A 134934-nucleotide genomic window follows, 5' to 3' on the forward strand; every position below is an offset into this window, starting at 1 on the left:
TTCCCATCTTCCCTCCGCCCCCACCCTTGGTAATCTGTTCTCGTTTCTGTTCCAATCAATTTGCTTATTCCAGATGTTTCTTACAAGTGGAACCTGTGTTTTCAAGGCCCATCCGTGTTGTAGCATGAATCAGAACTCCACTCCTTTTTACGCTGAATACTATTACCATGCATATTGTTGGCATACAATTGTGCGTGGTATTCCTTTTTCAAGTCTTTCTTCTTTAAAAATTTATTTATTATTTTTGGCTGGGCTGGGTCTTCTGTTGCTGCACGTGGGCTCTCTCTAGTTGCAGACGGCAGGGGCTACTCTCCAGCTGTGGTGCGTGGGTTCACTGTGGTGTCCTCTCGTTGCAGAACACAGGCTCTAGGCACACCTGGCTTCAGCAGTCACAGCACGTGGGCTCTGAGCGCAGGCTCAGCAGTTGTGGACCACAAAAACTTAAGGTGCCCCGCGGCATGTGGGATCGTCCTGGACCGAGGATCAAACCTATGTCCCCTGCATGGGCAGGCAGATTCTTAGCCAGTGGACTGCCGGGCAGGCCCCAGTGCTCTCTTATAATCCTTATCTCTGTAAGGTCAGTGACGATGCTCCCACTTCCATTTCAGATTTTAGTAATTTGAATGCCGATGTTGTCAATTTTTCCCCCAAAGAATCGAGGTTTGGTTTTGTTGACTTTTCTCTATTTTCCTAAGCTCTGCGTTGTTTCTCTCCACTGCCATTTCATCATTTTCTTCCTTCCTGGCTTGGAGTTTAGTTTGCTCTTTTCCTAATTCTTGACATGTATAGTCAGGTTACTGATTTGAAGACTTATTTTTTAATGGAGGTGTGGAAAGCTGTAAAATTCCCTCTTTGCACTACTTTTTCTGTATCCTGTAAGTTTTGTGATGCTTTGCTCTTGTTTTCATCTCAAGGCATTTTCTTTCTTTTTTAAAAAAATATTTGTTTCTTTGGCTGTGCCAGGTCTTGGCTGCAGCCCTCAGAATCTTTGATCTTCCCTTGAGATGTGTGGGAGCTAACTCCCTGACCAGGGATCGAACCTGGACCCCCTACACTGGGAGCGTGGAGTCTTAACCACTGGACCGCCAGGAAAGTCCCTGAATTTGCATTTTAAGTCACACAGGGAGAAAAGGTACAAACAGAACTGCAACAATAAAGGCCTTTAGAATTACCAATTCGTTACTTCTCCTAGTGTTCTTTACTTTTTCACATGGCTTTGAGTTACCGTCTAGGGCTTTTTCATTTGGCCTAAAGGGCTCCCTTCAGAATTTCTTGTAGGCACGACTATTCATAACAGACTCCCTTAACTTTGTTTATCTGGCAACATTTTTATTTCCTTTCATCCTTAAAGAATAGTTTACTGGATATAGAATTCTTTTTCTTTCAGCATTTGAAATATGTTATGTCAGGGAATGTTGAACAGGAGGATTCCTATGTGCTGTTTCTCACAAATTCTCTGTTCCTTATCAGTTCCTATTCCAAGAACACGTAGAGCTGCACGCAGCTCCCAGGACTGAGATCATGAGAAACGGTATCTACTTGGATTCCTTTCAGTAACCCCCTTCAATGACTCTTTTCAGCATGTATTAGACTATCCATACTGTGGCTATTGATAAAATTTCATCCTGTGTAATAGCTGAGTAATCATCCTACTAAAGATATATAAGCCTGCATTTCTGCTAATAAAATACCTTTGCTCCATCAGAGCTTGGGTCCCCGTGTCTTTCTTTCTCTCTCTCTCTCTTTCACGTTCTTATTGTCAACTCCGGATCGCCAGGTTCCGGTCCATTAAAGGACCCCAACAAGTGGCACCCAGAAACAGGGACTCTGGCATACGTGGCATTTCGGACGGAGTGACTCAGGGACCTACTGAGGTCGGTAAGTACTAAGACACGGGTCAAACAGCTGCAAAGCCCCGTCATTTCTCTACTTCACCTCACCATTTGTTTAAAGCTCAGGGACTTCTGGTTTCGTGCCAATGAATAGAAGCTTGTTTTCAAACAGTGGTCAGTTTTGATTTAGAAATTTGGCACCAGGTCAAAGAAAATGTTGAACGAGCCACCAAACAGGGAAAAAATATTCCATTTGATTTCTGGCACCTATGGGCTCTCATTAAAGCTGTAATTCTGCCATTTCAAGGTAAATTCTAACCCTCCCAATATTCAACAACAGATAGAACACATATTACATGAATATAATTTAAATGATAAAACTTTACAAAAGGCCCAATTAAAACAACATAAAATATTTTGAAATTTTCTCACTAATCCTACCCCGGCTACTCCAAATGCTCCTCCTCTGCCAACAGGCGCAACTCCAAAGAGCTCTCCTTTGCTAGAACCTAACAGTTCTGATAACAACTCTCCTGAGACACCTTTTGACACCAAAACCGGCAATACTTTTTTAGATAATAATAAGTCCTTAACACAGACTCACATTTGCAAAAAAATCAGCACTTACTCACTCTCCTCCACGACAGAGGCTCTCTGAATCACTGGCTTTGCAATCACAAATCTCTGAAGCCGATGGTTTCTCTGCCTTTCCAGTTTTAAGAAATCCTGATGCTCAAGGACCCATAATACCTCAGTATGACGGTATTAATCTTTTTTACATGCAACAAATGAAAAGGGCTATAATTATGTATAGCCCACATCCGCCTTTTACTAAAGAGCTTCTAAATGTTGTGGCATCTTCTATTGGAAACTTTATTCCCAATGATTGGCGAACTTTAATAAAAGCTGTCCTTAAACCAGGAGAGTATCTTCAATGAACAATGTGGTTTCATGATATAGCCAGGGATCATGCTAACAGGAATGCTCGAGCTGGCACTCCCCAAACCAAATTACTTTTGAAATGTTAACTGGCTCCAGACAATTCGATACCATAGAAGCTCAAATACAGTGCCCTCCCTTATTATACCAACAATTAAAACGGTGGCCCTTGAAGCTTGGGATCGAATGACTCCTCAAGGAGAGCCCACAGGTAGCTACACTGAAATATTACAAGGACCTAACGAAAGTTATGCTGATTTTTTAGCTAGATTCAAAACTGCTATTTCCCGTACTGTAATCGGAGAAGAAGCCAAAAAACAGCTAGAGAAATTACTTGCTTATGAGAATGCAAATCAGGAATGTCAAAGAGCTCCAATTCATGAGACTGGGACTATTATTGATTATTTGAAGGCTTGTCGCAATCTAGGGTCAGAAACTGAAAAGATGCAACTGCTAGCTGAGACGATGGCTACTGCCTTTAGAAAGGGAAAAATGAAGGATGCTTTACATGTGCAGATAAAAACCATTTAAGAAGGCTAATAAAAAACCTCCAAGAATCTGCCCTCGCTGCCGTAGAGGAATGCATTGGGCCAAAGATTGTAAATCTAAATTTGATATTGAAGGAAAACCTATTCCAGAAAACTCCAAGCAGGGGAGCCCCCAGGTCCCCTTCAACAAAAACCAGGGGCAAATTCTATCTCTTCCCTCAAACCCTCAGCATCCGGCAGTGGCAGTGCCGCTAGTATATACCAGCCCTAAATGATCTTTCCCTTTACCTTCAAGCAGTCCCTTCTAGAATACCTACCAGACTTTTGGGGCCCTGCCCCCACAAACCATTGGTCTTTTACTCATGCAATCTAATTTGACTTCTAAAGAAACTGCTGTTCACCCTGAAGTAATTAACTCAGATTATAAAGGAAAAATTCAAATCATGATGTCATCTCAGATTCTATGGCAATTCAGAAAGGGGGACAAAATCGCTCAATTACTTCTTTTGCCTTACATTTCTATTAACTCCTCTAATGATGTACGGACAGGCAGATTCAGCAGTACAGATCAAAAACAATCCTTATGGACATCATTGGTATCTGAATATGCCTGACCAAATATAAATATCAAAATTAATGGTAAAAGATTTTCTGGTTTCCTCGACACTGGATCTAATATTACTATTATTTCCAAACACTTATGGCCCCAATCCTGGCCTATACAAAAAATCTCTTGCCAAATTGCAGAAATTTCTCAAACCAAAGTACAAGAAATTTATCAAAATGTTCAAATCTACCCATATGAAGGACCAAAAGGCGAGCCTACAATATTATAAGTGACAGATGCACCCCTTAATTTAATAGGAAAGGACTTACTTATGCAATGGCAAACTCAGATATACATTCCACATTTTTCCTAGGGGCCACTGCTCACCACAAAGCAATTATTAAAATAACTTGAAAGAATGACCAGCCTATTTAGACACAGCAATGGCCCCTTATGAAAGAAAAATAACAGGCTACTAAAGAACTTATAGACACACAATTAGAATCAAAACATATTGAGGAATCTTTCTCTCCTTGGAACTCTCCTATTTTTGTTCTAAAAAAGAAATCTAACAAATGGCATCTCTTAACAGACCTTAGAAAAGTTAATGCATCTATGAAACCTATGGGTGCATTACAACCAGGGATCCCATCGCCTACTGCTGTTCCTCAAAATCGGCGCATTATTATTACTGATTTACAACGTTGCTTTTTAAATATACCTTTACACCCTATAGCTGTGAAATTAAAAGACGTTTACTCCTTGGAAGGAAAGTTATGACCAACCTAGATAGCATATTCAAAAGCAGAGACATTACTTTGCCAACAAAGGTCTGTCTAGCCAAGGCTATGGTTTTTCCAGTGGTCATGTATGGATGTGAGAGTTGGACTGTGAACAAAGCTGAACGCCGAAGAATTGATGCTTTTGAACTGTGGTGTTGGAGAAGACTTGAGAGTCCCTTGGACTACAAGGAGATCCAACCAGTCCATTCTAAAGATCAGTCCTGCGTGTTCATTGGAAGGACTGATGCTAAAGCTGAAACTCCAATACTTTGGCCACCTCATGCGATGAGTTGACTCATTGGAAAAGACCCTGATGCTGGGAGGGATTGGGGGCAGGAGGAGAAGGGGACGACAGAGGATGAGATGGCTGGATGGCATCACAGACTCGATGGACGTTAGTCTGAGTAAACTCCAGGAGTTGGTGATGGACAGGGAGGCCTGGCGTGCTGCGATTCATGGGGTCGCAAAGAGTCAGACGTGACTGAGCGACTGAACTGAACTGAACACCCTTTAGACCGGGAGAGATTCACTTTCTCTCTTCCTTTTCCTAATCATATCAGGCCTTATAAAAGATTTCAATAGACTATATTACCTCAAGGTATGCTTAACAGTCCTACTATTTGTCAAAATTTTGTAGCCAAGGCTTTACATCCAATGTGATAGCAATTTCCTCATGCATATATCATTAATAATATACTGTAACTACAAATAGGAGAAATGATATTTTTAACACTGAATGGCCATGATATTCTTTATTATTTTTTTTTTTTATTAGTGAAGTCGCTCAGTAAGTGTCCAACTCTTTGTGACCCCTTGGACTGCAGCCTACCAGGCTCCTCCATCCATGGGATTTTCCAGGCAAGAGTACTGGAGTGGGTTGCCATTGCCTTCTCCACATGATATTCTTTAGACTCCAGAGAAAACTGATTAAAATAAAATCTTTTTTGAAATGAAAAATGGTTCTTCTTACACGTGCAGTTAGGAAAAGGTTAACTTGTTAAAATACTTTTTTGGAGTGCCAATTCTGCCTGGGAAACAAAAACAGGTCTAAGAAAAAAACCTAAAGTTAACTCTTATCATGTCCTTGGGGTACACAGCCCACTCTGTCTGGGACTTCAGCCATAAACAAATTGGTGGAACTCAAAAAAAAAAAAAAAAGGCAAAAAGATATTTTAAATTTCAAATGGAAAATGATGCCTGTCTATCTAGATTTATCTATGTCTAAATGTCTGTCTTTGTTTTTGAATAATATGAAATTAATGAGCTCTATTTAAATTCAGGTTCACATGAACTGAAAAAAATTCAATATTAAATGTTTATTTAAATATAATTTAAATGTAATTGTTTACTAATCTAATTAAGACATGTCTTAAGTCAACAACATTATGTAATACTTTTATTATGCCTAGGTTTAAGGTAAACTAAATTTGTCAAGAAAAGGGTAAATTTATATATATATATATATATATATAAATATATAAATGATAGGAAAACTTTTAGATAAACTCTATTAAAAATAATTACATTTTAAATAAAATAATCTATTATTATAATCTAAAATAATCTCTTAGGATTGGGGTAACTTAAATCTCTAGAATTGTACTAAACTAAATAATAAAAGTTTATTAAATAGCTAGGTCATTTCCAAATAAAATAAGATTTTAAAACATTAATTACTGAACATTAACTTCCTTTTATAGAAAGTTTTTCTTACAGAGATTTTAGACTATTAATAAATATATAATATATACTTATATATAAATATGTATTTATTAAAATAAATATATATAATAAATATATTCACCAATCTATAAAATGCTAATATACAAGACACTTCATGGTTGCTAAAGAAAAATAAGATGTATATTTTTAATAAAAAGGTATAAAGTATAACAAATTAAATGATAAATACAAAAATATAAGAAAGGTTTATAACAAATGAAAGAGAATTTTATGGCAAGTGGATATAACTCATTGTCCTGAACTTCCTTCCTCTTCCTTCTTACATGTCTCGATCGATACAAATTCTTCTTTTATAGGGGCCACACCTCTCCGAGGTGAAACTACACGACATGTTATAACCCACCTGTTAGCTTCCTTTGCCATAATGAGAACACCTAATTCTATAAAAACAGACAATGGCCCTGCTTATATTTCTAAGCAGTTCAAACAATTTTTACATTCATTCTCTATTAAACAGATTACAGACATTCCTTATAATCCACAAACACAAGACATAATTAAACAAACACATTACACATTGAAACTACAAATAAAAAATTAAATAAGGGGGAATACACAGAAACACATTTACCTTCCTTATCCAGAGCAGACGTTACTAGATTCCAACGCAATATATTTTTTAAGCCTATAACTACTGTTCATATAGCTTTATTTGTTTTAAAATTTTTTAAACTTACCGCAAGGAGATATTTTGACAAAGCAGAAAAACATTTCAAGACACTGAAGGACACCTCCCTTCCTCTGCCCATTTGGTATCAAGGCGGGTTAACTGATCAATGGAAATCTAGGAGACTATTCTTACAGGGAAAGGGGTATGCTTGCATTTCTCCAGATGGATCCAACGAACTCACGTGGCTTCCTCTTCCGAAGATTCGACCTAAGGGAGCCCCCAGCATTCAAACTAGAGACGAAACAACAAAAACCCCAAGAGGAAGAAATTCCAATACAAGCCATGGCAGCTTTAAAAATTTCCCAAAAAACGCCGCACTCGACATCATCGACCTCATGATCTCCCTACTTGGGGACAGATAAAAACCCTTACTAATCGAGCTGAAAATCTGATTTCTCGACAGGCAATGCCTCGGAATCTTGGAAATATTTTTGTCGCTATGCTTGCTTTGCTTGCTTTTGCTTCCCCCGCGCAGGCTGACTTGATTGATCACACTTATTGGGCTTATAGACCTACCCCACCCTTTTATTGTAGGTTATAGAATGGACAGATACAGGCCCAATCGTATCCACTAATGACTCAACACGTATGCCCCCTCCTTGGAGCTTGGAGGGGCCCTCTCATCCTGAGGAAGAAGGAAGGCTCATTAACACTTCTCTAGGCTATGAAATCCTTCCTTTACGCATGGGCCCAACAAAATTACGTATTAATGTTAGTCGACAAATGTGGGCTTTTGTCCTGCCTCTAAGAAGGAACTTCCACACATTGCTTGGATTATTTACTGCCCTTTCTTTGTCTGTGAACTGTGTTTATACTACTGAAACTTTAGGGAAAGAATTAGGGAAAGAACAAAGAACACTATGCAAAGGGTTTACTAATGAGAACTTTAAATATACTCCTGTTTGTTGGGACAAATGTCAGGCCAAATCAGGAAAATTAATGTTTGTGGCTAATCATACAATGTCTACTGGGGACCCCATGGTATGTGGTTATCTAACTGCTCAGATGATATTAACGGCACTGTGTATGATTATGCTCCTCAGATAGCATAGAGGGTTACTACCACTACAGTGGAGCATTACCATGACAGAGGACTTCTTGGGTGGCTTGACGGTGCAATGGCCCCCTCTCATCTTCCAATCGTCCTCGATAAACAGATTGGGCCTGAACAATGGGACATCTAGAAACTTGCTGCAAGCACCGAAGAACTTGGGACTTGGACCGGACATCTCACAGGGACCAATCGTAGTCATAGTAATTATTTCTTTCGCTATAATCTATCATATTTTATACAAGCCTATGTTCCACTTCCTTTTGTTCTAGCTATAGGAAGTTTACAATTCAATAAGACTTTACGTTCTGTAACTTGTATAAATTGCAAATTATATACTAAACTATTCTGTTTCCTTAAGAAATGAATCCCTTTTGATTCTTTGATCTTGACGTAGTCTTTGGTTACCAATAAATCTCCAGCAGCCCTGGGAGGAACGCCCCATGGCTGGACTTGCTTGCCGGTTACTTACTAAACTGCTCCAGCGATCTAAACGATTCATCGGATGGCTGATTCTTGGCATTTGGGGATTAATAGCTATTTGCCCCACTGCTGCCGTCACTGGCGTCGCTTTACAAACCTCAATTCAGACACAAAATTTGATCCAAAATTCGACTCAAGATGCTCATACTATGTGGGCCACTCAGGCTCAGATAGAGGAGGACATTCAAGATGAAATACAGGGACTAAAAACAGCCATCAGATGGGTTGGAGATCAATTAATAGATGTACAAAAACAGGTGATGCTAAAATGGGATTGGAATTCTACTCAATTTTGTGTTACTCCTGTTCAATAATAGTGCCTACAACTGGGAACAAATCAAAGTTCATTGACAAAATATACATGATAATGACTCTCTGAATGTACAATTATTACAAAAGGAAATCTTTGAAACCTTTTCTAAACATCTGCCCTCTTCCACTAATTTGGAAACTTTAGCTGAACAACTAGCTGATCAATTATCTGGGCTAGACCCACACGGATGGTTTCAAAACATTACTCACCAGCATCAGGTCTGGAACTGTAATTTTGGTGATTGTCTTGACAATTATATTTGTCGTTTACCGTTGCCTTCATGCAAAAATTGTTAAAACAAAACAAACTCAAATGGTCAGAACCCTTTTTACAAATATTATACATAAATAAGGGGGAATTGTCAGGGAATGTTTAACAGGAGGATTCCTATGTGCTGTTTCTCATAAATTCTCGGTTCCTTATCAGTTCCTATTCCAAGAATGAGTAGAGCTGCACGCTGCTCCCAGGACTGAGATCATGAGAAACAGTATCTACTTGGATTCCTTTCAGTAACTCCCTTCAATGACTCTTTTCAGCGTCAGTGACCTTGTATGTATTAGATTATCCATATTGTGGCTATTGATAAAATTTCATCCTGTGTAATAGCTGAGTAATCATCTTACTGAAGATATATAAGCCTGCATTTCTGCTAATAAAATACCTTTGCTCCATCAGAGCTTGGGTCCCCGTGTCTTTCTCTCTCTCTTCCACTTTCTTATTGTTGACTCCAGACCGCCAGGTTCATTAAAGGACCCCAACAATTTCACTGCCACCTGGTTGCCATGGTTTCTGATAAAAAAAAATCAGCTGTTAATCTTACTGGGGACAGCCCTTCCACAGGACTGTTTTCTTTCTCGCTGCTTTCAAGATCTCCTCTTTGTCTTTCAACAACTGTTGTGACATGTTTTGTGTGGCTGAGTTTATCTTGCTTGGAGTTCACTGAGCTTCTTAATACGTAGATTTACATCTTTCATTAAATCTGAGATGTTTTCAGCCATTATTTCTTCAAATAATCTTTTATTCTGGGACTCTCATATGCATATGTTGTTACAATCGATGGTGTTGCCAAAGTCCCTTGAGTCTGTTCAATTTTCTTCTTCTTTCTCCTTTCTGCTCCTCAGACAGAATAACTTCAATTGCTGTAACACATTACTGACCAGAGGATTTTTGCTGAAATGAACACCTGTGGCCAGCGATTTGTCATATAAGTGCATACTGAAATGTCTCCGGTCAATAATGTTCAGGTAACAAAAAATAATTTAGTACTTCTCTGGTCAACGAGTTGTTAACTTCAAGTTCATGGATTCTTTCTTCTGCGGGCTCAAATCTGCCAGTGAACCCCTCCAGTGAGCTTTTCACTTCAGTTAGTGTCCTTTTCAGCTCCAGAATCTCCATCTGATTTCTTTTTGGAATTTCTACCTTTTCTTAAAATTTTATGTATTTAATTTTTGGCTGGGCTGGGCCTTCATTGCTTGCTCGGGCTTTTCTCTAGTTGTGGCGAGCGGGGGCTCCTGTCCGCTGCGGGGCTCGGGCTACCCACGGCGAGCAGGGGCTCCTGTCCGCTGCGGGGCTCTTTGGCTGTGCCTGTCGCTGAGCACAGACTCTAGGCGCGTGGGTGGCAGCGGCTGCAGCACAGGGGCACGGTGGTTTCGGCACACAGGCCCTGTGGCTGCGACTCGTGGGCTCCAGAGCGTGGCCTCAGTAGTTGCGGCACATGAACCGGTTGCTCCCAGCACGTGGGATCTTCCCGGGTCAGGGACCAAACCTGTGTCCCCTGCACTGGCAGGTGGACTCTGATCCACAGGACCACCAGGGACGTCCCTGTCATTTCTACCTTTTCACTAAATCCCTACATGTTCTTACATTGTCCTCCTGATTTCCTTCAGTCTCCTGTCACGGTTTCTTTCAGCTGAGCGTATTTAACACAGTTCACTTAATGTCTGTGATTATTTTCATATTTGAGCCTCCTCAGGTATAGTTTCTGTCAAATGCCGTTTTTCCTGTGAACAAGCCCTATTTTCAGTTTCTTGATATGGTCTGTGATCTGTTGAGAACTGGAGGTTGAGCATTATAACACGGCAGCTCTGGAAATCAGACCCTCCCCCTCCTCAGGATCTGCATGTGTTGCCTGAGGGCTGCTGTTTTCCATTTCTGCGGTCACTTTCCCCAACTGGTTTTGCGAGACCTGTGTTCCTTGTGTGCAGCCACTGCATCTTCTGCCCCCCGTCTCGGGGTCAGTGTGTGACCTGGCGCAGAGTTCCATAGCAGCTGAGGTTCAGCAGCATCACCTTCCTTCAAGCACTCTCCTAGGTGTCGTGTCTGATAACATTCCTGAGCCGCAAAACAATTGATTCTGATAGCTTTTCCCCCAGCTTAATCGTTGTTTCCGTGGAGAGACTGCCCCTCACTCCATCACTTTCTGTCGTGCGTCTGACTCTTTGCGACCCTGTGGACTGTGGCCCTCCGGGTTCCTCTGTCCATAGGATTTTTTCAGGGAAGAATATGGGAGTGGGTTGTCATTTCCTACGCCCGGGGATCTTCCCAACCCAGGGATTGAACCTGATCTCCTGTGGTTCCTGCACTGCAGGCAGATTCTTCACCTTCCGAGCCGTCAAAATATTATTTTTTAAAACACTGGAAGTTCATAGGTTGTCACTATGCCATGTGAAAGCCTTTCCAAATTCAAATACCAGGGGTTCTGAGGAGCTGTCTCAGCGTGTGGCCCAGTTTAATGATATTGAAGTGAATATACGGTCTGTGAAAGGTGAATGTCTCCATTTCCTAAAGAGAGCCTGAGAAGGCTGGCCGGCCCTTCTTGCTTTTCCTGCCCAAAATAAACCAATAACCCTGGCAGATTTTCTACCTGAACACAGAACGTGAGAGTCTGTGTCTCGTTTAAATGAGCACGGGCCCTGAAAAGAACAAATTTACCACAACTCTCAGGCTATAGTAGAAACAGGATTTTAATATAAGATTCAAGTCTAGCATCTGCTATTTACAACAAATAAATATTGCCCCTCCCCAACTGGTAAACATTTTTTTTTCCACCGTTTATACAAATATTCAGTCCCCCTCCCCTCCCCCCCAACCCCTCCTTTTCCCACTAACCCCTGTCTCGCGTGGTCTCGCTAAGCCCAGGATGCGGCAGTGAACAGCGCTTGCAGGGTCAGGAGATCCGACATCGGTGGGACTCAGCCGAGACCATCCTCACCCACCAGTTAGAGTCTGGGCCGTGAAGGCGGTCTCTCTCTCTTTCTCCTCTCTCCCGGCGGAGGGCTGGAGTGGGCAGTGGGTGAGACTCCCCTCGCCTTTGGTTGCCCTGATGATGGAATCTTTGGTGCAGCCTGAGACAAGGCCAGAGTGGTGGGAGGAGAGAACTGCAGTGGTGAGACCCGGTGGAGCAGTGGGTGCCCTGGGGGTGCCCACGGGCACGGGTGGCAGTGGTCCACACCTGGGAGGGTGTGCGGGCGGTGTGCGGGGGGCCGGGCCCGGCGGCAGGCAGGGCTCTGTGCCCACTGGCCGCGCTCCTTGGCAAAGGTTCAGCTAGTCTTCCGGTTCCAGACAGCAGAAGGCACCTAAGGCAGCAGGTGGTCCACGGGAGGCCAGGTCAGCCTGTCGGCAGAGGCGTCAATCCCGGCCGCGGGGGAGGTCTGCGGTGAGACTGGGGTCTGGGGGTGGCCTGGGCTGGGCGGGTCGGGCAGAGGTGTCCGCCTGGCCTGGCTCACCAAAGTCTGTAAGTGCTGAGTCGCCTGGCTAGACAGACCCTGGAAAGGGCGGCTCTGTGGCTGGCAGCTAAGGACCGGTTAGAAGATGCCCTTGGCAATCTTGAGTCCCTTCTGCTTCATGCGGGGGAGGGTCGAGCTGGCTCCATGTCTGACCTTTGTCCCCTTGGTGAAGGTCCGTTTCTTTAGGACAAAGTCATAGTTGGCGGTAGAGTTCATGGCGTAGAACACGTTGGCGTTGTCAGGGATCTTCAGCTCTGGTCAGGAAGGGGCAGAGGGTCAGCTGGGCTTACGGGAACCCCACAGCACACCGCACCACTTGAGAGCCCCAGTCAGGGGCTCTGATTACCCCTGCCCGAGGGCAGGCCTGATCCAAGACACGAGGCGCCCAGTGCAACTCCAGGGCCACCCAGGACCCCTCGTAGTGACACCTGCCTGGGACGCTTTACTGAGGCACCAATGGAAACCAACGACTCTTGTTTAAAAACAGGCTCTGACTCTAGAAAGCCCCACCTCGGCCTGCAGTTGGCAAAGGGTTGCCCTGTCCTGTCCCCTGCTGCCTCCAATGAACAGGATTCTCCAGGTGGAGTAAGTTTTCCAGAACCCAGACCACCTGCCCTGAAACCCACCCAACTTAGGACAAGGGCTCTGGGTTTCTGTGAAGGGCAGGGTTTGCCTCTGGCCCAGCGCAGCGTTTCAGGGAGGCCTCCACACCCCCTGGGTGCCAGGATCTCAGCAGGCAGCTGCTCTTGGCTCTGCTTCCCACCCTCTCCTCCGCCTTAAGCTGGCTATTCCGCACAGCTGGGCTGGAATGTGTGTTCCGGGCTCCATGGTGTGGCTCTTACTCTGGTCCTTGACCTGGCTAGGCCTCAGTCTTCGTTTTCTGTAAGATGGGTGAGTCCCACCCACCCTGTTCACCTCACCTAAAATGGTGCAAGAAGGTGAGAGAGGATTTAGAAAATAACTTCCAGGGACTGTGGCTGAGATGGTAAAGAATCCACCTGCAACGCAGGAGACCCGGATTCGATTCCTCGGTCAGGAAGATCCCCTGGAGAAGGGAAAGGCTACCTACTCCAGCATTCTTGCCTGGAGAATTCCACGGACAGAGGAGCCTGGCGGGCTACGGTCCACAGGGTCGCAAAGGGTCAGACACGACTGAATGACTACTAATGCTTTCTAGGGACTGTAGGGGTCACTGCTAACTGGGTAATGGCTGTGCGTGGGCGATCAGCTCATGGGAAAGATGGGAAGAGTGACGGCATTTGCAGCTCTGGTGTGTTGATTGTACACGTGCATGTGTGAGCATACAATCCACATACACGTGGATTAGCTCACCGCCTATCATATCTCCTATCTTATCTCGGGATGGGAAAACAGCCACAAAGGACTCTAGTCAGTTGCCTGAGGTCTCCAAGCCGACGCTGCCTGGCTCCAAGTCTGTGCTTGTTCCCGATCTTTCCCTGTTTCCCCTTTCTAGAATACCAAGCTGTTTCCCTGTAGTCTCTGTGTTCAGTATCTGCTACGAATTCTAACTTGTGTTCTCTCTAAATTCCCCAAAATTCCAACTTCCAAGGTGATGGGATTGGAAGGTGGGGCCTTTGGGAGGCCATGAGGTCACGAGGGTGGAGCCCCATGAAGGGGATGTTTGCTCTTATAAAAGGGATCCCAGAGAGCTCTCTACCCGCTTCCACTGTGTGGGGACACCAGGAACCCAGAAGAGGGCCTTCACCAGAACCTGACCACGCTGGCACCCTGACCCGGGCCTCAGAAGCCACCGCAGTGGTATAGTTACAGCGGCCAGGACAAGCTCACACAAGGTCACGTGTGCGTGGACTTTCAGAGTCGAGGCTCTGGTCCTGGCCAGCATGGTTCTCCCTGAAGGACACACTTTCCATCTCAGCCAGAAAGTGCCTCTTCAGACGGCCTGTGGGCTCAGCCATCTGGCTGCCTGCCCCAGGAGAAAAGCCTTTTCTCTCCCTTCCTCAACAATGCCAGCGCTGATCGGGGTCTCCCACTGACTGTAAGTGACCAGGGAAGGGCATGAGACAGGGCCCAGTGGCCAGTGGGGGCCATAGGGAGACCTTGGGCAGGTCAGTGTCTGGGCAAAACCTGCTTTGACCCTGGTGGGACCTTCTGGGGTGGCAGGCCTGGGGCATGGTGACCCCCCTACTTCCCCCCCGCTCCAACGCCCACCCAGCCAGCCCTGACTTACTTCGATCATCCGAAATAACCTGCACCAGCTCGTAGTCTTCGGGCTCGTCCTCATCCAGGTTGTGTTTGTCCATGGCCTTGCGGATTACAGCCGGAGCCTTGTCTTGGCTGGTCACCTGGACAGAGCAGGGGCCGGGCCGTCAGGGCAGAGGTCTGGGCTGGGCCCTCAGAGCTGTCGCAGCACAGTGCGCACGGCTCACACCTCTGGCCGGGTGCTGGGTCCGTGAGGGTCACACCAGCTTCTCCTGCTCCTCTGGGAAGGCTTCCGTGCAATGATGAGGGGTCCTTCCCAATCACTCTTGCCCCCCATTTCCTGCAAGCCTGCCCCCTCCTGCCACACCACCTAGAAACTGCCTGCCCCTGGGGGGCTGCTCCCCTCAACCCCGCCCACCCAGGTCAATGGTATCCATGTGGTCTGGGTACAGACAGCATCTGGTCCCGCCCTGGAGGGGAGAGGAGGAGCTGGCTGGATGCCCGGTGGCCGCCTCCATGCCAGGCCTGCGTGGCCTACAGGCTGTAATGGAGCACAGCGTGGACCCCTGCTGCTTTGATCCCGAAGGCCAGATCATAGGCAGGCCTTGGACACAGGCCACACAGGTGACGGTGTTATAAAGGGGCACCTGACCCAGTGGGGGTGGATAGGAGGGTTGTGGGGGGGGTGTGCAAATGGCTCATCAGCAGCCTGAGTTCTGGAGAATGAGAAGAGTCCCCCCAGTGATTGCCCCCCAGCACACACAGCGTTTGTGGGCGACTCCCGCTGGCTAGATGTCAGAACTTCAAATTATATCCGGTGTCTGAGACTGCCGGCCACCAGCCTGGTGCAGCCCCAGCAGCCTCCTAACCGGCCTCCCTGCCCATCCCCCAGGGAGATGGGGGGGTCCCTGGTGGTCCTCCTCTGCTCCAGCTTACAGGGGCTCCCACCTCCCCCCCCCCAGGTCCAGGCCCCTGACACTCCCCTGACCCCCAGACTTGTCCCCCGACGCCAGTTCCTTCACCCAGGGCCTCCTGCTGCTCCCCTCAAGCCCCAGGCACAAGCCTCTCCCCAACTCAGACCCTTTATCAGGGAGGCCCTGCCCCGCGGCTGCTGAAACCCCTGATCCACCGCCCCCAGCACTGCTCAGCATCGGTCATCAGCACTGGCCTCTTTAGTCCTGCATGTGGTTGGCCCTCCGTCCTCCCCACCCTACTGGGAGGTCAGCTCCAGGAGGGGGCAGGGATGACCACTGGGGTCAGTACGGGTCTGCGTGCCCGGGGCAGCCCCTGGCTGACCAGCCCACTGGGAGGCCAGCTCCAGGAGGAGGCAGGGATGACCACTGGGGTCAGTACGGGTGTGCGCACCCGGGGCGGCCCCCGGCTCACCAGCCCACTGGGAGGCCAGCTCCAGGAGGGGGCAGGGATGGCCACGGCGGTCAGTACGGGTCTGTGCGCCCGGGGCGGCCCCCCGGCTTACCAGGATGCTCTTGTACATATTGCCGTTGTCCACGTCCAGGCTCACCCGGATGATGCAGGAGTCGCCCACCTGCTGGTTGTAGAGGGGCAGCGAGGAGCCGTAGCTGCAGACCCCGGACACGGAGCGCTTGTGGGTGCGCGTGCTGGCCACAGGCGTGGTGGAGGCCGAGGAGGAGGACGTGCTGCTGGAGGCTGAGCTGATGCCGGAGGTCTCCGGGGACGACTGGGAGGCTGACTCCCAGAACTGTGGGCAACGGCATGGTCAGCAGGTGCCCCGGGCCAGCGTCCAGCGCGGGAGGGGCTTCTAGCATGGAGCGGGGGACCTTGGCCCAGGGAACCAAGGGCTGGGAAGGGCTGTTGGGGAAGTGGAGGGGGCGGTGGTCACCTTCTTCTCCTGGCCGTCGGGGGACTCTGGGACGAAGCTCATGTTGATCTCCTCCACGTCGGAGCTAGAGGAGCCGGCCGAGTGGACGCTGAGTGCGTCAGCAATGTCTCCGCTGCTGAGGTAGGGGCCGTACCTGAGTTGGTCACAGGACTTGGAGTGGCAGCTGCCGCTGGTACTGAGCTCTGCGCTGGGGGCCTGGCGGCTGCACAGAACAGCTAGCTTACTGCCCTGTCCCCTAGCTTCTGTGCGGGGTGCTCAGGCAATCACCCTATGGGCTCCAGCCTCCAACAGATCATTTAGCATCAACCCACTTCACAGAGGCAAAAACTGAGGCCGAGAGAAGTGAGGCAGATGCCCATCCCAGGGCTGCAAGTGGAGGAGCTGCGACCCCAGTGCCACCTGTCTGGATCTCCCCTCGAAGCCTCCCTCACCCCGAGGGAGCCTTCCCCCACCACCTGGGCACTCACTCGCTCCAGCGCTTGACGATGGCCGTGTTCTTCTTCACCTTGAGGGTGTTGCTGGCCGACTCGGAGGGGGGCTCCAGCTCGCATGACAATGTGTAGCTTCAGGACAGAGCAGGGCCATGAGCCTACCAGAAGCCACACTCGGGGCTCTGACCCTGAGCCTGTCCACCAGACGGAGTCCAGCGCCCCGGCCGTCACCAGTGGCAGAGCCCGAGGCTGACCAGGACCCCAGCCCACTGCCTCTCAGGGGTGCCTCCACACCCTGCGAGCCCCTGCCCACACTCACCTCTCAGCCTCGCTGAGCCTCTCCATGGCCCGGAACCAGGCCCCGAAGTGCTCTTCGGGCGTGATGCTGTAATTGTTGCAGGCTGACTGGAGCAGCTTGATCTGGGCGATCACTTCGAATTCCTGAGGGCCAGAGGGGAGGATAGGATGCTGACGGCTGGGGCGGGGTGGGGGGCTGGGCCTGGGACAGCCTCTGGGTCCCCTCTTCCCACCTTGTCCTCAGAGCCGGGGTTAAACAGCAACCCCCCTCCCCGAAGCTGTTCTTGACTCGACTTCCTGTCCCACCCTCCGGTGGGAGAAGCTCCCCCACCGTTTCTGTATCCAACTCTCCTCCCAAATGTAACAGGAAGGCAGACGGTGGAGCCAGGTTTCTAATCAGGTGGCACTCTGACCTCCCTTCCCCCGCAACACCTGCCCCTTTCCCGTGATGTTGCGGCCGCTCACCTTCCTCCTCTTCTCGAAGTTGATCAGTCTCCCCTGCAAAACAGACAGCCAGCTTCCATCAGAAAGGGTCCCTCCCCTTGCCCAGATCACCCCCTCGCTCCCGCTCAGGCTGCGCTACCCAGAACAAACACTAGGGGGCAGCGTAGCACACAGCTGGACCTGGGAGGGATCAGGGTGGTGGCCCGAGGCTCTGGGTCTGGGGACAGCTGGAGAGAATGAGGCCCCGGGCAGGAGGGCTCGGCTACCCTGTGCCCCACTTGAGGGCCCAGCCTCTCTCCACCCACAGCCACTGCCTGAGGGAGGGGCTGTAGCCTGCTCCCCTTGCAGCCCTGAGCCCCACCCGCTGGCACCAAGCTCTGGTCACCCATTGCTAATACAGGCAGGTGTCTCCTAGACACAGGGGCGGCGGCTCTCGTGAGACGAGGCACGCCCTCTGCTGAGAGTGCAGGGCCAGGGACCCCCAGCCCAGCCCAGCCCAGCCCCTGGGCGCACTCACATACAGATAGTCCTTCATGGCAGTGTCCAGCATCACCAGGTCCGTGAGGAATGTGCCCAGGTAGGGAACGGTGCCCTGGATGACACCCTGTGACACGGGGGGCGGGGGGCCTGATGAGTGAGCCCCAAGGCCCCGCTCCCCCAGCCCCACCCAGGCCCCCCGCCTGGAGCACTAGGCACCCTTAGCCATCTCCCCCCAAGCCCCTACCAGGGTCCATGGACCCCAAAGTGCCTCTAGTCATCCTCAAGGCTGGTATTTGGCAAATCCCCTGGATCACACGGTCCCTGGCCCCTGACCCCCAACCCCACCACCAAACCCCTCCGAGCCCAGCTCTTCCAGGTCCCTGTTCTGGCGGCCACAGTCCCTGGGACACCAGCTGGTCAGGACACCACCAGGGCCCGGAGCGGGTCTAGCTAACGGGCATGTCCAGCAACGCAGTCCCAGGAGCGGGGCTCAAGGGGCTTCCCCCGCCGCTCCCAGCCTCAAGCAAACTCACCGCCTCTTTCGGGCGCCTCTGGGCTCGCTTGGGGTTCATCTCCAGGGTGGCAAACTTGGAGGTCCCCTCCTGCAGGGCCAAGGACAGCGTCGGTGAGGCCTCCTGCCCCATCCCCCCTTCTTATGTCACCAGCATACCGACCTCGGCCTTGGCCACTGGTGCAAATGCTCCAGCCACCCCAGCACACCCGACTTCTAGAACTGCACCCTGACCCAGCCCTCATGGGGGTGGGAACCTCCCTGAGCCTGTCTCCTCACCTGGAAAGAGGACTACAGCCCCCTGCGGGGTCTCCCAGGACTTGGGCCACACCTCCATCACCTGTGCTGCCCACCCCCATCTCCCTCATCTCGGAAGGACTCAAAGAGGAGAGCAGGAATTCTGCCACACACCCACCCCCCGCTGCCGCCCTCCAGGGACCAGGTCCTGGCTCAGAGCTCAGGCAGGCCTTGGCGAGAGGGACAGGGACTCGGGGCACCTGGCTCAGGCGGGGTGTCCACCGTGCCCAAGGCTCCACAGCCATCTGGAGCCCCTCTGGACATCTGCTGCACAGAACTCTGCCCTCGCCCACTCCAGAGGGGTCTCCTGGGTGCCACCTCTGACAGGGGGAGCTGGGGCTGCCGCTCTGCTTCCCCTTTGCTGTGGAAGCTTCTGTGGAGGGGCCCTGGTGAATGCGGAGACCCCCTGCACTTGTCCCCAGCCATCTGGGGTATTTGTCATGGCCGAGAGAGGCCCCACGACGAGAATCCAAGAAGTGTCCCTGGGATGCACTGGCAGGGTCTGCCCTGGGCAGCGTGAGGCCCCAGGCAGCTGCACGCTCCCAGCCCCTAGGCCCACCTCCCGGGCCAGCTCACTGGGACCCTGGGCTGGGAGCCCCTGCAGTAGGGTCCCTGGGTGGGCAGAGGGCTCGGCCCTCCAGGGACAGGGTAGACAGAAGAGCGGCAGAGCCTGGCTTCCTGGGGACAGGCTGGGCTGGGTAGGGAAGAAACCCGCAGCCTGGATCCCAGCTACGCCTGGAGGGGGCAGCTGAGTGCCTGGGGGTGGGGGGATCCAGCAGGGACCCAGGGGACTCTGATCTCGCCCCTCACCCCCCAGAGCTCTGCAGCAGCCCTGCCCCACCCCCTCCCTGTACCAGGGCCTCCTGTCCCCAAAGTGCCCCCGTCCCGCCACCGGCCCGTGGACCAAACAGATCCCAGGAGGAGTTTCCCCAGAAATTTCCAATGGGAATGTCAGCCCCCCCACCCCAGCCCATGCCCCCTCCTCTACCTTGATGAGCAGCTCTCTGCTTAGGGAGTAGTTGTTCTCGTCCGAGAAAATCTCTGACAGCTTCTGAAAGACGCGGAGACTGTCCCTGGAGGAGAGAAAGTGGGGAATGGTGTGTGTGTTGGGGGTGGCGCGGGGGCAAAATATTTAAGGACCCAGAGACCCCCTCTGCCTGCAATGGTTTTCAAACAGGGTTCCACTGGGCGCTAAGGGCTCCTCGCGCCTGGGGACGGGCTCTTGTGGCTCACCCGGGCCCCCCACGGCCGTTAGACCACGGGGTGCTATGTTGATATTAAGTGGACAGAATTGTGTGGCTGTGAGGTAAACACAGAGAAACCTCCAGTGAGGCTCAATCCAGTACCCGGCAGAGAAGGAAACCGAGTCCCGAGGCAGAACCGCAGGCCTAAGGCCAGTGGGCCCTGGAGGACCCCGCCCACAGAGGCCGCACGTTCTGGCAAGTCCCAGGCTCACTGGGGGCCAGCCCCCAAACCCGCCTGAGGGCCCTCGGAGCCCCTGTGGGGAGAGGGCTGCCCACCTGGAGACCTCTTCCCACGTCTTCTTCAGCCGGTGGATGGAGTTGCTCTGCAGGGCAGAGAGGATGGCGTAGAGGGAGGAGAAGTTCTTGAGGACCCGGCACTCCTGGGGGGCAAGGGGACAGGCCATGAGGGGGACCCAGCTTGCCTGCTCCAGCTTTGGTCTCTCTTGGAGGGGAGCTCCCTCCTGGAAGAGACTGACGCCCTGGGAGGCGCTCCTGGGGCCCCGTGAGTAACGCACCCCCTCCAGGGGGAAGGTCTGAACTCAATCCCGGGGTGAAAAGGGGTGGGTCCCCGGGCCCTGGAGGGTGTGCATACCCTGGCCACCTCGATCCAGTGCTCCACCACCCTGGCCCTGTGGCGGGCTGACACGCTCCGGTCCCCGAGGCAGGTGGTGATGACGCAGTTGGCCACGCTGTTGAACTGGGCGACGGTGGCACGCACGGTGGGGGCCAGGTGCTCCTTGCCCTTCTTGTCCCGCTGGGACCAGATGGAGCCCAGGCAGTGGTAGGGGACCACTTTCTTGAACAGCTCCTGGAGGGGGCAGGGGGGGGTCACCTGGCTCTGCCGCAGCCCAGGTACCCCCCGCCCCAACCTCCCCAAGGTCCCTGGTCAGAGCTGGAGCTCAGGAAGCTGGGGAGGTGGTGCAGGGGGTGGGGGAGCTGGCTTGCGGGGTGAAGTCTCAGGGTTTTGTTCCCTGCTCACTGTGGGCGCCCAGCACGTCAACGACCCAGGATGAAACTGGCAGGAGAGAACTAGCTGGGCCTTGCCACCAGCCCATCCTGACTTGCGGCGCCAGAAGAGGCTCATGCCTGCCCAGACCAGCGGCATCTTAGCCCCAGGCCACGGTTCAGGCCTGTCCGTGTGCAAACGCACCTTCACCGGGACGCTGCAACCACAGCCTTTGTCTGCTGCCTGTCCTGGTGTCTAACACACATCAGGTGCCTAATAAATGCAGAAGCTCCTGAGGCCTGCTCAGCAGACCCGGGGCGGGGGGTGGTCCGTGGAGTTGGCGGCACCTCAGCGAGCCCTCCTCTCCCCTCCCAAGGGGGCCAGACCCCACCCAACTTCCGACTGTTCCACCCGATGTCATCCACAGTCAATGCATGTGGAGGGCAGGGTCCCAGGTCCACAGCCTGGAGGGCCGCCAAGGCCTTGGGGCGAGGAACCTGGCCCAGGTGACACTTATAACAGTGGCACTGGAACTTGGGGCTGGACACCTGCTCTGGGCTTCTCTCATGGCTCAGTCGGTAAAGAATCTGCCTGTAATGCAGGAGACCCGGGTTTGATTCCTGGGTGGGGAAGATCCCCTGGAGGAGAAAATGGCAACCCACTCTAGTATTCTTGCCTGGAAAAATCCCATGGACAGAAGAGCCTGGTGGGCTACAGTCCATGGGGTCACAAGAGTCGGGCACGAGTTAGCGACTAAACCACCACCAGCTGCTCTGGACAGGGCCCAGAGGGTCTGGGTGGCAGAGGCCAGAGGGAAAGGGTGCCCATGCCCACCCTTGCTGAGATGGGTTGCCTACCGCATCCATGAGCGTGAACTGCTCTGCCACAAGGTCAGGAGGGAATGCCAGGAGGTGGGGCTTCTCCTCCCCCAGCCCATTCTCTGTAGCCACGGGCAAAGGCCAGGGGGGGTCTGGGGCTGCAGGCGGCTCGAGCTCTAGGGTTTGCGAGAGAGCCGGCTCGAGCTCTGGAGGCAGCGTCGGAGCTGGCATCAGGGCTGGCTCTGGGGCCAGTGCCGGAGCGGGCTCGAGGTCTGGGCCTAGTGTGGGCTCTGGCTCGGCAGCTGGTTTCAGAGCTGGAACTGGAGCTGGGGACAGAGCTGCGAGAGGAGAAAAGGTCAGCGACACGCCTGCCCTTCCAAGACAGAAAGCACGCCTCTGCCTTCCAGAGAAGCCTTGGCCCCAAACCCCACAACAGAACATCATCCCTGATGGAGGTGCCCACGCAGGCACTCTGAGGCCAGTCTCTGCTCCCAGCCCAGCAGCTGCCATGGGGTCTCCCCCGAGTCCAGCGCCTACCCCACTCTCCTCACCCTCTGGCTCTGCCATGGGGGCGCCCCCCCTGAGTCCAGCGCCCACCCCGCCCTCCTCACCCTCCGGCTCTGCCTCGCTGAGGTCCGCGTGCTCCAGCTGGGCCAGGAGGAGGTGGGCCCGGCGCTCCAGGTCGGAGCCGGGCATGTTGAGCTGCACGTAGGCCACCAGCTGCCTGAGGCAGGGGAAGTCGGGGGGCTGACAGAAGTCCTCCGAGTACTGGTCCAGCCAGGTGCCCAGGATGGAGGAGATGGCACTGGGGGTGGGCAGGCGGGCAGCAGAGTCAGGGCCTGGCCTTTCCTTCCTCTCGGCCCTCCCCTGGCACCCCCTGGGGGCCGGGCTTCTGGGCTCGCCCCGCCCATCTGGATGCCAAGGCCTGGTCAGCAGGGGGGGCGGGCAGTCTCAGCTGGAGGGAGCCCTCGGTCCACAGTGACCACCTCTCCCTTCCTGGGGAGCCTGACTCACTCCTGTCCACCCCCCAGCCCCACTCTGGGCCCCGCACCCCACTCTTGGACCCCCCACCCCCACTCTGACCTCCCCGCAACCAAAGGGAACTGCAGGGGGGCAGGCAGGGCCGCGCCTGCTCTGTTCATTGGTTTGGTCTGGCTGCGCTGCACACAGTAGGCGCTGCATAAACATGGGAGGGAGGAGGGGACAAGCAGAGCCCCCTGCCCGGCCATCATGAGCCTCCTACACCTGAACTTGGTCTCAGGACCCAGCTCTGAGCCCCCTGCCTCCCCCCTGCTCCCTGGACCTGGGACCCCAGCCACTGCCCTCCGATCCCTTTCGTCCTGCAGAAGCGCCCAGACCTCGGCCCTCCAGCAGGAATCACAAGATGTAGAGGAGCCAGGGTTCTGCCCAGGCCTCCCCAGCCTGAGCCCCCGCCGGATCCCACCCTGTAGACGGGAGACCCTCCCACCAGACCCGAGGTACACTCACTTTTTGAGTTGGTCCTGGGGTCCGCCGTCCTCGCTGGAGTAGGGAAGGATGCACCCATATCTAGAGGAGGCCGTGAGGACGTCACATCTACCGTACCTGCTATGACGTCCAGCGTTACCGGCTGACCCCCCGACTCGCACGGAAGCCCGGGAGGGCAGGATTCCTATCTGCTCCCTTCCCTGAATTAAGCCAAAAGCCCAGAAAAGTGCCTGCACACAGTAGGTGCTGGATACAGATTTGCTGAATGAATGAACCCCAAGCAGCACCTTACAGACACCTGAGTGGCCTGGGGCCTTCTGCCAGCCCCCAGTGATCCCTGCTCTGGCTAATCCCAGGAGGGGACCCCAAAATAGGCTCCTGAACTTCCTTTACAGATGGGAAGATGACTCTGCCCAAAGGCTGGAGGCAGAGAGCTTCTTCATGGGGGGAAAGAGTGAAAGCGTTAGTCACTCAGTCGTGTCTGACTCTCTGAAACCCCATGGACTATAGCTCGCCAGGCTCCTCTGTCCACGGGGTTCTCCAGGCAAGAATACTGGAGTAGGTAGCCATTGCCTTTTCCAGGGGATCTTCCTGACCCAGGGATTGAACTGGATCTCCCACATTGCAGGCAGATTCTCTACTGTCTGAGCCACCAGGGAAGCCCCTTCACGGTGGAGGAACACCTTAATTAAAACCACGCCAACCCTCGGCAGCCCTTTCCACGGGACCGGGTGTGAGGCTGCTGTCCTGCCAACGCTGTGAGGTCCGGCCTCCTGCAGCCTGTTTTCACAGGAGCAGACTGAGGCTCAGAGAGGCAAAGCGACATTCCCAAGACACACAGCCAGCGGGTGGGCAGGGAGGGGCGGGGCGCTCACCTCTTGAACAGCAGGTCCAGGACCTGCTGGGTGGTGGTGAAGGCTCGGTAGGTGCACAGGAAGATGGTGACGTAGGAGAGGTCGCTGCCCTGGAAGGCGGGCACCAGGTGCTCCACCAGCTTCTCCAGCGTGCCTGCCTTCACAGTCCGCACCTTGCAGGTCTCGTACAGGTTCAGGGCCGACTCGTTTTCATACTGCGGAGAGACAAAGGAGAATGGATGGTCAGCTGCAGCACTGTGGCCCGAGGGGTGGGCGGTGGATGGGGTGCTGGAGCTCAGAGGAAGTCCCAAGTGCTCGGTGACCTCTGGCCGGAGATGGGAACGTGAGTGCCCTGAATGGAATGAGGGTCTCAGCTCGGACTGGAGGTGGGGATGATGAAAAACAACTCTTTGAGGTCATTTTATTAGCTGAGTAGTGGTCGTAGCTCGTCAATATGAGGAGTATCATCCCCATGAGCTCTGGCAAAACAGACCCATTCTAGAGGTGGGAAAACAGAGGCTCATGCCCCGGGTACCGGGAACAGTATGTCTGGACACAGAGGTTGTCGGGGCAGCACTGGGGAAATGGCCACAGAAAGGAATTCGGCCCAGGTCCCGGGCAGTGAAAGCCTGAGTCACGGTGGCAATCGGCCTCCTTTCTGAAAGGTTGTGCATCCGTCAGGCCCCTGCTCCGACCTGGAGGGGTTGTGGGGCTGGGCTCCATCACAGTGATTGTAGAGAACCATATATAGTAGCCTGAGCCCTTCGGTTTTTTTTTTTTTAAAGTCCTAGTAAGTCAAATGATGTAAGGTTGGAGACGTGTGGAAGGGCAGTCAGGCTGATGGCCACCCGTGACAGTGAGAGGCAGGGCCTTCCCCAGCGGTCCAGTGGTTAAGACTCCACGCTTCCAACGCAGGGGGCGCAGAACCAACCCACGCGACTGGGGACCTAAGATTCCGCATGCCTGCCGCGTAGTGTGGCCAAACAATAAAACAGATAAAGGACGACACCTACCGATTATCCACAATGGACAAAGAGAAAAAGAAAAAAAAAAAAAACGGGAAAAATGCATAAATAAGCCCTGCAGGGTAACAACCTTGGAGAACAGGCCCCCTTAACACAGTAGATGTCCACATATATGCCTATATTTACTTACTCTCTTCTTGGGTTAGTGCAGCAGCTCACTAATCTGACTGCTGCCCCTTCTCGCCTCATTAAAGGCGATCCGTTCCTATAAATTGCCGGTCTTGTTCTTTTTCCGAACCTTGCCTTCTCTAACTTCCTTATCTTACAATCCCAGCCTAACGTGAAGGGAAAGAGCATGAAAGTGTCTTTTTGATGTTTCACACAAATAAGAGAGCAGTGAACTGTGGACTGGGCTGTGGGGGGCAGGGTTGGTGCCCAGATCCCTGTGGGAAGCCCCTGGACCCCGGGCCCTCCGCACTCACCCCGAGCCAGCGCTGGCCCTTGCTGGCGCCGTGGTGCACCTGGATCTTGCGCAGGGAAATGGAGTAGATGACCCCGTTGACCAGCTCCTCGCCGATCTCCTGCGTGGAGCTCTGCAAAGACAGTGCCCGGCCGCCGGGCGGGGGTGTCAGGGCCTGCCCAGCTGTGCGGCGATGGTGGGGGTAGGGGGGACACCCCCGTGCCACCTTCTGTCCCTGGATGAGGCAAAGGGGGGTGGCCACAGGGACCTCCAGTCCAGAATGGAACGGGCTCACAGAGGGAGGGCTGGGGACTGTCCTCGGGGCTGCTGGCACTGCCCCCAGTCCCTGCGTCCTCATTCCACCAGCCACAGCGACTGGACAAGATACAACCACCAAAGTTTCAACCACAGCCTGCTCTGGTCCTGAGCGCCGCGCCCCCCGCCCCCACCCACCCCGACTCCCCCGTGCCAAGACGAGAATGGTTCCTGGTCATTTCACAGGTGAGTACACCACAGCGGAGGGAGCTGGGAGGGACCACCTGTCCATGGGCACACCAATGTGGTCAACTGAACGGCAGACCCGGGAACCAAGGCCCTGACTTGGCCAACTGCCCCTGGGGGCCCTGGTCCCTCCCCGGGGGCCCCCCTCCACAGCTGACCCCCGCCCTGGAGTCAGCACCCTGGCTCTGCGGCAGGTATGGGCATCTTCAACGGCCACAAGCCGAGGCGCCTCCTTCCCCTTCTGCTCGTTCATGGCCTCGCGCCTCTTGGGCAACCACGGAGTTCCCAGTTCCCTGCCTGTCATCATGTGCACGGGCACAGCATGAGAAGGCTGGCGCCCGGACTTCCACAGAACCACAAACCACAGGACTTGCCCTGGGCCAGGAGTGGGGGGTGGGGTCATCTGGCAGCTCCTGGACCCCGGGCAGAGAGGCCCCTGTTTTAAAAGGTAGCTACCCCTCCCGCGGGGCAGACAGGCTTTGTTGGGGGGGGCTTCACCAAGGCCTGATCAAGGCCTTGGTCACTGCTGCCCTGGGGTCCACACGGTCTCCTCTCCCACTGCTCCTGACCAGGGATGAGGTGAGCTGGAAGTTGGGGAGGGTGGAGAGGGGGGTGGGGGCTAGGAGTAAAGAGACAGAACTCTGCAAGTTTAGGGAGGAGCGGGGAGGTGCTTGCTGACAGGGGGCCATCAGTCACAAGGTCAGTGCCGGTAGCTGGGATCACGGGTCACTGCCCCCCCTCAGAGAAAGCCCAGTGAAAGCGCTGACTCAGCCTGGGCCCCGCCAACAGCCCTTCCCTAAAGCCCGCTGCCTCAGCTGGGGCCCTGGGTAGGAACCAGGTGCCCAGGGTCCTGTACCCCCGGACATCAGTGCCCCCTGGGCTCAGGGCTGAGGTGGGCGGGTGGCTGGGCCTCTTACCTCCTACCTCCAGGGCTCTGGGAGGGTTCCGGGAGGCCTGGAAAGCCATCCTCCGGAAATCCACTTCCTCTGACCTGAGGCCGCCCTCCCACTCCGGGCATCGCACCAACGGGAAAGCCAGGGCAACATGCCGGGGCTCCTGGCCCTTTGCCTCCTCCGGAGAGAGAGCCAGGCGTTTCTGGGAAGTCAGCAGGGAACCCACAGGCGGAGGTTCCCCCAGCCTGAGCACACCCTCCCACTCCACACACCCCTACAGCCCACACTCAGGCAGGTCAAGCCCTGCCATCCGGAGGAGAAATCCCCCGTCCTGAAGCAGAAAACCCCAGACAGACGCTTAGCGTCCTCCCCGCCTCACACATCCCTCCCCCACCTAGAGGAGGCCACGGTGCTGGGTGACGTCAGGGGCCTGCCATCCACCTGCCAGGCCAGGGCCCTGTCCACCCACCTCTGCGTCTCCTCTGGGGCTCTCGGGGGGCGGGGAGGGGGGGTGTCCGAGGCTGCCTCCTACAAAGGCGGCCACCCACCCTGGAAAGGCCTGTCCCTCCCCTGGGGATTCCAACCACTTCTGGTCCAGCCGGGAGCACGACAATGTCCTAAGCACACAGATCACTGGCAGCCACCAGACGCGCCTGCCAGAGGGCACTGGACTTGAACCCTGAGGGTGCCCACCTGGTTCCCAGGGAGCTCCAACAGAGCCTGCTGGACGGAAGCACCCCCCGGCCAGGCCGTTCCCCAGGCGGGTCTAAATAGCGGCTCCGCAGTGAGTGAGCCGGTCTTCGCGGGCAGCGGAGCAGCTGGCCAGCCCTGCCCGGGATTCATGTAATCCTCCAGCCCTGCCCCCACCCGAGGGGCCCCTCCCGCCAGCCGGGTGGGGGGCGGGGCAGGACGCTGAGAGCCGCACAGGCTACGCCAGGAAGGGGGGGTGGGCTCACCGCCCCATCACACAGATGGGGAGCTGCACCAGCCCCGCGGAGCCCACCCACCCTGTCCCCCCACCCCGGGTCCCTTCACAGCAGCAGCAACAGGAAAAAAAAAAACAAAACACCAGATCATCCAAGCAGCGCAGAAAGCAGGCGCCATTTAAACCAACTACGGAGAGACAACAGCGGGGAGGGCTCCCAAGCGAGCTGCGGGGCGGGGGGGCGGCCTGGGCACAAAGCGGTCGAGCGGGGCATCAGCTGCCCGCTCCCACTGCTCTTCCAGGGCCAGAGAAGGAGAGTGGCCAATAGCATTTGTCCCCGGGACCCTCTGGGGCAGGAAGGGCAGGGCCCTGGCCCCAGCAGGTGACCCATCCTGTTAGCAGAGCAGACAGCGCACAGGCCTGGGGACTGGGAGCCCACGTGGGCGGTACCAAGCCCCCGTCATGCTCTGGCTGCGGCTGGGGGCCACAGGGGGAGGGAGTGGGCAAGCAAACAGCAGATGCCCCGAGGGGAGGTGTCCATAGAGTTGCCCCGAGCTCTTGAAAAAAATTGAAAGTGTTCGTGGCTCAGTTGTGTCTAACCCTTTGTGACCCTGTAGACTGTAGCCCGCCAGGTTCCTCTGTCCGTGGACTTTCCCAGGCAAGAATACTGGAGTGGGTTGCCACTTCCCTTTCCAGGGGATTTTCCCAACCCAGGGATTGAACCTGCCTCTCCTGCATGGCAGGCAGATTCTTTACCGCTGAGCCACCTGGGAAGCAGCGGAAAACAACTCTATGAGGGCGGCCGTGTCCTCAGAGGATAGCGCCTCCCATCCCGCCCCAAGCAGGCACCCATAGATGTGTCCCCGGGGCCCCGCGGGACCCAGCTGGCAGCTGCCCAGGCTTCTACCACCTGGGTCTGGAGGGAAGGTGGTGAGATACTGCCGGGCCCTGGTGAGCAGAGGCCAGCAGGATGGGCACCAGGGTGCCCCACAGCACCCCCACCACCCCGTCCCTCAGAGCACAGCCCAGAGGCTCAGGGACAAGGAAAGGGCTGGGGTGGTGGCGTATGTTAGGGCACCACCTGATCAGCCTTCTCAGGGTGATGGGCAGCAAGGTGCTGTGTCCCCAGCTGACTGCAGGCCGAGCCCCAAGCCCCGTAAGGCAGAAAAAAACAGATCAGCCAGGAGCTGATTCCACCCGTATTTCAGGCTAGACCCGCTGGGACCCACTGGACCTTTCCCAGCCCCGCCGTCTCCTGCAGGAAGGTGCTCGTGCCTGCACACGTGGAGGTGGCCCTTCTCCCACCCTGGGGACCCCTGCACTCCCGTTCGCCTGTTCATTTCTGGTGGAAACTACACCAGAGCCACGCAGGGCCTCCAGATCCATGGATGCCTCCGGCTGCAGGATGCTCCCTGCCCCAGGGGACCTGGCTGAGGGGGAAGGCAGGTGGAGAAGGAAGGCTTGAACCCACACCATGGTCTCCCTGTCCCCCCGACCCCTGGGGGGCAGGGGCTGCACATGGAGAAACCTGGTCTCGCTCAGGTCCGGCTGGGTGAGGCGGGTGGTGGTGGGCCCCACATGCACAAGCTCACTGCTCAGGGACCTCATGGCACCCTGCTGAGCTGCTGCTGAGGGCCACTGAGTCACAGAGGTCCCCCGAGGCCTCAGCCGGCCACTCACCAGCACCTGCAGCCCTGGGCACACGAGGCCCCTCTCCAGTGCCCACCGGGCCCCAGGGTGCTGTTTCTCCTGCAGGGCTCTGCTCCCAGCGTGGCTGAGTCCCGCAGCCCCCGGCCTCAGTGAGCCTGTCTGAGAGAAGGGGCCAAGGGCAGCAGCAGTCAACAGGATGAGGCGGGGGGTCACGAGAAGGGACAAGCGTGGGGAAGGACCAGCCCCAGGAACGCGGCGTGAGGACACTGTCACTGGCGAGGCGACACGGGGCACGGGGCGGGGAAAACCTCTTGGGAGACCTGCCAGACGCCCTGGGAACCTGGGGGAGGGCCAGGTGAAAGGGACGGCGGGTCATTCTAAAAGTGCCAGGAGGAGGGAACCAGGCCTGCGGCTTTCTGACCTCTCAGCCTTTTGCTGGAATGCCTTTTGTTGAAAAACACGAGCGCGATCAGCATCAGAGGCAGCTGCTCTGCCTTCCGGAACACAGGCTCCTGGGTTTGAAGACCAAGTTGCACGCCCATTTTACACAGGTGGAGACTGAGGCCCAGGGGAGACGGTCAAGGGACCTGGTTCATCTCTCAGCATGTGTGCCCAACAAGGCAGGGAGAGTGAAAGTGCCAAGTGTGCGTGACCCTCCTGGTGTGCAACAGGGCCTCGCCCTCCAGCCTGCCCCACCTCAGGTGGGTGGCCTGGGCCCTGGGCCGGAATAGAGCCCAGCTGAGGGCGGACAGTCAGTGCTGGATAGAGGTGGGCCACACTCCTGGTACCCGGGTACCACACCCCAGAGGCGGCCTTGATAGGGGGAACCACACGAGGTGCCTGGGTGGCAGGACAACCAGAGAGCTTAGTGACCCCAGAAACTGGCATTTGGGGACTGGCCTGGCCTGAGCCCCACAGAGGCTGACCCATCTTCCCAAGAACCTTCCTGGCCAGCTTGAGCTTCGCTGCTCATCAGCATTTAGAAGAGAAATGTGCTTCCGGGGGAGGAGGGACCAGACTCCAGGCTGGCCTTGCCCACTCAGGACCAGCTCCAGACTGTCAGGCCTCCAGAGACCAGGCCTGCAAGGGGGCCTGACTGGTGGCAGCGGAGGGGAGGGGCACCTGTCTCGGGCGGGGGGAGTGCCAGGCAGAGCTGGCTGACAACACCACCACGGGCCACAGCATCCAGCACGTGTGGGCATCTCCTGGATGCCACGCCCCTCACACGCCCGTCACATGTAATCCTCCTGACACCTCACTTATGGGTGGGAGCTGATCTCCGTCAGGAGCCAGGAAGAGGCAGCCAGGGCAGGACTGAACCCCGGCCTGGGCCCCTGGTGTCCGTGAAGACACACCCAGGCCTCTGTGCTCCACCTGGACCGTAGCTGCCACAGCCAGTCACAGCGTCCACGTGGAGTCCAGCCCCTGCTCAGACAGATGCTGGAGGGAGACCAGAGACGGGCCAGGCCTCTTCAGATCACACAGCAGGTGGGGGGGAGGGGCGTGCACCAGGGCCCAGCACCCTCAGACCCCCACCTCTCCACTGAGACGGGTCTGGTGAGGGCTCCTGTCGCGGGGTGGCCAAGGCAGCCAAGACCCAAGCTCAGCTGTAAGAACCTGGCCTGGGAGCACCGCGCTGACCGGGCTGGCCAGTGTCCTCTCGGAGCCCTGGGCACAGGCACTCCCCTGGCACCTTGTCAGACGACATAATGGTGGCCGGCATGCCTAGCCGGCCCTGACACGGTGCCAGGCACTGGTGGGGACCGCTTTGTCAGGCTGCCTGTCTTGTTCAGGCCTCGCCAGAACCCTAAGTGGAGAAAGTGGCATTAAGCCCATTTTACAGATGAGAAAACCAAGGTTCAGGGAACGAGAGCAGGTCGAGGGCTATGAGGGGCTGAGCCAGGCTTCCAGCCCAGCTCTCCTCCCTTCAGAGCCCAAGTCTGGACCAGCCTACGTGGAGCTGCCCCCCGGGGTCAAAAAGCCAACATGCCTCCAGGCGAGACCACAGAGCTGGCTGTGCCAGCATCCGAGGCTTCCCAGGGGAGCGGGGGTGGCAAAGAAAATGTCGGGTCACACCTGCTCCCAAGAGCTCCTCAAACCCCGCCCCCCTGCTGGGCACCCCTGCCCGGCTCCCCAAGCACCATACCCCTCCCCCGCCACAGGCTGGCCAACAGATGGAGACTGCGGCCACTCAGAGACCCCCTCCTACACCAGGCTGCAGGTTTCAACTCCCACCTCCGCAGCACTGGGTTGAGGACAGTGACTTCGCTGGAGCCACAGGTCCAATAACGCAGCGCTTCTGGGTTTGGGAGGCTGGGCAGCACGGTGCCACGCATGGGGACCATCCGGGCAGCTGGTCCTCGACTGCCTGGGTGCAGCCTCCTGAAACCACCCCACTGGCCGCTCGAGGGCTGTGGGTGGCCGTGCTAAGTCCCCTTCCAAAAGCTCCTCACCAGCAGTGAAGACGGGGCCTGCAAACAGCTAACTGCTGCAAACAGCTAACTTCCAGGCTGACTCCTCCCAGTGCTGATCCCCACCACTCACTCCTGCTCCAGGGCCATCCTGGAGCCTCTGAGGAAAAGACCAGACCAGTGCTGGAGAAGTCCCTCCCCCAGATAAGGAACAAAGACAAAGACGCAGTACCAGCCAGACTGGCCCCCACCTGCCTCTTCTCCTAAGGAGGAAAGCAAGATGGGAAGTGGGGGGCCCAGCAGGTGGCAGCCGGTCAGTCCTCCTCTTGAACTTGACAGGCTCTGCAGCTATCCAAGGCTGTCCCCTTGGAGTCTGCCAGGAAGCCTGCTTGGAAGAGGATGGTACACAGGCTTTTGCACACACACACAAACATACACACACACACCCCTTTCAGATCATGCCTCTTGGCCTGAGGCTAATGAGTCCTGGGGGTTAGACTAGAACCCTGCACACCCTGAAATCCAGAGAACAGACAATGGGGAAGGAGGCAGGGAGGCTGGAGGGAGACAGGTTTCCCCCTCACATCTCTGAAGCCCTCCTCCTTTCATTCCACGCCCACGCTGAGCTCAGGGCTTCTAGGCTTACGGCCTGGGGTCAGAATCCCGCCCCTGCCACTTGGCAAGTTTGTGCAACTTAGTGCCTTGGTTGTTCCATCTGTTAAAAGGACGGCAGGCAATTGTGACCCCAAACAGACCCCATGCATGCACACTACTCAGCGCAGAGCCTCCCACCAAGCGCAGCCTCATACGAGATATTATTTAAACTCTCAGGGTCCAGCTGTGGGCTTATTTCTTCCCTGAAACTCTTCCCCGTGTCTTTTGGCCCAAAGCACTTTCACCTACCTCGGGTCTCTAAGCACCCCTACCCTTCACTGACCATGGGGCTTCTGAGCTGCCTGGGCCTGGTTCTGGCCCCTCCACAGCTCCCCCGTCCTCCAGGGACACTTGTAATGATCTCACCGTGAACCCTGTCCTTCTCCGATCCCCGTGGGCTCTTGTACACAACAGGCGCCCAGCAGAGAACACAGCCCAGGTTCAAATCTGGGCTGCACTCTCGCTGGCTGCACGTATGGTCAAGGACTCTACTTCTCTGAGCTCCAGCGTTAATCACTCAGTACAACTCTTTCTGATCCCATGACTATAGCCCGCCAGGCTCCTCTGTCCATGGGATTCTCCAGGCAAAAATACTGGAGTGTGTTGCCATTCCCTTCTCCAGGGGATCTATCCAACCTAAGGATCGAACCAGGTCTCCCGCACTGCGGGCAGATTCTTTACCACCTGAGCCACGAGGGAAGCCCTCTGAGCTTGGCACATAGTCAAGAGGGTTGGTCAAAGTGAGCTTGAACGAGGGAGTCATGGCTGCAGCCAGTATGTGCTCCAGACTCTGGGACCCATCCCCGCCTGGCTGAGTTGGTGGCCTGCGTGGAGACGGGGGCGCGAGCCCAGGGACTTCCACGAAGCACGGAACCGTGCCGGCCGAGCTGGGTCAGCAGTGGCTTGGCTCCGAATCATGAAGACGAGCAGATGCCCAGATGTTCGAGGACATCTGGCAGCCCCGAGAGGGAAGGATGGGGCAGAGGCTTGGTAGGAAAAGGGGGCCTGGGGAGGAAATAGAAACTGCCTCGTGGTTTCCAGACAGGACAGGGACCACAGGCGGCCGCCTCAGCTCTGGCAGGCGACCGCAACCAGGAAATTGGCTGTGGGGGGTGGAGGGGGGCGGTGTTGGCAGGAGGGACAGGGACTCCCCACGCCCTCCCCCAGCTCACGGTAAATGGTCATTGTGTTTGGTTTCCGGCAGTGGCCTTCTGTCCTGCCAGGACCCTGGCTTTCCTACACTAGCCAGAAGCTTCCACTTTGATATCTAAACAGCGGCCGCGGCCTGGAGGCCAGTGCTGGGGCCAGAAGGGAGAGGCGAAAGGGGGCAAAGGCAGGCAGACCCCCGGGCAGGGGCAGGCCTCAGATCTGCACTCTCCCTCGGTTCCTTGGGGATACAGATGGATAGGGGGAGGGAAGGAGGGAGGAAAAGCAGCCTGGCGGCCTGCCCCTGTGAGTGCGCCGGCTGGACCCTCCAGCACACAAAGCCCGAGGAGCTGCCAGACATAATGAAAGTCAGATGAGCGCTGGGCTGGTGTCAGGCCTCCCGCCCCCACCCTCCCAGGGGTCTCGTTCCAGCCACCAATGAAGACCAGAGCTGTGGGTGGATGAGGGTCGGGGAAGAGGCCTGGCCCCGCCACCCGCCAAGCTCACCAATAAAGGGTCTCCCAGGCCTGCGTCCTCCCAAGAGTTCCCTCCCCCCTCTCCCCACTCCCACACTGGACAAGATGTGCTTTATCCTCCCGTAACTACGCACCCAGACCCTGTCTAGACACTGGGGTCACACAGAGAGAGGCCCAAGACCCAGGCTGGCAATCACAGCTCACCGGGGCCTAAAGTAACAACGTGGGGATACCAGCATGAGGGATCAGGACCTCCACTGAGCCCTCTGACCCAGGAACGGCCTCCCTCCGTTCAGGCCCCAGCCCCTGGATTCTGCTACCTTAGTCCCAGGTAGGGGGTCAGAGTCACGGTCAGGCGGGAGGAGGGAGAGGGCACTGCTCCCCATGACCCACTGGCCCCCTCCTCCCAACAGCGCACTAGAAACAGGAGTCCAGCCCTCATCGAGTTCATGAGAGGCACACCCCCCTGCTGAATCCTACCCGACCTTCACAAATTCAGGGTGGAAGCGCATTTTCTAATCAAGTAGAAGGGAGTCACCCCTCCATCTGAGAGGCCCTTGCCCCAACCTCCCGGCCTGGACACCTGGCCCACAGGTTGGGGGCCTGTCTCCCTCCTCCCGCCCAGCCTTTTGATCAGCCCTGAACATCAGAATCCACTTCTGCCCTCCAAAGGGGCTGCCTGGAAGGCCACTGTGGTCCTAGCCACCCCTGAGGATTCCCGGAGGCCACCGCCCTAATCACTAGTGCACCACCTGCGTTTCCAAGCCAAACCGCCTAAGCAGGCCCCCTGGCTGGCCACGGGGATGAAGTACGGCCCAGCCCTGCGGCCGGGAAAGGCAGACTCAGAGCAGACGGAGACCGCCCGCGGGAACACGTCTGCCCGGGTTGCAGGGGCAGCGGGGCGGGCAGGCACTGGGACGGAGAAGGGTCCCAGAGCCGGATCTGGTCCCGAAACTGTTTTGCCCGCCGGGCGGCCGCCCCTACGTCCACCTGGCTGCCCAGGGGGTGGGCGCAAGGAGGGCGTTTCTGCGGAAGGACTCTCCCGCCGCGCAACTCCTGGGCTGGGGGGTGGTAACCACCACCACCGCCGCCACCACCACTCGCGGAGGGCGATCCGCTAAGCGCGCTGCGTCCCCACCCACACCTCGCTCGGCCGAGCGCCGGGCCGGCGAGGCTCACCCACCTCCAGGCGCGGCAGGTCAGGGTCGAGCTGCGTGAAGCTGTTCAGCACCACCGGGCAGCTGTCGGGGCCGCCCACCTCCAGGCGCACGGCGTCCCACACGCTGCGGCTCCGCCTGGAGCCCGGAAACAGCGACTCGGCGCCGCCCGCAGGCCCGGCCGCCTCGGCCCACATGCGCTGCACCATGGGCGGCTCGAAGCGGCGCGGGCGGCCGGCCGGGCCGAGGGACCCGGGGCGGCGCGGGCGCGGGGCCGGCCCGGCGCGCAGCGGGGGCGGCGGCAGCGGGCCGCGCGGCTCGGCGCTGCCTGCGCTCTGCGCGCGCCAGCCGGCCCCGCGGAGGTCAGGCCGGGGGCGGGGCTGGCCTCCGGGGGCGGGGCTGGCCTCCGGGGGCGGGGCTGGCCTCCGGGGGCGGGGCCTGCTGCTTCGAGGGTAGGGGCTGGAGTCGCCGGAGGGGCGGGGCTGGAGACGCTGGAGGGGCGTGTGCACGCGCGCGCGCGAGCGTTCCCGCGCGTGTTGCCGGCTGTTTGCGTCTTAGGGAAGAGCACGTGTCGTGTGTGTGTGTGTGTGTGTGTGTGTGTGTGTGTGTGTGTGTTGCGGCTCCTGTTTGCGTCTTAGGGAAGAACATGTGTGTGCGTGTGTGTGTGTGTGTGTGTGTGTGTATGTGTGTGTGCGTGTGTGTGTGTTGCGGCTCCAGATACACACCACAGTTCGGCCCTTTGTGCGGGCGCGGGTGCCATGCACGGGTTGCGTAGGTGTGTGGGGTACGCGTTGACATGTGGCCAAGCAGTGGGTGTCCATCTGCGACAGACTCCAGTTAAGCCCCTCACTAGCTCTGTGACCTAAGACAAATTGCTTAACTTCTCTGAGCTTCAGGTTCTTCATCCAGGAAAGTCACAGCTGGTAATCGCTGTATGGCACGCTCTCAGCCAGGTGCCTCTACCTGGCTATGTGCTCCTGAGTCCTGGAGTCAGGACCGGGTCCTCCCTGCACCCCTGTATTTGGCCGTCCTGAGGGTAAGGATTATGACCAACCTAGACAGCATGTTAAAAAGCAGAGACATTACTTTGCAAACAAAGGTCCGTCTAGTCAAAGTTATGGTTTTTCCAGTAGTCATGTATGGATGTGAGAGTTGGACTATAAAGAAAGCTGAGCACCAAAGAATTATTTTGAACTATGGTGTTGCAGAAGACTCTTGAGAGTCCCTTGGACAAGGAGATCAAACCAGTCCATCCTAAAGGAAATCAGTCCTGAATATTCATTGGAAGGACTGATGTTGAGGCTGAAACTGCAATACCTTGGCCACCTGAAAAGACCCTCATGCTGGGAAAAGTTGAAGGCAGAAGAAGGGGACGACAGAGGATGAGATGGTTGGATGACATAACCGAGGCAATGGACATGAGTTTGAGTAAACTCCAGGAGTTGGTGATGGACAGGGAGGCCTGGCATGCAGCAGTCCATGGGGTCGCAAAGAGTCGGACACGACTGAGTGACTGAATTGAACTGAGGGTCAGGGTGTGGTGCTGGGGGAAGGGCCTCTGCCAGGGCTATGTCAGCCCTAAGGCTACCCGGAGGAGGTACCGGCAGAAAGGAGATGGAGGAGGGGCAGTCAGGGGAGTAAGGGGGAAGAGTCCACACTCAGCATGACCAGCTTGGGTGTCCACATTCAAGAGTGAGGGGTCACGAGGGACTCAGGCCAGCCACGCACCTGCCACTAGCCTGGCTGGCTAGGACCCCTGGAAGCTTGAGTACTCGGGGTGTCCAGGTAGCCTGCCCTTGAGGATGCTGAGGGCTGGCTGGGGAGCCTCAGCTGCTCTTTCTAGAAACCAGTGAGAACGTCCCTCTGTTAGGTAGGTGAAGACTTCAGGCAGAACAAACAGCACTCCTGGCTAAGCCCAATTTGCATAGGGCAGGCCCAGGTGGAGGAAAAAACATAAAAGGAGGAGCCAAAGCGCTTTCTCTCTGGACTCTCTCTCCCACGTGCACGCGCTCTTTTCTTAGATGTCACGCGAGTGTATGTTCCTCGGTTCTTTGTCTCGTCACAACAAAGATTTGGAGCAACGGACATTAAAGCCCTTGGCGTGTCACAGCTCTCGGGTCTTGGACAAACCCTGCTACAGCTCTTAGGCAAATCAGTGTTACAGCTCCATTTTATTTAGAAGATAGCAGGAGAATCCAAGACTTGAAGAGAAGAGAATGGAGCAGTGTGTGGGGAGGGAGAGAGAGAGAGAGAAAGAGAGAGAGAGCGCGCACGCACGCGGGGGAGAGAGAGTCCTTGAGAAAGCGCTTTGGCTCCTCCTTTTACTTGTTTTTCCTCCACCTGGGCCTGCCCTATGCAAATTGGGCTTAGCCAGAAGTGCTGTTTGTTCTGCCTGAAGTCTTCATTCTGGTCCTCGGACCTTCCTTTGACCTTCCTTGTCTTTTAGCCACCGCCATTTTGGACTCCTTTTCCCTATTCTACCTACCTAACACCTTCCTCACACCAACACACTGCCCAGGCCTGCCCTGCCTGGCCTCAGTTCTCAGCCCTCTCAGTGGTTGGTGGTCGCTGTCAGCAGCCCTGGCAATGCCACCCACCTCTCCAGAACTGGTTCCGTATCGCTGGGCCTCAGTTTCCCATCTGCAAAACGAGGGGGTGGGTCTGGACTCCTCACTCCATAAGCATATCTGGCTCACCCACCCTGAGCCCCACCGCAGGTATCCATGGACAGCAGGGACCCAGCCGCTCCCTCTGACCTGTGTGCCCACCAGATGTGCAGCCCACATCTGCAGCAGGTGCACGGTCCTCCCTCAAGCACAAGGAAGGCTTTGACAAAGACCCACGGAAGACAGCTTGAGGACTTCTATTAAAAACCTTCATGCCATGAAAAAGCATGCATATATGCATGACCGAATCCCTTTGCTGTACACTTCAGAAGTTAAGATAACATTGTAAATCAACTCTGCTTCAATAAAATAAAATTTTAGAAAACACTCATGCCCTTAGATTTGACAACCTCACTCTTAGGAAGTAACCTTGAGAAAGCGTTCAGAGTGGGGACGTGGATTTCCACGTACTGCTCTGGATGTATACTACTCTGCCAAAGGAATTACAGGCTACAGGGCCTCAGACAGTAAAGAATCCTCCTGCAATGCAGGAGCCGTAGGAGACACGGGTTTGATCCCTGGGTCGGGAGGATCCCCTGGAGAAGGGAACAGCAACCCACTCCAGTATTCTTACCTGGAGAATTCCATGGACAGAGGAGCCCAGCGGGCTACAGTCCATGAGGTCACAAAGAGTCGGACATGACTGAGAAACTAACACTTTCACTTTCAAGGGAATTCACTCAAACACTCTGCACAGGCTCAGACCCCACATGCCGTGACCCACCACAGGAGGACCATCACACAGGAAGTCGTTGTCCAGTCGCTCAGCTGTGTCCAACTCTTTGCAACCTCATGGACTGCAGCACGCCAGGCTTCCATGTCCTTCACCATCTCCCAGAGGGAGATGCTCAGCTGTGAAAGTGCAAGTGAAGTTGCTTCGTGGTGTCCAACACTTTGTGACCCCCTGCCAGGCTCCTCCGTCCATGGGATTTTCCAGGCAAGGATTACTGCAGTAGGTTTCCATTTCCTTCTCCAGGGGACCTTCCCGACCTAGGGATTGAACCGGGGTCTCCCACACTGCAGGCAGACTCTACCGTCTGAGCCACCAGGGAAGCCCACAAGTCAGAAACCCAGGATACAGCACATGCTTTCAGAAGCTGATGTTACACGTGTGCATATGACTACAGGGACCTACTTTGCCAAAGTAATGGTGGTTATCTCTGGGTAGTGCTACACATTTCTTAAGTCTCAGAATTTGCTAATTTTTCTAAAATATTTTAGTAATCACACATACATAATAATAAACACTGGGTTTTGTTTGTTTGCTGTTTTTGTTTTTAAAGCAAGATTTGGCTTGGGGCAGAGATCCCAAGAAGGCTGTCTAGGAAGCCCCAGGGGAGAGTGAGATGGGTAGGGCATGTATGTTCAGAGAGGAATGAGGCTCTCTAAGAGAAGTGAGGGGTGACCTCCAGGCTGGACACTGCCTCAGGCTAGAAACTTCTGAGTCAGTCTCTCAGAGCCTGGGGAACTAAGCACCTGACTGCACTCACTTTCTCTCTTCTGGGTTCCTTTTATCTCTTTTCTCCCAGGGAGGGGCCTGGCAAGCAAGCTTCTGCCCACTTTCCAACTGGGGAAGAGGCCCACAGAGGCCAAGTGACTTCTGAGTGCACCAGGCTCACCACCTCTCTGACTCTGAAGGTCAAGGGGACTGGGGTGAGGGGGCCCAAGCCGACTGGAGAGGTGAGAACAGGGCGCTCCATCACCACACCACACAGCAACACAGCCGGCGGGGCTGCCTCCCATCCCGCTACCCAGACAGCATCTGCTTGGAGGAGGTTGGGGGGTTGGTTTCCTCTGGTTGGTGTCTGTCTGATTAGTGTCTGTCCCCCTCCCTGCTTTGGGGGTCTCCTCCTGGGTCCTGAGAAGCTTGCTCACTGCTCCAGCTGGCTACACACACACACACACACACACACACACACACACACGGTCCTAGTTCCCAGGGGTGCAGTGTAGTACAGAACCCAGCACCGAAACGCCTGGGTTTGAAGCCCAACTCCACTCCTTTCTTTGTGTGGCCCTCCCTTCTAGCCAATGCCCACCCCCACCCACCCTGCCCCCGCAAGTCATATGTGCCTGTATTTCCAAGGCACAGCTTTCTCCTGCTTAGCAAAGGGACAGCACAGGTAAAGCACCTCAACGGGGGCCGAGAAGGGACTCCCCTGGTGGTCCAGTGGCTGAAACTCTAAAACTCTGTGCTCCCGATGCAGGGGGCATGGGTTTGATCCCTGATCGCGGACCTGCCGCAACTAAGACCAATGTGGCCAAATAAATAAATATTAATAAAACCAAACCAGGGACTGAGAATCCCCGGGCACCTCTCCCCAGCCCCCAAGCACCTCGTCTCATGATGTTCCCTCAAAGCTGCCAGGGAGATGTCTTCCCAAGGGCAGAGCAGCCCTAAAGAGAGGGAACCAGCACTGCAGGGACCGCATGGAAGAGCCGCCCAGGAAAGTGCTCTTGCTGAAAACCTAACCTGAATCCAGCCAGGCCTCTGCACACAAGGACCACTGGCGGAATGACAGGGCCAGAGGAACACGTTAAACACACACAGGGACGCACCCCACAAACTCCAGACTCGGGGAATCTTCGCAGGACAGACCACCCAGTTCCTTCAACAGATACGTTTCAGGGGAAAACGCAAGAGGGAAAACGTAGATTAAAATAAAGGTGGGACATGCAACCAAAGGCAACATGTGGATTCTGGACTGGGATTTGAACAGGGCAACTGTTTAAAAAAACAAACACACAACCACACACACAAGACAACCTAAGGAACAACTGGGATGATTTGAACACTACGGGGTATCTGTTTGAGCAAACTCTGGGAGACAGTGAAGGACAGGGAAGCCTGGCACGCTGCTGTCCACGGGGTCGCAAAGAATCGGACACGACTGAGTGACGGAACAACAGCTGGCTCTCTGATGATAGCTGACATCATTTTTTGGATGTGATCATGGGATTTCGGCTACTATTAGAGTAACCTATTGAAATACTGATGGACGGAGCTGTGTGTCTGAGGTCTGTGTCAACGTCGTCCGCAGTGGGGAAGGAGGGCCCATAGAGAAGCAGGAGAGCGGCCCCGCGGTGGGATGAGGAGAGCTGCGTGTCTTTATGCCATTTTCTCCACTTTTGTGTTCTGGGGAATTTTTCATAATAGACGTTAAGAAAGAAAAAGGACACAGTTTGTTTCGATTCATCCTCTAATGCTGCTGAGGCTCCATCAGCCCTGAAGGGAGGGCAGCAATCCCCAGACCTGGAGCCCTCCGCAGTGACCCCAACCCGCTTCACCACTTCCCATGCTCCTGAGGCTCTCAGAGCGTCCAGACAACATGATGGCCCAAGGCAGTGGGCAGAATCGGAATCACGAGGCTCAGATGGGGCTCGTGACCTCGGGCTAGTCTGAAATCGAAGCTCTGTTGACCCAGGCCCTTGGAGGGTCTGCCGGGAGGGAGACACCAAGCTATGTACAAAGTGCAGGGTTTTATGAATGGGGGTCGCTCCCTGCTTTCCTGCTCGGGCTCACAGTGCACCCCATCCTAGCCATCCCAGGGTCCCAACCTTTCCCTGGGGAGCAGGGGGTGCACCCGTCCCTCCCTGGAGATCACAAGGAGCCCTGGATAACATCGCTGTACAGACCGCTTCTGTAATCAGGATGCTCCCCGCACAGGAAGCCTAAAAGACAGGTTTTGAGCTGACAGCCAGGAAGAGAACCGGGCCAAACCTAGCCCACATGTGTTTTGGTTGGCGTACAAAGTGTTTTTCAATTTTTGAGCCAACAGTAAAAGGTCAGGTGACTTCATATAAAAGTCCCCATTTCTGGCTGCTCCCGTAACTCGGGACAATCCAGACACACCGGGTCTGTGTCCCCACGTGACAGGAGGCTGGGTGGGAGCTGACGGGCACTTGTCCTTTGCAGCCAGGCCTGTGCTCATGGGTTTGCCCCAGACCCCACTGGGCCTCCCGTCACTCCCTGGTTCACAGGCCCCTCAGTAGCCGCCTTCGGTTTAAGAGAAAGGTGTGCTCAGGCCAAACCTCTGGGGCCCCTTTCCCTTCCCGCTATCATCCAATCACTGGAGCCCAGACATACAGCAGCCAGAGGGGTCTTGACCCTTCAAAGCTCGCCACCCCCAACCTCCGCCTTCAGACAAAAGACCAACTGCTCGGTGTGAGCTCAGCTGGTATCTCTGGGGTCCTCTCTCACGATGCCCAGGGAGGCTCACACAGAAAGGCTGCAGTCCCCAGAGCCTCAAGCCATCCTCTCTCTGCCTGGGCCATGCTTCCCACTTTTTACCCACCCCTTTGCTTGGCACAAGGTCCCAGGGAATGGGGTTTGGGCCCAGGGTGCCACTCCAGGTACCTTGATGGCTCAGAGCAAGAACTGGCTAAAGGCCACATCCAGGTGACAAGGTTCTTGGCCATCACCTCCTCCAACTTCGGTCAAGGTGCCGGAGGGAGCTGGTGACCCAGTGAGGAACAGCAGTCAGGTACCCAGACTCAGTTTGAGCAAGCTCCAGGAGTTGGTGATGGACAGGGAGGCTTGGCGTACCGCAGTCCATGGGGTCACAAAGAGTCAGACATGACTGACTGAACTGAACTGACCCAGACTCAGGTCAGGCTGTGGAAAACCTTTCATCTCTCACTGAGCGGGTGGAGGTCACCTGGTCTGTCTTTTCTGATCTATATTTAGAGTCTGGGGAGGTCATAGATGGGGTGTGGCCTGGCCAGGCTCCTCGATCGTTTCCCTGACCTGATGTCACCCTTCCTGGCTGCATGGGTCCTGGGGTGGCCCTCTGTGGGCAGGAGGTGACGCACCTGGGCTGAGTGTGGGAGCTGTTGGCACAGCGGGCCACCTCCTCCGCCCCTGGTTCCTGGGAACTTCCAGGGACGGCCTCCTCCTCAGGGCAACGGGGAGTCCCCAGGGGCTAGAGGCCAAGCTCGGAGACGGTCAGGAGGCGGGACACGAAGCTTCCAAACAACCAGGAGACCATCCGGGGTGGAGGGGTTTGACATCATTACCCCAAATCTCTGACCTCACTGGGCGTTGCTGTCCCAGCGTGAGCAGGACAAGATGAATCAATGCCCAGATCTGTGGCAACAGGACTTGGATTCTGGCATTCTGGACCAGCCATGAGTTGGCTCCCCGTCCTCCCCTGGAGAGGGGTGGGCACGGCCCCCCGACTCTGACTTTCAGGATGCTGGGGGTGGGGGGCACTCGAGACGAGCACACATGATGTCCAGGGTCTTACAGAGTGAGACCAAGGACCACTCTGATAACTGTCCTCCTCTCCCAGAGCGCTCAGGGCCCGACACCCCCAAAGGCCACCTGCCCAACAGGTGCCGGGCCCAAGGTGGAGGTGCAGGAGAGGAGAGAGGAAGAGAAACAGATGGGGGAGGGACTCCCCTGGGGCTCCATCGGTTAAGACTCCTTGATCCCAATGCAGGGGGCACGGGTTTGACCCCTGGTCGGCGAACTAAGATCCTGCATGCCGCATGGTGTGGCAAGGAAAAGGGGAGAGGACATAAACAGGAGGAAACGCGCGCTGAGACTTGCAACTGAGCCCGAAAAGTGAGAACAACAGAGAGCGATCGGAGAGGCAGGGTCTCGTCCCCTGAAAAGCCCATACTGACGCAGACTCCACACCCAGGGCGGAGGAGGGGGCCTGCAGGTTTGGGAAACTCTCTTAAAATGCAGAGCCCAGGTTTGTATTCGGGTCCCTGCTCTGCGCCTTCCTAGCTTCAGTTCCCTCTCCCAGAGCCTCAGTTTCTGCGTCAGGAGGATGGAGATAATAATAATAGTAAGAATAGTAATACCACCACCACTTGGCTCTCAGGGGAGCAGATGATAAAACAGTGCACAGAGGCTTTGTGATCGGAGAAGAATCACTCGAACAGGAGCCGCTAAGACAATCCCCAGCCACGCCACCCCGCCCAGGCGGGAGCAGGTAGACAGGCAGCCAGCCTGGTGGGTACACACGGGTACCAGTGGCGACCAAGCCTCGCCCCCACCCCGCCCCCCACCCAGCCGCCTCGCTCACATCCACAATGGGAGATGGAGCCTCTCCAGGCAATTTCCAGCCAAACTCCTTCAACCAGTTCTGATGGGAGGGGAGGAAGTCGAGGGCCCGGCCATGGCCTAGAAGCACCTGTTGCCCTGGAAACTCACCTCAGTGGCGGGTGCCGGCAGAGGCGTCTTCGGCCAAGATGTGGGGCTCTGGAGGGCAGCGTGGCGGGCGACGGCCCACCTCCTGGCAGTCACCACAGAGACACAGGCGAGGAACACCCAGCCCTTCCTGCCCCTGGGCTCGGCGGGCCTGGTTTGCCGGGCCATCACGGGGAGGCAGGTGGGCCTGGGATGGGCTCCCGGGGAGGCCCTCTGCCAGTCTGCCTGCCTGTCCGCTGGCCCCAGTGGAGTCAGGCTCCCGAGTGCCTAGGCCTGATGTCACCCGCGTGGCTGTCATACCTGCTCCTGTGACAAGCAGGGCCAGGAATTCCTGCTCCTACCAGGCTGAGGTCCAGCCAAGGGTGGGTGGACTGTCCCAAGCCCGGCCAGTAGTTCCAGCTCAGATCTGCTGTCTTGGGGGGAGGGCCCAGCTGTGTCCCCAACACCCTGAGGCCCTGTCCTCACTCCCCTGCCTGGGAGAAAAAATCACCACCCAGGGACAAGTCACAGAGATCAAAACAGCTCAGCCAGTGGAGCCACCAGCCAGGAGTGAGTCCAGCCAGGTGCTGTGGGGCACAGGAGACCCGCCTGACCCCCTCCGTTTCCTCTTAAGCCACTGTCTCATTTTGGAAGCCTTCCCCATCACTCAGCCCTCAGAACTCCTCCACGTCTGCCACCTAGACATGGGATTTAATTTTAAACGGCCGGGACCAACCTAGGGTTAGCAACTGTTTATTTTGCCAAGTAGGGCAGTTTAAAAAAAAAAAAAACTGTCACCATCATCATTATCATCATTTCAGAAAAGATCCCCCAAAAGTAACTAAGAGGGCATACGATCAAAAAAAACTGACGGTCACTAAATGAATATATTTGACTTTAAGGCAAACGCATGACCTTGTCTCCATTTCTCTCATTTCACCGCAGACCAGACACTGAAACCCGAGTTGAGTCCAACATACCCATTTGACAAATGGAAAAACTGAGGCCGCAGGGAGCAGGGACTTGCCCAAGATGTCACAGGGAGAGTCCGGGTCCTGTGTCTGTGCGCACCTCTGCAGAGCCCACATACGTAGCCTCCCTGCCTCAGCGTTCAGAGCTCAGATCCCCACACCTAAAGATGCCAGGGTGACCCAAAGGCTGGGCTGCCTCCTTACCCTTCTTGGGCCCTGGCAGGCGGCCGGCTGGGCACACAGGATCGTGGGGACCGAGAGGAGAGGAGGGTGGACCGGGGCTCCGGAGCCAGCCCGCAGGCACATCAGGCCCCCGGTTCCTGGAGGAGAGGCAGGGGCCGAGCCTGACGGCCTGGCGCAAAGCCCTGCTTCTCCAAGCTAGCTAGCATTTCACATCCTCTTCCGGTGGCTTTGGGGGCGCAGGGGACCCAGCAGAGGAGGCCGCTCAGAGCCGGGGAACCGAGACCTAGTTCCTGCCCCCGCCTGACACTGCCTTCCTCTGGGACAGGCACGTTCCTCTTCTCTCTGAGCCTCACTGTTTCTGATCCGTTATGGGAGGGGGTGTGGTATACAGAGGTTTTCAAATTATAGTTTCACATAACCCAACCACTGCCCCCACACTGCTGGGGCAGGAGAATTTCTTTCATGGCAGGAAGGATGCCCTGGATGGGGCAGCCTCTGCAGCGGGGCTTCTCTAGGGCAGAGGCCCCCAACTTTTTGGTATGAGGGACTGATTTCGTGGAAGACAGTTTGTCCATGGACTGGAGGTGAGGGGGATGGTTTGGGGATGATTCAACGGTGGTACATTTACTGTGCACTTTATTTCTAACCCGATGCCGCCGCTGATCTGATGGGAGGTACTGGTCCACAGCCCGGAGGCTGGGGACCTCTGCTCTAGGGAATGTGGGTGGGCATCTGGAGGTGGGTGGGCTGAGGGGCAGGGGGTTCCAGGTGGACCCTGAGGCAGCAGCCTTCCTGCCCCCCACACACCCTCCCTCATGCCTGCACCCAGTATGTGTCTCCCGCACTAAAACTCCTCCAAAGGCTTCTGTCCAACCCACAAAAGAATTCAGAGTCCTTGCTGTCCCTGCCTCCAGGCTCCTCTGAGTCAGCCCTGACCACCGCCCCAAGCTCACCTCCCCTCCGGCCCCCTGCTCCTTCTCCCCAGCTGCCTTGGCCCTACTGCACACAGAGACACTTAATCTGGACCTTTGAGAAACAGCAGAGGTGACTGGGCTCTCTGTTAGCAGCTCTGGAACTCTGCGCCAGCGACTTAGTGGCCTTGGATTCCTCATCTGTCAAATGAGCACAAGGACACTGCCGGATTCGACAAGAACTCAGCACAGGCCTGGTTTCTGGGCGGCACTCTGATCGTCTCCCATGGTCATGTGCCTGCCCCAGGGCCTGGCACTTGACACACACTCAGTGGATGTTGGCGGAGATTAGCCCTGCACTGGGGATGGCGTGGCCTGGCTCTTCCTCCAAGAGCAAGCTCCAAAGGACACTCTGAGGCCTGTTGGGTGCTCGGCATGCAGCCCTACAACCGGGTCCCAGGGGATAACTTGGAAATGTTTGTCATCTAAAAGCAGCAAGCATGCACTGGCCACCGCAAGGCAGCCCTGGTCCCGCAAAGGTGAGGCCAAGAGGGCTGGCAGATATGGTCTGATCTACCTTCCTGAGGACAGGCTGGCATAGCAGGGCTCCCCTGAGTGCTCAATCTTGTTGGGGAGAAGCCCTGGGCAGGCCCCAGCAGGACCTGGGTGAGGTGGGGGACAGCCCTGGGCTTGGGGGGGGGCCCTAGGAGGACCCCACCCTTGGCCTCTCTTTGCCATGTTGCCAGTTGACTGGTTGTATGATCTCGGGCATCCCTTGTGGTTTGACTGCCCTGGACGTGGACCAGTGAGCTCTCCCCAGCCTTTGGGACAGTGGATGAAAAAGGAGACCCGGGCTCAGTGCCTGTGGCAGGGATCAGTGGGCAGTGTGGGGACCAACAAGCCTTTCCAATTGTGTGGACACATTTGGGGGTGAGGGGGAGAGCTTCCAGAGGCCCTTGAGGAAGTGGGGGTGGGGTTACAGGAACCAACAGGGAACCAGGCTGCCCAGTGAGGTGTGCCTGTGTGTTCATGCCTTAGATTCGACAGGCATTTATTGAGCGTTTTCCCTGGTACCAAGCTCCGTGCCAACTGGCACGTCTACCACCCATGGCTCCTGAGCGCTCTTCTCCAACGACCCCAACCTTCTGCACAGGTCAACCTGGCTTCGGAGCCATTTAGGCCATTCCTCTGCTAGCTAGACCAGGCCCAGGCAGGGCTGCTGCAGAGCAGTGGGCCCCGAGCCGCTGGGAAGGCCGAGGGCCTGAGTCACAGGCTGGGGGGCAGGACAGGACCAGCTGCAGGCAAGAAAGGCCAGAGCCCCGAGGAGGCGGGGCCTGGGGCGGGGCGGGGCCTGGGGCGGGGCGGGGCCTGGGGCGGGGCGGGGCCTGGGGCGGACCCCGCCCACCCCACCTCCCAGACCCGCCCACCCCACCTCCCACCCGCGTCGGGGGACGGCAGAAGCGCCTTTGTTCCCTGCCGGCCTTGTGTCACCACATGGCCCACCCCATCACTGTCACGGCCTGGAACGGAGACGGGACATGGATGGCCAGGGCTCTGGGGCTGGGACGGTTAGGGACGCTCCACTTGCAACACCGGCGGCCCGCCCAACACTTTTCTCCACCTCCATCCCCGTGCTCCTACCGTGCATGGAGCTCCGGGTGGGTGCGGCTTCGGGGGGACATTTACAGCAGCCCTGAGATGCTAACCTGCCTCCCACACTTGTCCCAGGATACCGTGGGCACGTGACCTGCCGTTAGCGCTCTGCCCACGATGCAGGTGGCCCCAGAATAAGGCACCTGGCCAGCCACACACGGAGCTCAGACCGACAAAACCCCACTGGTGGACACACGTGTACGCACAGACATGCGCCCTGAATTCCGCTCTTGGCGGGGGCAGGGATTCCAGGGTTCTGGGGCGGGGGTCCTGCTGCCTCCAGCATCTGGGCATCCCCTCCAGGCTCAGGGCGGGGGTGGGGGCAGGGTGCAGGCCTCGGTGTGAAGCGCACTGTTTATAAACACTGCTGGGCTGTCGCTAGGCGCTGTGACTCAGAGCCAGAGTGGTGACTCCTCTTCAGGCTGTTTGCTCAGCACAACATCCTGTCCAGGAAGCAGACAGAAGAGGCCCGGGGCCAGGTTTTCACTCCTCTTTCCTGCAGGCTCCTGACCTGACTCAGGGTCCTGCTGGGGGTGGGAGACAGCCCCAGTTCTCCTTCCTCTCGTTTCAGGGAACCCGAGGCCCATCATCAAGTCACTCAACACACGGTCACCACCGGCCTGGCTCTGCAAGGTAGGGGTGACGCTGTGGCCATGCACGCCACTGACCCAGCCCCCCAAACCGGGAAAGGGGCTGTAGTCTGGGGCGGGGGTTCCCTCCAGGCAAACGCCCACATTGAGAAGCCTTGCAGGCAGAAGCAGCTACTGACGTCCCCCCAGTCCCAGCCCCAACCCCAGAACCCAGCTTTGCCCTGTCCCTGGTGCTCCTCGGTGGGACAAAGCACCTCTGCACTCAGCATTTGTGAAACAGATGAAGCCGCTGTAATTATACTCTGTTGTAAAACTGAGACAGTTGAGGCCCAGAGAGGGCAAACAAGTTGCCTGCGGCTACACAGCGGGTCAGTGCCATGCCCAGGGCTATGCCTGGGCCTGTCAGGTCCCAGGGCAGCCTGCTTTCCTCTGCTCAGTTCTGGGTTAAAGTGGATTTGTTCCTGGCAGCACAAGTCCAGCTTGGCGCTGCTGGGTCCCTGTCAGCAGGGACCTTGTATGATAGTCCTTGTATGATGTATGAAGGTGGTTGGTCCCTTGTATGATGTCCAGCTTCATGTCCCTGTCTGCCTCCCCAACACCCAACTCAGAGCCTAAGCTGGAGTCAGGGGTCCACCCCCCTCCCCCTTATCTCTGCTGTTCACTGATGTGCCAGTGTGGGCATCGTTTAACAGTAACAATGTAGGAGGCAGGTTTGCAGGTGAGCAGCTTGGGGCCAGAAGCTCAGAGACAGCACCAGACTCACCCAAAGCCACACAGCAGGCTGGCTTTTGAGGCTGGTGTTCCCAAACTGCTCCCAGCTTCTTCTAAGAGCTGAGGACGATTCTGCTCTTATTTCCACGGGCAGGGGTTCCTCTTTAGAGGACGACCATCAGGGGCCAGAGCCTCAGAGTGACTTGTACGAAAGGTCACATGCCTTAATGGGGAAGCTCCGCCCCCTCTCCCAGGCTGGGGAGAAGTAGGGGCCGGTCAGAGCGGCAGAGCCCTAGCAAGAAAGGCAGGGGAAAGTCAAAGTCGTCCAGTCCGACCCTGGGACCCCGTGAGCTACACAGTCCATGGGATTCTCCAGGCCAGAAGACTGGTGTGAGAAGCCTATCCCTTCAGCGGACCTTCCTGACCCAGGAACTGAACCGGGGCCTCCCTTATTGCAGGCAAATTCTTTACCAGCTGAGCCACCAGGACCGCAGAGGGGGCGGTGCTTATTTTGGCAGCTGAGGCTTGGCCCCGCCCCAGGCAAGACAGTAACCCCAAGGTCAGCTACTCTGATTACTGATTCACCCACCGCAGGGCTCCCCTGCTCCGGCTGCCCATCTGCTGGCTCCTTTAACCAGCCCACTGAGTCACACAAGTTGCCAAGAAGCCAAGAATCTGAGAATCCGGGCCTTGCCCCAGCCGCTCCCACTGGCTTTGTGCCCAGCAGGATCTAGCCGGGGCTCTTCCCTAGTGGCTCAGACAGTAAAGAACCCGCCTGACAATGCAGGAGACTGGGGTTTGATCCCGGGCTTGGGAAGATCCCCTGGAGACGGGAATGGCAATGCACTCCAGTATTTTTGCCTGGAGAATCCCATGGCAGAGGAGCCTGAAGGTTAACGTCCATGGGGTTGCAGAGTCGGACACGACCTAGTGACCGAACAACAATGGGACTGTAGAGCTGCAACTCTGAATAAGGATGAGCTAAGAAAGTAACATTAATAAAATGTCAACAAAAGAACCATCCACTGTGGGATTGGTTTGTGTCCCCCAACTCAGTGGGGCTCTAGCTCAATCTGCCCTGTTCGCCCCTCATGCCCAAGTGGCTGGAATGATGCCCGCCCCAGTCGATCGGTAGATGGATGACTATGTCACTCACACACGCACGCACACACCATCACAGGAGCACAAAAGATACTGGTGTTATGAGCATTTTTTAGTTCTTTTCTTTTTTAAAAAATTGGAACAGGGGTGAGCTCCTTGAGAGCAGGGACTCTGATCCCCTGACGTATCGACGCCTAGAACGGTCCCCTGGCACACTGTGGGCTCTCAAGAAACACTCCCTGGTCCAGGTGGCTCCTCCTCCAGCTTCCAAGTTCCAGGACTTACAAATATTCAATAGCTCGGGGCCACCTACTTTGTTCTGGGAAGATGACCAGGAAAGCTTCCTGGAAGAGGCAGCAAGGCAGGAGAGGCACATGATGGACGGTAAAGCAAAAGGGCAAGTCCCTGTCTGCCAACCTATCACTAAAATGCTTTCCAGAGAACGCAGCTGGGGGCAGAGATGAGAGGCAGGGCCGGTCAGGGGAGTCAGAACAGCAGGTTAGCCAGGTTTTCCAGGAAACAGGGGCCTAGAGGTTCCCAGAAGCCCGCCTGCCTGGGGATGTCGGTCGGGGGAGGTGGGCAGTCAGTTCGGCTCTGGTTCAATCCGGGGATTTTTTCCTCCTTCCTGAATTCCCTGCTCAGTAATGATTCTTGGGGAATGGAACTCTGCTCACCCGCTACACAGAGTTTGCTTTGCAGTGGTCTGACCACTAAGAAGCCCCTTCCCGAAGGGAAGCCAGGCCTGCGGGGCAGGGAGCTGAGCCCACAGTCAGGCCCCTGTGCCCAGTGCAGCCTGGTCACTTGGGAGCTTCAGGGCCAGGGGAGGCAGGACAAATGGGCTCTTGTGGTGAGAAGGCTGCCTGCCGTGCCAGGGACACTGCGTGCCCGGTGCCACCACCCACCCCGCCACCCGCCTGCGGGGGGCCAGGGCTGCCCTTTCAGAGGGGATCTCCTGAGCTGTCCTGGCCTCTGGAAAGGACCTGGAGCTCCAGATGGCTGCCAGGAGGTGGTGGGGGGTGCCTGCTGTCCTCCTTCCCACACTTCTTCTCCAGCAACGGAGTTCCTGCCGGCCGTGGGGGTGGCGGGGTGAAGATGCCTTGGGTTTCCAGGTTCTGGGGCTGAGCTGCACATCCTCTGTCCCACCCTCCTGCCACCCACAGTCCCTCTGCCCAGCCCTGGACTTTGCTCCTTCCTTGGTGTCTCCCACAGAAGGCAAGACGCCAGGGCCTCCCCTCTCGGCCTCCGCCTGCTCATACCTGGGACTGGCGAGAGGGCGCCAAGGCACCAGGTAGCCTCCCCTGCCGGGGGACTCTCCACAAGCTGGACAGGTCTCCGTGCAACTGTCAGGCGAGAGCACACCAGTGTGAGCCGGGTGTGCACCAAGCACCTTAGAGCCCCGTGAGCTGGTAAGCTCGCCTACCCGTTTAAAGATGAGAGGCTGGGGGGTCCGGGCATGAACACTCAGGCCTCCTCACGGTCAAGGCTCGGGCCTGGAGCTTTGAACAAACAAGATGCCTGCACACGTGTGCACGCGCTTTCACAATGCACGCTCTCCCTTCCCCAGGCACCTGTCGTGTGTCTGCACACGTCCTTTCACACACGTGCTCGCTCAGCCACCACCAGGTTGACACATGGTCACATATTCACTCAGAGGCTGGGGAGGCTCCCAAGATACACGTGTGCAGGACGGCACACCTAGGCCCAGGACCCTCGCCCTGCTGGGTGCCCTACTGGCGGACGCCACCACCCCGTGTCCCCAGGCCTGGAAAGCACACTTCCTCGGGGACGCTCCAAGCCCGCTCCTGGCAGGGTGAGTGAGAGGGGAAGGAGGCCTGACCCTGTGCAGGGATTTCCTGGACCCAAGGGGCTGTGGAGGAAACTGCTCTTGAAATCCTGGAGAACTGCCATCATCTGCTGCCAGTCCAGCCCTTCCACACCTGGCAGTGCCCACCTGCCAGATCCGGAGCCAGACAGGGCCTCAGGCCAGGTGGACTGCCTCGCCCTTGAACTTCAACTCCCAGTAACCAGAAGGTCAAAGGGCAACCTCCTGGTCAGCACACCTTGTGATAGGGTGGGATGGTGGAGTGCTGGAGGTCAGGGGCCTGGAGCACCAGCCTCAGGGAGGAAGGCCATCTCACCGTATGGTCTGGGCAACTGTCTCAACTTCTCGGGGCCCCTGTTTCCCCACCTGGAAATATGAGTGGATTCAAGTCGGGGGCCCTGCCTCTAGCTCCTCGGGGGCAGTCACGGCTTGTTCACACAGCCGATGGGCCACCTGGCCACCTGCCTTCCTGGAGGGGAAAAGACATCTCCTGCCACGGGCAGGCTTCCCAGGTGGCGCTAGTGGTAAAGAACCCACCTGCCAACGCAGGAGACATAAGAGATGCAGGTTCAATCCCTGGGTGGGGAAGATCTCCTGGACGAGGAAATGGCAACCCACTCCAGTATTCTTGCCTGGGGAATCCCATGGACAGAGGAGTTGGCGGGCTACAGTCCCCAAGTTCGCAAAGAGTCGAACACGACGGAAGCGTCTGAACACGCGCATGCACGGCACCTGTAGAGGGCTTGCCTGTGCCCGGGCCAGGGGCTTCACACACCCTGACCTCCAGGAGTCCACAGGTGAGGCTGCCAAGACACCTAAGAGTGGAGGGACCCACCTGTCTGGATGCTGCAAACCCTAGCCAGGCTCCCTGGTTCTTGCCTCCTCCTGGAGGACGCAGCAAGGCAGGAGAGGCGCATGAGGGATGGTAAAAGCAGAAGGGCAAGGCCCCGTCTGCCAACCTGTCCCTAAAATGCTTTCCAGAGAACGCAGCTGGGAGCGGAGACGGGAGGCAGGGCCGGTCAGGGGAGTTGGAGCAGCGGGTCAGCCAGGTTTTCCGGGAAATAGGGGCCTCGAGGTTCCCAGAAGCCCGCCTACCTGGGGACGTCGCTCGGGAAAGGCAGCCTTCCAGGGCCTGAGTCTCCCCAACCCAGACTTCTCTCTCCCTTCTGACCTCTAGACAGCCTTACCTCCCAATGCCCGGGGGAGCCAGGGCCTCCCTGATAGATGGCGATGGGGATGGTTGGGGCTGGGCTCCCCCACCCTTTGCCACAGCCCAGACAGATGGGAGTGGACCCGGGCAAGAATCTCCCTGGAATGGAGTCAGGCGCTGGCAGCCCCAGGGCTTAAAGGGCGTCCTCTGCCCCTCCCCCCCACCACATTCTCACTCTCCCAGTTCTGAGCTGGACAGGACTGGGAAATGGCCTCCTGGGACAAGACCGGTGATCAGGGGAGGCTCCCAAGAGGGGAGGAGGTGGGTGGTGGGGGTGGGGGAGGGGGAGTTCTTGGGCTCAGGGCTACTCACTGGCCAGAGGACTTTGTCTCCACTGTCCAAGGTCAGCCCCTCCCCACCCCAGCTCCAAACAGTCAGGTGGGCACATCTGGACGGTCCGGTGGTACCAGAAGAGGCCCTGTGCCTTCCCCAAGCCAACCGGTTCTGGATCCCCAAGCCAGAAAGTGGGGGAGGATCTGGGGTGCCCCCAGGCCCCGGGGTGGGACCCTCCGCCTCTTACCCTGCGCGGGTAGTGAGGCGGGGTGAGAAGAGCCCAGCGGCTTCAATTCGGTAAACTGCGCTCCCGCCCGGGGGCAAAACCCAGGAGGTGGGCAGCGCCCCCGCCCTGTGGTTCCCTCCTGCCCCTCCTCCCGGGCCGCCCGCTGGGCCGTGGCTCACCTCGTCCGCCCGCGCGCCCGGCGGCGGGACCACCAGCATGAACGCGGGCAGAGGCGCGCCGCCCGCTCTCGCCGCCAGGCCCGGCCGCGCCCCCGCGCCCGTTCCGGGCACAGCCGCCAGCGACCCGGACCCGGGCCATTGTCTGCGCCGCCCTCGCCCCGCCCCCTCCTCCCGCGGCGCTCCACGGGGGCCGGGGGTGGGGCTGGGCAGTCAAGGCCAGGATAGTCAGGACCCCCCCACCCCGCGCACAGCCCGCACGCCCAGCACATTACCGGGTACCACCGGAGCCTCCCCCAACTCCGGAGGTGGGCACACCCCCTCCGCCTTTGACGGATGCGGCCAGGGAGGCACAGAGGGTGATGGCTTGAGGTCACTTAGAGAGTGCATGGACCCGGTCAGACTAGGATGCTGGCTCCCTGAGGGCACCCAGAAACCCCTGTGTGTATGGGGGTGGGGGGGGGCGGTCACCAACAGTCCATCCCTCACTGCCCTCCCCAGAGAACGTCTGAGGGGCTCACACCCTGCCCAGCTCCCAAATCCAACCCCTGGGTGGCCTGGCCCCAACCAGGCTCCCTCCATTCCAACACACCCTTCTGTCCTGGGGTCAGGGGCTCCATCCTGGCCAGACACGGCCCTCATCCATGGGCTTGGCTCTGCTGGACACAGGATCAGCTCCCTCAAAGTAAAAGTGTCCCATGAGAGGCCCACAGGGCCGGACTGTCTTCCCTCCCCACGGCACCCCCATGTCCTCACACCAGGGAGCAGCGAGGCTCCCAGGGCTGGTGCCAGTTCCAGGACACTCGAGGCTAAGCCCTGAGCTGGGGTACAGACACAGGTGCCCGTCTCCAAAGCCAGTGGCCTACCCCACGAGGCCGCCTGCCTCCCCTTGAGCATAGAGATGGATGCAGGCGGGCAGAGGAAGAAGAAACGGTGGCTGGCTTGGTCCTGGCCCCTCACCCTCCCACCCCAGGGCCCCATAAGTGGCATAATTGACGCACTGAATGGTTAACACAGAGATACAAGGGTAGATGGGGCTATAGATGGGGAAACTGAGGCTAGCAAGAAGGGGCATGCCAGGGTCACACAGCCAGTCTCAAAACTGGCCCAGAACCAAAATCCCCTATTTCAGGGGCTCCACCTACTGCCCCCCTCCATCCACACCCTGCCTGGCCATCCTGCTCCAGGCTAGGTTGCTCACGGCTTCAGGTTGTAGGGGGTACAAAGCACAAGGTGCTCTCCCCAACTCTGGCTGGTGCCTGGCTCTGCCCACTGTGCACTCTGACCCTGCATTTTATGACATTCTGCTACCATCAGCTATCACTCAGGTCTCCAGGAAAGGGACGTTGCTAGGGGCCAGGCCTGATGCCAGGTGGCTGGCTGGCAGGCTGGGGTGATGGGGAGCGGGGGAGCAGGCTAGGGTTTCCCTCAGGAAGGCTCAGAGGGTGGAGCTGCTGGGTGGAAGTAGAGGGTGCTGTGGGTCAGCCACCAAGGGTAGTTAAGGCATACACACAAGCCATGGGAAAGCCCCGGCCCTGAGCCTTCCTGCAGGCAAGTATTTTGGGGACCTTCAGTTGCCAAGCGACTGCTCCAGGTTGCCATGGGAACTCTTTCTCCCAGGGCTTATCATTTTTAGGGGGAAGCCCTCTTATCTCCACCTCCCTCTCCCTGGCTTGGCTGCCCCGGGAGAATTCATCAAGGTCCCCAAACCTCATTCCCTCACCCCCCAGGGAGACCTCCTAGCCGTGACCCTAAGAGAAGACTCTCTGAGGTTCAAAAACCCAGAACCCTGAGAAAATGCAGAGAACAGAGTCCAAGGCCTTCATTATAGTGGGGAGAGGGCGAAAGGGGTTCATTAGCTCTGTTTACGTCTCTGCTCCGGCTGTTAACCACCACCTTGGGGCTGGCCCTGCACTGACCGTTGGGAGCCCACTGTAATTGGAAGGAATTTGGCCCCAGCACCCACGCCCAGCCCCTCCCAGGCTTGTCTGCACACAGAGACGTGCCCCTACCAGCCCTGCCACCACCTGGCTGTGGGAGCCCCCTTGGACTTCCAGGGCCTCAGTTTCCCCAACCATCAGTGGCTATGGCAGAGGAGCCATCCTGCAGATAGAACGAGACACTGTGGCCAAAGCGTGGGCACAGGGAAAGTGCCACGGGCTGGCTGTTGTTAGCAGGCACCTGCCCTGCGATGGATGGAGGTGTGGGGTCACTCCACAGAGGGTGGCCCCATGGCTAGTGTGCCCCTGATGGCAGAGTGGCCAGCAGAGCCAGGTCCCCAGGCTCCCGGCCCAGCGCCTTCCCCATGGATTTATCACTTGCTCTGTACCCTGTCCCTGCATTCTTCCTCTACGGGGTCTTATCCCCTTGGATGGGAGCCAAGGTGCTCCATGCAGGCCAGGTGCTCAGCTCTGAGTCTCCGTGGATGAGCGTCTGCTGTGTGAACCCGTCAGTGACCCACCGCCAAGGGCTGTTGGCCTCGGCCTCGTGAGATTCAGAAGTGCCCCAGAGCCGCGGTAAGAGATGGCTTCCGTTTCCCAGGCCAGGGCCAGGCGGGGCACTTTGCTGCATCTCACTGATGCCTGGCGACTCCCACTGTCCCTCAGGGAGCCCAGGGCCCCTGCTTCTCAGCTCCAGAGGGCACGCCCAGCTTTGTACAACAGGGCAGAACCTCCCCCAGGTGAGCAGTGGGAAAATCAACGCAGCATCGCCTTTTCTTTGGGCAGGGCCTCTGGGGAAGGGGCTTCTCCAGCCACCACCTGCATGCCCATCCATCTCCGTGGCTGCCTTCAGGGTCCCTCTCCCCCCGACCCCCCACATCTGGGACACATGGTCCCCGGCCCTGCAGTAACGGGAGAACTGTCTGGAAACCGCCAGGGTAATCATAGCCGCAGGGGCCCCTGCAAGCAGCTGAGAACAGCCGGCTCGGCTTGCAGGTGAAGCAGGAAAAACGCAGAACTGACAGCCCACGTGGGTCTGACCCGGGCCGGGCTGACGGGCTGCCCATCCAGGTCGCCACCCAGTCGCTCCCCTGCGGCCCCGCCCTGTTTGGCTTCTCGACCGTGCGTCATCCCTGAAATGACTATGGGCCTGGTCTGTTTACAATTTGGAGCGTGTGGTCTCCTCGCAACTGGAAGGTGAGACCTTTGTCTCTGTGGTGTGGCCGCTGAGGGTGGCCACAAGCAGGGCACAGCGCCACCTGCTGGTGCTGTGCCAGGACGCCCCTAAGCTGGGGGGCACCCCCAGGCTCCACTCACACCCCACAGCCCTGTGCCGGGGGCCACATCCTAGACATCTGATCAGACCCAAACACTCCCCCATCCCTGTGGACACGTGGGAACCTGGCCTTTGGGGGTAGGATCACTCCAGTGCCCTTGTCCTGGACTGAACTGTGTTCCCACAACATATAAGTTGGTGTCCTAACCTCATGCACCTGTGAATAAAATCTGATGTGGAAATAGGATTTTTTAGCAGCACTTAAAAAAAAAAATTTGTTGGAGTATAGTTGATTTGGGAGGGATTGGGGCAGGAGGAGAAGGGGACGACAGAGGATGATATGGCTGGATGGCGTCACTGACTCGATGGACGTGAGTCTCAGTGAACTCCGGGAGATGGTGATGGACAGGGAGGCCTGGCGTGCTGCGATTCATGGGGTCGCAAAGAGTCGGACACGACTGAGCGACTGAACTGAACTGAACTGAACTGATGGTTGATTTACAATGTTGTGTTAGTTTCTACTTACTGTACGGCAAAGTGACTGTTTATATTGATACATATACACATATTCAGGCTTCCCCAGTGGCTCAGTGGTACAGAATCCACCCGCAATGCAGGAGACTGCGGTTTGGTCCCTGGGTCAGGAAGATGCCCTGGGGGAGGGCATGGCAACCCACTCCAGTTTTCTTGCCTGGAGAGCCCCATGGACAGAGGAGCCTGGCGGGCTATATAGTCCATGGGGTCACAAAGCATCAGACATGACTGAAGGGACTCAGCATACATATACATATATTCACTCTTTTTTAGATTCGTTTCCTGTGTAGGCCACTCCAGAGTACTGAGTAGAGGTCCCTGTGCTATGCAGTGGGTCCTTATTAATTACCTATCTTACATATAGTTGTGTGTATGTGTCAGTCCTGGTCTCCCAATGTATCCCTCCCCCCGCCTCCACCCTCGGTAACCGTAAGTTTGTTTTCTACATCGGTGATTCTGTTTTGTAAATAAGTTCATTTGTACCATTTTTTTTAAGATTTCACATATAAGTGATATATGATATTTGTCTTTCTCTGGAAATAGGGCCTTTGCAGATGTGATCAAAATGAGGTCATTCAGGAGTAGGCTGCTGCTGCTACTGCTGCTAAGTCACGTCAGTCGTGTCCGACTCTGTGTGACCCTGTAGACAGCGGCCCGCCAGGCTCCCGTCCCTGGGATTCTCCAGGCAAGCATACTGGAGTGGGTTGCCATTTCCTTCTCCAGTGCAGGAAAGTGAAAAGTGAAAGTGAAGTCGCTCAGTCATGTCCGACTCTTCACAGACCCCATGGACTGTAGCCTACCAGGCCCCTCTGTCCATGGGATTTCTCAGGCAAGAGTACTGGAGCAAGTTGCCATTGCCTAGTCCTAATCAAATGACCAGTGTCCTTATAAGAAGACAAGACGGAAGACTGGACACAGACACACCGAGGAGGCCAAGTGAGGACAGAAGCAGACTGTGGAGGGGCGAGCTTACAAGGTGAGGAACACTAAGGATTGCCGACAACCACCAGAGGCTGGCAGAGGCGAGGCGGATCCCCCTTCTAGAGGCTTCAGAGGGCCTGGGGCTTCCGACACCTTGATTTTGGACTTCTGGCTTCCGGACCAAGAGACTGTAAATCTCTGTTGTTTTGAGCCCCACGGTTTATGGTACCGTTACCGCAGCCACAAGAAACTAACACACCGGGCTCCTGGGGCCAAGCCATCTCTCCGCTACCCCGGCCAAGTGCAGCCAAGGGCACTCAACAGATGTCAGGCCCAGGCGCCACCCTCACATTCAGCATTACATTCCCCGCCTCAAATCATCCCCGAACACAGGGCATCTCCTTTCAGGATGAATACCTCTCTGCACATCCACTGCCTCGGTGAATCCCACCAATAACCCATGAATGGTTTCACAGACAGACCCACCCTGGCTGAGACCCCAGCCCAGCTCCTGGTCCCAGACACTGTGAGACGGTCGATGTGTGCCCTGTAAGCGCCCAGGGAGGGGGATTCTGTCACATGGCGCAGACCCCAGCACACCCTTCCAGGTCTCGCCCTGCCCTCCTCTCTGCCCTCTGCCCACAGCTTTCACGGCCACCCTCGCTCCTGTCTCACTTCCTCTCCCGCCAGCATCTCTTCTGTCTCCAAGTCTCTGCATCTTTGACCTTCTTCCAGACTCCTCACAGCGTGCAAGGCTGGCGCCTCTTGTCCTTCTGGTCACAGCATCAGTGTCACCATGGAGGCCTTTTAGACACCCCATCCCAGGGGTTCTTGACCCTCCTTCTGGGACCCTGACTCATTTCCCAGGAGCACGTGCTATTCTCTCACTCATGGACTCACTTTCCTGCTTTCTGTCCATCTGCCCTCTGAGCCGTAAGCTCCTGGGTGAATGCCCGGGGCACAGTCGCTGAATCGACAGAGGATCTCAGAGCCCTCTCCTGCCTCTGGGCCGCTCATATTGCGGATGTGGAGGCTAGTAATAAAAGCTGCCTGTTGGGTGAGAGGCAGCCGGACTCCCTGGGGTCCCTTCCCTGCGCCAGTCGCCACCACTGAGCACTGTGGGCACAGCCCGCCCCCTCATGATCAGCCCGAGCACTGCAGCCCCAGACAGGGAAAAACCAGAAAACAAAACCCACACCTTTGTTTGGGTGTAGTCACGGCAGCGGCTCTCTCTCCCTCACAGGGGCAAAGGAGCCCGACCGGCTGGCTCCAGGGGCGTTGTGCAGGACCTCAGAAGCTGTCCTCGTCTCCCTGTTTCCCTCCACTGTCCCGGTCCCCAGGTCCCTCCGGAGGCCTCCTCATCCCAACCGGGGGGTAACTAACTCCACCCCCTTCCAAATGAGGAAACCCAGGTGCCAACAGAGATGGCACTTTGCCCCTGGACAAGTGGTCCAGGGCTTTGCCTCCTTCTGCACCACCCAGGTCCTCAGCCCTCCAGGCTGCCACATGTTCAGAAGGACCTGGAGGGAACAGATAGTATTTTCCAAGGACTCGGAGCACAGTGGGTCAGGGATGGAGAACCAAGGCCAACAGACTCTTCTACAAGCTGTAGAACCCTCGAGATCACCCCAGCCATGCACCCTATATTACAGCGGAGTAAACCGAGGACTTCTCTCCTGTAGCTCCCTCTCCACTAGGGGCAAGCCTCACTGTGGCTCCAGGTGCCCAGATGCAGGACCCCAGAAAGTGTCCTCTCCAGGCTGCTCTGGGGATGCTCCCTGCCCAGGTCGACTCCCGGGAACCTGCCCACCTGCCCCTGGCATCTCTGTCCCTCAGCCTAGGGCCCTGAGCCTGTTGCCAAGAGACGGGATGGTCCTGACCCATGGTGGAGCTGCTTCCTACAGCTTTCTTCTTTGCCCCTTGCCATCTCCGTGTCCACCGCTCCCCTGAATGTATGCCATGGTCTCCACCTGTGAGGTCACTGTGTGTGTCTGTGGGCACGTCGGGAGGCCGAGAGGACAGGGCCCCTCGTGGGAGGGGGAGGGGATGGACAAGGGTTCCCCCAGGACGTCAGGGGCTCTCCTTCCCCAAGGAAACTCCATGGGAGTGGCTGAGCCCTGAACTAGGAGGCTGGAACCTTTCCTTCTCTTCTGGAGTTTGCCCTCCTCCCCCCCGCGCCCCCGCCACGCCGTGGGCGCCGGGCCAGCCCCTGTACCTCTCCTGGCCTCAGTTTCCCAATCGTACCAGGAAGGGCTGGACACGGAACTGCGTAAGCGCGCGCTCTGCGTGGACTCTCCCTCCCGGCTGAGTCCGGTGTGGGCGGGGTAGTCGGGGTAGGGGGGCATTCGGTCCTCCCTCCACCCGCGACGACGGGGAGGGCGATCGCGGCCGGGCGGGGCACTCACCTGGCAATCTACCATCATTCTCAGCCCCGGCAGCACATCGCCGGCCCCAGGGCGGGGCTCCGGGCTAGCAGAGGCCGCTCGCCTCGGCCCGCGCGCGGCGCAGGGGGGCGCCCGGCTGCGGGGCTCATGGCGCGGCCTCCCGTCCCCGCCGGGCCCAGGGCTCCGCCGGCGCCCGCGCCGCTTCCATTGTCTGCGCCCGCGCCGCGCCACCGGCCGCTCGGGCCGCGCCGCTCGGTTGCGCCCGGGCTCCCGGGCTCCGGCCGGGTGGGCGGGCCCCGCCGCGGCCCCGCCTCCGCTCGTCCCGCCCCCCGCCCGCCGCAGGTGTGAGGGGCGGGCCCCGCCGCGCGCAGCGGCCTCCCGGGAGGACCGTGGGGGTGGACGCCGGCGGGGGCGGACGCCGGCGGGGGCAGGCGGGTCGCGAGCCTGCGGCCGCGCGCGCGCGCGCGCATATCCAGGGCCTGCGCGGGCCCGCGGGCGGCGCGTGCACCGGAGCCCCGCCTTGCCGCGGGCTCGCGCGCCGCGCCCCGAGGGCTGACCGCGCGCTGTGGACCCAGCGCGTCCCCCACCCACCACCGCTTGCTGCATTCCTCCTGTGCCCCCTAGCGCCTCAGATCAGATCAGATCAGATCAGTCGCTCAGTCGTGTCCGACTCTTTGCGACCCCATGAATCGCAGCACGCCAGGCCTCCCTGTCCATCACCAACTCCCGGAGTTCACCCAGACTCAAGTCCATCGAGTCAGTGATGCCATCCAGCCATCTCATCCTGTGTCATCCCCTTCTCCTCCTGCCCCCAATCCCTCCCAGCATCAGAGTCTTTTCCAATGAGTCAACTCTTCGCATGAGGTGGCCAAAGTACTGGAGTTTCAGCTTTAGCATCATTCCTTCCAAAGAAATCCCAGGGCTGATCTCCTTCAGAATGGACTGGTTGGATCTCCTTGCAGTCCAAGGGACTCTCAAGAGTCTTCTCCAACACCGCAGTTCAAAGGCATCAATTCTTCGGCCCTCAGCCTTCTTCACAGTCCAACTCTCACATTCATACATGACCACAGGAAAAACCACAGCCTTGACTAGACAAACCTTTGTTGGCAAAGTAATGTCTCTGCTTTTGAATATGCTATCTAGGTTGGTCATAACTTTTCTTCCAAGGAGTAGGCGTCTTTTAATTTCATGGCTGCAGTCACCATCTGCAGTGATTTTGGAGCCCAGAAAAATAAAGTCTGACACTGTTTCCACTGTTTCCCCATCTATTTCCCATGACGTGATGGGACCAGATGCCATGATCTTCGTTTTCTGAATGTTGAGCTTTAAGCCAACTTTTTCACTCATCTTCTTCAAGGGGCTCTTTAATTCTTCTCCACTTTCTGCCATAAGGGTGGTGTCATCTGCATATCTGAGGTTATTGATATTTCTCCCGGCAATCTTGATTCCAGCTTGTGTTTCTTCCAGTCCAGCGTTTCTCATGATGTACTCTGCATAGACGTTAAATAAACAGGGTGACAATATACAGCTTTGATGAACTCCTTTTCCTATTTGGAACCAGTCTGTTGTTCCATGTCCAGTTCTAACTGTTGCTTCCTGACGTGCATACAAATTTCTCAAGAGGCAGGTCAGGTGGTCTGGTATTCCCATCTCTTTCAGAATTTTCCACAGTTTATTGTGATCCACACAGTCAAAGGCTTTGGCATAGTCAATAAAGCAGAAATAGATGTTTTTCTGGAACTCTCTTGCTTTTTCCATGATCCAGCAGATGTTGGCAATTTGATCTCTGGTTCCTCTGCCTTTTCTAAAACCAGCTTGAACATCAGGAAGTTCACGGTTCACATATTGCTGAGGCCTGGCTTGGAGAATTTTGAGCATTACTTTACTAGCATGTGAGATGAATGCAATTGTGCGGTAGTTTGAGCATTCTTTGGCATTCCCTAGCGCCTCGGGCCACCCCAAACCCCACCGGGCGGGGGTGCTGGGCCGCGTGGTCGTGTAGGCCTGGAGATGTGGGAGTCACGGATTGTGCACCCGCATCCTTCTGTCCTGCACCTCGTGTCCGGGCCAGCTCGATGCACGGCTGGGACAGCAGTCCTGGAGGCAGAGTAGGAAAAGGAGATCACGCCCTCCCCCACCCCCACTCCCTTGTCTTTCTTGACTTCCAGATACGAGGTCCAGCCTTTCTCCAGCTGTAGCCCTGGTTGGTGAATGAGGGGCTGGAGGAGCCCAGGGAGGAGGGGGTGGCCCACCTGGGCTGAATGCCTGTCAGGGGGCGTTAGTGTGACTAAGGATACCCCTGGGTGCTCAGGGATTTTGCCCCTTTTAATTTATGTACAGTGACCTCAGTTCTCAAGGTCGCTCAGATGTAAGTGAGCAAGGCCAGCTGTGAACAGAGGACTCAGAATCATTGCCGCTCACCTTTGCCCAGCCCACGGCGCTGACCATCAGAGGCCTTGTCCTGGGTTTGGCTCTCCCAGCCAGGCCGTGTCCTGGGCCCAAATCCTCTGGGTGTCTTCCTCTCCCTGCTTTAATCCCCAGCCCTCCCTCCCGAGGGCAGAGTTACTGAGCCCATTTTTAGTGGAGGAGACTGAGGCCTGAGAGTCACCTCTCGAGCTGGCCTGTCACAGGGCCGTGAGTGGCCCCACTGTGGGTTCGAGCCCAGGTCGTTCTGACCCAATGGCTGTGCTTTCACAGGAGCCTGCAGAGGTGGCCTCTCAGCCTGGCCTTGGAGGCGAGTCCATGCTGGATGTGGGGCTGTGGGGAGGGGCGCTTCAGGCAGGGGGCTCTGAGGGGGAGAGCACGGGGGTGGTCCCTGAGGGAGCAAGGCTGTAGGGAGGCTGGGTGCGGGAGGTGAGGGGTGCTCCGTGGGGAGGGTGTCTGGACCAGCCCGCACAGGGCTCTGAGTGCAGGGTAAGAAGTCGGGGGTCAGTCACCGCAGGTTGGCGGGGGTCATCGCAGGCCGGGGCTGCAAGGCACGGTCTCCAGGTGATTTTGTCAGAGCCGCAGCACCTCAGCCAGGAGGAGCTTAGCGAGAGTGTTATTCACCCCACCACTCAAGCGTGCACCCCTGCGATGCCACCAGGGATGGGGCCTGCTCCTCCTGTGCACAGAGGGGACTGTGGTGGGTGTCTGCCTCTTCTCAGGGCTGGGCATATTGCCCAGCTTCTCCAAGTGCCTGCCCAGAAGGCAGTGCCCAGAGGGCTCCCAGCCATAGTCCCATTTGATCGTCACTCCAGGGCCTCAGGGTGGTGGAGTGGCCTGCCCAGCACCCCATGTGTGCTAGGACAGACTAAAACCCGTGTTCTCTCAGCTGCCTCACATTCATGCAGCCATTCAACATTCAAAGAATGCCTCCTGGGTTTCAGGTACCGGGGTAAACCTGGTTGACCAGCACCTGTATCCTCTTGGGGTTTATGAACTGGGAAAGGGGTGGAGATGGGCAGAACATTGTAACTGAAGACATAGGGATGAGTATTTATGGGAACACCAAAAGGCACCCACTCTGGAAGGAAGGGGGAACAAATCAAGGCAGGCTTCCTAGAGGAGGTGTCATGACTATGTTCCTGGAATTGGGCCAGGTGATTGGACAGGGAGGCCTGACCAGTAGGCAGCGTGAGCAAAGGTATGCTGGTGCTGGCCCTGTGGCAGAGCAGTGATGTTGGACTGTAAGGCGTGGGGAGGAGCTAGTTGGTCATGAGAGGACAGGAAGCTTACGTTTCAGGGGTCTCCATTGCAGGGGACACTGCAGACATTTTGCATTTGTGATTCTATTGATTTCTATTTCTGGTACTCCCCCTCTCTCTGCTGGGTCAGGCCTGTCTCTTGCCACCCCTCCCACTCCTGCCAGGCCCCATACTTCTTCCCACCCACAGAGCAGCTCTGGCCCCAAGCCCTCAGCTCTCTGGGAAAGTAGCCTGGACCCTGTTTTAGGTCTAGGAGTTGGGTAGTCATTCACTCAACTGTGTCTGAGGGCCATGCCTGGGATGTGGTCTGGGATAGCCACAGTGCCTGGGGGCTTGAGCTGAGGCTGAGACAGGCCCATCAGCTGGACCCAGAGCTGGGCTGGAGTGAGCAAGGTTTCCTTTCTCTCCTATGACGCTGCCCAGGCACAGGGCCACTCCTCCTCCTCTGGTCTCCACGTCAAGGGCCTTCTCCCTGCTCTAGCACGGAAGCTCGGTGAAGGCAGGGCCTGCCCGTTCAACACCGCCAGCTTCATACACTCCCCAGGGCAGGGCTGGGCACCCTGGGAAGGTGGGGACACATGGGCCATGGATCCACTCTTGTCCCTCGGCCTGGGGAGCACCCCAGGGCCTCTCTGACTCATCCTCTCCGGCTCAGGCTATCTCCCCACATGCTCTTGCAGACTGAGCTGGCTTGCCATCCAAGCACAGGCTGCAGGAAGAGTAGGCTTCGGGCTGGCCCCAGCTTTGCCCAAGGTGCCCAGGTGGGTAGGTTCCTGCTCCTCCTGACTTGGCCAAAGACCATACCCCCTGCCCTCTACCTTATGTGGCAAGGATGCTGCTGCCCCCAGGGGAGTGCATACTGGGCCCCCCACCCCCCGCCCACTGCTTCTGTCCCACCAGGCAGGTGCGACCGCTGCAGGGCTCTGAGCCCCTCTAATCCTAGGCCTGCCTTGGCCTTGGTGCCCCGCGCCTGCCAGGAGTCCCCCAGGCTGAGGTTGATAGCAGATGCATCAGACACACGTGCTCCGCACTTAGGGACCAAGAGCCCACAGGACGTCCAGCTGGGGGACAGGGGCTCTGCTTCCCCTGACTCAGGAGGGCTGCATAGCCCGTGATGTTTTCACTTCACCCATCTCCCAGGAGAACTGCGATGAAATCCTGCCTGTTGCAGCGGCCAGCAGCAGCCCAGGCTTTCTAGAAAACTGTACCCCCCCCTCCCACCCAAGCTGACTGTACTTACAATCCAGGCTGCCTGTATCCCTAGGGGCCTGGCAGCCCGGATGCTCAGAAATGCAGGTGAAGAAAGCCTGGTTAGGGCCTAGCACACGCTACTTTTATTAAACGCTGCCCAAACCCTCTTACAGAAGAGGTGCTTGGTGCTGGGGACCATCCACCTCAAGTGAGGCAGGGACTTGAAACCAGAGGGCCTAGAAGGCTCCTCTGGGTCCTGAGTGAAAAACTGGCTCCGGAGGCTGGCGGGGACACAGTGGGGACCCCTGCAGCCAGAGAAAAGGGGGGTGGGGATGCCTTTCCTACGAGTGTTAGAGAGTGCAACTTCAAGGGCAGCAGGCAACGAATGGGCGGGTGGCAGAAAGGAGATTTGGGGCGCTGGGTGGGGCTGCCCCGAAGGCTCGTGAGCTGGTGGAGGCCCCGTCTTCTTCCACCTCTGGCCTCCCCTCCTTGGGCCTCGGAGAGTGTGATCTTTGCGTTCTCCTCCACACAGACACTGCTCTTCACAGTGGACAGAGGCCTTCCAGGCCCGTCTTCCCACTGGATTCCACCAGCAGAGGCGGAGGTTAGATGGCACAGGGCTGGTCCCACCTAAGGCTTGAGGAGTGAGGCCCTGGAGCCCAGAGGCTCTGGTGAGCCGGGAGCTCGCTGGGGTTCCCCCGTCCACGGCGGCCCCACCTCTGCCGTCAGCTCCGCAGCCGGGCAGTGTCCTTGTTCAGGGTAGAGAAGCGGATCAGCTTCAGGCTGGGGGGCTGGGGCTTCCTGTCGTCCCAGAGGTACTCGGGGGACAGCACCTTGGAGGGCTTGTGCGAGAGGAAGCGGCGGTTCAGGTGGCTCTCCTCCTGGCAGGCTGCCATGATGCCGTTGGCCTTGTCTGCCAGGATGCCCATGTGGCAGCCCCTGGTGAACTCATACACCCTGGCCACCCGCCCCCCGAAGACCGCCCTGCCATAGTAGAAGTCCCCCTCGCCATCCGCCACGAAGGCGGTGGAGACAGGCCGGCGCTCATAGGGGAACTGGTGGCGGGGGACGGTGAAGTAGTCCGGGTGGATGGCAGCCACGAGGTCCCCCAAGGTCTCGGGGCCCCATGGGTTCCGGAATGCCATGTCCACGTCCAGGCAGAAGAGGTAGTCCACCTCCCGGTGCGCCCTCTTGGCGATGTGCACACTGATGGCCTCCATCCGGCGCATGGAGGCCTCCTCCCACTGGGAGGGCCCGGGGACTGGGATGACACTGAGGCGGCGGCCAGGGCCCAGTGGGACCTGAGGAATGGCCTGGGGGTCATGAGTGAAGATGTAGTAGTGCACGCGGTACCCCTGCATGAAGAACCGCTCGGCCGACTCCAGGAAGTGCTGGACGAACCGGGTATACCTGCTGGAGAGGAGCCCGTCATGCACCACGGCCTCTGCAGGGCCACTGCCTGGTCCCCGCTCCGGGTGGGCACACCCCGCGGGGCCCAGGGCTAGGCTGGGGTCCCCCTCCCAGCTTCCTGTCTCAAGAAGTCACTCTGGTCTGCCCCTCGTCTGTCAAGTTCCCCTGATCACAGTACCAACCTCTAGGGACCGTCCTAAGAACGATATCTTGATGATATTCACAGGCTGCATGCCCTGACTTTTCCTGAGCACTTACAAGTGCCAGGCAATGTTCTAAGGGATTACCTCCTGGCCTCACAAACTCCCCGCTTTACAGACAAGGACACTGAGGCTCAGAGAGAAAAAAGGAGTTGAGAATTGGGTAAGTGGCTGCACATCAAGGGGAAGTGAGTGGTGCTGGGTGCTGACTGGGCTGGGGGAGAGGGAGCCCCCTGACTCCAGGTGGGCCATTCATTACCTTTAGTCATCGACCCCCCCCTCATTGGGGTCCTTCTCTCAGGAGTCCCAGAAAGGAAAGGCCAGGTGGGGTAAGGGAGGAGGAGGGAAAACAGGGGGCGTCCAGAGAGCAGGCAGGCCCGGGGGTGGAGGAGAGAGGGTCCCCAGGGCAGGGCCAGCTCTCTCTTGACCTGCCTGTGGCCTGAGCATGGACCCTCCATTTCTGGGGGCTTGCCATTCCTTTACACCTGCCTGGATGGTTCAGGGGAAGCAGACGGGATGAGGCGGCAAGGTGTCTCCTGACAAAGGCTCCTGGTGCTCCCTCACTGGGCTGCCTCCCCTCCCCGCTTGCATGCCAGGCCCAGACCGCCTCTTTCCTCCAGGAAGCCCTCTCCCACCATCACACTCTGCTCTGTCGCTTCCCACCTGGCACAGCCTCCCTGGTGCCCGGGCAGGGTCCTGTCTCTCCCCAGACCCCACCCCCACCCCCAGCCGCCTACTCACTTTCCCACAGCAAACGCCGTAAGCCCGATGGTCAGGTTCAGTGGCTGGTAGATGTGATGCAGAAGCTCGGCGTTAAAGGTTCCCTCGGAGACGATGGGCGCCAGCCAGGGTGTGAGTGTCAGTAGCTCTGTGGGCCTGGCAGCAGAGGAGGCCGAGGGGGCTGAGACCCTCCCCTGGGGAAAGCCTCCGTCTCATCTTGGTCCTGCCTCCCACGCTGTGTGACCCTGGGCAGCTTCATCCCTGTCTCTGGGCCACCGTATCCTCAAGTGGGGATGATAATAGCTCCTTCCCAGCGAGGGCAAGAGGACCAGGAGTTACTGCACGTCCAGTGTCTAGAGGAGCCTGGCATTTCTGGGGTCTGCTAAGGGCCTCGGAGATGGGGGTTATCATTCTCATAATTAATAATGGATCAAGCACTGAAGGCACGGTGCTCTGCAGTTTTTTTGGTTTGTTTGTTTGTTTTTGGCTGCGTCGCCTGGCTTGCAGGATCTTAGTTCCCTGACCAGGGAGCGAGTCAGGGTCCTTGGCAGTGAAAGCACAGAGTCCTAGCCACTGGGGCTCCCAGGAATCACTGCTCTGCATTTTGCCAACCTCATTTCATCTGGTCCTCTGCCCTGTCGAGTGGGTATCACTAACCATCCACCTGTATAGAAGCAGCTCAGAGGAGTCGGGTCACCTACCCAAGATTACACAGCTGGTGACCAAGCTGGACTGGAGCCCAGCTCCCAGAGTGTCCGGACCCCGAGGTCAGCTGACACCTGCAGCACCCCAGCTTCTAAATCAGAGCTTTGCCCCCGACCCCCACCCCCTCGAATCTCTCCATCCTGCACCCAGGCCCTAATCAACACCTACTTTTGCTCCAGCAGCTTGGGCTGAGGGTACTGTGACCTGCAACCAAGAAGGGCAAATGGTTAAAGGGATGGCAGCCCCCTGCCCTGGGGCCACAGAGGGCGAAAGGACAGGCTGCTTACTGTGCCACGGGCTGGGATGGCTCCTCCTCGTACTGAAGCTTCATGTTGCTGGTGGGAGAGGCGAGACAGGGCCATCAGTGTCGTTAGTAGAGATGCTCAGCAGGGATGGATGAAGCGGGGACGAAACACCCCCATGGGCCAGGCGCCCCCTCCCCCAGGCTCCCTGGCCCCTCCTCCATGGCTCTGCCCGCTCTCTGGGGGCTGGGCTCCTACAGAGGCCATCCATCCAGGGTCCCGTGTGGCAGGGCGGTGATTCAACCTGGTGCCATTTGTCTCTACAGTCTTTTTCGGCTCTGGAAGAGCCTGGGCACCGTGGAGAAGCTTTGAGAAGCTGCAAAGTGAGCCCAGTTCTGCCTCTTTCTAGCCCAGGAGCTCAGACAGACGAGGCTGCAGGTGAGGCGCCTCCGGCTGGAGAGACCCAGGGCTGGACATCGCACTCTTTGGGGTTTTGTCCCCTCTCCCTTAAAGTGGGGACAATGACAGAGTCACTCCGCAGGGTGGAAGTGAGGCCTGGAGACGGGAAAGGCCTGCTCCTCTGACCCAGGGAGCCAGTCAGAGCCACTTCCAGCAGAGGCCTGAGGCTGCCTGTGAGGCTCGGACCACCTGAGGAGGGTGCCTGCCGCTCACCCGCGTCTCTCCATTCTATCACCCACGGTGGGCTGGCTTCAGCTTCCCGGAGCTGTGCTGGTGCCTCCGGCTACGCTTTGTGTGTGTGGTAAGATATACAAGACGAAGATTTACCACCTTAACCATTTGAAAGCATAGAGTTCCGGGGCATTAGGTACACTCACGGTGCTGTGCAAACATCACCTCCACCCATCTCTAGAGCTTGTTCATCGTCCCCAAATTGAAACTCTCTCCCTGAGATACTGCCTCTCCATCCCTTCTCCCAACCCTTGGTAACTATTATGCTTACTTCCATCTCTGTAAAAAAAATCTTCTGGTTGTTTTTTTTTTTTTTTTTCAATAAGATCTCTATTCATTTTGGCCACGCCATGTGGCATGCAGGATCTTAGTTCCCCGACTTGGAATCGAACCTGTGCCCCCTGCATTGGCATGCAGGTGTTGATTAGGGCCTGGGTGCAGGATGGAGAGATTCTCCCTGCATTGGGAGTATGAAGTCTCAACCATTGAACCACCAGGAAGTCCCATTTCTCTATACTAGAGATCTCTTATAAATGAAACCCTACAGTATTTGTCCTATAGTGATTAGCCTATACTCTGGAAGATATATTTTTTAAACTTGATCCATCAACTTGGCCCTCTGCCTCAGTTTCATACAAACAAGCACATTTCAGGTCCTGCTCAGAAAGTGACGGGACTCTGAGAAGTTGGTCAGAAGTGAGAAGAGGAAAGGGGCCCTCGTCCCACACTCCCGGCCATCGGTGTCTCCCTTCACCTCACCAGCCCCGACACGCTCTGCTCTGGCCACATTAAAGAGTCAGACATAAGAACACCAAAGCACAGATGAGCCAGAGCCAAAATAAAAACAGGAACTTCATGTTTCCAGACCTCTGAAGGCAATAACATTGAAAGAAGAAATCCAAATGAACAGAGAGGAAGGTGTGACCATTTAAAACTAACAAAAAACCTCCAACTGTAATCTGTTTAAAAAACTCAGACTGCAAATAATTTTTAAAAAACTGCAAATAATTAGAAAAAAAAAAGCACCGAGTACTTTCAGCCAAAGGTGGTGATACAGGACCCACCAACAGGCCAAGCGGGGAGGTGGTGGAGCAGGCAGGTCACCAGAGAGGAAATTCAGTAAATGGGGAGGCGTGGGGCGATGAGGGCCGTGGTCAAAGGAGTGAAATTCAAACCACAGTGCATTTCCCGTCTCTCAAATCAGCAAGGTTTTAGTTTTTGTTTTTCATGACACCTAATACTTGCAGATACCAAAGCAACATTTCATGCAAAGATGGGCTCGATAAAGGACAGAAATGGTATGGACCTAACAGAAGCAGAAGATATTAAGAAGAGATGGCAAGAATACACAGAAGAACTGTACAAAAAAGATCTTCACGACCCAGATAATCACGATGGTGTGATCACTGACCTAGAGCCAGACATCCTGGAATGTGAAGTCAAGTGGGCCTTAGAAAGCATCACTACGAACAAAGCTAGTGGAGGTGATGGAATTCCAGTTGAGCTATTCCAAATCCTGAAAGATGATGCTGTGAAAGCGCTGCACTCAATATGCCAACAAATTTGGAAAACTCAGCAGTGGCCACAGGACTGGAAAAGGTCAGTTTTCATTCCAATCCCAAAGAAAGGCAATGCCAAAGAATGCTCAAAATACCACACAATTGCACTCATCTCACACGCTAGTAAAGTAATGCTCAAAATTCTCCAAGCCAGGCTTCAGCAATATGTGATCCGTGAACTTCCTGATGTTCAAGCTGGTTTTAGAAAAGGCAGAGGAACCAGAGATCAAATTGCCAACATCCGCTGGATCATGGAAAAAGCAAGAGAGTTCCAGAAAAGCATCTATTTCTGCTTTATTGACTATGCCAAAGCCTTTGACTGTGTGGATCACAATAAACTGTGGAAAATTCTGAAAGAGATGGGAATACCAGACCACCTGACCTGCCTCTTGAGAAATTTGTATGCAGGTCAGGAAGCAACAGTTAGAACTGGACATGGAACAACAGACTGGTTCCAAATAGGAAAAGGAGTTCGTCAAGGCTGTATACTGTCACCCTGTTTATTTAACTTATATGCAGATTACATCATGAGAAACGCTGGACTGGAAGAAACACAAGCTGGAATCAAGATTGCCGGGAGAAATATCAATAACCTCAGATATGCAGATGACACCACCCTTACGGCAGAAAGTGAAGAAGAATTAAAGAGCCCTTTGAAGGAGATGAGTGAAAAAGTTGGCTTAAAGCTCCACATTCAGAAAACGAAGATCATGGCATCTGGTCCCATCACGTCATGGGAAATAGATGGGGAAACAGTGGAAACAGTGTCAGACTTTATTTTTCTGGGCTCCAAAATCACTGCAGATGGTGACTGCAGCCATGAAATTAAAAGACGCCTACTCCTTGGAAGAAAAGTTATGACCAACCTAGATAGCATATTCAAAAGCAGAGACATTACTTTGCCAACAAAGGTTTGTCTAGTCAAGGCTATGGTTTTCCCTGTGGTCATGTATGGATGTGAGAGTTGGACTGTGAAGAAGGCTGAGTGCCAAAGAATTGATGCTTTTGAACTGTGGTGTTGAAGACTCTTGAGAGTCCCTTGGACTGCAAGGAGATCCAACCAGTCCATTCTGAAGGAGATCAGCCCTGGGATTTCTTTGGAAGGAATGATGCTAAAGCTGAAACTCCAGTAGTTTGGCCACCTCATGCAAAGAGTTGACCCATTGGAAAAGACTCTGATGCTGGGAGGGATTGGGGGCAGGAGGAGAAGGGGACGACAGAGGATGAGATGGCTGGATGGCATCACTGACTCGATGGATGTGAATCTGAGTGAACTCCGGGAGTTGGTGATGGACAGGGAGGCCTGGCGTGCTGGGATTCATGGGGTCGCAAAGAGTCGGACACGACTGAGCAACTGATCTGATCTGAATACCTGCAGCCCCAGCCCAGGCGCAGTGCAGCTGCTGGGGTGGGGGAGGGTGGGGAGGTGTATCTGTGTTTGCCGCGGTCCCCCGTGGGGCAGGGTGGGGAGGTGTATCTGTGTTTGCTGCGTCCCCCTGGAGAGCTTCCAGGGGCTTCAGGTCATGTTTTGGTAAAGAACCCGCCTGCCAATGCAGGAGACGCGAAGGATGCAGGTTGGATCCCTGGGTCCAAACAAAACCCCTCATGTCCTATTGGCCTGAATCACTCTGACTCAGGGTCAGGAAGATCCCCTGGAAGAGGAAATGGCAACCCACTCCAGTATTCTTGCCTGGGAAATCCCATGGGCAGAGGAGCCTGGCGGGCTGCAGTCCATGGGGTCATGAAGAGTTGGACACGGCTGAAGCGACTAAGCAGGCAGCCTGGAGAGCAGCCTGATGAGATGGATGAAGACCCTGGCCATATCCTTTGGCCCAGGAACATACCAAATAAAAGGATTTCTAAGATGGAAAAAGCTGGGACTTCCCAGGTGGCCCAGTGGCTTATACTCCATGCTCCCAAAGCAGAGACCTGGGATTCAATCTCTGGTCAGGGAACTAGATCCCATGTGCCACCCACAACTAAAGATCCTGCATGCTGAGAGGAAGATGAGAGGTCCTGCGTGCTGCAACTAAGACCCAGCATAGGCAAATAAATTAATTTTTAAAAAAAGATGAAGAACGCTTTATATCCAGAGTTGCTCATTACAAACTAACTTAGAAGCTGGTAAACCAGAAACAACCTAAATGCCCCACAGCTGTTGGTGGAAAAAGGAGATGGTTTAAGAATTAGGGCCCAGCCCCTGGGTGGAGTAAAATGACGGTGACCAGATGCCGAAAAATGTAGCCAATTCTGGGGAAATACGATAAGAACTGCAAAAACATTCTGGTCACAGCTATTTCCAACAGCAAGCGTACTTTCTGCTTTCAGAACAATCTGAATAGAAAGTGCAGCAATCAACAAGCCGACCATGGAATCAGAGTGCGATTCATGCCCCTGGACACAAGAGGGTTTTTGTTTTCTTTTGTCTTTTCTGTTGTCCTGCCTAATTTACTACATTCTGTTTATAATAGTGAAACACACCTTACTGTTAATTAGTCGTCTATGATCCAGATTTTAAACTTTCCTTTCGGTGTCATGAAAACCAGAAGACCACGGGGCCAAATGCCACATTGAGACTGTCCCAAATCATCTTTATCACTCTGAACTGTCCAAATGTCAGATCTGTTATCTGAGGGAGACTGGCCACGTGTGCATTTGTCCTTCGAATTCACAGAGAGCACAACATTGAGCAAAAAGGTCAAGTCCTGAAATCATTCTTTCCTGAGCACCTTCTATATACCAGGTGCAGCACCAGGATATTTACAGGCATCATCACACCCCAAACCCTATCCTCCCATTTTACAGATACAGCAAGTGAGGCTCTGAGCTATGCAACACGCTCAAAGTCACACCGTGGAGAGGGCACTGCAAGGATACCTGAAGACGGAAACAGGGAACTTCCACATTCGTGGCTCAGAATCATGAGTTTAGGACCTAAGAACCTACAAAGTGACCTGAAAAGCCTTCCCATCTTCCGTATTCTGGGGGCCCCTAAGTCTGCCTGCCCCATACTTACAAGATCTCTGGGCAGGGGAGATAATAGGGGATGTAGGAGACCAGCAGCCAGTTCTCGACATACATCCTAGGAAGGAAATATATGTGTTGACTTGATTTTTAAGCTGAGGCTGAGAAGTCACGTTGGTGCATGTTAGTGGAAATGCAGGTCCCCAGTGGCGCACCTGGGGTCCCCCCCTCCCCCACCCTCCACCTATTAGTCCTTGGGTCTGGCTGACCTCAGAGGACAAAGCCTCCTGGCCTTCTGCAGTGAGTCATTATACAGCTATGCAGCCATTCATTCCTGGGGGAGGAATATTCTTGACACCAGTCCCACAAGGGACTGGTGGTGTGGGGGAACCCCCAGAGCTTTGCGGAAAGGACACACGGGGTGAATTCTGGAGCATAGACAGGAGTTCCTCATTAACACAGCTAAAAGAATAGTCCAGGCAGAGGCAAGAGTTAGGTGTAGAGGCCGGGAGGTCAGTGCAAAGGAAAACCCGTAAGCCAGGCTGGGTCAGTCGTACTGGGGCTGGTGGGGAGGGACAGGTGTGCCTAGAGAAGAGGGTGGGACCTGGAAATCCTGGGAAGGGGTCCAGGTTTGGGGGTTGAGATGCTGAGAGAGGGAGGAGTCTGGGGTGGGGACAGAGGGCTGCAAGGGGCATGCTCACCACAGAGAGCAGAGGGTGATGCCCAGCAGCAGGCAGAATCCCAGGCCCAGGGCCAGTCTCAGGCAGTGCATCGCTGGGGGCAGCCTCTGAGCCTGGGCACCTGCAGAGACCGAGTGGGTCTTGGTGAATCGGCCCACCTCTCTCAGGGGTGTCAGGCTCAGAGTCCAGGTCTCCGGGGTCGGGGAATACCTGCAAAGGGATGCTCCTTATCCACAGGACACTGACCGCTGCTCTGCCCTCCCCTGGGCACCACCATCAAGGGGAATGTGGAGTCCAGGCGTCGTCCTGTCCAGCTGGACCCCAGGCCCAGATTTGGCAGTTCCAGGGGACAGAGGCTCAGGATTCAGCCAAAGCCTGCTGCTGTGCCTTGGGAGAGGCACTGGGCCGGAAAGGCGACTAGCCGCCCCCACTGCCTTGGCTCGCATGTCTCCCTCCTGAAACCTTCCATGATGAGCCGGCCTTCCTAGCGACTAGGGCCAGAGGACATGGAGCCTTAAGGATTCTGGGGGAAACAGCCGGGTCGCCGGAAATCCAGCCCGGAGCCGCAGCCGGCACCGCGGGGGCACACGCGGCCTGGGGAAGGGGGTTGCTGGGCAGAGATGGGTGGCGGCGATCTCCCTGGCAGGGGGTGGGGGCCAGGGGTGGCAGCCGACTGTTCCTCCGTTCCTCCGGGAGGCAGAGCTCTCCCGGGAGCACGTTTCACCTCTCACCGGCTCGGCGCCAACCTTGGGCAAGGCACTCTTCTCCGCGGTCCATCACAGCCTGGTGGTGGGGGCGGGGGTGGGGTGGTCCTCCTCAGCTATAGTAGGGGTTGGTGCGGGGGACAAGACGCAGTACGCGCCGCTCCGGACACGAGGGGAGGGCTGTGAAAGCGCTAGGCCCAGTCCGGGCCACAGGGAGCGCGGGACACCCCTGCGTCCGCCCGAGGTCAGAGCGAGGTCCCCAGGCAGGAGCTTCGGGGCTTTGGTCCCGCTCACTCCGTGGCCTCTGGCAAGCCCGCTGGAGCTCTCGCTCCCTCTGCGGACCTCGGCTTCCCCACCCGGGCTTGGGGAGCCAGTTCCTCCAAAGGCTCCACCTGACGCGTCGGCTCCGCTAGATCGTGGGGCGCGCCGCCGACGCAGAGCCCGGCCCGCACTCCGGCCGCCCCAGCCGGTGACCTGCACCCCGGAGCCCGGGGCCCGCACGCGAGCGCCTCCACTTCCGCCTGCCACTGCGGGCCGCAGCCAGATCCGTGGCGCGGCGGACGGAGCGCGACTGTCCCTGCCGCCTGCAGACTCACCTCTTGAGGCCGGACCGAGGTGGGGACGAACGGAGGGGCGCAGCTGGGCCCGGAAATCAGGTACGCGGCTGGCCGGGGCGCCTCAGGCAGTGCGGTGGGCGGGGCCGGACGCAGCCGGTGGGCGGGCCCGGGCGGGCTCGAGGGGGGCGGGGAAAGGAGCCTCTCGCCCCGCCCACCGGCTGATGCTCATCCCACACGGCCTCGACCCGCCCACCAGCTGCAGCCCCCGCCCCCTAGAGGTCCCCCTGGGGCTCTACACTCTGCGGGCCACGTGGGCCACGCGGGCCACGCCTCCAAGGCGGAAGACCCATCTTAGGTGAGAGGAGCGTGGGTCAGGGAGCTCCGGGATGGGGGCGCGATGCGCGCTTGAGAAGTCAGGGATCCGATTTGGGGAGAAAACTTTATTGTTTTTAGGAGAGCGTTGAAACAATCACTGGAAGGGAAAACCAGAAGGACGTCGTCCTTACTTTCTGGCTTGGGATCATCACTCTTGCTTAGGAGCCCTGAGCCTGGCACGCCGGCCTGGAGACCGTGAGCAGCTCTCGGAATCCCTCGGAGCCTCTGCCTCCTCTCTGAACGGAATTAGCCGTACTTTCCTCCAGAGGTTGTACTGACCCTGGTTCATCCTAGGGAGTCCAGGAGCCCCAGGAGAACTGTCTTAGATATCTCCAAGGGTAGGCCAAGGGAAGAGATAGTGGACCTCAAAGGCAGAGGGGTGGTCAGGGAGGGAGCATTCAGAGAGACAGAAAGGAAGGCACCCTGTTTGTAAAGAAGGGAGCCCTAACAAGGGCCAGTGACGAACAGAGTCAAGGGATTAGATCTGGTAGACAGAGTGCCTGAACAACTGTGGACAGAGGTTTCTAACACTGTGCAGGAGGTGGTGACCAAAACCATCGCAAAGAAAAAGAAATGCAAGAAGACAAAGGGGTTTGTCTGAGGCGGCTTTACAAATAACTTAGAGAAGAAGAAAAGGAGGAAATGTACCCCTCTATATTCAGTTGGGTATGTCTTTTCTAGCGAAAGGCAAGGGAGAAACGGAGAGATACACCCAACTGAATGTAGAGTTCAAGAGAATAGCAAGGAGAGATACGAAAGCCTTCTTAAGTAAACAGTGCAAAGAAATAGAGGAAAACAATAGAATGGGAAAGACTAGAGCTCTCTTCAAGAAAATTGGAGATACCAAAGGAACATTTCAGGCAAGGATGGGCATGGTGAATGACAGAAACTGTAGGGACCTACCAGAAGCAGAAGGGATTAAAAAGAGGTGGCAAGAATACACAGAAGAACTATACAAAAAAAGTTTTAATGACCTGGATAACCATGATGGTGGTCACTCACTTAGAGCCAGACATCCTGGAGTGTGAAGTCAAGTTTGCCTTTGGAAACATTATGACAGACAGAGCTAGCGGAGGTGATGTGGAATTCCAATTGAGCTAGTTCAGATCCTAAAAGATGCTGCTGTTAAACTGCTGCATTCAGTATGCCAGCAAATTTGGAAAACTCAGCAGTGGCCACGGGACTAGAAAAGGACAGTTTTCATTCCAATCCCCAAAAATGTTCAAACTACCATACAACTGCGCTCATTTCACAAGCTAACAAGGTAATGTTCAAAATCCTGCAAGGAAGGCTTTAGCAGTAAGTGAACTGAGAATTTCCAGATGTACAAGCTGGATTTAGAAAAGGCAGAGGAACCAGAGATCAAATTGCCAATATCCACTGGATCAGAGAGAAAGCAAGGGAATTCCAGAAAAACATCTACTTCTGCTTCATTGACTATGCTAAAGCCTTTGACTGTGTGGATCACAACAGACTGTGGAAAATTCTTGAAGAGATGGGAATACCAGACTACCTTATCTATCTCCTGAGAAACCTGTATGCAGGTCAAGAAGCAACAGTTAGAACATGGAACAACAGACTGGTTCAAAACTGAGAAAGGAGTACGTCTAGGCTGTGTATTCACCCTGCTTATTTAACTTATATGCAGAGTACATCATGAGAAATACTGGGCTGGATGAAGCATGAGCTGGAATCAAGATTTGGGGGGGAAATAACAGCCTCAAGATATGCAGATGATACTACTCTAATGGCAAACAGTGAAGAGGAACTAAAGAGCCTCTTGAGAAGGATGAAAGAGGAGAGTGAAAAAGCTGGCTTAAAATTCAGTATTCAAAAAATGAAGATCATGGCATCCAGTGCTATCACTTCATGGCAAATAGATGGGAAAAAATTGAAACAGTGACAGACTTTATTTTCTTGGGCTCCAAAATGACTGCGGATGGTGACTGCAGCCATGAAATTAAAAGACGCTCCTTGGAAGAAAAGCTATGACAAATCTAGACAGTGTATTAAAAAGCAGAGACATCACTTTGCCAAAAAGGTCCATATAGTCAAAGCTATGGTTTTTCCAGTGGTCATGTATGGATGTCAGAGTTGGACCATAAAGAAGGCTGAGCACTGAAGAGTTGTTGCTTTTGAACTGGGTGCTGGAGAAGACTCTTGAGAGTCCCTTGGACAGCAAGGAGATCAAACCAGTCAATCGTAAAGGAAATCAGTCTTGAATATTCATTAGGAGGACTGATGCTGAAGCTGAAGCTCCAAAACTTTGGCTACCTGATTCTAGGAACTGACTCATTGGAAAAGACCCTGATGCTGGGAAAGATTGAAGGTGGAAGGAAAAGGGGACGACAGAGGATGAGATGGTTGGATGGCATCACCGACTCAATGGAGATGAATTTGAACAAGCTTTGGGAGTTGGTGATGGACAGGGAAGCCTGGTGTGCTGCAGTCCATGGGGTTGCAAAGAGTCAGACACGACTGAGCAACTAACATAAGTTATGGGATATCTATGCAGAGAAATAGCATCAGAGACAAATAACAACTGTGGCTCAGAGAGGTTATAGTGAGACAGGAAGGGAACAGGGCACAACCTTTAAAAGGATGACATAGTTTGAGGACATGACCTAAATTGGTTAGAATCAATTAGGTCCATGATGGTAGACTCAACTCGCACTTGATCTTGAGTCTCAGTATACAGCTCATTATAATATCCCAAGTGGCTTGAATATGACCCTGATCCTGGGAAAGATTGAAGGCGGGAGGAGAAGGGGATGACAGAGGATGAGATGGTTGGATGGCATCACCAACCCAGTGGACATGAGTTTGAGTAAGCTCTGGGAGTTGGTGATGGACAGGGAGGCCTGGCATGCTGCAGTCCATGGGGTTGCAAAGAGTCAGACACGACAGAATGACTGGACTGAGCTGAACTGAGGAGGCGTGACCATAAATGTCAAAAAGTGGGTGGTGACCCAATTTCTGAAAATCTCCACCACTTCCGTAAAACAGCTATAATACTTCTCCCACTCATTCAGTTCAGTTCAGTCGCTCAGGAGTGTCAGACTGCTTCCCCATGGACTGCAGCACGCCATGTCTCCCTGTCCGCCACAAGCTCCCAGAGCTTGCTCAAACTCATGTCCCACTCATTAGCCTGTGTAATCACCCACCCCTATAAAAACTGATGACTCTGCATCCTGCTTCCTCTCGTGCCTCTCCAGATGATGCGCATTCGGTCTATGAAGTGTGTTTCTTCCTTGAATAAACCTTGTTTCACTTTACCATGGCTCGCTGTTGAATTCTTTCCTTCAAGAAGCCAAGAACTGCCACTTGGCTCTCCCAGGTACTGAGATGTGACCTGGTGTGTGACCATCCTCTCTCGCCCCCACTCTCTTCCCTGCAACTATAGGTTTGTCAGGGTCACGATGATGCAGTTTGAGGTTGCAAATGCAGATCCGTGTGGCACCGGGCACAACATCCTTTGTGGGTGCCTTTGCCTGGGTCCCTGGGCTTTCCCTTGAGGGTCACAGGTTCCTGTAGGGCAGGCTTGTTTCCCCAGAGTCTGCAGGGGCCTGGCACAGGCCAGGGAGCTGGTGACTACTGACTTAAAGATTGTGCTTCCATTTTTAGCTGCAAACAACTGGTTCGCTGGGACCTGATCTGGGACCAGTCGACTGGGTTGTCTCACTCAGAGGTTTTCAAAGTTCTCCGGTGTGCCTTCCAGGCATTGGTCTCTGCCTGGTCATTGAGGTGAGCCAGATGCGCAGATGCAGCCCTGGGGCCGTGGCACGCAGGCCAGCATTCCATCAACAGCCAAACCAGCATTCTTTGTTTTCCCTGTTCCCCCTTCCCCCTGCTGCTATAAATCCAGCCCAAAGACAGCCTCAGGGCTGGCCTGGAAGAAGCTGGGTGAAAGGGTGAGGGAAGATAAAAGGTCCTGGACTCTCCTTCTGGTGGGTGACTCTGCAATAGGACTCCGACACCTCTCCCCACTTCCAATGTTCATATTCACCCTTCCAGTGAGTGAATGAATATTCATGGGAAGGACTGATGCTGAAGCTGAAACTCCAATGCTTTGGCCACCTGATGCGAAGAACTGACTCACTGGAAAAGACACTGATGCTGGGAAAGATTGAAGGCAGGAGGAGAAGGGGGCAACAGAGGATGAGAAGGTTGGATGATATCACTGACTCGACAGACATGAGTTTGAGCAAGCTCCGGGAGTTGGTGATGGACAGGAAAGCCTGGCATACTGCAGTTCATGGTGTCACAAAGAGTCGGACACGACTGAGCGACTAAACTGAACTGACCCATCCCCCCTTCAACTGGGTTTATCTACTTCTAGAAACCAGAGGAAATGGCTCGAGACATATAAATTGCTCATATACATCACTGTTCATCTCTGTAGGGGAACCGCAGGGGTGGGCAGGATGGTCTGGTATCACGGCAGTGGGAACATTCAGAGGCACCCACAGTCCTCACCGCTGCTCCGGGGGCTGTGGCCGAATTGGAAGAGCTGGGACTTTCATGTAAAATAGAAACCGTTAGAGGGACTTCCCTGGTGGTCCAGTGGTTAAGACTTTGCCGCTCAGTGCAGACACATGGCTTTGAGCCTTGGTCAAGGGGCTGAGATCCCACATGCTGGAACTGAGACCCCGTGCAGCCAAATAAATAAAATATTTAAAAAAAGATTCCTTGTGCTTTGTGGCCAAAAAGTCAAAACATAAAACAAAAGCAATATTGTAAAAAATTCAATAAAGACTTTAAAACCGGTCCATATTAAAAAAAAAATCTTAAGAAAGCATCAGAGGGCAGCTCTTCGAGGAAGAGCCAGTGTTTCGTGGACCGTGTGTGTGCATGCACACACGTGTGTGTGTGTGTGTGTGTACTGTTTCAGATGTGAAGTGTGCCCCAGGTGGGGCTGGGCTAGGGAGCAGGCCACTGAGGTATTCCAGGTCCTGGGGTTCTGACAGCCCTGCTCGGGTGTCCCCCAGGTGGAGGCCAAGCCGGCCAGGGGGAAGGAGACGCACGGGAGGGCAAGCTTGTGTCTTTGGGTCAGAGGATGCACGCCTGCTCTGCACGCCAAGTCACCTCATTTGTGGGTGACTCTGGGTGACTCCATGGACTGTAGCCCGCCAGGCAGGCAGTCCCTGGGATTCTCCAGGCAGGAATACTGGAGCGGGTTGCCATGCTCTTCTCCAGGGGATCGTCCCGAACCACACTGAACCTGCGTCTCTTATGTCTCTTGCATTGACAGGTAAGTTCTTTACCACTAGTGCCCCCTGGAAGCCCCAAGGGCTGCTTTAACCCCAGGGCTCCTACTCACAGGCCAGGGAGGGATTTAGCGTCTCATTGTCCACTTAGAACAAAGGGGCACCGTGGTGCCCAGCTCAGAGGCTCTTGTACAGATGATGGAGGTCTGCCCTCAAGCTCCAGGCCCACGTGAATGCAGCTAGAGGATCAATGAACCTTTGTCCCGGGGCCTCGTCAGGCAGTGATCTCACCCAGCCAGCTTCTCGGAGCCAGGCAGGCTCTAGGATCACTTCACAGCCTGGCCCCAGCAGCTCTTGGGCAAGCCCTCTTCCCCTGTGGAGGCTGGGGTCCTACTAGGCTGATCAGATCTTCAGCCCTGGCCTCCTGTATGTGATCTTCAGGGCCTGGCAGGAGCGGGGAGGTGTCTGGAGGACCCCGTGTGACAGAGGGGAGGCAGACACTGTGCTGGGGTTCCCAGCTGTCAAAGTGCCCGGTGTGTCTGCATGGCAGGGGCGGCGGGAGCGGGGCTGGACCAGGGCGGCGTCCATCCTCACGCTCCCAGAGTGACTTTGGAGCTGTCCCTTGCCTCCCTGAGCTTTGGTCTCCTTGCAGCCTTGTTTACACACGGGGGTGGTGCCCGCTCCCAGGCTGGACAGAATGAGATCAGCAAGCCGAGCAGGCGGCAGGCCGCAGCAGGCCCAACAACGGGACTTAACAGGTTGAGAACAGAGGAGGGTGCGGCGACCTGCTGCACAGGCTAGAGGGCTTGGATTTGGGAAACCTGGGGTGGAGATGCTGCTGTTGTGCTCACGCAGTCCACCTGAACGCACCTGTAGCTGGGGAACCGGTCCCCGAGAGGCCGACAGCGTCTGCCTGGAACACCTGTGTCCTTCCTCTCAGCCTCGGGGAGCGTCCTGCAAATCAGTGCCAGCCTGCAGTGAGGAGTGTTAATATCCTGGGGATAACCCTCCATCTGTGGGGGACAGAGCCAGTCCCTTTGGGACCTGATTGCTCAACTAGACTGAACTGATGCCCACCACAGGGCTCCCTCCTCCAAACCCCCTACCCCAGTCCACCCCCAGGCTTCCTGGGTTCACTTGCAAGCAAACAACTTGCCCCCAAGTCCCAGTTGCTCTGCCGCAGCTCCACACTTTGAGCAGTGGACAGGTGGGCTTCCTCACCTATAAGAAAGGGACAAAAGGCCCGCATCACCGAGGCCCCCGAGGGGACGCAGGCCGTGAAAATGCAAACCGAGGCAGAGAACCGTGCCAGGTGGCCACAGAGTGGAAACCAAACCCGGCCAAAGAAACACAAGGCCAAGGAAGGAATTTGGGTGATGGGTAGGCCCTGAGAAGTGGAAGAGACAGGAACAAAGATGGAATGGAGGTTCCCAAACAGAAAGATTTCAGAATCAGAGGATCAAAGGGCCCTTTGGAAAATTAGGGGGACCTGAAAGATGTTTGTTGAAATGCTCTTATTGGTTAGAAAAAATGTGTCACAAATATGCAGTTAATTCTAGATTTATTCTTTGCTGGTTCTGGGAATCAGGAGAATGGAGACTTTCCAGCTGTCCTTCCAGCACTGAAACTCCTTCACCTGTGCTGTGCTGACCTCCTGGACCTTCTTCACATAATGCTGCCTATTCCTGGGGGCAGGACTGCAGGAGGTGCCCCTGAGGAGGGACATCATGGACCCTGGGCCCTGCAGGACCACTCTGAGCCTGGCAGGGTCTCTGAACACATTCTAGGCTTTGGACAAGAGATCCACATGTCATTTTTCGAGTAATTCTCCCAATAACCCATCAGGCAGGCCATTTCACAGATGGGAAAACTGAGTCTCAGAGTTTTGTCTGAGGTCACCAGCTAGAACGAGGCTGAGCTGGATCTAGGATCCCTGCCTCCCTGGCTTTGGACCCTGTGCTCTTCACTAGCCACTGTCCCAGGCTGTGGCCTCTTGGAGCTCTGGAGTCCTGGCTTCCCTGGGGGCCGCACCCTCCCAGCCTCAGCCCTTTCTGAACTAGAGGGGTGTGAGGCAAAGCTAATCTCTTTGTCTGGGGCTGGGAATGACGGCTGGGGAATGGCCACCAGCCCTGGGCACTGTGGGCTCTCCCAGTACCTGGACCAGCCTATCCCCACCAGAGGACGAGGTTCCTCTCTTGGCACCGGGACCAATGGCTCAGGGAATGTCAGAGCCCAGGGGTCCCTCCTGTAGCATCTGGATGCAGCTTTAATGTCAGGTGGGCCCTGCGGGGTCTGACAGGCACTGGGTTCAAATCCTGGCTCTGCCACTCCGTAGGGCACAGAGGGGGTGAGTCTCTTTCAACTTCAGTTTCTCCATCAGCTTATGGCACAATTCTACCCTACCTGTGTTGGGGGCCAGAGGTGGGAGGCAGGGAGGGATGGTGAGCCTCCCTTCCTCCTTTCCTTTCCAAACCACCAAACCTGCTGCCCCAAGCTCCCTGGAGTGTGCCCCACCCACCCGTCTCTCTGTGCACTTGGTAGGCAGCATTTCCCTTTCCAAGGGCACTGGGTGGTCAGAGTCTTTCTGGCGGTGTAGATCCAAGGAGTTCACAGACGGATGGGGCCGGAGCCTGGGGGTGGGGCAGGGGTGTGTTGGGGGCGAGGCTTGCTTGGGGGCCTGGGGAGGTGCTGGGACTGGAAGGGGGTCAGGGCAGGGAGCAGAGAATGAGAGAAGGGCAGGGTGGAGCCTAGAACAGGCTGGGGCAGGTGTGGTTGGTGCCCTCCTCCGTCTCCATTCCTAGCTCCTCCCCCTCCTGCCTCCCTAAGGTCTCAGCCCCGAGAGTCTGCACCCCTGAGAGTCTGTACCCCCGGTTTCCTAGACAGGGATCAAAGTTGACACCGCCGACATGGAAAACTGCAGCCGACACCTGAAATCCCTTTACATTAGGAAAAAGAGACTCCGCTTCTGCAGATCCGGGGTAAATAAAAATTTATGCGCGAGGATGTTCCTTTCCACAGGACAATGGAAGTGAAAAATTGGAATGGCGTCAGGTCCCAAAGCAGGGGGCTCCCCAGAAATTCTGATCTGGGCCACGGGGGACAGAAAGGCGAGAGGATTGATGGACCAGTGTCCAGCCCTGGGGGAGTCAGATTCTGGAAGAGCACACGCCCCAGAATTCCTGCTATGGGTGACACTCTCAGGGGACCCCCACCACCCACACAAACAGAAAGGGCTTGAACCAGATACCCAAGGCAGAAGGACTTGGTTTCCTTGATTCTTAATCTCTTTATAATTCTCTATTTCACTGTAATAAACATTTATTGTCCTCTTAATAAAACAGCTTTAGAAATAAAAAGTAGGGCTGCAGCAAAAGCAGTTCCTAAGAGGGAAGCTCCTGTGATAAAGGCCCGCATCAGGAGACAGGAGAAGCCTCAAATAAACACTGCATGTCAAGGAATGAGAAAGGGAAGAACGAACGAAGCCCGAAGTCTGCAGAAGGAAGAAAACAAAGACCAGAGTGAAAAATAAACGAAATGAAAATAAAAACCCAACAGAAAAGATCAGCGAAATGAAGACCTGGTTCTTTAAATTCGTTTAACAAAAGTTAAACAAAATGAACATTAGCTACACCCAAGAAAAAGAGAGGGGGCTCGAATCAATAAATTCAGAAATGACAGAGAATTGGCAACCAACACCACAGAAGACCATGACACTAGAATTCCTTAGTCATGAATCTCGGTCCCACTGTGATCCCAACTGTATTATGCTCTCCAAAAACAAACGGAAAAAGCACTGAATAATGTTACTCCACAGAGGAGTGAGAGAGGAATAACTTTAGAATGGTTTTTAATCTTTTTAGAATCATTAAATATACACATTATAAAACACAGAAACGTCAAGGAGAAGACAGTGATCACGCTCAGTGGTGACCCTGGTGAGCGCTGTGACGCACACCTCTCAACTGCCTCTCTCCTGCTAGCTCTGCCTCTCACATACAGATTCATTCACCTCTGTTTGTGTCTCCTGTTGACATCACATCCGTGTGGTCTTATAGCCGGGATCCTGGATGCAGAGGGTTGGGCCACGTGAGTCTCAGGTAAGACCACCCTAGGATGTCCCTGCCAGCACCCACTTTAGCAGCTACAGGGCATTCACTGGTCCATGCGGACCACGCCTGGTGGATCCCATCCCGTCTCCGCAGACACGAGTGTTTCTGGTCCCCTGCTATTTCAACCAGCGCGTTGATGGAGACTCTCGACAACGCATCCGTGAAAAACTAAGCAAGGGTTCCTGTGGGTGAGGTCCTAGGAGTCGCTCTTCAGGTACACGCCCTTGGGATCCTCCCCACCTGACACCCCCAAGTGCACAGGCACACGTGTGCATGTGGGCACACACACCACGCGAGGGTCCCTGTGGGTGAAGTCCTAGGAGTTGCTCTGCAGGTAAAGGGATGCGCCAGTGGAGCTTTGGGGTCCCACACACGGTTCTCCCAGAGAGGAGTGTCCTTCCACACTGCCCTCCAGGGGATCTGCTGGGCCTCACACTGTCCCCAGGGCGGGTTGTCACCCAGTGTGATGGTGACGCCGCCGTCTCCACGTTTACGCTCTCGTGTCCTTACTGGGGAGGCTGCTCATCTCTGACGCATACTGACCGTGTGTGTCGCCTCTTGTTGGAGTCCCATGTGTTTGTTGTCTCCTTTAAAAACATTGACTTGGCAGAGTTTTCAGGACCACAGAGGTGTTAAGCATTTCCCTGGGACGTGGGGGGCTTCCCTGGTGGCTCAGATGGTAAAGAATCCACCCGAAATGCGGGAGCCCTGGGTTGGATCCCTGGGCTGGGAAGATGCCCCTGGAGGAGGGCATGGCAACTCACTCCACTCTTCTTGCCTGGAGAATCCCGTGGACAGAGGAGCCTGGTGAGCTACAGTCCACGAGGTCACAAAGAGTTGGACATGCCTGAGCGACTAAGCAGATAGCACAGATATGAGGAATGCCGTTCCAGTTTGTGATTTATCTTTCCACTTTCTGCATTTTTGTTTGGTTTGTTTTTGCCACAGGAACGGTCAGCTGTTTTCCTTATGACTTCTAACTCTGGTGTCACACTCAGTACAGGGATCTCTACCCTGAAGTTATGCACAACTTTACTAACAGTGCTTTAATCCATCTGGGATTTCCCTTGCAAATCAAATGTGCTTTTTTTTTTTTTTCAAATAACGACATAAACCAAAAATTAGTCTTTCTTCAAAGATGCAGGAAGACACGAAAAGACATTTACTATATGATTCCATTGATAGGAAATATCTAGAATAGGTAAAGAAACAGATTAGGTGTGGCCAGGGGCTGGAGGAAGGAGGAAAGGAGAGTGAGCGCTTTGGGCACAGGGTTCCCTTTCGGGGGGTGAGATGTTCTCCACCGAGAGAGCAGTGGCGGCCATACAGCATTGTGAAGGTACTTAATGCTCATGAACTGTACGACTCAAAATGATGACGGCTGAAATACTATTATATTTGAATATTCTAAATCATCTAATATAAGAGTGTAGAGAGGAAAAAAAAGAAGCCCCAAGACAAAAAGATGCGAAGAGCTGACTCACTGGAAAAGACCCTGATGCTGGGAAAGATTGAAGGTGGGAGGAGAAGGGGACAACAGAGGATGAGATGCTTGGATGGCATCACCGACTCAGTGAACAAGAGTTTGGGTAAACTCCGGGAGTTGGTGACGGACAGGGAGGCCTGGCCTGCTGCAGTCCACGGGGTCGCAAAGAGTCGGACACGACTGAGCCACTGAACTGAACTGAAGACAAAAAGCCCCATCACGGGGGAGCGGGGAAGAAAAGTCCTGTTTGGGAAGCAGGTGGAAGGTGTGGGCTGGGAGCTGGCCCCGGGGGCGGGTCCCGGGGAGGACCTGAGCGGCCTCCTCGTCTCATTCCGGAGCTGCTAATGGAACCGGTGCTGGTGTCGGCGCCGCTCTGGAGCCGCCAGTAGGGGGAGCGCTCGAGCTGAAGGCGGACGCAGGCTCTGGGGCTGCCTTGACCTTTCTGCCCCTGCACCTGGCTCCTGTCACCTCTGATTCCGGATGGAGCTGACGCTGGAGCTGCAGAGGAGCAGAGACCACCCACACGCCTGCCTTTCCAAAGACAGGACCACATCCCAGAGGTTTCTGGAGAAGCCTCAGCCCCCAAACCCACAACACGACGTTGTCCCCGACGGCAGTCCCCACACATGTGGTCTGAGGCCAGTCTCTGCTCCCCGTCCGACAGCTGCCGTGGGGGCGCCCCCCTGAGTCCAGCGCCCACCCTGACCTCCTCACCCTCTGGCTCTGCCATGGGTGTTCCCCCGAGTCTAGCACGCACCCCGACCTCCTCACCCTCTGGCTCTGCCGTGGGGGCGCCCGCTTGAGTCCAGCGCCCACCCCGCCCTCCTCACCCTCCGGCTCTGCCTCGTCGAGGTCCGCGTGCTCTAGCTGGGCCAGGAGCCGGGCATGTTGAGCTGCACGTAGGCCACCAGCTGCCTGAGGCAGGGGAAGTCAGGGGGCTGACAGAAATCCTCTGAGTACTGGTTCAGCCAGGTGCCCAGGATGGAGGAGACAGCACTGGGGGTGGGCGGGCGGGCAGCAGAGTCAGGGCCTGGCCTTTCCTTCCTCTCGGCCCTTCCCTAGCACCCCCTGGGGGCCAGGCTTCTGGGCTCCCCCTGCCCATCTGGACGCCAAGGCCTGGTCAGCAGTGAGGGGCGGGCAGTCTCAGCTGGAGCAAGCCCTCTGTCCACGGTGACCACCTCTCCCTTCTTGGGGAGCCTGACTCACTCCTGTCCACCCCCCAGCCCCACTCTGGGCCCCCCACCCCACTCTTGGCCCCCCCACCCCCACTCTGACCTCCCCCCCAACCAAAGGGAACTGCAGGAGGGCAGGCAGGGCCGCGGCTGCTCTGTTCATTGCTCCGGCCCGGCTGCGCTGCACACAGCCGGTGCTGCATACGGATTTGCTGAATGAATGAACCCCAACCAGCACCTTACAGACACCTGAGTGGCCTGGGGCTCTCTTCCAGCCCCCAGTGATCCCTGCTCTGGCTAATCCCAGGAGGGGACCCCAAGATAGGATCTTGAGCTTCCTTTACAAATTGGAAAATGCCTCTGCCCAAGGGCTGGAAGCAGAGAGCTTCTTCATGGGGGGTGGGGAGCAGGGAAGAAAATCTTAGTGAAAACCATTCCATCCCTCAGCAGCCCTTTTCACAAGGCTGGGCACGGGGCTGCATGGTCCACACTTATCTGACGGTCCTGACAACCGTATGAGGTCGGGCCTCTTGGTAGCCCAGCTTTCATGTGAACAGACTCAGGCTCAGAGAGGTAAAGTGACATTCCCGAGACACACAGCAGGTAGGTGGGCGGGGAGCCGCTGTGCCAGGGAGGGGTGAGGCGCTCACCTCTTGAACAGCAGCTCCAGGACCTGCTGGGCGGGGGTGAAGGCTCGGTAGGCGCACAGGAAGCTGGTGACATAGGAGAGGTCACTGGCCCGGAAGGCGGGCACCAGGCGCTTCAGCGGCTTCTCCAAGGGGTCTGCTGTGACCACCCTCTCCCTGAGGGGCTCATCCAGGTTCAGGGCGGATCCATTTTTCACACGGGGCTAATCTTCAGACAAAGAGGGACAGTTCGAAAAAACAAGCACTGCAAAAACACTCACGTTTCTGTCCTGAAATTCATTTCCAATAAAGGAATTGGCTTGAAGAATCTTACAAAGACGTGAAAACTGACTCGGCGCCTGGCCAAGCCAGGGGCCGGATGGTGGGAGGGGAGGAAGGGAGGTGCCCGGACTCCTTGGGTTGGGACGATGGCCACTCAAGAGGCAAAGCCCTTGGTGGAACCCTGGATAGATTCCTGGGTGGCTTCTGAACAGGAAGTCTCCCCAGACATCGCACCAGCATTGACTTGGGAGGTGAATATGACCAGCCCACCAGCCTTCTGACTCTTCATCAGCCTGCTCCTGCTCTGACATAAGCCCCTTCTCCCCTTCCCTTCCACGCATGCACATGGTGGGGGCAGGGGACACAGGACTGCCCAGGAGGGATCAGAGTGGTGGCCTGCCCTGGTCCTCCCTGTGTCACCTCTGGGTGCCTCCAGGACAACACCCTGAGGCATCCGGGGTGCAGACGGAGCCAAGGTCTACAGCTTTGAAAAAGGCTTTCAGGACAGGCTTTGCTGAGGCCAGAGCCTCAGACCCTGGGACGCAGCAGAACGTGTTGCTGCCTCCAGCATCTGCAGACAAGTGGGCTGGGCGGGGTGCAGTCTCTAGGATGCAAGAAAAACCTCTGGGCACCTCTGGGACCCCCTGCCATCATTCTGGCATCTCTCCCTTCATCACGCTATAAGCCCAGGCCTGTTGTCAAGAGACTGGAAGCCCCTGCCCCTGTGGCAGAGCTGTCTCACAACCACAATCGCTTTCTTCTTTTTCTCTCGTCCCCTCCGTAGTGTTCACTCCCCTCTGATCCCTAACAGGGCAGTGAGAGAGAGTGTGAGTGTGGTGAGTGTGTGTGTGAATGTGGTGAGAGAGAGTGTGTGTGCGTGCATGCGTGCGTGCTCCAGCATCTGCGTTTGCATGGCGATACCCAGAGGAAAGGACCCCAGATGGGAAGGGCCGGCAGCTCCAGGATCTTAGAGGTTCTCATTCCCAAAGTAAACCCCTCCCCCGGACGGTTGATCCCTGACCTAGGAGGTGGAATCTTCCCAGCTCCTCTGGACTCGGCCCACGTCGTGGCCTCAGGCCAGTTCCTGCCTCTCTGGCCTCAGTTTACCAATTGCCCCATTAGAAGTATTTGGAGGAGATGCTGTTAGCCCAGCTCCTGGCTCCCGGGTGGGTTTGGTGAGGAAGCACTCTGGGCATGCGCAGGCCTCCCACCAACGGCTCGAAGCAGGTGGACCCCGCGCGAGACGCACGCAGGCCGGTGGACGGCGCACGCGCAGACCCCGCCTCACCGCGGGGACGCCCGCCAGTAACTGCCGTCCAAGCGGTGCGCCCAGGGTCCGCATCTCTGCCCCTGGCTCTGAGCCCCCTCATCCAGTTAGGCCTGGGGCCGCCCCCACCCGAGCCAGGCAGGGCCACAGGGCCCTGGCTGTTTGCTGGGAAGGCCTGGGGACCAGAGAGACACGGAAGGTGTCCCCCGTCCTGGTACCCGGATTCCACCCCGCTGTCCCGCCCAGGGCCTGGCCAGGTCCCAGGGAATGGAGCTGGAGACACTGAGTCTGGGCATGGCGGGGTGGGGGGGAGGTCCCCTGCCCCTCCTCCTCTGCACCCTGCCCCTTGTCTGATGGCAGGACACTGGACACAAGTCCAGCACTTTGAGCGCCTTCCTCTTCTTGCTTTAAATCCCAACCCTCTCTCCCGAGGTCGGAGTCGCTGATTGCATCTTCAGTGGAGGAGACTGAGGCTCTGAGAGTCGCCGCAGGAGCTGGCCTGTCACAGGGCCGGGAGTGGCCTTGCTATAGGTTTGAACCCAGGTCATTCTGACCCCCAAATCGGTTCCAGCACAGGAGCCTTGGAGATAGCTCTGAACCAGGTTGGTGGAGAGTCTGTCATTTGGGGGGGGCTGTGGGGAGGGGGTGCTGCAGGCAGGGGACTCTGAGGGGGAGGGCTTGGAAGGGTTCCGGGGGGAGGAAGGCGGTAGGGAGGCTGGGGTGGGGGCGGGGGGTGCTCACAGGGGAGGGAGGGTGGACCAGACCAGACAGGGCTCTGAGTGTGGGGCCGGGGGTCGGAGGTCACCGCGGGTTGTGTGTGGGGACAGGACATGAGGGGGCTGTCCTATCAGATCCACAGCATGCTAGATTTGGAGGGAGCATGGAGGGCACATTAACTACCGCCCCCAAGCATGGGTCTCCAGTGACCTACCAGGAGGAGGAGCACGCCTCAGTTTCCCCTGCGCACAGTGGGGGCTGTGGTGGTCGTCTGCCTCATCTCAGGGTGGGGCCCGCTGCCCGGAGGGTCCACAGATGGCCTCTTGTCGAGGCGGCCATTCAGCAGAGGTCTGTGCCCAGGGACGTGTGAGTGAGGGGACCGAGGCGTCGCCCTCCCGGTCAGCGTGCAGAGGTCTGTACCCAGGGACGTGTGAGTGAGGGGACCGAGGCGTCGCCCTCCCAGTCGGCATGAAGCTCTTGTCCGTGTTGTGTTCTCATGCCCAGGCTGACATGGATGATGCAGCGTCGTCCACCTGCCGGATGGAGAGCGACAGTGAAGGGCTGGGCTGCAATCCCCGAGACCCAGAGTTCATGTGTCCGGGGCTCCACGGACATGTGGGCAGCCAGGTGTGGCTGGAGGCCCCGTGGGGGCCCGAGGTCCCGGAGGATGAAGACGGTGTCGACTCCCAGAACCCACGGATGGTGAGAGCAGCAGAGGCCCTGGACTGTGCGGGGCGCCCCATGCCAGCATCCAGCACTGGGGGCCTCTTGGCCACTTCTGTGGTGTGGAGGGGGAGACTGGTCACCGGAAGGAAGAGCTGAGAAAAGCTGTTTGGGGAGGGGGGTGGCGTAATCACCTTGTTTTCCTGGGCATCAGGGGACTCGGGGTCACAGCCCACGTAGTCATGACACGCTGCAGAGTGGAGCTGGGCACGTGCTCACGCAGCGCAGGGCAGCATCCCCGTGGCCGAGGTCGGCGCCCTGCCTGAGCTGCTCACGGCTGTGGGGTGGGAGCTGTCCCTGGCCCTGGAGTCTGTGGGGGGGACCGGGTGACTGATGGAGGGGCCAGCTCCGCAGGGGTTGCACCCACTGGGTGAGGGGTGCTCTGGGGTGTCCATGGGTACACCCAGGGACTGTGTGACCTGCACCCAAGAAGGTGTGGGGCAGGTGCACAGAGGATGGGTCTGGGTGGGGGACAGGGCACCGTGCTGGTGGGCAGCGCCCCTCAGAAAGTCAGCCAGAGCTAGCCTGGTGGATGGGCTCCAGGGCTGGGCCAGCTCTGCCTCTGGCAGCTGTGCCCAAAGTGATGCCCAAGCCAGTGGAGATGGGTGTGGCTTAGGTCTGGAGGGGAAGCCAGAGCGCGCTCTGACGCTGGAGCTGGTCCAAAGATGAGAAGGCTGTGAGTGGGCCACCGGAGGTCAGGTCAGCCTGTTGAGCAGCAAGTGTCATCTTGGCAGCAGAAGTTCAAGGTGAAGTGTGCTCGGGTGGTCTGGACTGTCTTTTTGGAAACAAAGTGCCCAGCTGGTCTTGGTCTCTTGAGTCTGTAAGTGCTTGGCTTCCCAGCTGGGTGTAGACCCCCCGGCAGGGCACCCTGTGACTGGCCAGTGCGGAGGGCAATGAGAAGGTGCTGTTGGCAACCTTGAGCCCCTCCGGCTTCATGTGGGGGAGGGTTGAGCTGGCTCCATCCCTGGCCTCACCCCTCTGGTGAAGGTCAGCATCTTCAGGACAAAGTCGTGGTGGGCGGTGGAGCCAGCGGCACTGGGTGTCAGAGGTCTTCACCTCTGGTGGGGTGGGGCACGGGAGGGTCAGCCGAGCTCTGGAGGGGACCGCAGGCCGGGGCGAGGGGCGGGCATGGAGGCCGCAAGCAGGTTCAGCTGCGCCACTTGCAGGGTCTTAGTTCCCTGACAAGGGGTTGAACCTGTGCCCTTAGCAGTAAAAGCCTGAGTCCTAACCCCTGGGCCACCAGGGAGGTCCCTCAGGACTTTATATAAGAGGATGTGAGCCGCTTTGACATATGGTGACAATTATTAGTTCCAGCTGATTATTTCCTCTTTTCAAATTTATGTGCTTTGCCCTCATGTATTGTTTCTTCTTCCCCAATTAACACAGACTCTATAAAATACCGTAGCACATATCTCATCGTGGAAACTTGGTCTTTTCATTCTTTGCTCCCGTCTCTGCCCCGGTGACCGTCTGAATTGCTGCCACAGAGGACGTTGTCGTGCTCCCTGTGTGCACACCAGTGTTCTCATGCGGTTGTGGGGCTCTCTTTGCCTCGTTGCCCTGCATGCTGCTCTTCTTGCCTGGGGGCTGAAGCCTGGGGCATTTTCCATGGCGTGGCTTTTTTGAGCAGCTGGGTTTACATCCTGGAATGTGAAGTCAAGTGGGCCTTAGGAAGCATCACTACAAACAAAGCTAGTGGAGGTGATGGAATTCCAGTTGAGCTATTTCAAATCCTAAAAATGATGCTGTGAAAGTGCTGCACTCAATATGCCAGCAAATTTGGAAAACTCAACAGTGGCCACAGGACTGGAAAAGGTCAGTTTTCATTCCAATTCCAAAGGAAGGCAATGCCAAAGAATGCTCAACTACCGCACAGTTGCACTCATCTCACACTCTAGTAAAGTAATGCTCAAAATTCACTAAGCCAGGCTTCAACAGAACATGAACTGTGAACTTCCATATGTTCAAGCTGGATTTAGAAAAGGCAGAGGAACCAGAGATCAAATTGCCACCGTTTGGTGGATCATGGAAAAAGCAAGAGAGTTCCAGAAAAACATCTATTTCTGCTTTATTGACTATGCCAAAGCTTTTGACTGTGTGATCACAATAAACTGGAAAATTCTGAAAGAGATGGGAATACCAGACCACCTGACCTGCCTCTTGAGAAACCTGTATGCAGGTCAGGAAGCAATAATTAGAACTGGTCCTGGAACAACAGACTGGCTCCAAATCAGGAAAGGAGTACGTCAAGGCTGTATATCGATACCCTGCTTATTTAACTTATATGCAGAGTACATCATGAGAAACGCTGGGCTGGAAGAAGCACAAGCTGGAATCAAGATTGCTGGGAGAATTATCAATAACCTCAGATATGCAGATGATACCTCCCTTATGGCAGAAAGTGAAGAACTAAAGAGCCTCTTGATGAAAGTGAAAGAGGAGAGTGAAAAAGTTGGCTTAAAGCTCAACATTCAGAAAACGAAGATTATGGCATCTGGTCCGATCACTTCATGGCAAATAGATGGGGAAACAGTGGCTGACTTTATTTTTGGGGGCTCCAAAATCACTGCAGATGGTGACTGCAGCCATGAAATTAAAAGATGCTTACTCCTTGGAAGGAAAGTTATGACCAACCTAGACAGCATATTCAAAAGCAGAGACATTACTTTGCCAACAAAGGTCCGTCTCATCAAGGCTATGGTTTTTCCAGTGGTCATGCATGGATGTGAGAGTTGGACTATAAAGACACCTGAGTGCTAAAGATTTGATGCTTTTGAACTGTGGTGTTGGAGAAAACAAATCTTGAGAGTCCCTTGGACTGCAAGGAGACCCAACCAGTCCATCTTAAAGGAGATCAGTCCTGAGTGTTCATTGGAAGGACTGACGTTGAAGTTGAAACTCCAATACTTTGGCCACCTGATTCGAAGAGCTGACTCTTTGAAAAGACCCTGATGCTGGGAAAGACTGAAGGTGGGAGGAGAAGGGGACGACAGAGGATGAGACAGTTGGATGGCATCACCGACTCAATGGAGATGAATTTGGGTAAACTCCGGGAGTTGGTGATGGACAGGGAGGCCTGGCGTGCTGTGGTCCATGGGGTCGCGAAGAGTCGGACACAACTGAGCGACTGAACTGAACTGAGCTGGGTTTGTTCAGCAGGACCCCAGCCCTTCTCTGCCCCCAGAGCTCATGAAGCAGCTGGTGAGGAGGAGAGGCTGGCAGATTCCATGCTGCAGTGGGAGTTCTGTGGGAATAATGGGATCACGATGGAATAACATTTGCCAGTCCCAAGTAAGTGAGACAGACAGCAGATAGATGCCTCCAGAGCCAGGAACATGGGAGTGTCCGAGTGTGTGAGCAGACCCTGGGACCAGAGGGGCAGCCTGGGGGCAGAGACAAAGGTCTTCACTGTCGTTTTATTATTCACTTAGTTTATATATGTTATACATTTTATTTTTATTTTACTTTTTGGCCTCATCATGCCGCTTGTGGGACTTGGTTCCCTGACCAGGGATCAAACCCATGCCCCCTACAGTGAAAACACAAGAGTCCTAAGCACTGGCCTGCCATGGAACTCCCTTTACTGTTTATTTTATAAAGCCTGACTCTCCTGTCTTAGCCCAGGGAATACCACGGTCTACAGTGTGAATACCAGATTCCCCTGGTCATTCAGATCATCTCCAAGGAAGCAGCCTGACCCTCTCCAGAACACACACCAGCCTCACCCCCCAGGAAACAGCTCCAATTGCCCTTTTTTGGGATCGGAATGAAAACGAACCTCTTCCAGTCCTGTGGCCACTGCTGAGTTTTCCAAATTTGCTGGCATACTGAGTGCAGCACCCTCACAGCATCATCTTTTAGGATTTGAAATAGCTCAGCTGGAATTCCATCTCCTCCACTAGCTTTGTTTGTAGCAATGCTTCCTAAGGCCCATTTGACTTCACACCCCAGGATGTCTGGCTCTAGATAAGTGACCACACCATCGTGGTTATCCAGGTCATTAAGACTTTTTTTGTATAGTTCTGTGTATTCTTGTACCAGAGATCAAATTGCCAACATCCGCTGGATCATGGAAAAAGCAAGAGAGTTCCAGAAAAACGTCTATTTCTGCTTTATTGACTATGCCAAAGCCTTTGACTGTGTGGATCACAATAAACTGTGGAAAATTCTGAAAGAGATGGGAATACCAGACCACCTGACCTGCCTCTTGAGAAATTTGTATGCAGGTCAGGAAGCAACAGTTAGAACTGGACATGGAACAACAAACTGGTTCCAAATAGGAAAAGGAGTACGTTAAGGCTGTATATTGTCACCCTGCTTATTTAACTTATATGCAGAGTACATCATGAGAAATGCTGGACTGGAAGAAACACAAGCTGGAATCAAGATTGCCGGGAGAAATATCAATAACCTCAGATATGCAGATGATACCACCCTTATGGCAGAAAGTGAAGAGGAACTCAAAAGCCTCTTGATGAAAGTGAAAGCGGAGAGTGAAAAAGTTGGCTTAAAGCTCAACATTCAGAAAACGAAGATCATGGCATCTGGTCCCATCACTTCATGAGAAATAGATGGGGAAACAGTGGAAACAGTGTCAGACTTTATTTCTGGGGGCTCCAAAATCACTGCAGATGGTGACTGCAGCCATGAAATTAAAAGATGCTTACTCCTTGGAAGGAAAGTTATGACCAACCTAGATAGCATATTCAAAAGCAGAGACATTACTTTGCCAACAAAGGTTCATTCTAGTCAAGGCTATGGTTTTTCCAGTGGTCATGCATGGATGTGAGAGTTGGACTGTGAAGGAAGCTGAGTGCCGAAGAATTGATGCTTTTGAACTGTGGTGTTGGAGAAGACTCTTGAGAGTCCCTTGGACTGCAAGGAGATCCAACCAGTCCATTCTGAAGGAGATTAGCCCTGGGATTTCTTTGGAAGGAATGATGCTAAAGCTGAAACTCCAGTACTTTGGCCACCTCATGTGAAGAGTTGACTCATTGGAAAAGACTCTGATGCTGGGAGGGATTGGGGGCAAGAGGAGAAGGGGACGACAGAGGATGAGATGGCTGGATGGCATCACTGACTTGATGGACGTGAATCTCAGTGAACTCCGGGAGTTGGTGATGGACAGGGAGGCCTGGCGTGCTGTGATTCATGGGGTCGCAAAGAGTCGGACACGACTGAGTGACTGATCTGATCTGTGTATTCTTGTCACCTCTTTTTAATCTCTTCTGCTTCTTTTAGGTCCATACAGGTTGTCTTTCATCGTGCCCATCTTTGCCTGAAATATTCCCTTGGTATCTTTAATTTTCTTGAAGAGATCTCTAGTCTTTCTCATTCTATAGTTTTCCTCTATTTCTTTGCATTGTTCACTTAAGAAGGCTTATCTCTCCTTCCTATTCTCTTGAACTCTGCATTCAGTTGGGTATCTGTCCCTTTCTCCTTTGCCTTTTGCTTCTTAGCTATTTATAAGGCCTCCTTGGACAACCATTTTGCCTTTTTGGGTAACTTTTTCTTAGCCAGTGGGAAAGCAAGCAGCTCAGCCAATGGGAAGCCCTCACCAGCCCTGAACTCGCACTTGCCTCCAATCGATTTTCCTCCAAAGCTCAGTTTCCCAACTGCCTACTATTCTCTGCAGAGTAACTCTGTTCTCCTGTTTCGCGGACTTGCCTATAGTCTTTGCTGTGGTATGCGTGTCCTGATAGCAATCCTCTTGCCTTTCCTGATGAAACCCACTTTGTTAGTAAAATCACTGTCTGCTTTTCAATAAATTTGGATTCCTTACTCCACTGGCCCTAGTCACCCCAGCCAGGTTCTTTCAAATCCAAGTTTCCCTTCCCTTGTGTATCTGGTAACAGGGAGCACAGGTGGCTGCCAGAAGCCCCGAGTGTCTCCGGAGTTAGCTGCGCCTCTTTCTCACTATCCGCTCATCCCTCAGCCCCTCACCCTCTCCTCCTCCCCAAGCCCCTCCCATCTCTCCCGCACCTGATGACCTGGCCGAGCAGTCAATTTCAGGGTGCTTTCCTCTCTCTCCCAGAGGTTCTGCCCACCCGGTAACAGTCCCCCGATTCTACTGGGGGGCACTGCTGCCCCTGCTGGCCTCCTGGGGAACCAGACAGACAGCTGGACAGGTATCAGGGGATGGCAGCCCATAGCTAGCCCCGTCGTCCTCTGGACCTGCTGTGCCTCCATGCCCTTCCCACCAGCCAAGCTCCTGCCCCCTGTCCTGCCCAAGGGGCCCTGATCTGAGCCAACTGCACAAAACCTTCTATGGAACTCTCGGTGTGCCGGACATTTTCTTAAGAGCTTTCCCTGTATTAGCTCATTAATCTTCACCTGATTCTTACCTTTAAAAGGTAACCAAGGCCCAGAGAGAGGAAGTGACCTACACAAAGTAAGTGGTAGAGACATGATTTAGACCCAAAGAACTGGTCCAGAGGCTGCCCTCTAATCCAGTCTACCATGATCCAGCACTTGCTGGAGCCCCAAACCCATTCCTGTCCAAATCGTGGTTCTTAAGAGTTGCTTTAAGCCTTTCTGCCCTCCTCAAGCCCTCAGTCCTTTGCCCCAGTGCTGTCGGCTGGACCAAGGAGAGCAACTTCAGTTTTGGTCCATTGAGAACTAAGAAGGTTCTGAGATTGGGCCCACCTGCACACTAACAACTGAGCCTGTCACCATTTCCCAGAAGCTGGAAGAAGACACAGGGTTCCAGGGTCAGAGACAGAGGATGTTACAACTCTCCCCAAGGGAGTGAGCACACGCTTCACATTCCCAGGGGGGCCCTGTGCCCTCCCAGCCCCGTCCTGGTGATAGGATGCTAAAAGGTCCCCAGGGAGCTCATTTCTCCTCCAGCCTGGATTATGGAACTCCAGGAGCCTTACTTAGGCCTCTTGTCAGACCCATCTCCTGAGAACGAAACCTGCCTGGGAGGCATGTGTGCCTGGGCATGAAGATCTTATCTGTCAGCCTGTGTTCATGGCTCTGCCACCAGCATTTAGGAGGCGCCTGCATGGGGTAGGGGGCTTCCCAGGTGGCGCAGTGGTAAAGAGTCTCTGCCAACGCAGGAAACGCAGGAGACTGCGGGTTCGATTCTTGGGTCAGAAGATCCGCTGGAGTAGGAATTGTCAACCTGCTTAAGTATTCTGGCCTGCAGATTCCATGGACGTAGGAGCCTGGCAGACTATAGTCCATGGGATCGCAAAAGGTCAAATAGGACTGAGCACACACGCAGGCGGAAGCCTTCATGGAACAGGCGCTCAATAACTGGGAGATAAAATGAAGGCGTCCAGGCAGCAGGGAACCGCCTCCTGTGCCCTCCCCAGCGGTGGGTCCCGTCAGGCCACTTCCCACCTCTTTCTTCCTCCTCATCTCCTTCCAGGGTCCACTCCCAGCAGGGCATTCAGTGTGTGTGTGTGTGTGTGTGTGTGTGTGTGTGTGTGTGTGTGCACACGAGCGCACTTGAGCCCATGTGTGTGTGTGTGTGTGTGTGTGTGTGTGTGTGTGTGTGTGTGTGCACACGCGCGCACTTGAGCCCATGTGTCGATGCCCAAAGGAAAGGGTCCCACGTGGGAGGGGTGGGCAGGGTGGGTGGGCAGGGTCCCTCAGGACCTCAGGCCGTCTGGTTCCCAGAGCAAACCCCATGGCAGGGCTGAAGCCCGGCCTCGGAGCCTGGAACCCTGCCTGCCCCTCTGCGCGGGGCTCACGCGCTGTGCTGGGCGGAGTCCCTGCCCCTCTCCTGGCCTGTTTCTTAACTGTCCCGTGAGGGCTTGGACAAGAAGTGCTCAGGAGGCTCAGGGCAGTCACTGCGCTGACTCTCCCTCCTGGGGGCTGGGGGTGCGCTACAGGCTCTCAGCCCTCCCCACCCCTGCTTCGGGATGGGGCGTGGGGGTGACCCGCCAGGGGGCGGGGCCTCGGTCACCCCTCCCCCTGCAGCCGCACCGCGCATGCGCGTCCCCCGCCTCCCGCCGCGCACACCGCCAACGGCTACTCCGGTCGTGAACGTCCTGCCGGGCCCGCCAGTCCTCTGCTCTGGGGCCTGTGTCCCCTTGAGCTCTGACTCCACCCCCACCGCAGCCAGGCTGGCCGCCGAGCGCTGGGCGGGGTGGTCCTGGAGACCAGGAGACAGGACAGTCACCGTGCAACCCCCCAGCCCTCCGTCTGGACCCCAGGGCCCGGCTGGGTGAGTCGCTGGACGCCGACTCGGCAGGGAGAAGGGGAGACCACCACGTCCGCGCGTCCTCTGCCCACGTTGCTTGTCTTTCTGACAGCGCCCCAAGACTGAGGTCCAGCCTGTCCCCTAGGGCAGGCCTGGCCGGTGGCCGAGGGTCAGAGGGAGCCCATGGAGAAGGGCGCCCAGCACCCCGAGGGGTGAGAGTTGGGGGGCAGTAGCGGTTAATAGTGAGGCCTCTGGTCTCTCAGTGATTTCACCCCACTTTGTAGATGAGCAGCAGTCCCAGCACTCAAGGTCATTCAAGTCTAAGTGACCAAGTCCAGCCGTGACTAGGGCGGTCAGATCATGGCTCTTCATGTCCACTGAGCCCACACTGAGACCTTGTCCTGGGTTGGGCTCCCCCAGACAGGGGACCTCCTGAGTCCAAGCACTTTGGGTGTCTTCCTCTCCCTGCTTTGATCCCCAGCACCCTCTCCCAAGGTCAGAGGCACCGATCCCGATTTCAGTGGAGGAAACAGGCTCAGAGAGTCACCACACGAGCTGGCCTGTCACGGGCTGTGACGTGGCCCTGCCGTGGGTTTGAGTCCAGACCAACCTGGCCCCAAAGGCTGTCCTTGCACAGGAGCCTGAGGCTCTGAGCCCAGCCTTGGAGGTGAGTCCACTGTGGATGGGGGTGATGGGGTGGGGAGGAGCTTGGGAGGGTCCCTGGGGGAGGAAGGCGGTAGGGAGCCTGGGGTGGGGATGAGAGGTGCTCACCGGGGAGGGTGTCTGGACCAGACCACACAGGACTCTGAGTGTGGGGACAGGGGTCAGATGTCACTGCAGGGCAAGGGGGACAAGGTACAGGCTGTCTGGTCAGAACCCCCACTTCTCAGCTCCTAGATTCAGAGGTGTTTTGTTGGACGGTGTTCCAGCCCGTATAGCATGGATCCTAGAGAACCCCCCAGAGTTGCGGGGGTTCTGTCTCCTCCTGTGCTCAGTGGAGGCTGTGCAGTCATCCTGCTCCTTTCAGGGAGGGGCCTGCTGCCCTGAGGGCCCAGAGGGGGCTTCTCATCAAAGCCCTTCGGGTGCCGTCTGGACCAAAGAGGTCCGAGTGAGGGGCCTGGGGGATCAGCAGGGCACTCTGGCCCTTGTCACTCTTCTGATGCCCAGGCTGACATGGATGCAGGAGGTCCCTCACCTGCTGGTTGGAGAGCAGCGAGAAGCTGACGTTGCAGACCCTGAGACCCAGCCCTCACGTGCCCGAGGCTGCCAAGGGCGTGTGGAGCTGAAGACAAGGGCTACTGGAGGCTGAGGGCCGTGGGGATGCTGAGGACGGAACGTATACTCCTGGCCCCCAAGGAGTGGAGGATCGTCAGAGCCCAGACCCCGTGCGCCCCGTGCCAGCGTCCAACTCCAGGGGCTTCTAGGAGCTGGGGCATCTTGGTCCCCTCTGGGTATGGAGGGAGTGAGGCACGCTGGAACTGGGAGGGGCTGTCCCAGAGAAGGGATGGGGCAGTCATCTCCTCCCCCTAGCCACGAGGGGGCCAAGCTCACGTTGGAAAAGCTCACGATCCTCTCTGCTTCGGCCTGCAGTGCACACCGAGCACCTGGGCGCCTTCCCAGCCGCTGAGTCCAGGCCATCATCTCCTTAGCTGATCCCAGATCCTGGAGTGGGAGCTTCTACTGGTCCTGGGCTCCATGTTGGGGAACTGGTGGCTGGATGGAAGGACCAGCTTTGCCATTGTCAGATCTGACAGATGGATGTTCTTTAGTGCCCAAGGGCATAGGCACCAGGGACCCAAGCCTGGAGGGTGTGAGGGAAGCACCCAGAGGCAGAGTCTGGTGGTGGTGGGTAGGGCCCTGTGATGGTGGGCAGTGCCCCTCTACAAACTTCAGCAAGTCCTCTTGTTTCCAGATCACAGACAACACCTGAGGCTGTGGTCTGTGAGAGGCCAGGTCAGCCTGTCCAGGGCAGCCACCAAAGCCTGGGGGCTGGCAAGGTTCACGGTGAAACTGTAGTCTGGGAGAGACCTGGACTGCTAGTTTGGGGTCAAAAGTGCCTGGTCGCCTGGTCCTCTCCAATCTGTGATTGTTGTCCACCCAGTGACGCATGTCTGGAGAGGGGCCCTGGCTGTTGCAATCTGTGATTGTTGTCCACCCAGTGACGCATGTCTGGAGAGAGGCCCTGGCTGTTGTCAGGGGCTGGTGAGACGATGCCCTTGATTAGATAGGCAAAGAAGAGCAAAATAAACCCAAGGTTAGCAGAACAAAGCAAATAATGAAATTTAGAGCAGGGATAACAGAACAGAGGAGCACTCAAGAAAATCAGTGACACCAGTAGTTCTTTCTTTTAAAGATTTAAAAAATGGACAACATGGGACAGTTGTGTGTCAACAAGTTGCTTAACCTAAATGAAATGGATGAATTCCTAGAAACACACAAGCTAGCAAAGCTGACTGAAGAAGAAATGGAAAGTCTGAGTAGACCTCTTACAAGTAAACAAACTGAAGCAGTAATAAGAACCCAACAGGAAAAAAACCCAGAACCTGATGCCTTCATTGGTGTTTTGTCTCAGATACTTAATAGAAAACAGATCCTAAATTCTTCAAAAAGTACAAAACAAACACATTTAAACTTATTTTGTGATGACATTAACATAACTCCAAAGATTCTGTAAAGAGAGTAGGACCATAAAGAAAGCTGAGTACTGAGAAACTGATACTTTTGAACTGTAGTGTTGGAGAAGATTCTTGAAAGTACCTTGGACTGCAAGGAGATCCAACCAGTCCATCCTAAAAGAAATCAGTCCTGAATGTTCATTGGAAGGACTGATGCTGAAGCTGAGTCTCCAATACTTTGGCCATCTGATGTGAAGAACTGACTCATTGGAAAAGACCCTGATGCTGGGAAAGAGTGAAGGTGGGAGGAGAAGGGGACAACAGAGGATGGGATGTTGGATGGCAACATGGACTCGGTGGACATGAGTTTGAGCAAGCTCCAGGAGTTGATGATGGACAGGAAAGCCTGGTCTGCTGCAGTTCATGGGGTCGCAAAGAGTCAGACATGACTGAGTGACTAAACTGAACTGAAAGATGCCATAAGAAAAGACATCTGCAGGCCAAAATCCATTAGAAAGATGTAAAAATCTTCAGCAAATGGCTAGCAGACAGAACCCAGCAGCATATTGAAGGGACTATATAGTCATCTCCAGTGCTGTCTATCTCAGGAATGAGCGGGGCCGTTCACAGTTAATGAGTGTCGTACACCACCTCAATAAAAACACGTGGTCATCTCAACTGATGTAGAAAAAGCATTTAAAACTTTGAAGAAACACAAGCCTTTTTTTTTTAAATAGCTGCTCTCAATAAAGTAGAAATAGAATAGTATTTCCTTCACATGATTTAGGATATTTGAGAAAAACACATACATCACATTCAGGAGAAAGGCTGAAAGTTCTCTCCCTAAGGATGGGAGTAAGTCGGTGATGCCCACTTTTGCTTTTCATTTCAAAATGGTAATGGAAATCTGACGAGCAATTAGTAAGACATCTATATATAGATATATAGATATATGTCTTGCTTAGATGATATAAAATCTGTTTGCAATGTGGGAGTCCTGGGCTCGATCCCTGAGTCAGGAAGATCCCCTGGATAAGGAATGGCAACCCACGCCAGTATATTTCCTGGAGAATGGCGTGGGCAGAAGACCTTGGCGGGCTACAAGAGATTGTACCAAGAGATTGGTACCCAGAGAGGTCTGAATGAGGGGATCAAGGGGACACTTAGCCTGACGAGCTCACAAGGATGCTCTCGCACATGTTGCCATTGTCCATGTCCATGGTGGATGATCAGTGTTGCCCACGTGCTGGAGGCAGTGAGGAGGTGTGGTTGCAGACCCCTGAGACAGAGAGTTTGTGGGTGTGTGGTTGAAGCTCAGAAGGGGGAGGTGATGCTGGGGGCCGAGCTGATGCCAGATCTCAGTAATCATGGAGACAGCATGGTCAGCAGAGTCTCTGGACCCTGCAGGGCAACGGAGGCTGACGACCCACTCGTGGGCTTCTAGAAACTCTGTTTAGGAGCCAGGACTTCCTGGCCCCTTTTTTGGGTGTGGAGTGGGGAGCTCCAGTCCAGGAATGGAGGGGCTGGGAAGGGATGTCAGGGAGAGGGGGTGGGCAGTAGCCTTCTTCGGTTGGGCATCATAGGGCTCTGTGCCAAAGCTCGTATCATTTCCTGTACTCCGAAGCTGGAGGAGCTGGCCCAATGCACGCTGAGCACGTGGGCAGAGTCCCCGCTGCAGACCTCTGCCCCCATCTGAGCTTGTCACAGCACTAAGATGGGAGCTGCCCCTGGTCCTGAACTCTGTGTCGGGGACCTGGTGACTGCGTGGCAGAGCCGGCTTTGCAGTGGTTAAATCCACAGGGTGAGTGATGCTTGGTGGGACCCATGGGCACAAATGCCAGTGACCTGCACTAGGAACTTGTGAGGTGACCACAGACAGCAGTGCCTGGATGGCGCGCCGCATGGGCTGCGGTGCCTGCAGGGGCTGGGGCCCGAGGGCAGTGCTCCTTGGCAAAGTCAGGTCGTCCTTTGGACCCCAGGGATGAGAAGGCACCTGAGGCTACCAGTGGTCTACTGGAGGTCGGTCAGCCTGTTGACTGGCAGGCATCACACTGGCAGCGGAGAGGTTCAGGGTGAAATGGCCAGGAGGTGACCTGGGCTGGCAGGTGGGGGGGCAGGTGCCCACCTGACCAGTCTATAAATAACTAGTTACCTAGTTACAGATGCTGGGGAGGGCAGCCATGTGACTGCCCAGTGCTGAGGACCAATTAGAAGATGCCCTTCGCAATCTTGAGTCCCTTCTGCTTTGGGTCGGGGAGGGTTGAGTTGGCTCTGTGCCTGACCTTCACCCCTTTGCTGAAGGTCGTCTTTGTCAGGACACGGTCACAGTTGGTGGTCGAGGTCATGCGATGGAACATGTTGGCATTTTCAAGGGTCTTCACCTCTGTGATGGAGGGTCAGTTGAACTCATGAAGGGGCTGCGGAGCAGGGAGACGAAACAGAGAGACAGGAAGCAGACTCGTGACTGTCAGGTTGAGGGAGTGGAGCTGGAGCATGATTGCTTAATGGGCACAGGGTTCCCATTGAGGAGACAAAAGTGTCTGGGATTAGAGGGCAGTGGTGCGCACAGCACAGAGAATGTGGTTAGTGCTATTGAATTGTACAATTTAAAACAATTTCAGGGCTAATTGTCATTGAATTTGAACTTGAACACATGAAATATAAAACCAAAGATGATAAACGAGAAAAGTAAGAAAAAGTTGCCTTCCTAGGCAAGTGAGCGAGCTCTGGGGCTGGAGCTGATGTGACTGGAGGTCAGTGGTTGGAGCTGAAGGTGTTGCAGAGGTGGACCGGCCCCAGAGCGGGAGCTGCGGCTGATGCTGAGATGCTGCTGGCCCAGCCGAGGGTCTGGCCCGTGAGCAGTGCCTGCGCTGGGGCTGAAGCCGGCCCTGTCTCTGGTCGTAGTGCTGGAACCGGCTCTCGACCTGACTCTAGTGCTGAGGCTGACTCTAGGTCTCCGGTATTACTCCCAATTTTGGTGCAAGGACCAGCACCTGCAGAGGCTTCCATTGTGGAGCCGGTCCCCATGTGTGGGTGGAAGGGGCTTTGGTTCTGTAGCTGGTGACAGAGCTGACATTAGTCCAAGTTGGTGCAAATTGTGGGGCTTTCAGTGACCTTAGCTTTGTAGGTCAAGGTAACCCTAGCTTTCCTGCATGTACCAGATGTGCCTCTACTTACCCAGGGGGAAAACAGTCCTGTGGTGACTCTGGCTCTCTTCCTGGTCCTGGTGCAGACGTTGGCCAGGCTCCAAGCTGCTGCTATGACTGGCTGTGCTGTGGGTGCCAGTTCCCGGGGGTCTGCTGAAGGTGGCACTACAGCCAGTGACAGAAGTGACTTAGTCTAGAGCTGCTTTTAGTTCTGTAGCTGTTTTCTGCAGCTGGATCTAGATCTCAGATGGTAACAGGCCTGGTGCTGGAGCCAGCTCTGCTCTAGATCTTGAGGTGGCGCTGAAGCAGCAAGAGGAGGAAAGACCAGCCGCCTGACTGCCCTTCTGTGTGACTTCCCGAAGAGAGACACGTCCCGCAGTCTTCCCCTGAAGTGCAGGGCTGGCTCCCTGATGGGAGCTGATAACTGGGGCCGGCTCCAAGCCTGGCAGTGGTGTGAGAATTGGTGGGAGAGCTGGTGATGGAGATGGCCTTAGCTCTGGAGATAGAGCCAGAGCGCGCTCTTGTTCTGGAGCTGGTCTGTTTGAGCTGCAGCCGGCTGCAGCTCAATAGTTGCTGTCAGGGCGGGCGCTCGTCTACCGATGGGGCACGTCCTAGTCCTTCAGGGGGCTCTGGCCCTGGAGCTGACTCCAGAGCCCGCTCTAGCTTCACAGCTGGTGCAAGATGTTGTGCTGGAGATGCCCTGGCTCTGCCCCCCACCTGCGGCCGTGGCTGAGATGCTGCCCTCGCCCTCCCCCTGCCCCGTGGCCTTGAGCGCCGAGGAAACAGTGCCATCTAGGATCTAAGATGATGTGATATTTCAGCTGGCTGCACCCAGAAGGGAACAGTGCACAGATGCTCAGTGCATGCAAGAGTAAACGAATGAACCCAAGCCACTGCCCCCTCATTCACAGATGGGCAAAGTCCACGTGATGATCCGAACTGAAGTAGAGAAGGGACAGACAAGATTCAACACCTTTTCATGTTAAAAAAAGACTCAACAAACTAGGAATAGACGGAAACTACTTCAATATAATAAAGGCCATTTTGGAAAAACCCACATTAACACTGAGTGATGACAGACTAAATATTTTCTCTAAAAGCAAGAACAAGGCAATGATACTGATTTGCCGTTTATATTCAACACAGTCCTGGAAGTCCTAGCAAAGGCAGTTAGGCATGAAAAAGGAAAGGTGTTCAAATTTGCAGGGGAGAAGTAAATTACCTCTATTTTCATATGATGTGATCTTGTATGTGGGAACTCTTATTTAAGGATTCCACCAGAAAATACTGTAGGACTAATAAAGTAATTCAGCAAAATTGTTGGACACAAAGCCAGCCCACAAATGAGTTGCATTTCTGTATGCTAAAAGTCAACAATCTAAAATTTAGATTCCATTTACGATGACATCAAAAGGACAAAATACTTAGGAGGAAATTAACCAAGAAAGTGAAAGACTTGAAAACTGAGAACTAACTACAAGAAGTGGCTGAAATTAAAGACACAAATAAATGGAAAGAAACCTCATGTGCATAGATTAGAAGACTGTCACTACAGTGTTCATACTGCCAAAAGCAGTCCACAAAGTGCAATCTCTCTGTCTCTTTGTGTTTTCTTGGCAGAAATAGAAATATTTATCTAAAATCCGTTTGCAATCTCAAGGGAACCTGAGCAGCCAAAACAAAATTTTAAAGAGCAACGTAGGAGGATGCCGCCTCCTGACTCCAGAACACATCACAGATCTTTGTTAATCAAGATGGCGTGGCACTGGCACGAAAACAAGCAGACCAGAGGGACAGCATAGAGAGCCTGTGGATGAACCCTCGTGTTTGTTCAGTTGACCTTCAGTAGGGAGCCAGGGCACACGATGGGGAAAGGACAGTCTCTTCAGCAAATGATGTTGGGACAGCTGGATGTTTGTGTGCAGAAGAACAAAACTGGGCCCTTATGCTGTACAAAAATTAACTCAAAATGGATTAAAGACCTAAATGAAAGTCCGAAATCTATGAAACTCCCGAAATAAAACAGGGGCAACTCTCATGACACTAGATTGATAATGATTTTCCGTATGTGACAGCAGTCACAGGAAACAGCATCAGCAGCAGAGCGAATAGGCCCACGCCAGAGGGCGTGGCAGTTGGAAAGACAGCCTGCAGGGCGGCGGGAAATACGTGAAGGTCGTGTATCTAACAACGGGTTAGTATCCAGAAGGAGTAAAGTACTTGTGCTTGTTGGAAAATGGGCAGAGGACTTGAATAGACGTGTCTCCGATGATACACAGATGGCCAACAAGCATATGAAAATGTGCTTAAAATCACTAATCATTAGAGCAATATAAACCCCAAACACAGAGATAAAATCTCACACATCAGATGAGGCTGACTGCTTAATTAAAAATAGAGAAGATACCAAGTATTTGCAAAGATACGGAGAAACTGGAACTTGCGTGCGCTGTTGATATGATTTTAAAATGGCATAACCACTATGGGAAACAGTATGGAGATGACTTAAAAAAAATACAACTGCTTTGTGATCCAGTATTCCAAACTCTGTGTATATATTCAGAATTGAAAGCAGAGTCTGCAGGAGAAACTTGCATGCCCATATTTCACAGTAGCCAAGGGGTGGAAGCACCCCAGTGTTCAGTGGTGGACGAATGGATGACAAACGTGGTTGAGTCATACAGTGAAATATTATTCAACCTTATAATGGAAGGAAATCCTGGTCTATGCTAATGTCATAGATGAGTCTTGAGGACATTATGATAAGTGAAACAAGCTGTTCGCAAGAGATAAGCACTGTTGAGTCCATTCCTGGGAGGCATCTAAAGCGGTCTTCCTCATGGGAATGGAGACTAGAGTGGTGCTTACCGGGAGCCTGGGGGGCGGGGGAGACGGGGGAGCCTTGTCTGGGGCGTGGAGTTGCCCGTTTGCAGGATGAAAGGCTCTGGGTGGAGAGCTGCTTCACAACAATGTAAGTGCACTGAGCGCTGCTGACCTGTGCGCCAGCGCGGTGAAGATGGCAGATTACACGCTGTAACTTCTTTAAAAAACGTACAATAAAAAGAGTGATTCTATGTGAAGCTGTTTAAATTGAGACCAACACAGACTTACTTATATGGACAATTTCATCAGAAAAAAATGGACAGAAGATTTGACTAGGCATTCCACCAAAAAAGTCACCAGATGGTGGTGATATGCACATTATTACTCCTTAGGTATATTGCTTTAGGAAAATGCAGATGAAAGCCATAGCGAGATGTCACCACACACGCACCAGAGTGGCTGAGATAAAAACGTCCTGCGGTGCTGGTGAGGGTGTGGGCATCAGACCTCTCATTCGTGGCTGCTTGAGTGTAAGTTGTTCGGTGCCCTGTGTGACGTTGTATTGATAGAAATGGCTTCCCCAGTGGCTTAGTCAGGAAAGAATCTGCCTGCAGTACAGGAGACTGTGATGCGGGAGACGTGGATTCGATTCCTGGGTTGGGAAGATCCCCTGGAGAAGGAAATGGCAATCCACTCCAGTATTCTTGCCTGGGAAATCCCATGGACAGAGGAGCCTGGTGGGCTACAGTCCGAGGAGTCTCAAGAGTCATACACGACTTACCAACTAAACCACCATCACCACCACCATTGATAGGGATAGAGTAGGATAATTAAATAGTTTAGAAAGCCCACTAGGGGGTTAAAGATAGAACAGAAATTTGAAGGGAGTTTGGGAGACTGTTGTAAGCTAATGGCCACTCAAGAAGAGAATCCATGCCGAGAAACTCGAGGTGCAGAAAGGCAGCCTTGGCATCAGTCAGGAGGAGCAGTAGCTGTTAGTGACGAATGGTCCAGCGTGTTTGTACCATCAGTGACGTCAGTGCCCGCCAGTCGGCCTCTCTTCGGTTGGTCAGGTTCACCGGTTATCACTGTGTTTGGGACTAGGACTGATGGTCATCTTCGTGACAGGCAGCAGCTCTTCTAAGCCAGTGTAACTATTTCCTCTTCAGTTTTTTTAGCTTTTGAACTTAAGTACTTTTGGAGACTCCCATTTTAAGAACTGTGAAAATTTTGCTACCGAAAGTATTTACCCACTATGTTCTTAATTATTAATTTCTTAGTTTGGGGCTTTTGTAGATTTTTTCCCTTTTCTTTCTGTCTTCCTTTCTTCCTGTTATTTGCTGTAAATGCTGCATAGCCACGTTATGTATCAGCACATTTGTTTTTTTATGCTCTCTTGGTTATAACAGTTATTAGAGTGCCAAGGCCGTCACCCACTGTTTGCTCTCCTGCAAATCAACTACTTCTAATTTCCAATTAAGCCAGTTGTTTTTAATTTTGGCTGTTGTCTTTCTACCCATTACAGTCTTTGGAATAAAAATTCAATTTCAATGAAAAAAAAAAAAGAAGAGAATCCAGTAACCCGGTGACAGTCTGCACTACTTTGAAGGAAGACAGGTGCATCCAAGCGCCAGGACACTCAGGCCACAGGCCCAGGTAGTTAAAGCACAAGGCATAAGATTTGGGGTTTCTGAATCTTATTCCATGAAGTCAGGGAGTTAATAGTTCTTGAAGGGTAGCATTTCTGCATTAGCCAAGACAGAAATGTAGATGAAAGGGGACATTATACCAAAAGCTGAGATGAGTTATCATGTTTTAGTCTGTGTTACCATCCTTATGCTAACTATACATATGATTTAAGTAGCCATGACAGTCCTAGCTAGACCCTATAGGGTCAGAAGAGGAACTAATGATGTAAGCCTTGAAGTCTGCCAGTGAGGAAGAAGGTGGGGGTCTCCCCTGCCCACTTATGTTTACAAAAATAAAGCCCGCTCAGTCCTCAGGGCAGAGCCTGCTCACCTGCCCACTCGTATCTCTCACAGGCACGGATGCTCGTAAACTCACTCTTTGCCTACCACTTTGCCTCACGTTCAGTTCTTTCTGTGATGAGATAAAAAAAAACCCTGAGCTTCAGTAAGTCCTGACACCTGGTTAATGGTTTCAGTGAAAAGACAGTGGGTTCAAGTTCCCTCCTAAGTCAGGGATTGTGGGTTTAAGTTCCATCCCGAGGTGCAGGCGGGTTTGAGTCCCATGTGAGGAATGCAGTTTCAATCCTTTCTCAGGATGGACATACACATACTCTGTCCCCGCACTTCTGCTCAGACATACGACCCAGCACAGGTGTGTATTTCACCAGTACATTTCCTCCGGCTGGTGTAAGAGAGCCCACTTTATATAATAATAGATACTTGCAACATCGTAGAAATATAAATTTTTAGTAAAGTTTGGCTGTAAAACAAGGTTACATTTTACATGTGCATTAATGGCTTGAAAAAATGATTTTGGAGCCTGTTTTTTTATTATGAGCAGGGATAGCTTCCAAAGAGACCTGAGGCTCCTATGTAATGGACAAGTGCGTCTCCAGTGGGTGGAAGGATATGAACAAGGCTGACCGGGCATTTGAACCAGACAGTGAATGAAAAATCAACTGCCTCAGGCAGAGAAAATGTTCTCAGAATCTTAAGTAAATTTTGTCCAGCTTCATGATGGTCTTAGCACATCAAAGACTGTCAAATGGCTGTCCCATGCGTCCTCTGAGACAGTGGTTCTCAAGTCATCAGTAGCATGAGCTACTAGTCAGAAATGCAGGTACTCGGCACACACTCCACCCTCTTGATTCGGAAATACTGGATGAGGCCCAGCAGACTGTGTTAATAGGGAAGGTGTTTGTCCTGTCTCTACTTGGGCCATTTTTACTCTCGTAATGGTTACATTTGGTGTAGAGAATTTCTTAATTTTATAAACATCCAATTTATCAATTTTTCCGTTTGTTAGTGTACTCTGTCAGAGAAGGCAATGGCAACCCACTCCAGTGTTCTTGCCTGGTGAATCCCAGGGACGGGGGAGCCTGGTGGGCTGCCGTCTCTGGGGTCACACAGAGTTGGACACGACTGAAGCGACTTTGCAGTAGCAGCAGCAGTGTACTCTGTTCTAAGAAGTGTTTGCTTACTGCAAGAACAAAAATATTCTATTCTACTAGAAATGTCATCGTTTTAAACTCTCATACTCAGATCTAATGTCCACCTCAATCTTGTCTTTTTTATGTATTTGTGCTTTTATTTTGCCTAATTAAGGTCGTGCTGTGTTTACAGTGTTTACACCTGATTTTTGGACATCTAGTATTTCATCATTTTACATTGTTTTATAAAACCTTTCTAAAAGTGCTTTTTATTTTAATGTTTTTAAATTATGAAAGTATGATCAGATCAGATCAGTCGCTCAGTCATGTCCGACTCTTTGCAACCCCATGAATCACAGCACGCCAGGCCTCCCTGTCCATCACAAACTCCCGGAGTTCACCCAGACTCACATCCATTGAGTCAGTGATGCCATCCAGCCATCTCATCCTCTGTCATCCCCTTCTCCTCCTGCCCCCAATCCCTCCCAGCATCAGAGTCTTTTCCAATGAGTCAACTCTTCGCATGAGGTGGCCAAAGTACTGGAGTTTCAGCTTTCGCATCATTCCTTCCAAAGAAATCCCAGGGCTGATCTCCTTCAGAATGGACTGGTTAGATCTCCTTGCAGTCCAAGGGACTCTCAAGAGTCTTCTCCAACACCACAGCTCAAAAGCATCAATTCTTCGGTGCTCAGCTTTCTTCACAGTCCAACTCTCACATCCATACATGACCACTGGAAAAACCATAGCCTTGACTAGATGGACCTTTGTTGGCAAAGTAATGTCTCTGCTTTTGAATATGCTATCTAGGTTGGTCATAACTTTCCTTCCAAGGAGTAGGCATCTTTTAATTTCATGGCTGCAGTCACCATCTGCAGTGATTTTGGAGCCCAGAAAAATAAAGTCTGACACTGTTTCCACTGTTTCCCCATCTATTTCCCATGACATGATGGGACCAGATGCCATGATCTTCGTTTTCTGAATGTGGAGCTTTAAGCCAGCTTTTTCACTCATCTCCTTCAAGGGGCTCTTTAATTCTTCTTCACTTTCTGCCATAAGGGTGGTGTCATCTGCATATCTGAGGTTATCGATATTTCTCCCGGCAATCTTGATTCCAGCTTGTGTTTCTTCCAGTCCAGCGTTTCTCATGATGTACTCTGCATATAAGTTAAATAAACAGGGTGACAATATACAGCCTTGATGTACTCCTTTTCCTATTTGGAACCAGTCTGTTGTTCCATGTCCAGTTCTAACTATCGCTTCCTGAAAGTATGATAACATTTAATATTTACAGGAGACTTGGAAAATATAGAACTAGTATAGTTCCACTATATATTACTATTTTTTAAAAAATAGATAAATTAAGATTTTTAGTTGACGTTTTAATGTCAAACTCCCCAAAATTACTAGACTAAATATACAGAGACGTAGAAGGATATGGTAGGCCTGAAAAGCACATGCACCGATTCAACATAATTAAGCTTTTAACAAACTTCACGCAACAGTAGGGTACAGATTCTATTCAAGTTCCCATAGACTGTAAAGTAGGAGACACTGACATATCCAGGGACATAAAACAAGGTGCAAAAACCCCGTGGTCTTACAGGTATTGAAATCATACAGAGTCTGTTCTCTTATCACTGCCTCCACCTTGATCTTTACTTATGATGTGAAGTAAGAGCCAAGATGAATTTTTTTCCCCAAACGAGGAACAGGTGGACCTGAACCATTTACTGAGAGCGCCCTCTCCCACTGCCCTGCAGTGCCCCTCTCAGCTGCAAGCACCATGCCTGTGTGTCTGTGCTGGACTGCATTTCCATGGAAGGGTGCAGAGTCTGCTCTTTAGGTCTGGATTCCCTCATCAGGCTGGTCAGAGTCACGAACGTCGCCCTGTGTGGGTCTGGGCCGGACCCCGTCCTTCCCGTCACTGTGTGCCTGTCCCCGCCCACTGCCCCAGTTCCTGGAGCTTCATAAGAGGTCTGAATGCCTGGTGGCAGAGCCTTCCGCTGTCTTCTTCAAGATCATCCCGCGTGTCCTCAGCCTTTGTATTTTTATGTCAATGTTCAAATCATCACATCAGTTTCTCCCCGAGATGTCTGCTGAGGTATTATAAAGGCTTTGTTAATGTATAGATATTAACATATTGGGAAAGAACTGACATCTTGACAATATGTGAAGGTAAAGCACATAAATTAAAAACAAATCATCCACTGGGACAGATATTTGTGCCTCACGTCACAAGCAAAGTGGCTTGATCGCCTTATATAAAGATGTTTAGATTTTAAAAAGAAAAAAGCAATCATGCAGGCAATATGCACAAAAGATACTATCATTCATTAAAAAAAGTAAACAGAGACTTAAGCACAAGGAAGTAAGCTCAGCTCTGGTTATAATATCTCTCTCTGTGTGTCACACACACACGCACACACGAAAGACCTGATAAGCTAAAAGAATACTCGGGGGCTGTATGCAAAAAGGAGATTTTAGTCTATGCCGTAGAAACACCTCTATTCTTGCCATGTGTATGCTTTATTTCCTGCACCTTTCTCATCAGAGCAAAAGACTGGAAACATCCCAGCTCCCTCCAGTAGGGGAAAGGATATGTGATGACCGTCCACACAAGGAAATACAATGTTGTTGGGGAAGAAAATCAGCAAGAAGAGGGAAGAGAGGAAGACCTCTGAGTGCTGTCCTGGAAAGATTTCCCCTGGTGCAGACCGCTGGCAGGACTGAGCCTCACTGGACAGTCCCCTGGACTTCAGGCTGCCTTTTCCAAGCACCTGCAGAAGCTCCTGGACCTGAGTGTCGTCAGTCTGCTTTAAGGCCACCAGGGGTCAGAGCCCAGGACGTCTAGCCCAGCTCATCTATTAACCAAAAGGGGAACTCTAACCAGTCCCCTAGGAAAACACTGTCTAGCTCCCCTGCTGAACGCAGACCCTACCTTGGGGGTTCTATTGAGAAGACACGCAATGGGGAGTTCTTCCTTGTGGGTCTCAGAGGATCAAGACCAACTTCACAGAGGAGCCTAGGAATGAACATCCTACACCCATCTCACAGAGGGCAAAACTGGGGATGGAAAAGGGAATGGATACAGAGAGAAAACGGGCAGCCTGGGCACTCAGACTGAGGGGTGCCGGGGGGTTGACTCTGAGAGGAAAGGGGTGCAGGTCACTTGGAGGCACCGCCAGGAGGAGGTGGGCTGCAGGGTCGCTGTGATTCTGCATCCTGAGCTGCTCCTGTGCACCAGGAAATACGGTGTAACTGACAGATGCCTGCAGATAGCACGGCGAGGGGCCGTGTATATTGCTCCAGGCTTTCCACATGGTCACCGTGGTACACGAAGAAGGACAGGCCAAAAGTCACTTCCTGGGTTTAGGAAATCACAGCTAAAAGGTCAGAAGAAATAAATACACATTCCCGTTACCAGCCTGAGCCGGGTGGATGATTTCTGTCTTGTTCCGCCTTTCTGCGTTCCACAAAACCCTCGAAGATTCTCAGGAGCTCTGGGTTCTCATCCAGGGTGCGGCCTGCAGAGAGATGCGTGAAGGTGGATCCGGGAAGTTGAGGCCTGCATCGGGAGGGCCATTGTCTCAGCCAGGGCCCTCTGGGCATGGAGAGGACACTTGCCCGCTGTCCCCAGGGAAAACCCAGGCTGGAGTCTGCCCTGCCAAGGCCTCCAAACAGGTGGGGCCCTCCAGAGCCTTCAGGCACAAGGTGTGAGCGAGTGCCACTTGGGGCAGGAGCCGCCTGCATGACGGGGGGCCCGGGGTGGTCCTCTTATCCGAAGGCTCCAAAGGCAAGGTGGCCCACCCGCCCCCTGGTCCTGGAGGGCAGAGAATTGCTCTGCTGGTGGGTGGGGGGGAAGCCCCCAGACACACCTCCTCCCTACGCCCTGTCTTCCTCAGCCTCGGAGGAAGGGCCTCCAGCATTTGATGGCCTGTTGGGGGTGGGAGGTACCACTCCAACAGAAAGGGCCCCACCTCTCTGTGCCTGACCTCCAGGGTCCCGTGACCTTCCCATCTCGTTGTCCTCACCCTGAACCAGCCCCCCATCCCTCCTGAAGGGGCCCCCATTTTCCCCAGCATGGCCAGGAGCTCCCCCACCCCCACCCCGTGCAGACACGCATCGTAGAATCAGCTGGCCTCTCGCTGCGGCCCTCGGCCCCCCAGGGCGTTTGCCCTTCCAGCTGCCTGGGTGCCTCTCCCTGCAGGAGCCAGGACCCAGAAGCTGCCCCCAAGCCCCTCCCAGCGGGCAATGGCACATCACACCCACATCCAGGCCTTTCCAGCTCTGTCCACCCGGGGCATGCGCAATCCAGGGTCAGACGGGGCCTTGCTTGGGGTGAAGGTTTGTGCTGCACAGGAAAGCAGGGGTGGACGGTGAGGAGAGAAGGCACCTGGGAGATGCCGCCTGGAGCAGGGAGGAGTGAGGCGACCCGGGGACCCCAGGAGGGGTCTGGGTGTCCCTGAGGGCCCTTGTGGTCTGTCGTGATACTGTGAAGGTGAGACCAGCCCCTGCGCGGCCCTGGCCTCTGCCCCGCTCACGGCTGCACACGAAGCCGAGAGTTGGGCTCCCAGGGCGGGCTTCACCCACCAAGGACCCGGGGAGGACAGGTGTCGGGGGCCATCCCAGAGCCCAGCAGGTGCAGAGTTGTGAGGGATGTGATACCAAGGAAGGAAAGTGGGCATGGGGCACGGTTGGCAGGAAAAGACCCAGCGGGCTGGTGACTTGTCAGGGGCAGGAACCCACGATGAACCGGCGGGAAAGACACCGAGTAGGTGCTGGCAAGGAGGGGCTGGTCGCAAGTCGCGGGTATTGAAATGTGTCAAGGGAGGCCGAGGCAGTGAGCGGTGGGGGTCCCGGGAAGGAAGGGAGGAGGCCAGGGCCTGAGGGTTCAGGATGCTGGAAGGATCATGGGGAGGGGGGATGAAGAGTGACCAGGAGGGCTTCCCTGGGGGCTCGGTGGTTAAGAATCTGCTTGCCAATGCAGGAGACACAGGTTCGATTCCTGGTCCAGGAGGATCCCACGTGAGAAGCCCCCGTACTCCAACTAGAGAAAAGCCCGTGCAGCAACAAAGACCCAGCACAGCCAAAAATAAATTATTTTTTTAAAAAAAAAAAGTGATCAAAAGAGGTCAGCTGACAGGGATGGTGGCAGACAGTGCAGGCTCACACACACACACACATGCACACATGCACACGCACACACGTGTGCACACGCGTATGCATGCACGCGCACACACATACACATGTGTGCACACACACGCCCCGATCAGTGAACAGGGTGCAATGCAGTTTGACCCAAAGGCTGAGCGCTGCTACCAGAGGTGCCTGCAGAGGTGGGCAGGCCTTCTGTGGCCAGACTGCAGTCCTAAAGGCCCCTCCTGCTGTGGAGCCCCTCACCGAAGAGCGCCATCATCTGGAAGTGCTGGCTGTTCATCACGTCCTTGAAGTAGGCTAGGCCCTGCATCCTCTCCTTGACAAACCAGACTTGGATGATGGGAAGGGACGCAGGTCAGATTCACTGGGGCCCATGGGGTCAGAGAGGGTCCTGGAGCCCGAAAGAGGGCGACCAGAGGGAGGAGGGAGGCCTGTGCAGGGAGCCCTGAGGTCAGGAGGGGCAGGCTCCCGCTGCCCCGTGGAGGGAGGCAGTGGCTGGGGGCTGCGGGGACCAGGCACGGTGCCCCCTCTCTACTGGCCCCAGCAGGGCTGCCAGGAGCCAAGGCTCCTGGAGGCTCATCCCCGTGGGTTCTCCCAAATGCTGCAGGGAGCAGGTGAGCAGCTAACTCATGGCACCCAGAATTCCTGGCTGGGTCTCCGGATGAAATAAGGGGAGATGGCAGGCACTGTGCCGACAGGGTGCCGTGTCCCCAAAGCATGGGACCTGGTAAGTAGGGAGAGCACAGGGGTCCTGTGCCTGGGTGCAGGGCCAGCCTCAGTGAGAAAGGCCATCGCCAGGGGCGGGGGGTGGCCTGGCAATGGAGCTCCTGGGCTCCAGGAAACTGGAGGAAGTTGGTTCTCAGGTGTGGTGTAGAAGCACCACGAGCCGGTGTTGGGAGCAGCCAGGGGACTGACAGATCTGAGCGCAGGACAGAAAACGGCCAGCCCCCACCCGCCTGGGGAGAGCTAAGGTTTTCAGGGGGCTGCTGCTGCTGCGTCGCTTCAGTCGTGTCCCACTCTGTGCGACCCCAGAGACGGCAGCCCACCAGGCTTCCCCGTCCCTGGGATTCTCCAGGCAAGAACACTGGAGTGGGTTGCCATTTCCTTCTCCAATGCATGAAAATGAAAAGTGAAAGTGAAGTCGCTCAGTTGTGTCCGACTCTTCGCGACCCCATGGACTGAAGCCTACCAGCCTCCTCCATCCATGGGGTTTTCCAGGCAAGAGTACTGGAGTGGGGGACAGAGAAGCCCAGACTCTCACGTTCAGGGCCTGGGTGTCCCCTCTGACATCCCGACGGGAATGCCATCTCCCGGAGACCTGGAGATCCGGCCCTCCAGTGGTCTGAGGGGTGAGTCAGTGGTCACTTACAGGATTGGAATCTCCCAGGTGATAGTTCCCAGAAGGGCATTTTAAACAGAAGGCATCTGCTTGGCTTCCTGGAAAACAGAAGTGACCTTGGAGCCCATGTCTAGTGATGGAAGTGTCCCAGAATCTGGAGGAGCTGGGCCCTGGCTTCTCAAATAAGGTCCCCCTCCTTCCCTGCTGTGTCCCCAACCTGCCTCCTTCAACCCAGGGGTCATCTCCAGCTCATCCTCCCAGCCAGGCTCCTGCCCTGTCAGTGCCCCTCAGCGCCCCACCCTCCCCAAGGCTTCCAGGACCTTGGCCCGGAATTCCGCAGCATCTTTGCTCAAACAAAACAAGAAGATGGTTTCAACACTAGCCCCTGCTGTCGCCTTTCGGATGCTCTGGTGTCCTGCTCTTCCAAAGCAGGTGGACACCTATGGCCTCCCCCATCCGCGTCCCCAGCCAGCACCGACTTGGCCATGCAGAACGAATGGTCACAAGGTATCTGAGGAAGCTTGCAAATTTCTTCTCCCCCAGACCTCAACCTGGATGAAGTCCCCCCATCTCAAGCCCGGTGAGGCCTCAGGCAGCAGGACTGGCCTTTCTCTTGGACAAAGCTTGCCCACCTGTTGCTCAAGGAGGCTGTGAAGGTTTGGGGTGAGAACACATCTTCTTTACCTGTGTGTCTCCAGAGCCCAGGGAGGCGCAGAGTAGCCCCTGGAAGGTGCGGGGGGCCGGGGTGGGGGTGGGGAGAGGCTGCTGGAAAGGTCAGTGCCCTGACTGGCTGCCCTCCCCCCACAAGGACATGGGCTTGGAGCCTCTCGTTACGGGACCTTCGGAACTGCACCATCGGGTCTATCGTCAGAAACACGAGCTCAGCTTGCTGATGGCACCCAGCACCATTCCGGCGGGCTGTTGACCTGCGATGGTGAAGCCCCGAGCCTGTCTCCGCCCATCCCACCTACAGCGCTAAGCTGCAGGATAAGCCCGCCGGGGGGTCCACTGGGCGCATCAGGATGACCACTGGCCCGCCTGTCCTATGGACGAGAGGCCTCCGTGGAAGCCAGTCCGAAGGTTTGCCGTGTGCCCAGCTAACCATTCATTTCCAGCACAAGTGAGAGCCTGTAAGGGTGGTCCTCCCATGAACCCACGGTGACGAGCTTTGCAAGGTGCGGATAAGACAAGGCTTGTGAAGCACTTCCCAGGTAACTGGGGCTTAGTTCCTTCTCAGTCCATGATGGCGACTTGGCCTTATTTTTCATTACTTCACCACCTCATTATTCCCATGGAGTCTGCCAGGAGAGCCAGCATATAAACCATGTGGAAGACATAGGATCGACCCCGGTAGCTGCTGCCTGGCTCCGGAGCTCAGGAAGGGCCAAAGGCCCAAGGTCAGGATGGCGGACTCCAGGAATTGGCGGGGGGAGAAGGGCACTCACGTGATGTGCATTCTAATTTCCAAAGCAGCGCTGATGTTCATCACAAAGGTGAAGGGTGGCAGGGAGTGAAGCTTCTTTTCCCTGGGGATATCTAGGGTTCTGACCCAGTGCTTTATATACCATGCTCCTAAAAGCTGGGGGGAAAGGATGTCTGTAATAAGAGCTTTTGTGAGGAAAATATAAAATGATTGGGGGCTTCCCTGATGCTCCTGGTTTCCCAGTGGCTCAGGAGTAAAGAATCCGCCTGCAATGATATGTCTCCATAGGAGCCGTAGGAAACAGGGGTTCCATCCCTGGGTTGGGAAGGTCCCCTGGAGCAGATCTCCCAGAGGAAAAATGGCAACCCACTCCAGCATTCTTGCCTAGAGAACCCCATGGACAGAGGAGCTTGGCAGGCTATAGTCCATGGGGCCGCAAAGAGTCAGTCATGACTGAAGCAACTGAACATGGCTGGTGGTCCAGTGGTTAAGAATCCGCCTTGCAATGCAAAGGACACCGGTTTGATCCCTGGTCTGGGAAGATCCCACTTGCCTCGGAGCAGCTAAGCCTGTCCCCACACCTACTGAGCCTGCCTCGGCCCTAACCTCCTGAGGAGGGGGGCTGATGAGCCCATCGAGTGGAGATGTGCGAGGCACTGGGCCCCCCGAGAGTGGGACAGTTCTGGATTCAGAAGCGGGGAAGCAACAAGCAAAGCAAGAGGAGAGGAGGGAGCAAGTGGGCAGAGAGCTCACAGTGACGGTCAAGTCAGGTTAGACTGTGGCCTTAGAGGTGTCCACCTGTGCCTTATCAGCCCTGGTCTCGCAGGCATCCACCCCCTGTCTATTCATCTCATTTCGTGTGTTCATCAGCCATCCATCCACCATCCCTCCCTCCAACTGTTTATCCGTTCATTTATTCATCTATTCACCCACTTACCATCCGTCCATCCGTCCATCCACCACCCTTTTGCCTTTTCACTGTACATCCACTATCCATCCATCCATGCACCATCCAACCATCCACTGTCATCCATCTATCCAGCCACCATTCATCTATCTATTCATCCATCCATCCACCTACCATCCTCCCATCCTTCCCCTATCAACCCACCCTTCCACCGTTCTTTTATCCATCCATCCATCCATCCATCACCCGTCCATGGGTCCATGCACCCTTGCATTCTCACATTCCTCTGCCCACTGCCCATTCGTCTACCATTCATTTATCTATTCATTTTCTAGGTCATTGAGGAACCTGACATAGAAATTACTGTGATCGTGTGGCCAGACCTTTCTTTGTCCTGACATACTTGAGGGCCCCAGGCCCTCTAACCACTGCTCTTGCCAAACCCCATCCCCGGAAACCCAGGGCAGTTCTGTTCTGAGGACAAACACACATGTGCTTGGCAGTCCTTGGGTTTGGGGCAGGACCAGCGACCAGCATTGGGTTTCCCAGCACCAGCTCCGGCCTCATCCTCGGGTCCTGGAGCTCACTTTCTTGAGAGAATGAGGATGACTCTCAGGATTGAATGAGTGCAGTCCTCTCATGGGTGGGGAAGAGGGAGGACTCAGATATGGGTATTTAATAGGGAAAAAGGGAAGGAGAGAGGAATTTGGGTCCTTAGACCCAGACGGACAAGAAGCCATCAAGTTGACCATCTTTGAGAGAGGGAGGGTGGACGTGGGGAGTAAGGGGGCAGAAAAGGTGGGTGGGCCTTGGACACTACCCCAGAGCCCAGGTGTTGGGGACGCCAGGAGCACAGGCTCGAGTCTCGGGGACATCCAGGTCACATCCTTGGCTGTGCCAAGGAGGCACCAAGGCCCCTGAGAAGGTGAGGCTGTGACAGTCCCCAGGGGAACTCAGTAGTGACCGGAGGGTGGGTGGCATCTAGACGCATGCAAACCTCAAATACTGCTCCACTTGCACCATCGCTCTTCCAAGTTTTTAACATGCTTGATGATAATGTGTTTGATCTTTAATACTGACCCTAAATGTAGTCAGCCTTGCAAAATATAATTGGGACAATATTCGTTATGTTTACGGAAGGGCTTGAGATATGCAAAGTTCCTTGCAAGCCATGACTTTGACCTCTGAGGGAACTACGTCTTAGAAAGGCCACCCCCGCCTTGGCCGTGACTTCACCAGGATTAAGAGGCCGAGAGGACCCACTGTGGATGGAAATCTGCCCAAAGGCTCCCTAAGCCTACTCCCTCTCCGGGTGGGCAGGAAGACACCATGCTCTAACAGGGGACTGGGCTCGCCCTGGCATCACCCAGCACCCCTCCTCTGTGTGGGAGACGTCCCTGAAGACACAGACAGGGGACTCAGGCTAAGTCCGCCTGGGGCGGGAGCAGCAGGACTGGGACCCTAGCCCAGCGCAGGCGCCTGACCTGGGCCACCCTCGTCCCCCCATCCCACCCTCTCAGAGCCCCTCACCTCCTGAGCACTGGTGGGGGTCAGCTGGGGCCTCTGGACCCCCAGCACGGACAACAGACCCAGCCAGGCCGTCAGGAGGAGCAGCTGCCTGGCCGGGGTCCCCGTGTCTGCTCCAGGGGCACCTGGCCTCAGGGTCACTCATTTGCCCCTGGACTGGCGGGCCCTGCCCCCTCCCCTTCACAAAGGCCCCCCAGTCTGGCGGGGTGGGAGGGGAGACATCATTTTCTTTGGATCCCGTGAATGGAGGTTCTCAATCGTGTCATTAGCTCCCGTGACTCTTGGGTCGGACAAGTCCGGAGAAGCCTTGTCTGGGAGGAGAATGTTATCAGAACAGGAAGCGGTGCCTCTGGGTTCAGAGCCAGGAGATAAGGCAGCGGCTTCCTTGTGCTCCCCTCTCCCGTCCCGCGGCCTTCACTGCACCAGCCCCGGGAAGCCTGGACGCGCCCTGGTCCCGCGAGGCCCCTGGAGAGCCGGTCCCCGTCCAGGCTCCAGCTCCCGCCTTGGAGTTGATGCCCCGATATCCCCAGACCTCCTGAGCTCCAGGTGCAGCCTCAGGTCAGCTCTGAGCACCTCCTCCAGGCGGCCCACCAGGCCTACTGCACCCCCTTACCCCTCGCAGCCTGAATTGATCTTCCTGTGCTCTGGCCAGTACCCCAGTGTGGCCGAGAGGCCTCGCTGACTCTCTGGAAACTTCTCTGCTCCCCACGCAGCCTGAGCTGTCTGCCCTCCTCCCAAATCCACCTCCTCCCCATCGCTGCTGCTCCTCCCTGGTTCCAGCTCCGAGGTGCTGGGGCGACTCCACCGACAGAAACACAGAGGTCTCGCTTCCCCAGCCCCCATTCCTCTGCCTTTCTGCGCCCAGAACTTTCCACCCAAGTGCAAATGGCATCATCATGCCCTGTGCAGGTGTTTGTGCACATGTGTGTGTGCGTGTGTGTGTGTGACGTGTGTGCATCTGGGTTTGCGTGTGCACACATGTGTCTGCGCATGTGTGCCTCTCTGTGTGTGCGTATGTACATGTGTGTGGATGGTGTCTTGTCTGCCCAAGTGTGTGTGTGTGTGTGTGCTGCACGTACGTCTGTGTGATATGCGTGTCTGAGTGTGTGTGTGTGTGTGTGTGCTGCACGTACGTCTGTGTGATATGCGTGTCTGAGTGTGTGTATGTTTGTGTGCGTATTGTGTTGTGTGAGTGTGTCCGTGTGTCTCCTATGCATGTGCACGTGTGTATGTACATCTATCCGTGTGCATGTGTGTCTGTGTGAGTGTGTCTGCCTGTGCACAGGTAGGGGAAGGCTCCAGACTGTTCCAACGCTGCACAGCTCTGACTCCAGTGGTGGGTGGTCCCATCCCCCCAGACCCCAGAACCTTCTATGACCCCTCCCCCTGACCATGCAGCCCCTCTGCTGGGGGCACATCACCCTGAGGTCACGACGAGGCCGGGACTCCCCTCCTGGGAGGTCCCCCCGCTGCTCCGGAGGGGCTCAGCCCTTCTGTGTGTCCCCCTCCTTGTGGCTCCTCACACACAGTGGCCCCTCCTTGCTGTCAGATGGCAGGAAGGAACGTCTGCTCCATGCAGTCAGCCTGGAGTGGGCACTGCCCCCTGAGAGGCCCTGGAACTGTCCCTCTCGCTGGTCCTGGCAGCGCCGCCTGTATGCCCTTCCTGGCCAGTCGAGGCCCAGGTGAGGCTGGTGGCGAAGACCTGAAGGTGCGGCTGGACCAGGGGGCCGAGCAGCTCAGCGTGAGACGGAGATGATCCTGGTGATACGGGGCCCAGTGCCATCACCCCTGATAAGGGGAGGGGGCGGGAGGGGCTGGGCAGGGAGGACGTGGGGGTGGGCCGAGTCAGAGGATCCAGCCCGGGGGCTCCATGGGGCGCTGCGGGGTCTGAAGGTGGACAGAGAGGCCACGGGCCGTGGGGCTGGCGGCTCTAGAGCCGGGAAGGAGAGCAGACGGGCTCTGCCCGGAGCCCGAGGAGGAGCCGGTGCGCTGGTCTGCGGGCAGATGGTGTGAGTGGAGCACGTCAGCCCCTTCAGGAGGGCGTCTGGGTGTCCACTCACGAGGGGCAGGGCTCAGGAAAGGCCGGGGTGGGGGTGGTCTCTGAGAGGAGCTGGTCCAGGCCTCGCAGGACTCAAGGCAGAAGATGTTTTCAAGTCACCGGGTGGGCTTTTCAGTGGGTAATCCAGCCTTGGAAGAAAAACTATGACAAACCTAGACAGCATATTAAAAAGCAGAGACATCACTTTCCTGACAAAGGTCCGTGTAGCCGAAGCTATGGTTTTTCCAGTCATGTATGGGTGTGAGAGTTGGACCATAAAGAAGGCTGAACACCAAAGAATTGATGCCTTCAAACTGCAGTGCTGGAGAAGACACTTGAGAGTCCCTTGGACAGCAAGGAGATCAAACCAGTCAATCCTAAAGGAAATCAACCCTGAATATTTATCGGAAAGAATGATGCTGAAGCTCCAATACTTTAGCCAGCCAATGTGAAGAACCGACACATTGGAAAAGACCCTGATACTGGGAAAGATTGAAGATGGGAGAAGAGGACGACAGAAGGGATGAGATGGTTGGATGGCATTACTGATTGATTCAATGGACATGAATTTGGACAAACTCCAGTAGATGGTGAGGGACAGGGAGGCCTGGCATGCTGTAGTCCATGGGGTCACAGAGACACAACTTGGAGACTGAACAGCACCCACCATTCAGCTTGAGATGACAAGCTCACTGTGGGCAGGAGAGTGGCCTCGTCTGTGTGTGTGTGTGTGTGTGTGAGTGTGTGTGTGTGTGAGTCTGTGTGTGTGTGTCTATGTATGTGTGTGTCTGTGTGTATCTATGTGTGTGTGTGTGTCTGTCTATGTATGTGTGTGTGTCTATGTGTGTGTGCGTCTATGTGTGTGTGTGTCTATGTGTGTGAGTCTATGTGTGTGCCTATGTGTGTGCACACACACAAAATAACACACAGTTATGCTCTCACAGTGTGGAGGCCCAGTGTGCAAAGTCGGGTGCTGTCAGGAAACTAACAGAGTGCACGCCTTAACCAGTGACGTCTGTGGCCCAGGACACGCTGTTGACCTGGCTCTTTCTGGGCTGGGTGTCCTGTGACTTCTGCCCCTTGGATCCTGCTCACCCTCTGGTCTGATCGCCCAGGTTCCTGCTAGTTGTATGAGCTGCAGGGTCCTCCTCCTGAACCGCTTCTGCTTAAGTTCGCTGAAGTCCCACCTGGTATTTGCGGTCAGAACCCTGAAAGCCCAAAGGCTACAGAACAAGTTAACTACCGTGACTCCTGCACAGAAGCCTGGGGCAGAACTGGCCCCTTGGTGTCCCTGGACTGCATCCATCAGACAGAAGGACAAAGAGACATAAACTTGTGAAGGGGAAGAGAAAACCCGTGGAAGGTGCATTGAGAGCCCATTAAGCTCAGCTGATCCTGCAAATGTCTTTATTCAGAGACGGATTTAAGAATCTCTGTGTGGTGTTATTAACACAGGGAGTGGGGGCAGGGGTTCGGGGGGAGGGGACACATGTATGCCTATGGCCGATTCATGCTGATGTATGGCAAAAGCCATCACAATGTTGTAGAGTAATCATCATCCATCAAAACAGATTAAAAAAAAAACACACAGGGAGTGAAAGGGCAAAATTGCAGCTGCTCGGATCTCATGGAGCCTGGGCTTTAATAAGATATCAAGACTTGCATTTACCATTTACAACAGGTAGACATTTCTCCTCCCTCAGAGAAGGATAGTCTCTGGGAAGGAGCTGCCTGAGAGACAGGCGGAGAGCTCCCTCCCCTCCCCTCTTATGTGGCCCCTTTGCAACCCCATGGACTATACAATCTCTGGAATTTTCCAGGCAAGAATACTGGAGTGGGTGGCCTTTCCCTTCTCCAGCAGATCTTCCCAACCCAGGAGTCGAACAGGGGACTCCTGCACTTCAGGCGGACTCTTTACCAACTGAGCTATCAGGGAAGCCCCTATGTGGCCTCAGGGACCCCCGAAAAGGCTCCTTAGGCTCTCCTTCCATCAGAGTGGGAGGAGCCAGCCCAGGGCACCCCGAAGGCCCAGCTGTGCCCTCACTGCTGAGAAACAACAGGGCACAGACCCCGGGCGTGTCAGGGGTGTGGGCTGGAGCAGGGACTGTTCCTGGGCTTTGCTCACATGGGACCCTCTTCCTTTCAATTCCATCCAGACCTCCCCTTTTCTTACAGCTGGCTTCAAATACCACCCCCTCCAGGAAGTTCTCCCGCTGGCCACGCTTCCCCCCACAGCCAGTGGGACAGATAAGCTCTGTGCATCAAACTCCCAATAAATCTGAGATGCAGAGGCCGGAGCTGGGATGGGGGAGTCCTCCCAGGTGGGTCTCTGGTTTCACACCCCACCCTCCTCATGTTCCCCTGAAAGATCCAGCCCACCACCACCGGGGCCCCTTCTGAGGCTGCACTACCGACAGTGACCAGCAGGGGCAGAGCATACTCGGAAACAGGACAGGATCTGCCCCAGGCCCCGGTCTCAGGGGAGGGGGCTCCCAGCCCCACCCTCTCTGATGACAGAGGAGGAGGCTGAGGCCCGGGTCAGGTTGGGGCTGCTGGGGCAGTTCTGTGCTCCCCGACTTTGCGGGGGCCCCAGTTCCCTCCCCAGCGGCGCCACCTGAGCCAAGGCTGGGGTCCAGTGTAGACCAGTCTCCTGAGGCTCTGCAGGCAGCTCCGAGCCCACCAGCCGGAGGCCTGGCGGGGGGCTTTGTGAAGCCTCGGCTCACTCCAGGCTGAGAGGGCCCCAAAGTCCAGCCTCCAGGGAGGTGGGAGGCTCTCAGAGCAGGGTTTGAGAGCTCAGGGTTCAGAGCAGGGTCTCTCCCCCCTACACCTGAGGATCCTGGTCCCCCTCGGCCTGGCCCTCAGACCCCCACCCTAGAGAGCCCTCCACCGCAGATCCCAGCAGCTCCAGGTCCACGAAGGGGACAGCCCCCTGTGCCGTCCGGGTTGGGGAGGTGAGGAGCCTAGTCTCCTGGACCTGCCAAAGCCACTCCCCCAACACCCCAGCCCCCGTCAAGCCCCCCACCCCAAGGCTCCCTGTGGAGCAGCCTAGGACTCCCCCCACACACTCTGCTGCCGCCCCCAGGGCCGCCTCCCTCAGCCTCCAAGGACCCCAAACTCGTCCTAGTCACCTCCCAGGGCCAGCTTTTGACAAACCCCAGGCTTGGGGGCCCAGCCCCTCCACACCCACATCCACCGTTTGCTAGATGAGCTTGGGCATGGTGATGACTTTGTGAATACAAGAGGCATGATCCATGAGGGAAATAATCGGTAAGCTGGATTTCTCTCTGTGAGACACAAGGATGAGAGAATGAGAAGAGAAGCCAGACCAGGAGGAAAGATTTCAGGGACACATCTGACAAAGGACTGATATAAAAAAGTTTTTAAAAAAGAAAAGTCTCTTGAAACTCAACAATAAAGAAACAAACAATTCTATTAAAAAATGGGCCAAAGATCTTAACAGATACCTCACCGAAGAAGAGATCCAGATTGCAAATAAACACATGAAAAGATACTCCGCCTGGTCATATATCCAGAGAAAACCAGAAATCAAAGTGATACGTGCACCCCACTGTTCACTGCAGCATTGTTTACCATAGCCGGGACATGGAAGCAGCCTGAATGTCCACCAGCAGATGAACGGGTAAAGAAGCTGGGGCATATATGTATATATATACAATGGAATACTACTCAGACATTAGAAATAATGAAATAACACCATTTGCAGCAACATTAATGGGCTTGGAAATTGTCATATTGAGTGAAATATGTCAGAGACAAATATCATATGATACTGTGATATGTGGAATTTTAACTCTTTGCAACCCCGTGGAACAGCCCCCCAGACTCTGCTGTCCATGGAATTCTCCAGGCAAGAATGCTGGAGTGGATTGCCATTTCCTTCTCAAAACAAAAAAACAGTACAAATGAACTTATTTACAAAACAGGAATAGGGACACAGATGGAGAAGACAAACTTATGGTTCAGTTCAGTTCAGTCGCTCAGTTGTGTCCGACTCTTTGTGACCCCATGAATCGCAGCACACCAGGCCTCCCTGTCCATCACCAACTCCCGGAGTTCACCCAGACTCACGTCCATTGAGTCAGTGATGCCATCCAGCTATCTCATCCTCTGTCGTCCCCTTCTCTTCCTGCCCCCAATCCCTCCCAGCATCAGAGTCTTTTCCAATGAGTCAACTCTTTGCATGAGGTGGCCAAAGTACTGGAGTTTCAGCTTTAGCATCATTCCTTCCAAAGAAATCCCAGGGCTGATCTCCTTCAGAATGGACTGGTTGGATCTCTCTGCAGTCCAAGGGACTCTCAAGAGTCTTCTCCAACACCGCAGTTCAAAAGCATCAGGAGGGAAAGCAGAGAGCCGGGGAGGGATAAACTGGGAGACTGGAATTGACATGCACACTTCCATATATGAAACAGGGAACTAATACAGATATGGTGCACAGCACAGGGCACTCTTCTCAGCCCTCTGTAATGGCCTATATGTAAAAAGAATTGAAAAAAAGAGTGGTTGTATGTGTGTGGGGGGCTTTCCTGATAGCTCAGCTGGTAAAGAACCTGCCTGCAATGCAGAAGACCCTGCTTCAATTCCTGGGTCAGGAAGATCCCCCAGACAAGGGCTAGGCTACTCCGCCTGAAATTTGGGAGACCTGGGTTCGATCCCTGGGTTGGGAAGATCCCCTGGACGAGGGCATGGCAACCCACTCCAGTATTCTTAACTGGAGAATCCCATGGACAGAGGCGTCTGGCGGGCTACAGCCCATTGGGTTACAAAGAGTGGGACACGCCTAAGCATCGTAGCACAGCACAATACATATGCGTGTGTGTAACCGATGCCCCCTGCTGGACGGCAGAGACGGATGCGATGTTGTGAATCAGCTGTACTCTAAAAAATAAAAAAACACTAAGCACTTTCTAGAACAACAACAACATGCCCCGTGTCCTATGTCAGCAGGGAAATGCAAATTAAAGCAACAATAAGATGCCACTACACCCCTGTTGGGGAAGCACGGGTGGCTTAGTGGTAAAGAATCCGCCTACCAATGCAGGAACCACAGGAGACTTGGATTCGATCCCTGGGGTGGGAAGATCCCTTGGAGAAGGAGATGGCAACCCACTCCAGCATTCTTGTCTGGGAAATCCCATGGACAGAGGAGCCTGACAGGCTACAGTCCATGGGGTTGCAAAGACCTGGACATGACTTAACAACTGAACAATGGCAACACCCCTATTGGAATGGACAAAATCTGGAATACAGACATCACAGACTCCAGGGAGGGTGTGGACCAACAGGAACTCTCACCACTGCTGGTGGGAATGCAAGGTGGTACAGCCACTTTGGAAGATGGTTTGGTGGTTTCTTGCAGAAGCTGACAAACTCATACCATGTGATCCAGCAGTTGTACTCCTTGGTATTTATCCAAAGGAATTGAAAACTTATGTCCCCGGAAAAACCAGCACACGGATGTTTATAAAAGCTTTATTCAAAATTGCCAACACTTGGAAGCAGCCAAGATGTCCTTCAGTAGGTGGATGGATTGTTGAATTGTGGTCCATCCAGACAAGGGGATATTATTCAACATTAAGCTGCAGTACAAACAGACAAGGAGGATTGTTCAACACTGGAAAGAAATGAGCCATGAAGCTGTGAAGGAATCTTAAATGCATGTGACTAAGTGACACACACCTCTCTAAAAGGGTACACACGGTTTGATTCCATCGATATGACATTCTGGAAAAGGCAAAATCAGGGCAGTGGTAGAACGATTGGTGATTGCCACAGACTGGTGGGGGCAGGAGCTGGGAGGATGTTTAGGGCGCTGAGAATAGGCTGCATGATATTAGTGATGGATACACACCATACGTTTGTCCAAACACCAAGAGTGAGCCTGAAGGCAAGCTATGCACTCCGGATGATTATGACATGTTAATGTAGGCTTTTCAGTCATGAAATATTTACCACCCTGAGTAAATACTGAGGACAGGGGATAGTAAGGACAGGGGGCTATATCATGTGCTGTAGAGTGTCTATGAGAAAGCTCTGCACCTTCCCCTTGATTTTGCTGTTTATCTAAAACTGCATAAAAAAGAACTCTTCAATTTTTAACAGTGTACAATTCGGTGGATTTTAATATCTTCACAAGGTTGTGTCATCATCAACACTCTCTCACTTCAGAAATCTTTCCTAATTACTGTGCTTAGTCACTCAGTCTTGTCTAACTCTCTGTGACCCTTTGGATGGTAGCCCCACCAGTTTCCTCCATCCGTGGGATTTTTCAGGCAAGAATACTGGAGAGGGTTGCCATTTCCTTCTCCAGGGGATCTTCCTGATCCAGGGATCAAACCCCTGTCTCCTGCATTTCTTGCTTTGCAGGCGGGTTCTTTACCCGCTGAGCCGTCAGGGAGGCTGAGAAATGCAAGTCAAAACTACAATAAGATTTCAGCTCATACTGATCAGAATATAGACTGGCCTTCAGTGAGATCCTCCGCAGGCCTCTGGAGCTCTTCCTCCGCACAGCCTTCTCTGCTCCAGCACTTTGTCATCTCCCTCAAGTCGTCTCAGATCCCGCAGACCCTGGTTTGTGCTGTGCTCCGCCTTGATCGCCTCCCCAGGCTGTAGCGTTGGATCTCCCCTCTGACCCAGAGCTTTTCCCTCCCAGGGATCGCCTTGCATTGCCTGTGGGCCAACATCTAAAAACAGAGACTGTTTCACACATCTGACCGGTTTTCTATTCGTTTGCTGTGGGTGCGTAGGTCCACACCCTGTGATTCCCTGACGGCTGGGTGGACCTCAGCGCATTACCCTTCTGGCCTGGATTACAAGCAGCATCTTTCTGACTGATTTCTCTGCCTTTATGCCTTTATTCTCTGCCAGCGCCCTTCGCAAATTCTATCCTCAAGGCGGCAACTGGAGTGACCCTTTGAATCCAAAAGTCATTCTCTGACTTTGTAAAATCTCTCCGTAGGATCTCCGTTCCTCAGAGTAAATGATAAGGTCCGCGTGGTGGCCAGCACGCTGACGCCATCAGGCCAAGCCCGCCCCCGCTCCGACTCACACGTGGTCCAGGTGTCGTCCAGGGACCACCCGCACGTGGTCCAGGGCTCCAGCCCCCTGCCCTCCTGTGTGTCCCTGACACATGCCCAATCCTCTCCCACCTGAACACGGGCCCTGGGTGATCTTTCCACCTGGAAGCTTCTCCACCTGGTGATTTCATGGCTCACTTCCTCCAATATCTTTATTCAATGTCCAAAGGTCACTCTGCTGTCTCGGACCTGCCACTTAAGTATGAACTACCCCCTTGTCCCCACACGGCCAAGTCTACTTGTTTCACCTTGACTGTTCCGCTTAGCACTTATCACCTCTTAAAATAATATATAATTATACGAATCAGCCTTCAATCAGGACACAGAAGCCATACGATAGCCTGAGCAGAGATGGTCTGTAGAGTGAACAATTAACTATGAAGAACCATGAAGCGTGGCCCGGATGCGAGCAGAGTTGGGAGATTGGATGCGGGTCTGTGTGTGGCTGAGTCCCCCCCAGTGTTCACCAGAAGCTATCACAGCATTGTTAATCCGCTGTGCCCCGATACAAAATGCTTTTGGTGTTAAATAAAATAAATAAATACATAAGAACCATGAAGCATAGCCCAGGATTGAAGTAGAGTAGCTAAAGAAGTACCAAATCTGGGGGAGCCCCCTCCCCAGGGCTGGGATCCAACCTTGTGGGAGAAGGGAGCATGCAACCCAAAGGATGGAGAAGTTGCTGGGTTGCCCTGGACCAGAGCTGCTTCATGGTCTGGGTGGTGGCCAGCAGGCAGGGAAATGCAGGCTGAGACCAGCAAGCAGGAGGGCCCTCTCCCCTCCCAGGGGATAGGCTGGAGTGCCTACAGGACTCACTGGGAGCCCACTGGTGGGGATGCCAGCATCCCCTGTATTCAGTGTGGTGAGTGGCTGTGGACATCCCTTCCTGGTGCCACTGTTAGCCATACAGTAGGAGAAAGAAGAAGGATCAAATGGAAGCACCCTGGAACCAGCAAGGAAGCCCCTTCATCCTCAGCCTCCTACCAACAGAGCTTAACTCAGGGCAGGAGCAAAGGAGGAACGCTCACTGGCCCAGCTCCGTCACTGCAGAACCGGCAACGGGGGACAGGTCCTGGTTACAGAGGCAGTCCACTCACAGCTGGTACTGAAATCAGTTAGCTATCTTAATTATGTTACTTTTTTCTGCATTTTAACTTCCAACTACTTTACATTTGAAGTAGGTTTTGGAAAAACAGCATGTAGCTGTATCGTGACTTTTAATCCACCCTGGCCATCTTTGTCTTGTACTTTGCATATTTAGTCCACTTATATTTTGACAGAATATTTAATGGTAGAGCTTGAGTTTCCTAGAGTTTCTGTAACAAACTGCCACAAACTCTGCAGCATAAACGGAGAAATTCCATTCTCTCCCAGTTCTAGAAGCCAGAAATCTGAGGTCAGGTGAGACCGGGAGGTGAAAGTGAAAGTTTGCTCAGTCGTGTCCGACTCTCTGCAACCCCACAGACTACACAGTCCATGGAATTCCCCAGGCCAGAATACTGGAATGGATAGCCTTTCCCTTCTCCAGGGGATCTTCCCAACCCAGGGCTCGAACCCAGGTCTACCCGCATCGCAGGCAAATTCTTTACCCGCTGAGCCACCAGGGAAGCCCAAGAGTACTGGAGTGGGTAGCCTATCCCTTCTCCAGTGGATCTTCCTGACCCAGAAATTGAACCGGGGTCTCCTGCATTGCAGGCGGATTCCTTGCCCACTGAGCTATCAGGGAAGCCCAGATGGGGAGATAGAAAATGCAATAAAGGGAGTTTTAATGAGAAGGTCCTCGCTGTGGGCAACTGGGACTCAGTCTTCCTGAGGACCTCTGAGAAATGGGTGCGATCACATCAGATTGTCCCACTGCGGAGTGAGGAGCCCAAGGTATGCAGCCCCTGAGCTCCGCTCCACGCAGACTGGGCATGTTCATTCACTGCTCATTGGCTATGACCCATGGGTATCGGGGAGGCCCAGAAGAAGTGGTGCGGGCATGGAGGCGGGAAGCTGGGGTCCGGTCTGCGTGCCAGAGCCACGCACTCCAGCTGCAGGGTGGCCATCAGCTCAGTCCCACGGTCACCGCTCGCCCTGCTCGTGTGCTCAGACTTCACAGTAAATCCACTCTGGTCAGTTCTGGAAGTGAAGCTTTGGGGTGGCGCTGACCACAGCCCCTGAGACGCTGGCAAGGGGTAGTGCCCATGGCCAGCCTCCTCTCCCACCCCCGCGCACGCCCCTCCAGGATCCAGGAAGAACACAGCTGGACACCTGGGCAGGGTTCCGCCCGCCAGGGCACAGGGCCGTGGTGGAGGACCGGAAGGCCTGAGGGCTTGGGTTGCACCCCGCAGAGGGCAGGGCGGGCACCCCACTCTCCCTGGGAAACCTGCCTGTGTCCAGGGTTTCCTCAAGGCCTGAATGAAGTCTGTCACTGTCGTAAATGCTTAGATCAGGGGCTCTCAGGATCCGGGATCTCTGGGGAACGTGAGAACAGGGAGCAGAAAAGCTCTCTCAAGATCCAGAGACACCAGCCTGCTTACTAAGGTCAGGCCCTTAGTAAGGACCCCGCCCTTTCCCGCTCCCTGGGAGGGTGGACTTTGTGCTTAACAGTTCCTTCCCAGATGCAGTAATTACTGGGTCCCGCCAGCACCTTCTGTGCGGCCCCTGGGGGTTATGGAGAGGCTGATTATTATTATTGAGCCAGTACTTGGGGCGGACCATCTTCAGCCGTGTCCAACCTTGGGCCAACAAGGCACAAAGCCCCATTGTGTGTCCCCAGCACCTGCCTGTGGGGCCTGGGTCAGCGTGGGTCTCAGAGTGGGTGACTCAGACCCAGGACCCACACGGTCAGGGAGGAGGGATCTTGTTAGAGGGCAGCCGGCGCTGAGGCTAACGGAACCAGGAGCAGGGAGGCTCAGCCTGGACCCCTGAGCACCAGCCCGCATGTGGCTGGTTTGCGCCTCACTCAGCCCGTTTATCCAAATGGAATAGGCTGCGAGGCCTGTCCTGGGG

The 134934-nt window shown here is 55.1% G+C and overlaps 2 protein-coding genes and 4 long non-coding RNA genes across 19 annotated transcripts; 1 reads left to right on the forward strand and 5 right to left on the reverse strand.

The window, feature by feature from the left end:
• Positions 1–11793: 11793 nt before the first annotated feature.
• Positions 11794–45924, reverse strand: RALGDS (ral guanine nucleotide dissociation stimulator). 7 transcript variants are annotated; one of them, XM_070799530.1, is made up of 18 exons: positions 45623–45924; positions 25852–25962; positions 24426–24619; positions 23572–23670; positions 22695–22888; positions 22123–22421; positions 20912–21127; positions 20596–20699; positions 20064–20148; positions 18801–18869; positions 18305–18391; positions 17809–17841; positions 17366–17487; positions 17083–17178; positions 16616–16817; positions 16232–16474; positions 14783–14897; positions 11794–12827 (listed from the first exon to the last, which is right to left on the reverse strand). In XM_070799530.1, exons 1-18 carry the CDS (start codon positions 45722–45724, stop codon positions 12652–12654), a joined length of 2547 nt encoding a protein of 848 aa, XP_070655631.1. In that variant the 5' UTR covers positions 45725–45924; the 3' UTR covers positions 11794–12651. The 7 variants fall into 7 exon arrangements, with proteins under 7 accessions (XP_070655631.1, XP_070655629.1, XP_070655628.1 ...); XM_070799528.1 differs by lacking the exon at positions 45623–45924 and adding an exon at positions 44472–44651 and having other exon boundaries at positions 23572–23667; XM_070799527.1 differs by lacking the exon at positions 45623–45924 and adding an exon at positions 44472–44651.
• Positions 41205–44465, reverse strand: LOC139185876 (uncharacterized). Its single transcript, XR_011569483.1, has 2 exons — positions 42666–44465; positions 41205–41444 (listed from the first exon to the last, which is right to left on the reverse strand). It is a non-coding gene; the product is annotated as an uncharacterized lncRNA (long non-coding RNA).
• Positions 45925–50658: 4734 nt separating the features above from the next.
• Positions 50659–54267, reverse strand: LOC139185875 (uncharacterized). Its single transcript, XR_011569482.1, has 2 exons — positions 51824–54267; positions 50659–50911 (listed from the first exon to the last, which is right to left on the reverse strand). It is a non-coding gene; the product is annotated as an uncharacterized lncRNA (long non-coding RNA).
• Positions 54268–66326: 12059 nt separating this feature from the next.
• Positions 66327–76801, reverse strand: GBGT1 (globoside alpha-1,3-N-acetylgalactosaminyltransferase 1 (FORS blood group)). 6 transcript variants are annotated; one of them, XM_070799535.1, is made up of 7 exons: positions 76677–76801; positions 75398–75586; positions 74749–74814; positions 69529–69576; positions 69410–69445; positions 68558–68730; positions 66327–67619 (listed from the first exon to the last, which is right to left on the reverse strand). In XM_070799535.1, the coding sequence occupies exon 7, from the start codon at positions 67565–67567 to the stop codon at positions 66932–66934; it is 636 nt and encodes a 211-aa protein (XP_070655636.1). In that variant the 5' UTR covers positions 67568–67619; positions 68558–68730; positions 69410–69445; positions 69529–69576; positions 74749–74814; positions 75398–75586; positions 76677–76801; the 3' UTR covers positions 66327–66931. The 6 variants fall into 6 exon arrangements, with proteins under 6 accessions (XP_070655636.1, XP_070655634.1, XP_070655635.1 ...); XM_070799533.1 differs by having other exon boundaries at positions 68558–68692; positions 76677–76793; XM_070799534.1 differs by having other exon boundaries at positions 68558–68692; positions 75398–75497; positions 76677–76781.
• A 2274-nt stretch (positions 76802–79075) lies between these two features.
• On the reverse strand, positions 79076–91100 carry LOC139185877 (uncharacterized). Of its 2 annotated transcripts, none has more exons than XR_011569487.1 (4): positions 90916–91100; positions 89637–89841; positions 88645–88810; positions 79076–85709 (listed from the first exon to the last, which is right to left on the reverse strand). It is a non-coding gene; the product is annotated as an uncharacterized lncRNA (long non-coding RNA). The 2 variants fall into 2 exon arrangements; XR_011569486.1 differs by lacking the exon at positions 79076–85709 and adding an exon at positions 85719–88312 and having other exon boundaries at positions 90916–91099.
• A 9461-nt stretch (positions 91101–100561) lies between these two features.
• Positions 100562–115875, forward strand: LOC109566577 (uncharacterized). Of its 2 annotated transcripts, XR_011569485.1 has the most exons (5): positions 100562–100777; positions 101235–101420; positions 101921–102204; positions 110863–110993; positions 115007–115875. It is a non-coding gene; the product is annotated as an uncharacterized lncRNA (long non-coding RNA). The 2 variants fall into 2 exon arrangements; XR_011569484.1 differs by having other exon boundaries at positions 101921–110993.
• Positions 115876–134934: the final 19059 nt, after the last annotated feature.

The sequence above is a fragment of the Bos indicus genome, chromosome 11 (genome assembly GCF_029378745.1).
Source record: "Bos indicus isolate NIAB-ARS_2022 breed Sahiwal x Tharparkar chromosome 11, NIAB-ARS_B.indTharparkar_mat_pri_1.0, whole genome shotgun sequence".
NCBI lineage: Eukaryota > Metazoa > Chordata > Mammalia > Artiodactyla > Bovidae > Bos > Bos indicus.

Coding starts and splice junctions, on each gene's coding strand:
- RALGDS (XM_070799523.1), bottom strand. CDS start 35,851: ATGGTGCAGCGCATGTGGGCCGAGGCGGCCGGGCCTGCGGGCGGCGCC. Junction 22,889..23,571: donor CCCCAGGACCAACTCAAAAA/GTGAGTGTACCT, acceptor GCCCACCCCCAG/TGCCATCTCCTCCATCCTGG. Junction 18,870..20,063: donor GCAGAGAGCTGCTCATCAAG/GTAGAGGAGGGG, acceptor TTGGCCCTGCAG/GAGGGGACCTCCAAGTTTGC.
- GBGT1 (XM_019971080.2), bottom strand. CDS start 75,653: ATGGTGGTGCCCAGGGGAGGGCAGAGCAGCGGTCAGTGTCCTGTGGAT. Junction 69,577..74,748: donor CTCCCCTGCCCAGAGATCTT/GTAAGTATGGGG, acceptor CTCTCCCACCAG/CAACATGAAGCTTCAGTACG. Junction 69,446..69,528: donor CCATCCCAGCCCGTGGCACA/GTAAGCAGCCTG, acceptor TCTTGGTTGCAG/GTCACAGTACCCTCAGCCCA.